We start from the raw sequence: 143634 nt of genomic DNA, 5'->3' as shown, positions 1-143634 counted from the left end.
ATCTGCCATCTGCTCATTTACATATGCTAATATACACCTAGTGGGTGTTTCTACTTAGCCCTGAGCGGCCAAGGAATTTGCATGGACCCAGTCTTCTGAAAATCCCACAGAGTAATGGGTATTCTGGCAACTTAGATGTGCCCAAATGCAACCTTTAAAAATCCCTTGGTCCCCCCAGATCAGGGGTGGGTAATCATTTTCGCAGGGGGGCTACTTCATGAATTTTGGTACATGGTTGCAGGCCGGCTCCAGGCCCTGGGAAGGGGTGGGACTGGGGGCTACAGAGAGAGAGAGAGAGATTGAGATTGAGACACAGATTGAATGTATGTGGAAATCTGGGAGAGTGAGTGTGTGTGTGTGTGTGTGTGTGTGTGTGTGTGTACAGAGTCCGGGAGTATGCGTGTGTATGTGCACGCACACATGGCACAGAAATAGTGTGACAAACTGGGTGTGTGTGACAGTGACACAGGAAGTGCATGTGTGTATGTGCGTGCGTGCTGGGTGAGTTTGAGAGAAGCCTTGCACTGTCTCTTTAAAACAGGGAAAGCTGTCCTGATCTGTTGTCTTCATCTCCCTCACTCTACAGATATCTGGTGGGGGGGTGGGAGAGCGAGTGCATATGAGAGTGTGCACGCATGTGTGCGCACGTACACAAGCACTGAAATCCTAGAAACAGGGCACTGCCTCTGAAGAGAGGAACTCCTGAGTTACTTACTCTCCGTGTTTCAGATTGGAGCAGCTCTACCCGACCCCTGGTCTGCAGAGATGTGGTACAGGGGCACAGCCTGCGTTCAGCGCTCCCCTCTTCGCTCCACACCCCCGCACAGCTCGCAAGAAAATCCTGTTCTGCAGCCAAGCTGCTCCCAGAGCAAGGTTGGGGGAAGGGCAGCTGAACACAGCCGGGTGGCCCGGAGAGAAATGCTGGGTGGGCCGGATCCAGCCCCCACTCCTGCTGTTGCCCCTCCCTGCCCCAGAACTTACCTGAGCTTCTTGGCTGGGGGCTCAAATCACTACTAGTGCCTGCCCTGGCTTTTGGGAAAAAAAAAAAAAAAAAACCATCGATCAAAGCATCTCAGTAAGACAGCTGGGACTGGAAGTTTGCAACTTTCAATATCTACCTTGCTGCCCATTCCAGTAGTCCCTCATGGAGCAGTGCCAGCTTGAGCCAGGCTTCACTAACCTGGCCTCCCTTTGCATTAAAATCCCTGGCAAGCAGATGACCCAAGATCAGCGATTTTGCTTCCCTGCACGGATTGGGACGTTTGCTGCCTTTTGGATCTAAAGATGAGCTGACTGCCATGTGATTTAACCACATCTGCACCAGGGGCATGATTTAGTTTGGAAAAGAGAAGGCTGAGAGGGCAAGGGGACATGAGAGCAGCTTTCAATTACCTAAAAGCATTGGTGGTCAGTGCAGTCCCTAGCACCACCTATAGCCCCGCCCCCTCTGCTGAGGCCCCGCCCCCTACCACAGGGAGAGGAGGAGGAGGAGGAGCAAAGTGCTGAGCATACCTGTCCCTGACCACTGCCACGGGGAGGGGAAGAGCGTGCATGCACTCCAGCCTCCCCAGAGCAGTGGCAAGGGAAGAGGCTTGAACTGTACAGCCTCCCTGGCCCCTGGAGCACCAGGAAGGGAGGGGGCAGCTTGGACCGAGCACGGGGAGGGTGAGCACTCTGGGGCAGCAACACTCTGCCCCCAGTACACCTACAACAGGACTCGGGGCAAAGTGTGTGCACAGCCAGGCTGGCGGTTTGGGAAGATAGAGCCTTCCCCTGTCTAAGCCACTGGATGCCCATTCCTAAAAGGGTGTTACAAGGAAGAAGGAGAAAAATTGTTCTCCTTGGCCTCTGACAATAGGACTAGAAGCAATGGGCTTAAACTGCAGCAAGGGAGGTTTAGGTTGGACATTAGGAAAACTTCCTGCCTGTCAGGGTGGTTAAGCGCTGGAATAAGTTGCCTAGGGTGGTTGTGGAATCTCCATCACTGGAGATATTTAAGAGCAGGGGACTGGACTTGGTGACCTCTCGAGATACAATCCTAGAACACTACAACTGGAAGGGATGATACTGACATGACTATATTGCTACAAAATCACTCCCTGTCCAACACAGTTCTACTGGTGTAACTACAGCAAAGCGCAGGCCTAATGCAGCTCTTGTCGATACAGCTGGTGCTGTGTGTGATTGTGACTTGGGCAGGGTGGGGGGTGGGAACACAAAGTATCCCCAAAATGTTCTGGCCTGTTTGAAACAAAATTGGAAGAACTGAAATTTCATTCACACCCACTCCAGGTACTTGGTGTAAACACCGGTCTGAGTCTGCAGGGCTGAGAAGGCAGCAGAGGGAAAACTCACAGGCCTAGTCCTTCACTTTCTAGGCTTTTACACATGCTCATAGCAGGGGTAAAAGTTCCATGAAGCTGGAGATGGGTCAATGTGCCCTCATAGCCAAGGTGGCTAACATGATATTAGGGTGCATTAGGAGGAGCGTTTCCAGCAGATCTAGAGAAGTGATTATTCCCCTTTATTCAGCACTGGGGAGGCCACATCTGGGCCCCCATTACAGAAAGGATGTCAACACACTGGAAAAGATCCAGCAGAGTGCAACAAAAATGATTGGGGACTGGAGCACATGACTTACGCAGAGAGGCTGAGGGATTTGGGCTTATTTGGTCTGTAAAGAAGAGTGAGGGAGGATGATAGCAGCCTTCAACTACCTGAAGAGGGTTCCAAAAAGGATGGAGAAAGGCTGTTCTCAATGGTGACAGATGGCAGAACAAGGAGCAATGGTCTCAAGTTACAGCGGGGAAGGTCTAGGTTGTATACTAGGAAAAACTATTTCACTGGGAGGGTGGTGAAGCACTGGAATGGGTTCCCTAGGGAGGTGGTAGAATCTCCATCCCTAGAGGTTTTTAAGTCCCGGCTTGACAAAGCCCTGGCTGGGATGATTTAGTTGGGATTGGTCCTGCTTTGAGCAGGGGGTTGGACTCGATGACCTCCTGAGGTCTCTTCCAGCTCTATGATTCATTTAATCAGACTGCGCTACTCACACAGTTTTGCCCATGTACAGCTGTTGGTGGCTAGGGATGAAGGTCAGAGGCCCAATGCAAACCCCATGCATAGCCAGACAATGCTGCTATTTGCACCCATGCTGCTTTCCCTGGACTAGGACTGGGCCCTGTGGCACAGGGAGACTGCTCTTGCATTATTGGGCAGCACCACACAGCCAAAGAGGTGACAGCAGATTTGAAGAATGCAAGTCAAGAGGGAAGTGAAAAGGCTGCTGGGTAGGTTAAAGTAACATTAAGCTGTTTTCTCTTACAATGGTTCTGTGCTCACATGCGGATTGCAACAGCATAGCTCCAGGGACATCATTTTGTGCTTAAGCTCTGGGTCAAGTGCTCTAGGTTCAATTCCTCACTGTCCCCAACTTCCTTTGTGATTTTAGGGAAGTAACTTTTTACTTGACTTGTGGAGCTTTAGTTCCCCTACAGGTGGGGAAACAGGCACAGGCCACATACAATGACTTGCCCACGGTCACACAGGTCTGCAAGGGGGAAACCTAGGCACAGAATTGACTTCGTAACCACCACTGGGCAGATTTGAAAGTAGGGTCTCTTGAGCTGAGTGTAGGAGCCTTTACAGCTTGAGCTATAAAGCCAGCTGGCTCTCAGTTTAGGCTGTAAAGCTCCCTTGTTCTTATCACTCACTTTAAGTGGTGTAAATGCCACTCCATGAGACAGTGAACCACACTAGGTATGTGGGTTACATTTGCACAAAGTCACACAGGATGTGTGCGGCAGAGGAAGGTTCAGACGCCACATCTTCTGATTATTAATTATAATTATTTGTATTACCATTGTGCCCAGGAACCGTGCTCTTGATCAGGACCTCACAATGCTAAGAGATGTACAAACACTGAAAGAAAAGATGGTTCCCAGAGGCAATGGTAGCCCACTTCCTGCTGGATCTCAGCAGCCTGGGACAGGGGCTAAGTAGGGTTGGGGAGAGCACCACAGTCCTGGAGTGGGTGCAGGGTGGGGAAACCACATCTCAGAGGAGACACATGGGGCAGTCACGTTTTCCCCTTTAATTGTGCCCTGCCCGTATAGAGAGACATGAGTCGTGTACCCAGAGGGTTCAGGAGAGCTTTGAGGAGCTAGTGGAAGGAGGATAAGGAGGTAGCTTTAAGGATGTTTGGGGGGTGCCTCCCAAATACATGCACCAGTGGGAGAAAACATGATGGTGTTTGAAAATTTACCAAGTGGGCAGTGCTGCTGGCAGCATGAGCCTTGTGCTCGAAAACAAAACATCCTGACCTTGAAATCCTGGAAATGTTTGCTAGAAATGACTCAACCCTAGTAAAGAGGTTGGTTGAGGGCAGTTATTTGTTAAAAATAACTCCAGAGTGCATGAGCCCAGATTTGGAAACTAAAGGAAACAGAGAACTTTGGCAAAGGCATTTCATGCAAAGGCTACATGGAGCCATTAATGAGCACAGAAAGTAAGGCTGTGTCTACCCTGCAAAGAAAAGCCAGAAAAAGATATACGCAAATTGCAGCTTGCAATTTGCGTATCTTTTTCCACAAGAGGCTTTTCTGAAATTTGGTACGACTACACGGTGCCAGAGTTCAGAAAAACCTCCTTTTTTGGCACATCCCTTCCTCGTACAACGAGGTTTACAGGGATGGTGAAAGAACGCATCCGATTTTCTGATTTTTTTTTCCGGAAAAGCGGATGCGTTCCTTGGACGTGGCATAGCTTTTCTGGGATGCAAGAGCTGCAGTGTAGATGTAGCCTCTGTGACTGGAGCCTTTCTGAGCAGCTGATCCCTGGAGGACGAGCTCATTTTTCGTTAAAGCCACCCCACCTATTTGAAAAAAAAAAAATTCGGTCTCAAAAGGTGTCCATCATAAAAGGTGCGAGATCACTAGGACTGGAAGAAGTTAGCCAATACACCAACCCACACTAATATTGGTTTAGAATGCAAGACACTGCACAAGAGAACTGGGCCTGTGGGCAAGGCGTGGAGGGGAGAGGGCTGGCTCTGTGCCCCTAGAAGGGGAAGGGCCTCAGGTGGACGGGGCGGGGGGCATTAAAGGGTTAAACATTACATTTAACCAGTTACTGGATTAAGCAGGATCCTACATGCAGGGGGCCACTCCAGCCCAGCTAGAGCAGCCCCCAGCTCGCAAGGCTGCTAGCACGGCAGGGCTGCTGGCTCCAGGCCCTGCTGGCCCCCTTGAGGCTCCCAGCTCCACTGGCTCCTCAGGGCTCCCCGGCCCACGGTATGGTGGGCGTGGAGCAGCCCTCCGCCCACAGCAGGTAACAGCAGGTGGGCTGCTTCTGGGTGCGGATTAACCGGTGAGCATCACCCAGGCATCGGTTACCCATCCACATCCCTAGGCGGAGGACAGTACTAGCACTTCTGGGACTAGGCTCTCATAAGTGGCACTGAGAGGCAGTGCCCCAGCAGTGTCTAGCAGGTAGGATTCAGGACCTGGGCTCAAGGGGAGAGTTTCCCCGTCTGCCTCATGGGGACAAGGAGCGAGGAAGGAGACACGTGACGTGGCTGGGTTGACTCTCGGGAGCAAGGCCCACGCAGACATGAAAGGCTTGGCAGGATCGCTCCTGTAGACCGAACACACTTGACATTACAGCACAATCGAGATTCCATCCGATTTGGAAAACTCCGGACATGTTTATGTTCTCAATTTGTTTCCCAAACAGAAAGCTCAAATACTGGACTGTCCCGTTCAAAACCAGACACCTGGCAACCTTAACCCACCTGCCCAGCACCAGAACAAGATCCCAAATCGAAACTGCAAGCAGCACCTGCCCCCGCTGGCCAAGACTACAACTCCCAGCAGGACTGAGCACAGCTGCAGTGAGCATGCCCCTGCAGAACAGGGGCTGTGCATAGACGGCTGCAGGGCCGAGGGGTAGCTAAGGCTGGCCAGAAAGTCAGGGGGGCTGGATCCCAGTGGTTTCCCAGCCTGCTAGCTTGCCCTACTCCCTAAGCCCCTCTCAGCCCTGAATCAGATTGTTTCTCTGACTTCCCTCCCCCGGTAGTTTTTCCATTCCTGACACAGACTTCCTGTGAGTCATCGCAGCAGACATTAGAGAAGTAACTGGAAGAAGAGATCAAGTGTGGTGATGGGGTATCCGGCAAGTGACAGCTGATGAATTAAACCCTTCTCCTTGGCTAATTCTGAGGGCAATGAGAGGAAGGTAAGTAAATGACTGACGTGGGATTTTAGGGACTGGGGTAACTTCTCTGTGCCCACAGCAGTCACCAGAGCGAAGTAGGAAATGTCAGGAAGTTTCGGTTGTTGCGAAACTAAAGTGTTTGGGAAAGGGTTGCTTCTGAGATCAGAAACAGGGCAGGCGTGTAAAGAAATCTTGGGACCCAGAGGGTCTCAGGTTGCAATGGACACGCTCGGGTTCTGTGTGAAGACTAGTGGCAAAGGCACCAGCTTCGAGAAAAGTACAACTAAAAATCACAGGAAGGGAAGTTGTTTTTTTTTTTTAAGGCTGCCTAAAGGGATGCTGCAGAGAAATCCCCCACTGCCTTTGCTGCAGCATCACAGAATGGCCCTCTTTGCACCCGTCCCAGGGGCCACGGCAGGCCCCCAGGAGGTGTTTGTGTGTTAGTGGATCAGAGCCCTTTTCCAAGGAAGAGGAGCTGAGCAGGGATTCAGCAGCTGAGAATGGAGCTGGGATCTTAGATCATCTACAGAAAGAACTCACACGCTAAACACATTCAGCATCCCTGAAATGCAGCCACCTCTGGGGTACAGTCAGCATGCTGCACACAAGCCCTGAGAGAAAGTTTGGCCAGAATCATCTGTGCTTCTGAAAAGTGCCAGGGATCTTTTAGGGCTACGCAGAGCGGTTGGACCCCAGGTTTTAAAGTCTTATCAGAAATGTCTGCAACAGAGCAACATGCAAGGTACCAGGTTAATCTACACAGGCAGCGGGACAGTTCAGTGCTTGAACAAGAGCAGGTGGGGCTCTAGGGCAAAGGAGATGGAAGAAGCATTGGCAGTGGGAAGGGAGGGCTGGATCAGAGTTTATTGCTCGACTGGAGGTGTCAGTCGGGAGAGGCTGCTTTGGGGCCTGGTGTCTCTCTAGGGCTGATGGGGCTCCTGCAAGGTCTCACCAGGAATTTGGCTCTGGAAGCCTCCCCCGGCTACAAGTGGCAGTGGGAATTCATTCCAAGGTGTGGTCCCAGTTTGCCCTTCTCGTACAGCATATGCAGATCCCTCTGTACTAACAGCTGGTCCACCTAGGAAGATAAAAGTCTACTACTGCCAGTGAATGGTGTTACTTGAGCTGAAGGAGTAAGAGGGGCCTGTGCTTTTAGCACCCATGAGGGCTCCAGCTTTTATATCAAGCCTTGACTCAGGGATGTCAGATCAGTCCGAGCCCTCCATACACCCTACCCAGCTGCCAGGAGGGAGTAGGACATCCCCGCATGATCCTTGAGGGAGCTGGTCCTCAGCTTCCCCCAGCCTCCTCCACTCCCTCGAGTCACTGGAGTGCCAGGCCACAGAGCAGCTGGGAGGTAGCTGTCAGTTTCACTTCTGCCACAGTAGGACCGGTGGGGGAGCTGGGCCCAACTGCGCTCTGTTACTGCCGCTTTTCAGACAGACATCAGCCTCTTCCTGATCCACTTAAAAACTAAGCCAGCACCCCGTGATGTTCATGGCGCTGTGAAACAGACAGGGTGGGAGCTGTGTGTTTAGTTAGGGATGTAATTAAACACGATCATTTAAAAAGCTAAGCAGCTAAACACTGTTCAATGAGTTAACCACGCACCAGTCCCCTACCTGCTGCATGCAAGAAACAGCAAGAGGCAGGCAGGGGGCTGCTTCTGCCCGGCCAGGCCCCGCCAGGACAGGATACAGGCTGGACTGAACCTGCCATGCTGTGGGTGAGGGCTGCTCAGGCCAGACCGGGTCTGCCCACCGTGCCACAGGTGGGAAGCCTGCTCTGGCCAGGCCAGGCTGCTGGTTAGCCAGTAAGCATCACCCAATTATCCCTAGTTTTAATTTCACACCTGGGCTAAGACCATGGCTAAGACCCTCTGGGGTTGAACCTGTGTCCTGCGCACTCTCTCTCTGCCCGTTTCCCCCACCCCTCTCACACACTAGGGCACTGGAGTCCTGCACTTGCCTACTCCTTCCCTCCCAGCACTTTCGGAGCACCATGAATCCGCAGTGGTCAAGCTCTGGGGGTATGTCTACACTGCCACCCTAGTTCAAACTAGGGCGGCTAATGTAGGCATTCGAACTTGCAAATGAAGCCCAGGATTTAAATATGCATGTTCCCAAGTGCTGCCCTTTTTAAATGCCCCGTAGTTCAAACTACCTGCGCGTGGCTACACACGGCACGGACTAGGTAGTTCCAATTCAAGCTCCTAATTACTACCGTTACTCCTCATTGCATACCCCTAATTCATTTATGTTGCCCTTTTCTGAGATACAAGCAGGGAGGGCCCAGCAGTACATCCAGTGACTACAGCAGTCCCCACCCTCCCATGCAGGGAGCCTTGATAGTGGGGCTGCAAGCAACATGAGCATGACCAACCCCAGTCACCCAAACAGCGGAATGTCACTAGAGCCACATGCTATTCCCATAGCAACACCGCACTCCAGCACAGGCCCAGGTTCAAAAGCTGGCCCCTCGGTGCACCAAGGCCAGCATGCTGAGCTCCTGCACAGGGACATTTCAGCCAAGTGCCCTGCCCCACACATGACAAACCCACACACAGACCCCTGAAAGTTCCTCATCTGCCATTTAGGCCCCTCACACTGCATGTATACCCCCAAAACCTTCAATCAGCCCTTCTCCCACTCATCCCAGCAGCTTGGACATACATCCCATTTACTGATGGCTTCAACACCTCAGCCACCACTCAGAACACCCCCCCAAAAACCCTACATCCCAGCCCCCCTTCCCAGCCTGCTCCCAACATCCCCCCTAAAAAGCCCCCTTCCAAGCCTGCTCCCAACACCCCCCCTAAAACCCTACATCCCAGCCCCCCCACCCAGCCTGCTCCCAACATCCCCCCTAAAACCCTACATCCTGCCCCCTCCACCCCACCTGTAGCATAGCCCTCAGGTTACAGGGCACCATGGCCCAATGGCCAGAGTCTCAGGGGTTTGGGGCAGCAGCCCTGGTTGGGGGACCAGAGCCCACCCTGCCCCAGGCCCTGTCAGTGGAGGAGGGATCTGCCACTCACTCAGCAGGGAATCCCATTGCCACACACTGAGCTCCCTTGGCTGGGAGACACGACTCATGTTCCCTCTCTGGGTCACTTCCTACCAGTACAGGTGTTGGGGTGATCCCCATGGCTTCCAGGTCCTCAGGCTCCACAGCACCAGTCTCTCCCTGAGGCTCCACCAGCTCAACGTCATCTCCCATGTCTCCAGCTCCTGTCATCAGGGTCTCTCACTGGGCTCCAGCTGGAGCTCCTGCAGCAGCTCCCTCCTCTTTAGCATCCAGCCTAAACTCACTGGAGCTGCTCCCTTTTATACTTGCCCAGCACTTGGAGCATGCCCAGTCTGGCTAGGGGGCGGGACTTCCTCTGCTCATGGGGTTTTAACCCATTCTGTGCCAGTGCAGGATATGCACACCCTGTCACACCTACATCCTGGTCCCCTACCCCCACCTACTTCCAACATTCCCCCTAAAACCTTAAATCCCAGCTCCCCAGCTCCACCTGCTCCCAACGTCCTCCCTAAAACCCTGCATTCCAAGTTCCCTAGCTCTACCTGCTCCTAATGTCCCCCATAAAAGCCTATATCCTGTCCCCAGACCCTCCCACTTCCTGCATTCCTCCTAAAACCCTACCTCTCAGCAGCCCAGCCCTTCTCCCATGTCCCTCCTTCCCCCGGCACATCTCCTTAGCTCACAGCCTGTAGCCCCAGCAGTGCCTGTTGACCCCAGACCTCTTCAGCAACTCACCCCCAGGCTGTCACCCACCGCCCCTGAAGCCTTCCTGGCCACTCACCAACCATCCCTAACTGCCACCTCAGCTCTATGCTCCGCTCCTGTCTTTGGTTGGAGTGGCTCTCTCCAATTCCACCCACCACTCCACTTGCTCCCACCTTCTGTCATATAGCCTCACAACCCCATGCTGCTCAGGTTTGCCCTGCCAGCCTGCCCCAGGATTGCAGCACAGCTGAGTTTTGGGGTTTGTTTTCCACCAATTGCCTGCTAAAGCCAGATATTAACTCTGGCAATGTCTAGACTATAGTCTTTTATTGGAAAAAGCTACACAAATTGCACTCCGCAATGTACGTAGGTTTTTCCGATTGCTTTCCCAGAAAAGGCTTTTTCCCCACTTGTCTCTTTCTAGACCGAGCCAAATGGCGGAAAAGCCTCCTCTTTTGGAGGAGCCCTTATTCCTTGTAGAACGAGATATACAAGGCTCCCCGAAAGAGCGCATTTGCTCTTCCGCGAAAAAAGCGGAAGAGCAAACGCATTACCTGGATGTGGCGGGGGTTTTCCAGAATACCTCCAGTATCCTGAAAAACCCCTGGAGTCTAGATATGCCCTCTGTCAGTGTTGGTTCTTCTCTGTATCCTTCCACTAGCCTTTAAATCTCACTGAAGTCAGTGGAGTGTGAGGGATGCTTGGTCCTCGACAATGATCGGCACAGTAGGAGGGGTCTTTTAGCTCCCTACAGACCATTGCTATTTTCTTGGAAATGCTCTGATAGCACCACAGTGCAAGTGACATCACAATGTGGTCCGTTTCTCCAGGCTGCATCGGCATTGGCGGAGGTCAGTCCAAGACAGCCCATAGAATCCTTTAGTATTTCTCCAAAAGCATCTTTTCAATGTTACTGTAATTATCCACAGTTGGTGGGGTTTATTGGCGCCCAGGAAATTTGCCATGCTAAATTTACCCTGTGTATTCATAGCTTCCAACTCCAGAAGGGACACTTGTGGTCAGCTAGTATTACTTTCTGTACTACACCGGCCACGGGACTTCTCTGAATTCCTGTGTGAACTAGACCATAGCTTTTAGAAAAACCATCCAATAAAATAATTTAACGATTGCCAGTGATGGAGAATCCACCATGACCCTTGGTAAGTTGTTTCAATAGTTCATTACACTCACTATTAAAAATGTGTGTTTTATTTCCGGTCTGAATTTGACTAGCTTCCTCTTCCAGTCATTGGATCTTGCTATGAGTTTTCCTTCCACACTGGCCTTTGAAATAAAATCTGACTGTTTTTTTATTTTTGAACCCAGCAGATGAAGGGAAATAAGAGTTACCACCCAAAGGGGAGTAATGAAAACTGGCATCAGCGCCTTTGGAGGCTCAGAACTTCCCTTGAGCCTCAATGGGCCAAGAAAGTTGGAGGACATGGCAAGAAAAGACCCTAGATGATCACTCTTCTTGTGCATGAGCTTCCTGCCAGCTCAGCCCCAAGAAACCGGATGATGGAGAAGCTGACGGTTATTAAGGTGGAAGCGGAAGACCTCATCAAGCACCCCCGGGAGAAGACGTACACTTGCACTATCTGTGGGGACAGCTTTAATCACAAGGGCACCCTGGCCGTGCACCAGAAGACCCACAAGGAGGAGATGCTGGTGGAGCCCCAAGAGCAGGAGGGAAGTGCCGTTGCAACAGGAGAGCTAATGAGCCAGCAAGCTAGCGGAAGGGAAGAGGATGCCAGCCAGGAGGGCACGAACCAGGAGGGAGATCTCTCAGCACAGAAAGAATCCCTGCAGAAAGCAAAGCCCTACTCTTGCACCGAATGTGAGAAAAGCTTCAAGATGAAGGTGGACCTCACCAAGCACCTCAGAACCCACACCGGGGAGAGGCCTTTCCCATGCACTGAGTGCGGGAAGAGATTCATCACCAAGTCGCAGCTGAAGGAACACCAGAGGATCCACACAGGGGAGCGGCCTTACCAATGCTCCGAGTGCGGGAAATGCTTCACACAGAAATCACAGCTCATCGTTCACCGGAGGATCCACACTGGCGAGAAGCCTTATAAGTGCGGCAGCTGCCAGAAGAGCTTTGTGGACAAGTCGCAGCTGGTCGCCCACCACCGTATCCACACAGGCGACCGCCCCTTTAAGTGCGGGGTATGCGCCAGGGGGTTCCGCCAGAAGATCACCCTCATAAAACACCAGAGGGTCCACACTGGGGAGGGGGCACGGCGGCATGGTGGGACCCATGCTGGCAACGCCTCACAGCTCATCGTGCCCGAGTCGACACCGGATGGGGAGAGGATATTCCGATGTGGCACCTGTGGGAAGCAGTTCAAGAAGAAGTCGATCCTAGTGACCCACCAGAGGATTCACACCGGAGAGGAACCCTACCAGTGCTCCGAGTGTGGGAAGCGCTTCCGGCAGAAGATCCACCTGATCCGCCATCAGAGGACCCATGCCAGGGGGGAGCCCCACGTGTGTGTCGAGTGTGGGGACGGCTTCAGCAGCAAGGGGCTGCTGCTGAGGCACCAGCGGTGCCAGCACCACAGCGAAGGACCCCACACGTGTCCCAAGTGTAGGAAAAGCTTTAGCCAGAAAGTAGGCCTCACCGCACACCAGAGAGTCCATGACAGGGAGAAGGGAGATGGGAACATGGCCGCCTCTGAGGGAAAACCTAAGGAGGCAGCAGACGGGAGACTGCCTGCCAAAAACGGCGAAGGCAGCAGCCACCCAGGGGACCTGACGGTGCCATGTAAGAGCCAGGTCTATATGTGTACGCTGTGTGGCAAGACGTTCACCAAGAAAGGGAACTTTGCCAACCATCAGCGGGCCCACACGGAGGAACGGGCCCACCGCTGTGGCATCTGCGGCAAGAAGTTCACCAAGAGGGGGGAACTGACCAAGCATGAGCGGATCCACACGGGCGAGAGGCCGTACGTCTGCGCCGACTGCGGCAAGCGCTTCACCCAACGCACTCAGCTGGTCACTCACCAACGCATCCACACCGGCGAGAAGCCCTACCCCTGTGCCGACTGCGGCAAGTGCTTCATCGACAAGTCCCGGCTGACCGTGCACCAGCGCATCCACACCGGTGACCGGCCCTTCCAGTGCGCGGCCTGCGGCAAGGGCTTCCGCCAGAAGATTGCCCTTATCAAGCACCACCGTGTCCATGAGAGGGGCCGGACGGATGGGGATACACAAGGGGCTAAGGAGCACAAGTGCTCCCAGTGCGGCAAGGGCTTCGGCACGAAGGAGAACCTGGCCAGCCACCAGCGGCTTCACACTGCCGAGAGGCCCTTCAAGTGCGGCGAATGTGGGAAGAGCTTCACGCAGAAGGCCCAGCTGGTGGTGCACCAGCGCATCCACACCGGGGAGCGCCCCTTCCGCTGCGCTGACTGCCACAAGGGCTTCATCGACAAGTCCCGGCTCATCGTCCACCGCCGGATCCACACCGGCGAGCGGCCCTTCAAGTGCACAGCCTGCGGGAGAGCCTTCACCCAGAAAATCGCCCTGACCACCCACCAGAGAGTCCACGTGAGGGAGCAGGAGGCCACCCTGGAGCCCTACAAATACTCCAAGCGCAGCGAGAATGACATGGGCAAGACCGAGCCGGGCGAGGAGTGGCCCTTCCCCTGCCACGTATGTGGCCGGGGATTCCGCAAGGAGATAGCCCTCATCACCCACCAGCGGGTCCACACCAAGTACGAACCCAACAAGTGCAGCAGGTGCGGCCAAGTCTTCCCTGACAAAGCCCAGCTGCTCCTGCATCAGCCCTCTCACGCGGAGGACCGGCCCTTTAAATGCAACACCTGCGGGAAGGACTTCAAGCGGAAAGAGATCCTGATCACCCACCAGAGAATCCACACCGGAGAGGTGCCTTTCAAATGCACGGAGTGCGGGAAGAGCTTCTCCCAGAAGGCCAACCTCATGAAACACCAACTTACCCATATCCGGAGGGGCCCCTTCATTTGCTCCGAATGCGGGCAGAGCTACACCACCCTGGGGCATTTTAAAAGGCACCAGAGGAACCATCTGAGAAAGAGAGCCCCTTCTGGGGAGGGGAGAGACTCGGGGGAGGAGCCAGATGCAGATGAGCTGCCGGAGACGGGCGTGCACAATGGGCCCATTATCGTGGTGAAGACGGAAGTCGATACAGATGACTTTGAGGTCCTGCAGATCCCGTGACCTCGCTCCCAGCCAGGAGTGGTGCACGTGTAAAGGGATCTTCCAGGGGCAACAAAGGAGTGAGGGCCCCCGTGGAGGGTCAGTGCTGCCAACCCCAAGCACTCAAAGAATCCCAAGTCACGCCACCCCCTCAAGTGAGGAAATTGACAAAAATGTCACGAAATTTGAGAAAAAAAATAACACACTTGGGATTCTTTTTTTTTTCAACCTTAGGGGAGGGGGGGTGTCACTTTTTCAGGCTTTTCTCTGCATGGGCCAGAAACGTACTTTTTCAAATGAAATCCGTGATTTCGCATGTCTTCCCATGACTCCTGGAGCTGGGTCTTTATTGAAAAAATACCAAATATCCTGCAAGTTGGCAACGCTGACTCTTCTGTGGGTCCACGAGGGAGCTGGGTTGGCCCGTAGATCAAAAGCCTAGCACTCAGCAACACCAAATATCCATATTAAGCCAACAGGCCTGGGTTGCAGATGGCCCTGAGGGGAGCATCAGAACTTACTGCCGCATAAAACCTCCATGGTCGTCATTCCATAGAGCAATAAGAGAGGCCAACATCATCACAGGGCACCAGAGGTGGTCCCATGCAGTGCCCTGTAGAAATTCACGGGCTCCCCATGAGACGCAGACGCCCCCTGTATGGAACAGTTTGCTGGGTTAGGGCTAAGGGACCTAGAAAGAGAGCACCTATTTGAAGCCCGGATCCTCCAAGGGATTTAGGTGTCTAATTCCCATTGACATTCAAAGAGAGTTAGGTGCCTAAGTAGCTTAGAGGATCTGGGCCATAGTGTTCACTTCAAAGCCTGATCTTTTGGGGATGAGCACACTTTAAAATACGCTCCCGTGTGCCAGTGGTGCCATTTTAATAAAGGACCTTCATTGCACAAGCGCCATGCTGGGGGAGATTTACACGCCCTGGTTCACTGTTCCGCTATTCCAGTTCCAATCGGCTGGCGGCGGTGCAGCGACACCGGTGTAAAACGGGGAGTTAGAAGGGGGAATCGGGTCCGAGCTAGATCCAATCCTGCTGTCAGCTCTTCCGCTGCTGCCCGTTGGCAGAGCTCGACTGACGCCACCGGAAGTGCCCCAGCTTGCTTGAGCAGAGAAGCTGGTCCATGGTTCCCACAGCAAGCGTGTCCTGTCTTGGTCAGTAGTCCCGCCGCCAGGAGCGCAGGGGAGGATGTTTGTGCAAGAGGGGGACGTTTGGGGTACTGGAAGGAACTGGAACTTTGATATCCTCTCTGATTTGCACTGAAATTCTTAAGCGTGGCATTGCCCGGCGCTAGGGTCCTTCCCCCTCTGTACAAAGCCCATCGGCAAGGGAAACACAGACATGATCCTGACAACCTGTAACTCCCCTGGCTTCCAACAGTATGATCCAAGGGGACTTGTGTCCCAAGTGTGCCAATCCCAGGCCATTTGGAAGGCAGCGTTCCCCCCTCTTCTCCCTCGCACCGCGCTCTCTGGCTGTACGTCTGGGTAAGGGCTTGTGCTGCCGTTGCTTCCTGGCACCCCTGAGTTAAAGATGCCAGGATGGCTGTGGAAAGCAATGGTGGCTTTAGGGACAGCCACGCTTGGCAGCTCCCTCCGTCCCACCTGCCCCGGGGCAGCAGGGGCGACTGCTGGGCTCAGCTTTGCTTTGGAAGGGACGTCGCAGCATTTCATCAATGCCTGCCACCGTCTGCGCTCTCCCCTCCTTTCTCAGGCGGGTCAGGATTCACATCACACGCAGGGTCTCAGGTCCTCCAAGCTGTGGAAGGGAACTCAGCCCAGGGAGTTAGCAGGGCTCATGCTAGCGCACTCCAGCATAGCTGTGTGGACATCCTGGCTCCAGCAGCGGCCAAGACTAGCCAGGCAAGCTCAGACTCACCCTGTATGCTGGGTGGGAGCTCAGGGAGCTGGCCTCGGCCTCCGCCAGAAGCCACGGCGTCCACGCTGTTATGTTCGTATGTTCTAGCCTGAGTCCCACGAGCAGGAGTCTGGCTCCTCTCCTGTGCCCGAAGAGTTCACAGACCCGTCCTGACTCCTCTCTTCCTGAAGTCAGCATGCTCCATTCGCGCCAGCAGAGACGCATGGGAGCGAGAGGTGGAAAAGCCTCATTCGGTCACATCCCGTCCAGTGCAGGGTCTCCCACATCGCCCCAAGTTTTGGCCAGTCCAGTTATTAAATGTCCATTGCTGGCATTTTCCCAGGGAGGCCGTTCCCCAGGCTGATAGCTGTTGAGAAAGTTCCCTGGATATTCATCCTCAATGTTCCTTTCTTAGGCTCCTTCCATTCCACTGGATAGTACCAATACCGTGAGAATGAGGCACAGCGTTTTAGCACAGAGGGTCTGCTGAAATTCTGGCCTGGATCATGCAGTATGGAAGGGCATCGCTGATTGCAGGGAGTGCCAAGAGGAGCAGCATTAACTAAACAGTGACCCAGGGTACAATAAGTAGATGACTATACGAATGCTGTGAACCCCAAAGAGGGAGAGGAATGATGTAGGCCCTGGTCCTGCAGGTGTTTTACACAAGGTTAGGTCCATCAGAGGCTATTAGCCAGGATGGGGATGGTGTCTCTAGCCTTTGTTTTTCAGACACGGTGAATGGGCCACGGGATGGATCACTTGATTCCCTGTGCTGTTCATTCCCTCTGGGGCATCTGCCATTGGCCACTGTCGGCAGACAGGATACTGGGCTGGATGGGCCTTTGGTCTGACCCAGGATGGCCGATCTTATGCTCTTGTGTATAACTTTAAGCACATGTATAGGCCCTGTTGACTTAAACAGAACTATTCACATCGTTCAAGTTCAGCATGTGTAAGGGCCCTAATTACTCCTCTCCTGCTTCAGCGTTCACATCATTCACATAGTCATCGACTTATTACACACTTCCCCATTGTTTAGCTCATGCTGCTTTTCCCTGAATGCCCCTCCTCCTCTCAGCAATCCACTCCCATATCGCATAATCCAGACCAGGGTTTAGGCAGACCCCATGGGGTAAAACTGCAGCATAAATACCGGTCGAGAGTTGACAAAAAATAAATACTGTAAAACTTTTAACTGTTTCATTTAGCTTTTTTCCACAAAAAAACTGACTATTTTTTTCGGTTTTGAAATCTTCCTCCAACTTTTTTAAATTGTCTTCTTTTATTCTGAAAAAAAAATTTTTTTGATGTTGAAGTAGAAAATTTTTGGTTTAGAAAAATTCAACCATGTGGCCCACCCAATCAATCAAAATGGGCCCCAGAATGTGAAACGAGTAAACAAAGTAGGTGAAAAAAGAGTAGATTGAAAAAGGGAAAATGAAAAATAAAAATGAAAAATCCAACTGTTTTCCAGTATTTGCTGAGGGAGGGTTCCTAAAAGATGATTTCTTGGGTCCAGTATATTTTTTATTCAAAGATTTTTGATCAGCTCAACTGTTTCTCAGTCTGTGAGTGACAGTACAACAGCGGCTTCAGTGGACGATTCCATGTTTACTATATCTGGGTGTATCTACACTACAGGAGAAAGTTGAATTAAGATACATGACTTCAGCTACATTAATTGTGTAGCTGAAATCAAAGTAGCTTAACTCAGCTTTTGGCGCTGTCTACACTGTGGGAAGTCAAAGTCCAACTCATCCTTCAACTCATTTTTCAACTTCCCTTACTCCTAGCGAAAGAAGGGTTACCAGCATCAATTGGAGTGCCCCTCTCATTTCAAATTAGCTAGACCACTAATTTGAACCCTTTAAGATTGACAGTAGCAGCTTTGATCTTCCTCTGTAGTGTAGCTCCTGAGTTACACAACAGCTTTGAGTAAGTTAGGGGGCTGGAGCATATGACCTATGAGGAGAGGCTGAGGGAGTTGGGTCTGTTTAGTCTGCAGAAGCGAAGAGTGAGGGGGGATTTGATAGCAGCCTTCAACTTCCTGAAGAGAGGTTCCAAAGAGGCTGGAGCAAGGCTGTTCTCAGTAGTGACAGATGGCAGAACAAGGAGCAATGGTCTCAAGTTTGTGGTGGGAGGGGTCCAGGTTGGATATTAGGAAAAGCTATTGCACTAGGGGTATGTCTACACTAGCTCGGTAGTTCGAGCTAGGTAGGCAAATGAGGGCAAATGGAGTTGCAAATGAAGCCCGGGATTTAAATATCCTGGCTTCATTTGCATCTTCCCGGGCGCCGCCATTTTTAAATCCCCCTTAGTCCGAACTCCGTGCCCGTGGCTATACACGGCACGGAGTAGGTAGTTTGAATTAGGATATCTAATTCGAACTACCGTTACTCCTTGTGGAACGAGGTGTACCGGTAGTTCGACTTAGAGATCCTAATTCAAACTACCTACTCTGTGCCGCATGTAGCCGCGGGCATGGAGTTCGGACTAAGGGGGATTTAAAAATGGCGGCGCCCAGGAAGATGCAAATGAAGCCAGGATATTTAAATCCCGGGCTTCATTTGCAACTCCATTTGCCCTCATTTGCCTACCTAGCTCGAACTACTGAGCTAGTGTAGACATACCCTAGGAGAGTGGTGAAGCACTGGAATGCGTTACCTAGGAAAGTAGTGGAGTCTCCATCCCTAGAGGTGTTTAAGTCTTGGCTTGACAAATCCCTGGCTGGGTTGATTTAGTTGGGATTGGTCCTGCCTTGAGCAGGGGGCTGAACTTGATGACCTCCTGAGGTCTCTTCCAGTTCTATGGTTCTATGATTCTATGATAAGTTATCCAGCAAATGCAGCCCTTTATTCTGTGTCTCATTTTCCAACTGATCCTGATTTCTGACCCTCAATTGGCAATTTGCAAGTATGCCCCAATTTATATAAACAAATTTGAGTCCTGGTGAATTTGGGAACTGTACATGTGGTGATGTGTGATTGGTCACCTAAATTGCATGGCATTGTTTACCATCCATCTGGATAACTACCATTTCCAACAGGAGCACAACAAATGAAATAGCGTATGTTGTTTGCAGGCAAATACAACTATACAATAAAGACTAGACATTCCTCAAACAGCCATGCCAACAAAATCCCCTTTCATGCAAAGCTTCAAGAATAACCAATAATATGATTATAAAACCCTTTGGAAACTGACTTGATCTGGATTGGCAATTGGCAGTTCTCCAGAAAAGTTTGACTTCAGAGGGGGATCTGGTAATGTGAGCAGATGTAGTCTTAAGATAACAAAGATCCTGTTTTCTTGCAAGTACTCAAAAAATAAAGTAGAAGAATAAAACTGATGCCTACTGTAGACAGATGCTCCAACTGGTCTATGAGATATCTGGGCTCTGTAAAGCCATGTTGGCCAGCACCTCCCGCAAGAGAAAGATCAACGGGAAAGCATTTTAAAGACAGTCAATAAATGATTGTCATGTGAGAAGAAGGGAAACATTAGATGGGTTGGGACTCTCTCTGCCGACAGTACCCAGAGAAGGCACTTTTGTCAACAGCACAGCAACAATAAAATGCCCTGTCAAATAACATCAGAACAGAGCAACCTTTCAACTTAGACTAGACTTCCCAGACACGGAGAAGAGATTAACTGGAATGGTTAAAAAGAAACCACCACTTGTATCTGTTGCTTTTCTTGCTCTATTGAGAAGGACAGCAGTACCTCACGGTGCCTTGACTCAACCGTGGCCCACTTGTATCTCACAGGTTTGCCTTTCCAATCACAGTTTGCAGGAAGGACCATCCAGCAGTTGGCACAAGAAGGAATGATTTTTATTTATACACAACTGCCTGCCTCAAGCGAAGCCGGAGATTCAGAAGAAGTGGAATGAGGAATTAGCACCACAAGAGGCAAGGATCTATTTGCTTTGCACTGTGCCCTGACCTGCTCCGTGTCTATGGTCCCATTTTGATTCCTAGATGGCACTAGAGGACGATAGAGAAGACAGGGAGATGTTTTGCAGAGAAGGAAGGGTGGGAAAAAGCCAGTACAGACCACGCAGATGGGGATTTCAATTCCCCAGCTCTATTTTTACACTTTATTTATTATAATACCAACGGTATCACTGCAGAATATTAATTGACTAGCAAGAACCCTGAACCTCACCTGTTAATCCATGTTCAGAACATGTGTGTTCTCTCAGCAATCTAACATACATTTCATTGATCTTATTTGCCACCTTTCTCCTCCAGGTTTCCTTTATTTTAAAATTAATATAATTTTTTCTGTTAGTGCTTTTTCATTCAATTGTTTCCTTTTCTGCGTTGTGCGCAATGTGATCCTTAAGATTATCCTCCTCCTTAGCTGAGATTTTTACTGTAATCCTCATTTTGAAGTGCTCTGTTTTTATTTTTCTGAATAAAAAGCTTTACTAAAACACAAATATGCAATGTCCCTCTTGCACCTACATCATCCCTCCCTGGAAGAGGGAGAGGTAAGAGCACAGACCTGGACTCTAGCGCCCTGCCTCCCTGACCTCTTTGTGGTATTCCTCACTGAAATCAGTGTGGGGTTCACCGCAAGACTGGGTCCTTGCTACAGCAACCCTGGTCAAAAGGCTCAGCCTCGCTGTGCCTCAATTTACACATCGGTAAAATAGATGTAACACATACCTCGGACACCATGGTCATAATGCTGTTGTAGAGAAGAAAAGCACCATGTAAGGCCAAGAATATTTTACTAGCATGCGGGAACATGGGGTGTTTTCATCAGAGACCACTTGTCACATACCTTTAGATACTTCTATTTAAGGCACTGGAGAAGTGCACTAGCCCAGACTCTGGTTTCCAACCAGGCAGCAAAGGATGGTGCAAGAAATGCTGCCAGGGACAAGAAGGAAATATCTGTTCATAGGACACGATTCCCCTTAGCTCCAGCCACTTAGTCACTGGCCTGCAATCTCCTCCATGCAAGCAGAACCCTCTGCCCTCTCAGCTTCCCTCCGCCCCTCTCCAAAAGGTGTTCAGGACGGAGCCGTGTCCTTGAACAGGAGGGACTGCTGGCCTGTCTCGCCAGCCCCGGAAGGAACAGCTCCACATCCCATGGTTACTCTTCATTCCCAACTACCAATGGTAAAGGAACAATTGTTGGAGTGGGGGAAGGGACTGAGCTGTTGCTCCCCTTACCTCTGTCCACACCCCTCACAGCCCCTTAGAACGGAGGCCAGCAGCCAGGACCCCGCATGTGGGGCCAGTGGCCAGGGCACCAGGACCTGGCGGCTGGGCGGGACCTGCATGTGGGGCTTGGCAGCAGGGACTGCAGCTGATTGGGACCCAGGGCCAGCAGCCAAGCTCCTATGTGCAAGCTCCTATGTCCTCCATGAACTATGATGGGAGAGATCAGCACGGCAGTCTCCCTTCTGCTTGACCTAAAGGTGGTGCGTCGTGTGATCCTCCTCCTGCCACTACTATTCACAGGACCACATGTACCTCCCATGCAGAACCTGAGGCCTGGCCTTGGGACATATATGTCGATATGAAGCATGTGAACTTCAGACCTCTTATCCAGCACGAACGGAACTTCTTCACCCTCTGACCTTTGCCCGCCAGCAGCCTCGGCATCTGGACCAGATTGCTGGCCAGTCAAGTAACCTGATTTCCCTTCCACCTCCTCACGAAATACTTGTCCCTGGGAACAAAAGACTATGCTCCCATTTTGTTTAAGCACATTAAAATTCATAGGCAGCAGCTGCAGGAAAGGCAAAATGTTTCTGAACAGCTTAGTCCTTGTCTGCACCGTACGATTAAAGTTATTAAAGACTTTTCCTTCATGCATGGCCTTTCATACGCAATGAGCCAACACAGGTCAAATGACGCTGCGCCTCAAGCCCTCTGGATTACAGGGGATTAGTACCCAATCCATCTGGCAGTATTAGGGCCCAGAGAGGTTTTGCCCAGCAGATATATATTTATTATTTCATATCTGATTTCCCAGAACAGGCAGAAGATTGAATAAAGGGGTTTTGCAGTGGTCATAGGCTCCTTACCCCTGCTCTATAGGCAGTTACAGAGCTGGTGAAAGCTGCCAAACAGCTGTGAGGGGCCGTGCATGCTCCCCGTTTTCCATCCCACTCCCCCAGAACAATGGAGTTCTGCCCACTGGTACCTAGGACATGCCATGGGGTTTGGGACTGATCGGCTGCAGCATTCCCTAGCGAGCTGGTTACCTACAGGCCACTTAGAGAAATGCCATCATATTGAGCGCACGTCACGGCAAGCTTCTGCTAGTGCTTCCCCGTGAACATCCCAGGGGCACCAACCTCTCGCACGCAGCCCTTTTAGGCCCTACGCACTACATGGGAAGAACAACAGCCCTGGCAATGTTGGAGTCCAACAGCTGAGCCTCCCCGTCACCTGCTCTCAGCCGGTCTCAGGAAACCATGGCGGCTTTGCTTTTATTCTGACAGCAAACCTGCGAAGCCCATTCACAAAAGCCAACGTCTGCTCAGAGTATTGTCCTGGAAGTCTCTTTGTTAGCCTGTAAGAGCAGCCCTTTGCATTTCAGCCGGGCACCCGTTGCAGATTGAGAGTCTCCCTTGGGTGTCAAGAAGACATTGAAAGGCTTTTAATACATTAGCTCCAACTAACGCGATTCTGCTCACGAGGTTTTCCATCTCTACCAAGCCACCTCGTTCCCAGTACCAATCCTCAATGCTCTTTGAACGTTGCCTTCTACCATTTGGCACCTGCCTCATGTGTAAATCCAGAAAGTCCTTGCATTGTGCTATTCCTCTCCCTCCTTCAAATCCATCTCTGCATTCACCTTTGTGCAGAGCCTTCTGATTATTACATTAATGGGGATTAATTCCCTGCAACCCTTCTCCAGCTCACCAGCTTTAGAGTTAGTTGGAAACTGGGCATAAAAGGTGATGGCTGGTTTTCCTCTCCTTTTCCAGTGACATTCAATGTTTTCTCCAACTTTTGTGCCGCTCTTCTTTGTTCGGAGCCCGGCCACATTACACCAAAGACACTTGCAACAGCGACAGAAGGAGTTCGTCTGATCTACCTCTCCAAGAAGCAGTAGCAGATTGACAGAAGACTTCTTCTGATGGCCTACCAACGACTATGCTGGAGCTTAGATCAGCTTCCTTACACCACACAGGGCATGACGTTTTTCACAGCCCCTGAATGATATAGGTACATCACCCTATCTTTGGCTACGTCTACATGACAGCCTATGTGGGCAAAACTTACATTGCTCAGAGTGTCAGAGGGGTAGCCGTGTTAGTCTGAATCTGCAAAAGCGGCGAGGAGTCCTGTGGCACCTTATAGACTAACTGAAGTGTAGGAGCATAAGCTTTCGTGGGCAAAGACCCACTTCGTCAGATGCCCACTTTGCTCAGAGTGTGAATATCCACCCACGAGTGACTAAGTTATAGCACTGTGCAGATGTCAATGTGTTGGCAGGAGAGCTTCCCTAGCTTCTGATGCTTGCGGAGGTAGGGTTTTAAGCACGCTCCTGGTGGCAATTAAACCAGCTGAACCCCCCCGTGTAGACAGCATTAAGCCGATGGGAGAATTCTTGCTTCTTGGGGAGATGGATGAACCCTAGCACTCGGAGAACCCCTCCCATCAGGTAATGTCTCCACTGAAGCGCTATAGCATTTTAAGTGTAGACAAGCCCTTAAGTTGCTGTGTAACGGGTTCGTCTCCCCACAGCACAGCTCTTCCTTCTGGGTGCTTTTGGGGAAGTAGCTGGCTGTTCCGAAGCGCCCCCTTGGGTGTGATGTTATCTTTAGGGCACTGCCCTCTGGCAGTGCTCACTCTGCTCTTTGTCTGCACCCCCTTCTGGGGAGTGGTGGTCCTTGTTCTTCCTCCACTTGTCCAGGGTCCTCCCTAGGGCCCCCAGTTCTTCTGTTTATGGCCTGGGGCTTCCCTGGTCTCCTGTCTCTTCCCTGTCTCTCGCAGCCCAGCCCTTCATGACTGCCTCTCACAGCCCCAACCCCCCGGCTGCCTCTCATAGCCCCTAGGGACTCTAGCCTGGGTTTGCTAGGCCAAAGTCACCTCAGCCCTGCCCTCTTCCAGGGATCCTCTTGCTTCCCTGGCAGTCATGTCTCTACTGCTCTCTGTCCAGAGCAGCAGGCAGGTCCCTCTCCTCCTCCCAGGAGTTGCTCTTTAGAGCCTCCAGCTGGGCTCTCATTAGCCTCCTCAGCTGGGCTTCCCTCAGACTCCTCTCTCAGCCCCTTAAAAGGCCAGTGCAGGGCAACGCACTGTCACATGCTGCCACACCTATTATAGCAGGTGGAAGTTGGTCTCTGTGAGCTGCGCGGGGGCAGGTAAATCTGGGTGCTGGACTCCTGACACACTGGCTGTAAGTGTCACAGTGGGAGGCGCTGAATGCTGAACAGAGGGTATGTTTACACTGCAATAAGGGACCCATAGCAGGCCTGGGTCAGCTGACTCAGGCCCTGTCTATGCTACAAAATGAAGTTGACCTAAATGACATTGGCATGCAGCCACCGCATCGCTTGTGTGTGTCTACACTTCGCTCCTTGTGCGTGTCCTCGCCAAGAGTACTTGTGTTGATTGGACAGCCACCCAGGAGAGATTCAAATGCCGCCCAGCTGATTAGCAGTGCACCCACAGCCGGCAGCATAGCTGTGTCTAGACTGGCCAGTTTTTCTGGAAAATCAGCTGCTTTTCTGGAAAAACTTGCCAGCTGTCTACACTGGCCACTTGAATTTCCGCAAAAGCACTGACTTCCTACTGTAAGAAATCAGTGCTTCTTGCGGAAATACTATGCTGCTCCCGTTCAGGCAAAAGTCCCTTTTGCGCAAAGCTTTTGCGCAAAAGGGCCAGTGTAGACAGCTCAGATTTGTTTTCCGCAAAAAGGCCCCGATCGCGAAAATGGTGATCAGGGATTTTTTGCGGAAAAGCGCGTCTAGATTGGCACGGACGCTTTTCCGCAAAAAGTGCTTTTGCGGAAAAGCGTCCATGCCAATCTAGACACTCTGTTCTGAAAATGCCTTTAACAGAAAACTTTTCCATTAAAAGCATTTCCAGAAAATCATGCCAATCTAGATGCAGCCCATATGTTTCTACTGGTGGTGCACATCCACACATGCCTTGGTGCACACAACAAAATTCATCCCACACATGGATGGAAACAATTAGAGGGAACACTGTAGACACTCCCATACTTAGGTCGGTGAAAGCTGCATTGCTCCAGCCTCACTCTGAAGACCAGGGCTCAGGCTTATGGGATTCAGGCTCCCATGCTATAAAGCGGCAGTGCAGACAGTCTGGCTCGGGCTGGAGCCCAGGAACAGATACCACGCGAGCAGGGAAGATCCCGGAGCCCAATCACCTACACTACAATTTTATAACCCCACAGCCGGCTCAAACCGCCTGGGCTGGTTGTGGGTTTTTACTGCAGTGGAGACAAACCCGTATGCAACTCTGGCCATGGTGAGATGCCTAAAGGGGAGCCGAGCTGAAAATCAACCATTTCGGTGGGACTTGGACACTTGCAAATCTGATCTGCCATCACAGAGCCGAGTCTACCGGCCGGGGCAGCCTCCTGTTTCAGAACATGCTCAGCCCATGTGGGAACAGACCAATAACTGTCCAGAGCAGTGAGGGGCAGGTGAGGCTAGTGACTGGGCTGCACACGTGCCCCCCCCCTTCATCTCAGTGGGCCGCAAGATTGTCAGAACCAAGACGGTCTCCCGGAATAGGGCAGTTTTGCTCACTGCATTTGCAGGGGATGCCGATTAAACCGTAGCTGCGCTGTGATTGGATGCAGAGAGTGCTCACGGCTCTCGCTGTCAGCATTGTGTGCAATCAGCACGCGCCTCCCTTCATGAGCCCTTGCTTGACAGGTGTATCACTTCCATAACTCCGGTAGGAAAAAACAACATTTATGGAGACCAGTGGAATCTGGCAACCCTGCACAAGGGGGGACACAGAACCCCGATGGGCTGCAGATTGCCTACCATGGGGCTGGCTCCTTTAGCAGCCCATCGCCAGCAGTGCCGGAGGCTTCAAGAGAAGCTATGCGCTCCCCAGCAGCAACTTGGCTTTGCCACGCTGGCCCACGGCCGCAGCCCTGAGATGGCTTTTACCGTCACAACCCTTTGGAGCCAGGCCATGGATTATGGCTCCTGAGCCTCTCAGATTCTCTCTACACATATCTGGGAGGGAAAAATGAGGATTCCATCCAGTTGCAAGTAACTCACTGCCTTAGCACCAGGGCCTACGGGGATCAGCCTGCCCTAGATCACTAGTTAGAAAGCATCCACTGGATTTGCCAGCTGACTTGATTTCCCATTTCGTAGCGTTAGCTAAATTAAAATGGAACGAATGAACAATATATGCCATGGCCTCGGAGAGTAGACAGCAGCAGATTAAAGCAGCCAACAGCGGGTTACAGGATCAGCTAGGACATGAACATGGAAATGAGCGTGGCAGAAGGATGAATTAGAGGCATGTTCTGTAGCCTTTGCCTATAAATATTTAAGCATCGTTATCTCTTTTGAAAGGCAAATTTCAGGTCACAGCAAAGATCTGAGTCCCAAGGGATTAAGCTGAATTTCCAAAGTACAAACCCTAACCTGTGTTAGCCCGGTTCCCAATGATCCTTATGCATCGCCGCCTGTTTTTTAGCATGGAGTGGTGCTCCTTTCTGCAGGAAAGCAATCTTTGCATGACACAGACCCCCCCTCCGGTGTTTGCTCACTGCTTTCCCGTCACTGTAGTACGCTCTGATGGCAGCGGGCATTTTACACCTCCCGGCCCCGTTCATTTCATGCCGCCCGTCTTGTTCCAGCGCCCACTGACGCTGTCACAAACACTCCTACTGATTTCCAAAGCCGATAGCTTGGACCACGAGCGCACATCATGTGGGGCCAGGTGTGGCAAGGCAGTGGGCACTTCTCAGGAGGCACTGAACAGCCTGGATTCCCACTCACGTCAATGGGAATGGAGGGAGCCTAGCTCAGTGCAGAATCTGGCCTTTTAAAAAAATCAGCAAGGGCACTTATTTTCTTACTCGCTCTCTCTCCCCTCCCTGCTAGATGTTGCCTGACACTCACCGCAGCAGTGGGTCTGAGCCCGATAGGGTCCACATGCTACCAGGGATCCCATTCTGATCTCTGCTTCCAAACACAGGGCTTGCACTGGGCTGCAGCCGGTTCTCAGAGACATCAATGCCCACCTGGAGCTCTTTCACTGAGGCCACGGAATTAGTCCAGGTTTACACCGGCACCACTAAGAGCAGACGCCACCCTGTCGTGTTTCCCCTTCCGCCCCACGCACGGTCAACCTCATCCTCCCCCAGAGCCCGGCCACAGACTCAGCTGTTGCTGAAACATTCCAAAAGAACTTCCTTCCTAAAACTGCCTGCTTGTAGTTCACTACTGGCTCTGGGCTGTGAGAGAACCCCCCAAGTTGGGCTCCATGGTGAGGGGCTGGGCAGAAAAATGCCTCAGGTAGGGCAGCTCTGTGGTTTTACATCACACCCAGGAGCCTGACTCTTTAGAAGTGGTAATATACTGACCAGTGCTATCCCAAGCCCTGCGCCGTGCCTAGTCGAAAAAGCCCGCATCAGATACCAGGAAACAGAGGTCAGAGCCGGTGTCAGGAATCAAACACCAGGAATCAAGCACCAGGAATAATGCATAGAAGCTGGGGGCTGGAAAAAGGCAGGAGGGCAGAAACCCCAAATATATAAATCCATACAACACCCACATCTTGAATACTGAGGGCAGGTGTGATCGCCTCATCTCAAAAAAAGATATCTTGGCACTGGAAAAAGTTCAGAAAAAGGCAACAAAAATGCTTAGGGTTTTGGAACAGCTGCCATATGAGGAGAGATTAATACGATTGGGACTTTTCAGCTTGGAAAAGAGACGACTAAGGGAGGATATGATAGAGGTCTATAAAATCCTGACTGGGTGGAGAAAGTGAGTAAGGAATATGTTACTTGTTCCCATAACACCAGAATTTGGGGGAGGGGGAGGGGAGTCACCAAATTAAATGAATAAAAAAAGCAGGTTTAAAACAAACAAAAGGAAATATTTCTTCACATAACCCACAGTCCACCTGTGGAACTCCTTGCCAGAGGATGTTGTGAAGACCAAGACTTTAACAGGATTCAAAAAAGAACTAGATAAATTCATGGAGGTTAGGTCAATCCATACTTATTAGCAAGGATGGGTAGGAATGGTGTCCCTAGTCTCTGTTTGTCAGAGGCTGGAAATGGATGACAAGAGAGAGATCATTTAATGATTCCCTGTTCTGTTCAGTCTCTCTGGGGCGCTGGCATTGACCACTGCCAGCAGACAGGACACTGGGCTAGATGGACCTTATGTCTGACCCAGTGTTCTTATGACCAGAGCAAGGCAGGACTCGGGAGTCAGAAAAGAAGGCAGGGTCCAATGCAGCTGCTAACCAGATTTCTCAGGTAACATCCTTTGACTTCTTGTGGCTTAAATAGTGAGACTGAGCCAATTGGGAGCTTCACAGGGGGTGCTTTTAGTGAGCCAGGCTGCACCAGCCCCAAAGGTGAAAGTGGGCCGGGCTGGTATGGAGTACCAGTAAGAAAATGGCCACCAGTACACAGCTGCTGTTAAAGTGCTAGTAGAGCTGCTGCAGCACTTTCGGGACAATACCAGCAGGGGAGCAGGCCAAAGGGGTAGCTGCCGCAGGGTTCGGTGATTTAGAAGGGCCTGGTTCTCCCAGCCACAGCTACTGTGGCAGCATCCTGATCCCCTGTCCCTTTCCATCACTGCCAGAGACCGCTGTGTACTATAGAGCAATGGCACGTATATACTGAGTGTTTTGAACTTTTTGTTATTGCAAATGACATTAAAGAAGAGAAGGCAAGAGCTTGTATTTCTTGCCAAGGTGTGAGGAATGCACCTCAGTTGGCACCTCTACACCCATGGGACTGGCCTGAAAAACCGTGGCAACATATTCATGTTGATTTTGCTGGCCCATTTGAAGGTAGCATGTTATTGGTGGTGGCAGACGCTCATTCCAAATGGCCGGAAGTCTGTATAATGACTTCCCCTACTGCTGAGAATACTATCCAAAAACTATGGGGAATCTTTTGTCGTTTTGGTCTTCCTGAGCAACTTGTGAGTGACAATGGTCCACAGTTTGTCTCCCAGGAGTTTGGAAATTTTATGAAAGCAAACGGGATCCATCACATCACTTCAGCGCCGTATCACCCAGCCACAAATGGATTGGCTGAAAGGTTTGTCCAGACAATGAAACAAGCTTTGAAATCGGCTAGAGGACATTCACTCGTACAAAAGAGTCTGGACACCTTCTTACTATCCTACAGAAACACTCGTCATGCTACAACCAAAGTGTCCCCAGCTTTTCTAATGATGGGACGTCAGCTGCGCACGTGCTATGATTTGCTGAAACCTTCAGAACCGCAACAAATTGTGCAACGTCAGCAGCAAGGTCAAGTCATCAGGCATGCATCCAGAGCAAAAGATCGAATCTTTAGTCCTGGACAGCCAGTTTTGGCTCGGAACTATGCTCCTGGAGCTAAATGGGTCCCTGCCACTATTACTGCTGAAACGGGACCTGTTTCCTATACGGTCCAGGATCTCATCTGGCAGCGGCACGTAGATCAGTGATTGACAGGTTATTCCTGCCCTCAAGACACATCTCCAGTTGAGCTACCCGTCCTTCCCACTGCTGGTGAGCTGCCGTGTCAAGAATCACCTGCTCCTGACTCTCCTCCTGCATCACCACCAGCCACGAACAATAACCCCCTCCCAGAGCAGGCTGATCCAACAGCCTCCCCTGTTCACACTTCAAGTTCCCAGCCCAGTGTCAGGCCTGCACCCATAACATCTTCGGGTGTGAGAACGCCAGATGTCTGCTGTAATCCACCTAGAGAAAGGAGGCCTCCTCAACGGCTGGACCTTCCGTTGAGATTAACTCATAGATGGGGCAAAATAATCCCCAGGGTTAGCTGGGAACTTGAGGCGGTCACCGTCATTTCCTAGTTAGTTTTTGTTTGCTTAAAGGGACGTTTTTATTAAGGGGGGAGGACTATGTTGTGTATTGGGTTGTAGATCTAGATCTTGTCGTCGCAGTAACTGAGTGAGGTCACTGGGGTCAGCCCAGCTAGTCTGGGCTTGTTCTAGTTTGTTCTGTGCTATGCAATAAAATGGACACTTGCAACTATGCAAGTTTCCTATGCTGTGAAACTCCCCACAACATAACAGAGACCTGAGTGGCATAGGCCAGGCAGCACTGAAGAGCTGCCCTGGGGAAGCTGGCCCTCAGCCCCGCCCCTTTTTCCTGAGGCCCCTCCCCTTCTGGACCCTATAAGATTTTTAAGTTACTTTCACTCCTGACCATCCCCTCATCCCCTCCCTGCTTGTGCTAGCCAGCTACTGGGTGGTGACTGACACATGCCTGTAGGCTTGGGGGCATAGCTCAGGGCCCCTCACAATACTCCGTGGAAGCTGAACCAGATGCCTGTGTTAAGGGCCTCAGCTTTGGGACGAGGCTGGAAATGTTACAAACGCTTAGTTGAAAGTACTGAATGCCTTAAACGCCAACACTGCCGTTCCTGAGCTAACGGGCGGAGGCACTAGGAGCAGGGCACCAGCCGCACAATGAAATGAGAGGCAGTCAAAATGGTTATTTCTTTATCATAGTGCTTTTACCCACTAGGGTTGCCAGGTGTCTGGTATTTGACAGGACAGTCCGGAATTTGCCCCCCTCCCCCTTTTTTTTTTTGCTCAACCAATTCCCCTCCCCATTGGTATTTGTGAAAGTGTTACCTATTACCTGCCAATAACCCACACTTCAGCTGGGCTTGCTGTTTGCTTAGTCACAGCGCCCCCTTGTGGCCAGATGGCAAAGTCTAGCATCAACTCCCCCTTGTTCCAAATTAAAGGATGGGGCCTGATTCGTTGGCACCTCATGGCTGCTCTGGGTTGCTCCAGTGACTCAGAACAGCTGTGACTCCAGCTTGGCTAGCAGTTTAAGCCTGGTTCATGGCTGCTTTGGGAAATCAGGGCCCTGAAATTGACACTCTCTAGGAGCAATGAGGCATGGGCAGTGCTCCACATCAGCCTGATTGACAAGCTACCGAGGGAGTCGTGGGGGAAGGGGGAGAGATATATCTCCATGTAAGCTGGAATCTCCTGGCTCACAGAGTGAGGCCGAGTTAAGGAGAGAGCTGGGGCCAGAGCTGAGCTGGGGAGCAGAGCCGGGCCAGCCAGAGAGAGCCACAGAAACAGCCCATGGAGCAGATCCATGCTGGGAGCAGAGCTGCAGCAATGAGAGCCAGCAAAGCAACATCCCTGCTGAGGAGAACGGAGCTGGAGCCGGAGCAATGAGCAACTGGCTCCAGCAAGGAGGGAAGGAATGGGCACAATGCAGGGAGACACCCCCAGTAAAGAGGCCTTGCAGGACAGATTTGGAGGGGGATCATAATCCCAGTGGAGGGGCTGATGCTGGGGAAAAGGGTCCTGTCACCTAAAGCCATGTGGCCATTGCCAGAGCAAGCATCTAACCCACAGCATCCCTGCAGCTCAGCCAGGGCCCGAGACGTGTGAGGAACAGCTTGTGACCCGCCCTTACATCCCAGAGCCCCTGTTTGCGAGGTCCCCAAGCCACAGTGAGGTGACATGGTTTCCTTTAGCCATTTGCATTTTTTTCTTTCTAAAAAGGATCGCTGTCGAATCGCTTGTCTTTGTTTTGAACGGTACGCGGTGATGAGTGACGTGAGCACCCCACCATGGGGACACTTTAGCCCCTGTCCTAAGGGAGCACTGTGCCCAAGTGGGGATGGCATTGACTCTGTTCACATCTAATGTTGCATGCAATGTCTACGGTCCTGTGCTGCCCTGTTGTAACTCTGTGTGCGCGCCTCAGTTTCCCTGGACACAGCACCGGTGCCCGGCTGAGGAGGGGAGTTTTGGGTGTGACTCTCACTGAGGGAGGTTGCCCAGCCTAACACCTATACAATGGCTTAGGCAGTCTTGTAACCTGAGCCTAGGTGGGAGATGCAACCAACTAACACCTTTTGCCTGGGAAGCTGGACAAAGGAAGAGATGGGGCTGCCTGCAGTGCTGGGACCAATTGCTGAGAGTGTCTCTCCCCACTGACTTAGGATAGAGGGAGGGGGCCCAGGGCCCTCCCTCCCCAAGATGAATTATACTGACTGCTTCTAGTTCTTGTGTTAACAAGTCTATTCTATGTTGTATCCCTGTGAACCAATAAACCTTCTGCTCTAACCTTCTGGCTGTGGATGGGGGTGCAAGGCCTGGTGGCTCCCCATGCTCCATGACAACCGCAACAAGGGTTGGGATCAAGCCCCATAGGAATCCTGGGCCCAGCCTTGTTGGGGTTATGAGGACTCTGACACACAAAGTATTGCAGTCTGTGTGGCTGGCAAACAAGAAAAACCAAGCGGGAACTTGAGCTGTGTGGAAGAATGTTTGTCTGTAATTCTAGCTGTTTTCAAGGAGAAATGCTTCTTGTCTAAGACTGGTTCCCTGCATTGTGGACTAAGGTTTGGATATTGACTTAACTGGGAGCAGGATTTGATCAAAGTGTCCCTCTGGAGAATGTAATTGACTCTGGACATGAATTTACTTCCCTTCAGAGTGAAAGATGCATGAGATACACCAGCCTACCTGGGGCAACCAGTAATGTCTTGGATACCACAGCTCCCCTGGTGCTGTGCGGCTATTCCTGCATTTAGAGACAAAAAGTGACTAGAAAAACCAGGCAGCCTAGGCTAGGAGCAGGTAGGTGGTGGGAGAAGGGGTCAGAGGAAGGAAGAACATAAACTTAGAATAGTGATAGAAATGTAGCCGTGTTAGTCTGGTGTAGCTGAAGCAAAATACAGGACTATGTAGCACTTTAAAGACTAACAAGATGGTTTATTAGATGATGAGCTTTTGTGGACCAGACCCACTTCCTTAGATCAAATAGTGGATCTGAGGAAGTGGGTCTGGCCCACGAAAGCTCATCATCTAATAAGCCATCTTGTTAGTCTTTAAAGTGCTACATAGTCCTGTATTTTGCATAAACTTAGAAGTTCTTTTAAATTAAAACAAAACCTACTTGCAAAGCTCCTGTTCTTGTAAACTGGCACGTCACATTAGCAAGGCTGCTGTTATTGCGTAGAAATGGGAGCCAAGACCTGGCAGAGACTGAGTGGAGCCTCTCCTCTTTCTGGCTTCAGAGAGCTTCACGGGAATAGAAGTGGCGTACGAGCAGGGAGCAATACAAATCTTGTCATTGCAGGGTTTACTGGGTGTCAGCCAAGCAACAGGGATGATAAGAAGCCACCCTCCTGATGGGAGCATAAGTGTCTGGAGAAGACAGATGGCCAGGGGAGCCAGAACAGAAAGAGCAGGAACTAAATTCTGGGCTTCTCCCATATGCCGGAAAGGAAATGTTTGAGGCCAACCACTGCCAAGACTGACTGGTGATGACGGTGTCCAAGTAAGGTTGTCAAATTTCTAATCCCACCAAAGCTAACACTCCTGCCCTCCCCCTTCCCTGAGTCCTCACCCCTTCCCCGCTGCCTCACTCCCCACTCGCTCCATTGTTTGCTGTCCCTCATTCCCACCAGGCTGGGGTAAGGGCTCTGGGTGGGTCTAGAGAAGAGGGGTTATGCCATATGTGCAGTCAATGGCATGCAATTGGGAATGGCACAACCTGCCTTCAAGCTGGTGCATCTCTGCACGGCCTTTTGCGGTAAAGGAGCATCTGGGCTCAGCCCATGTACAGTATGGAGGTGGGATTCATTTTAAATGATGCTCTGGCCCAATGACTTGTTTCGAAACGTAAGCTAGCTGGTTTGAAAAATCCCAGAAGATAAAAGGCTGACATCAAACTACTGTTTTGAGCGACCGGAACGAGCAAAAAGTTCTGTTAAGCAGTTAATCGTAAGATTTAACGGATTAATCTGGATTTAAAATCCCTAGCCAAGGTGGTGCTGTGCTTGTTCTCCATTAGCCAAGCAGGATCATTTCCCTCCTGTGCCTCTTCTCTCACGTGTAATATTCTGCAGGGCAAAGTAGGGTCTCTGTGACCTCATTACCATCAACGGGGCTAGCCAGGTGTAACAGTGACATTTAGCAAACCATGAGGTTAGCACCCACCCCAGGCTGCTGAAGGCAATGGGAAGGAATATTGCCGTTCTCATCTGTGAGGGCAAATCAAGCCTTCTCTCATTCAAGGAACAGACTCCAACTCTCTTGCTTGGCTGCGTTGGCTGTGCCAGGCTAGCAGGAATAACGACGCTTAACCCGAGACACGCAGCACAAAAAGCTCTCCAGCTGGAGAATGCAGAGCGAGGCTATTAGAGGGTTGGCTTCCTGGCATTCCACGGAGCTTCCCAAATAGCCAAGCCTGCCAACAACCTCACGGATGCTCGTATTTCTCTCTCCAGAAGAGATGAAGGAGCCCCTTCTGGGCACATGACCAAACTCAGCCCATGACTCTGTCCATCCAAGGTACTTACATGCCCCATTGTACCTGACTACGCCTCACACTCCAATGCATTTCACCTCACCACATGTCTAAGGGGTAAGGAAGTGTATTAACCCCACTTTACAGAGGGTGAAGGGAGGTACAGAGTAACTTGCCCAACATCACACAGGAATGCATGGTAGAGAAGGGACCAGAACCCATGTCTCCGAATGACTGGATCATCCTTCTTGTGTGCACCCAGAATACCCATTTGGGCCCACAAGAACTAACCAAAGGCCTCAAAGCAGAAGGCTGCACAAACATGGAGAAGCAGGCAAATGCAATGGTGTTTTTATTCATAACACCTTTAATTACCATTATTTCAGTTTAAAGTTAAAATCAGGCAGCAATTGAGGAAAAAAAAACAGAGTCCCTGGGTGCACAAACGATGCAACTTTGAATAATACACATGATAGTTTATTTCATATTAACATGAACAGTAAAAAGTGGACAGCATGGGGTTTATTTCAGGTAATTGTCTTCCTCTATTGTCTCCTTTTTGCTCGTCTCTTGTCCCTCAAAGAGTGGATACTTTGCCTCCACATCAGCCCAAGCTAGACAACCATTTGCCAGGTCCCGGACTATGGTAGGCAGTTCAGAGACCTAGGGGAAGAGTGCAAAGAGAGAGGCAAGGCATGAGGCCATGCAATCACCAACTTGACTGCTTTCCTCCTACATGTATGTGGATAATGGTTAGCACTGTATTACAAATACCGCCACACGATCAACTGTCACCGCAGATCCGTCAAACACTTCCATGTAGTATTTTTCCAGCCATAAACTCTTCCTGAAACTCTGGAACATCAAGTGATTGAGTCTCCAAGCAAAAGGGCATTTAACGATCACTTTTCATTGTAGTGAATTAGGGATGTAAGTGACTAGTTGCTCCCCCACACCTTGCTGCCTCTATCAGAAAGAGGCAGCAAAGGGGCAGGGTGGGGCGGGAAGGAAGGGATGCTGGGGGGAGCTGGCTTAAAAGCTGGTTCCCCCCCCACTCCAGCTCCATGGGAAGGGGCAGGGATGCAGTGATGGCGTTCCACTGGGGCTCTTGTACATTTCAAAGCAGAAGCACCTGCATGGAGCCTGGGGCCAGAGGGGGACTTGCTACATTTCAAAGTGGAAGCATCCTTATTAACTAATTGAATAGTCAATGGAAATTCCATCAACTATTCGATTAGCTGATTCATCTCATTTTAACAATATATAGTGAATAGTGATCAACTATTCAGAGCACTAGTGAGCTGCAGCCATCACTTGGGTGGAGCACAGCGGCACATGGCAATGTCACCCAACGCTTTGGGAAAGGCAGAGAAGAACGTACTAGCCCAAATGAACCTGCACGCAGGGGATTTTGACAGGCCCTAGGCAACATAACACAAGTATAAACAAGAGCTGCCTCAGGAGCTGGTGAGCTCTCAGCTATTGTGAGTGTGCGATCACGGAGGCCGAGTTAAGAGCTACAAAGACCAAGTATAAACTGACTGAAGGTCAAATGGAGAAAATCAGACCCACTAGATACACTGGCATTCCCTAAAAATCAATGGGAGTCTTTCCAGTGTCTTCAATGGACTTTGGACCAGGCCCAGGCCAGCTACTGTGCTGCTTGTACAAGGGGCCGAGCAAGAGATTGCTATTCACAATGGATGCAGTGCCATCCCCGGCAGGCATGTGACCAGCAGGAGACTGTCGCTGCAGGAGCATGTGTCCTCTGCATCATGTGGCTACCATCTTGGCTCCCTTCCTGCTGGAGAATCCCTAAGCTGTCACAGACCTCTACAGGGACGCTCGAACGATTAGTGTTAGTGACAGCGTTTGGCGCATCTGACACATACTGTGGGGCAACTAGTTCATCACAGGGGCTATCTGGGGAGCTGAGCCTATCCACCTAAGGAAAGGGGGAGGAGACCCTTCCTAACAGTCACTTCAAAGTTTGCACTAAGGTTCCTTAAGAGCTATTAATCTTAATGGCTCTAGCCCACTCTCTGGGCAACATCCAAACCAGTTTGAACAGGGCAGTACATCAGACAGAACCCCTCCCCTAGGCCTGGTCTTTCCTAAACACTAGATCAACCTAGAAAGATGAGTTAAGCCAAGCCAAGCCCCAGTTCAGACAAGGCTATGTCAACAAAACCTTCTATCCATTAGCTACTGTCTCCCATTGGGCCAGAATCATCCCTTCTGTTGCTGTGGCAAGTGTTTACATCATGGTGCTACAGTAGCACAACCAGGCCAGTGTAGCCTCTGTGGTGTAGACAAAGCCTGAGACGCCCAGACTCCATAGACACACAGGAACATCTGGGCTTGCTGGGAGAATGTATGTTGGTTCTGTTCTGCTCCTAAACTTAGAGAACCACTAAGGTTTATCTGCAGAAGGAAATTTACCAGCAGAGCTACACTGGTGTAGTTTCACTGCTACAGTTATGCCGGTAACATAGCAGTGTAACTACCCCAGTACAGGTCCGTTAGTAAGTCTACCCATGCAGCTCCACCTTTCGTTTGTTGTGATGTTTAAGATTAGACTAGCCCTGTCCCAAGTGCTGAATAAAAACATTGCTGTTGCTCACTATCACTAAATGCAGGTGCTGAAACCCGGTCAGACCTGCAGGGAGATCAATGGCTGCTGGGTGCAGGGTGGCAGCCCAAATCCTGGTCTAAGTAGAACGACTGTGAGATTCCTCCCCAGGCGAGGTAAAGGCAAGAAGCCAAAGAACTCCAAGGACTGCACTCAGAGACAGGCCCGAGGTGTGGCTAGCTCAGGAGCCATGACAGTCACTTGAACAAGTCGATCTGAGCAAGTGAAAACATCTCAAGAGGCCACAGGGGTTAGCTCACCAGAAGCAAGGGCTCCAAGATGGCCATTTATAGGGGACACGTGGCTGAACAAGCTGCAAACAGCCTGTGGAAACACCAGGCTGGTCGAGGGAGGGCATTGCAAATTCGCACTTATGTGAAAGGCGCCAAGGAGGGCCTGTCTCCTCCCCTCCCCGCCAAACAACTGAGACAGGCCATCGTGGGATTGTCTGAGAACAGCTCAGTGCTATGTACACAAGCTGGTAGCTACCCCCACAATGGCCCATGTTCACAGAGAGTGGTGCCAAAATAGCTCAAGGCTCCTTCAGGGGTAACCTCTCCTGCTGGCTCCAATTCAAAGCAAGCCCTGTGTTCATGTCACTGGCAGGCTGGTGGGCAATACTCTCTCACTCTCACAGCACAGGGACTGTACAGGAAGAGTCCTGCATAGCTCACCGCCCAGCCAGCACACCCACAGGTTCAGAGGCAACAGGCCAAGCCCCGCACTAGCTCCTTCCTGCACAAGCATGCAGGTGTGTTACCTCAGCTCGTATCTGACGCATTGAGTCCCGGTCCCTTAGAGTGGCTGTGTGAGGTATCTTGTTCACCGTGTCAAAGTCTATTGTGATGCCGAAAGCCACGCCGATCTCATCGGTCCTGGCGTAGCGCCGGCCAATGGACCCGGAGGAATCGTCCACTTTGTGGGAGATGCCGTTCCTGGTGAGTGCGTCAGCTGGAAGAAGGGGAGATTCCCAGGGTTAACAACAGGACACAGAACCACAGGGCAACCAACAGAAAAGGGGGAGGGGAACGCCAATGGACAGGTCTTACTGTCCAGGCAAGGCAGACCCGCAAGTACCCTGTGTGCCTCCCCAAGCTGGTTACTCGCTCTTAAGTGGAAGTTGTTCACACAGGGTGCGTTGGCACCAACTCTTCACTATCACTCAAGCCAGCGTGGGAGATTCAGGCTCTTATGTTTTAAGCTCTGCAGGGTACAGACTGGTCCTTACTCCATGCTTATAAAGCTCCTAGAGCAATCTGAGTCTAACATTAGTAATAACTTGGGGGAGGCCATATGTGCTTGGGAACCAGAAAGAAAGAAATGAAAAAATATATATTTTTTTTGACAGAAGGTTTTGGGTTCGAGGCCCACACAAAGGTATAGGTTCATATCCATGCACCACGCAAACCCTCCATGCTTTGTGAAAACTCTTCTGAAAGAGGACACTGAAACAAGGATCTCTCCAGCCAGACAAGAAAGGTCTTACAGGGAAACACTAACTGAAGAAGGGGTTAAACTCAGAATCTGGGCCCTGCCACATTATCTTAGGGCTCGTCTCCACAACACTGGGGATCAACACTGCAGCGATGGATCCACCGGCCATTGATTTATCATGTCTGCTTAGAGCGCTCTCCCGTGGACGCCAGTACTCCACCAGAATGGGAAGGATAGCCGGCATCAACAGGAGAGCAGCCTCCTTCCCCCGAACCTTACTGCACCCAAGACACTGCAGTAAGAACATCGACTTCAGCTACGCTATTTGCCCAGGTGAAGTTGCGTAGATTAGAGCGATGGTGGGAGTTAGCATAGACCTGCCCTCAAAGAGTGACAGCAGGAGAATCAAGCAAGCCCTGATCTGACATTGTCGCCATCCCACCAACTCACACAGCGATTGCTACTGCTCTCCCCTGTATGCTTTGCAAAATAGGAGGCACTACTCTGAAGCTACAGCCCAGGACTGGGCACCAAGAGGTCTGGGTTTTATTGAGAGGCTTTATGGCAACTGAGTGTCTGAGCTGGGAATGGGATGGAGCAGTCTGCGCGCCTGCCCTGCGCCAGCCACTAAACACCCTACCCACCACAGCCATTACATCAACAGGGTGGGTCACTTCTTTATTGGCACACAAGTAAATCGTTTTTTCATTAGGACCCATGGTGAATTGCAAAGCAGCAGAGTTTGTGCCTAGGCTGAAAAATGTATGACACATTTGTAAGGCTGGCTCGTATCAGTCAATGCAGAGGTCTGAAATGACAGAAGCCGCTGAAAGCTTTGGAGTTCCTTGTACCCCAGGGGCGTGGCTTACACATGCGTTACGAACAGCTTCTGGAAAGAGTTATCTTTTCAATCCACAGTCACATGGCTACCCGCAGCGCTGCATTTACTCACAGAGCTCCTTGACGAAAGGCATGAATTCCTGATTCTGGCTCAGAGGCAGGACCGAGCATTTGAAGGGCGCTACCACAGCAGGAAAGCTGAAGAACTGCACAAACACACACACGTGTTAAATTATTAAGCAGGTACAATTTGGGCCAAGTTTTTGGCTGGGGTAGAGTCGGCACTGCTCCAGTGATATCAGTAGAGCTAAGCCAATTCCTTCCACCTGAGGGTACGGCTTCACTCTGCAGAAGATTGTTGCTGCCATGCTCTATCTTCCAGAGTTTGATTTAGCAAGTCTTAACTAGACTCGCTAAATTGAACTCTGAGGGTGCCCCTGCAGGCATCAGGTACACCTGCTCCTTCCAGGAGTAACAGAAGCCAATGGGAGCATTTGCTCCTGTCAGCCTCCCACTGCGGGAGACGCCACCAAGCTTGGTTTAAAGTAACCAACTCCATCTACGTATTTTACATAGTTAGAGTTGTGTACCTTAAGCTGAGCTAGCGGGTTTGGTGTAGACCTGGCCTGAAGAGCTGCAAATCATTAAAGCTTCAGAGGGAAAGGCAAACTTGCCCTGAATTGCCTGAAAAAACATGGAGTGACTCAAATGTTTAGTCCCAATACATCTCCCTCAATGGTGGTACTTAGAATCTAGTACATCCCCTTCTCCAATTCATACAAAGACTTGATTAAGACACAGAGCAAAGCTGTAAATAGTTCTACTGAGATCTAGTTCATTATTAAATAGTTAACCAATGTTCCAAAGGGAAGGGAACTGAGACTAAAGTTCTTGCTTCCGCCTTTGTGCTCCCATCTAACCCCCTCCCATCCCTACCTACTGAAAACAGTATATAGGCAGATCACAACTCAGAGAGATGAGATCACAGATCATCTTTCTTCCTCTCCCCCTGCACCTCCTCCACTTTTAATCAGTAGCTGGAAAAGGAAAGTTCTTTTAGCAGCTTCTTTAAATGCAGTTTAGCAGAAGGAAACAAAGGAGCCAGCATCAGGTGCTCTGGTGGCTCTCCATGGGCCACTTGCAAGGGCTCCTTGGACTGTAATTTGGGGAACAATGATAACACTATGGTCTGTCACATAACATGCACCCTTTCCCTCCAACCTCAGCAGCAGGGAGGTCTCACTAGCCAGGGTTGTGAGGATGCCTGCACAGAATGGAGATTGTAAAAGAGCACAGACAATTCACATTAAAGGACTTCGCTCCTTTAGAGGGAGACCTGCCAAGCTGCAGTCCACAGGAAAGAGTTGTCTGCTCCAAAGGTGTAGGGAGAGCTTACAGTGCAAATGGCCCCAGATAATTATAAGTGTCTGGGAACAACCTGCACCTGCTCTGTTTAAAATATACAACTCCACTGTATATTTTAAACCCCACAGCCATATGTGGTGGCGGGATTTTAATGAAATCAAACGTCCACAGCTGCTAAAGGTACGAGAAAGCTCACCGTTCGCTGTTCATCTCCCTCCCGGACATGGAATGTGTGTTCAAACACTGTGTACATGATCCTTCCAATACCGAATGAGGGCTCAATCACATTCGGGACTATTTCTTCCACTAGAGCACAAAACACATTGCATTCAGGAAAGTAGTCTATACAGCACAGGTATTTGACTGAAGCTGCATCCCTTCACACGAGTCAAGGTATTTTGCTGACAGAAGGAAGCCTGTCCACTGTAAATTATTGAAAGATTCTTTTAGGTGATTGAATTTTATAAATGACTGTCTGACCAGCCTTGAACTTGTACTGGAATTACCCTATAAGGAAATAGTTCATATGAAAATAGAGGGAACATTTCTTAAAAAACAGTGAGCCCCAAAGCTTGGTACATAAACGTAGGCAATGCAATAAAAACAGATTTATTTACTGAGGTGTTTCCATTGAAGCCAATGAAAGAACTCAGTTTTCAGCTTCGGGCACTGACCTACTTATTTAGGAGCCTATATGCTGATTTAGGTCATTAATTTTAGGCACCTAAAGTCTCCACATTTTGGCCAAAACTTTCAGGTTTGCTTAACTCTCCCGTGCTTCAAACATATGGTGACCAGCTTCCCATCTCCAAAATTAAAAAATAAAGTTACCATGCAGTGTTTTCTGGAATCTCTTCACACTGACCATGTCCTTTGTTAATTGAAAAGTTTTCCCTTCAGTTTCAACAGTGAATTCCCTGTAAAGAAAATATCAGTGCTTAAGTATTAGTCAACAAAACTAGTGATGCCACTTTCCCATAGGTAGCTTTGCTGGTTTAATATTTTTTTAAATAAAGAAAAAACGATTTAGGGACTATATGGGGGGGAGGGGGGAGAGAATATCAGCTCACACTCTAGGGATCAAAGGAAGAAGTAATTAGCATGTTTCATTTTGGAAAATACTCAAAGGCTATCTAGCACTTTTATTATTGTTATAAAATAAAAATGTTCACAATCATTGGAGAACATAAAAGCAATGCGGTTAATAGCCAAGAGCAAATTCAATTAAAATATGGAAGGGTTCCAGGATGAAATATATAAAAAGAAAAATTAACCATAGGACAACCAGACAGTCACTCACGACAGGCGTTTCATGTCAGTTTTGCTCTGATGGAGAGTACCTGACGTCTGCATGGGAATTGGAAAAGTCAAATATATTATTGATCTGCTAAAGTTTCCCAAACAAGCAGAGGAGTCTTGGTGATTCCTACAGCTTGTGGTGCTGCTTTCTCTCAAGATGGACCCAGAAAGCTAGCCCACAGCCGCTTCACTGACAAACTAGTAACAGAGAATAAAAGCATAAGGCCAAAAAGAACCAGATCAACTGATCGGACCTGAATTGCACAGGCTACCAGCACCACCCAACACCTGCACATTAAACTAACAACCTAAATTAAGCCAAATTACTCCAGCGCAGACAAGAGACTAGACTTGTATCACAGGCAGAGAATGGGAAGGGCTGAGGCCCGCCACCATCTGAGGCCCACAGGACGGCAGGGAAATAAGTGAGATACTTGGCAGGATTATCTGGCTGTCATTTTTGCGCACACGCTGCAGAGGAAAGCAAAAAAGCCCTCAGGTCACCATGCATCAGACCTATGCTGGGAAAATTCCTTCCCAGTGCCACATACAGATGAGTTAGGCCCTTAGCATAAGAACAGGTTCTTGGCTGGCTGGTTCTTGAGAGACAGAGAATGGTTGGTTTGACTTCAGAGCCCTGGCCCTCCCCACCTGGTCTCCCATCTCCAGCTGTGGCTATCCATGGTGTTTCAAAGGAAACAGATTTAACACACACACACCCCTCTGCCCCCAATTCCAATATACACAGAGGGTGGGGAACAAATCCCTTCCTGAACCCCCAACTGTCCTGAGTCATAAGAATGGCCAAAAGTCCATCTAGCCCAGTATTCTGTCTGCTGACAGCGGCCAATACCAGATGCCCCAGAGGAAGGGATCACAATAGGTATTCATCATGTGATCCCTCTCCTGTCATCCATTTCCAGGCAAATAGAGGCTAGGGACACCATTCCTACCCATCCTGGCTAATAGCCAATGATGGACCTGATGTCCATAAATCTATCTAGCTCTTTTTTTTAAAAACCCTGTTAAAGTTCTAGCCTTCACCACATCCTCTGTCAAGGAGTTCCACAGGTTGACTGTGTGCTGAGTGAAGAAAAACTTCCTTTTGTTTGTTTTAAAACTGCTGCCTCAATTTCATTTGGTGACCCCTAGTTCTTATATTGTGGGAATAAATAAATAACTTTTCCCTTATTCGCTTTTTCCACACCAGTCATGATTTTATAGTCCTCTATCATATCCCCCCCCCCCCCTTAGTCTCCTCTTTTCTAAGATGAAAAGTCCAAGTCTTTTTAATCTCTCTTCATATCGGACCTGTTCCAAACCCCTAATCATTTTTTTTGTTCTTTCCTAAAACTTTTCCAATACCAATATATCTTTTTTGAGATGAGGTGACCATGTCTGTACACAGTATTCAAGATGTGGGCATACCATGGTTTTATACAGAGGCAATAAGATGTTCTTGGTCTTATTTTCTATCCCTTTTTTAACGATTCCTAGCATTGTTTGCTTTTTTGACTGCCGCTGCACACTGAGTGGATGTTTTCAGAGAACTATCCACAATGACACCAAGATCTCTCTCGAGTAGTTGTAACTAAATTAGTCCCCATCATTTTGTATGTATAGGTGGGATTATTTTTTGCAATATACATTGTTTTACATTTTCAACGTTAAACTTCATTTGCCATTTTGTTGCCCAATCACTTAGTTTGGTGAGATCCTTTTGAAGCTCTTCACAGTCTGCTTTGGTCTTAACTATCTTGAGCAGTGTAGTGTAATCTGCAAATTTTGCCACCTCACTGTTTAACCCTTTCCCTAGATCATTTATAAATAAGTTGAATAGGATTGGTCCCAGGACAGACGGTTGGGAGATCCTACTAGTTAACTCTCTCCACTCTGAAAACTTACCATTTATTCCTACCCTTTGTTCCTTGTCTTTTAACCTGTAACCAATGCATGAGAGGACCTTCCTTCTTATCCCATGACAACTTACTTTACTTAAGAGCCTTTGGCGAGGGTTTTCTTAGATTTATCAAAGGCTTTCTATAAATCTAAGTCACACAATACCCATTGATGTCTACCTGGCCCCAAATAGACAGTTCACAAGAAGCAAAGATTTATTTTATTCAACTTCCAGCTGGCCAACTCCTGCTGTAGCACAAACTCTGCCTCGTTTTGTACAGTAGCCTCTGAGGCTATGTCTACACAGCGTATGCAATATAAATGTAAATGTATGTAAATGATTAGCATTGTTGCGCTTTATTTGCATAATCTGTTCAAGCCATTTTTGCGCAAGGGGTTTTTACAAAATCCAGGAGAGGCATAGGATCTTGCGCAAAAAGGGGGTTTTGTGCCAAAAGGAAATGTCCACACTGCTTTTTTTGGTGCGAAAACAGCTCAAATGAATTATGCAAATGAAGTACAACAATGTGTTAATCTGCGCTTCATTTGCATACTCTGCTGGCAAAAGCCAGCAGTGTAGACATAGCTTAACAGAAGAGAGTCATCTACATTTCACCATGCATGAAACAGGTCTAGCACAGGCCCATCAGTGCACAGCTGGCTCAGTGCACTCATGCTGGCAGTGGGGTTTCAGGTATACTGAATGGATGGCTTCCAGCAGTGTGCATCGTACAGGAGTGGGGGCATTTACAAAAGGCTACGTGCCAAGCATCTGCATGGAGACCCATTTCCCAGGGGATATTATTTACAGAGGCACATTCTGAACGTGGATACATCAGGGAGTTGAGTTTGAACTAGAGCCACCATTGGTGGTTAAAGCTACATACACGGAAAAGCACTGCCATTGCTTCTCTCAAATGGGAGGGCAAGGAATGGAATTAATTTTCTTATGGTTTGGACTTCTGTAGGACCAATGCACGCAGTGATAATTTCTCAGTCTTGCAGCCTGGCTTGGATGTATTACAAGGACTGTTTTCCTTGCACTTTGGTTTCTTTGACACACGTAAAATTCTTGCCTGTGTCAGTGCTGGCCAGCTACGAACACCAACCCCCAAGCTGTTGGGCAGCCCCCACTCCCAATGACGTCAGCGGGGGCCGAGGGCTCTCACCATCTCATAGGTGACTTACGGTACTTTGCAGGACTGGCTCCAGAGCCAGCAGGCTGCCCCGTGTTGGCATGTAAACACACATACCTTTTAAAAGCAAAGCATAAATGCACATAGCTAGAATATTTACAGGTAACTGGGTTCCATCCATCATTAAAGAATTGTCTCTTGCAAGAAAGACGGCCGATAATCCATTTATCGTAGCCTTCAGTTATAGGAAGGTTAGCGCAGGATGCACTGAGATTACTCATGCGGCTTTCTGGGTATCCATGGGATAAGTAATTGCTAAGGAAAATCTTATGCAGCCCCACACCTACTGCCGCCTTACCCTTTCTCATTCAGCAGCTTCTCCATCTCGCTGATGTAACATTCGTCGCAGATGGAAAGATATTCCAGCACCAGTTTGGCATCCTTCTTGTAGGCTTTGCCAATGGCTCCCTTATTTGCCTCAAACTGAACAACATTGGCTGTTTTGTACAGAGCAATTAAGGAAACAGAGCTCAGAGGACACTTTTGTTCACTCATATTGGGTAACATGTAATTACTATAGCACCTACCGAACCTGGGTCCCTGTTTTGCCATTCTATCCTATTCACCGCAGACACCAGTTTAAATAACTTACCCAAGAACAGGAAGTAAGCAGCCCCTATCGGTACTGTAGATCAGTATAAGCATGCAGCTCATCTAGTCCCTATTAGAGCAAGAATAAGATTTTTATACTGGGCTGGTTTCTTATCTTAGCTTACATCCGAGTCAACTGGAGTGATACCAATTGCTTCAGTGTACTTACAACAGATATATCCTGGTGCACCCAGAAAACAGAATCGAATCCAATATACTCAAGAAAAGGCCCACCAAGCCTTCCCCAAAGCCACCACCCCAATGGCAATGTGCTAGACTAGAGACTAAGGCTATCTGGAGAGCTGCCCCTCCTGACTCTCTGGAGGGGACAAAAAGGGGGTGGAAAAATCAGTAGTCCTGAGCCAGCCAAAAATCAGGCAGGTTGAATCCCCTGAGCAAACAACACCCATTTACTTTTTTATGGGTTCATGCCCTTCTTTAATGTTCCAACGTTCTTTTGCAAGTAGTTGGTATAACCTTTAAATTGTGCTTGAAAATAAAACAAATAAAAAAACAAGGATTCAGGAAACAAACTTTGGCCTATATTTCCTTTACTCACTTAAGTAAATTTACTCATATGCGGAAGTCTTTGTAGGGTCAGCCCCAAAGATATTATTTACATTGCTGTGGACATCAAGATCTACTGATTTAACCCAGACACTCAGTCTAACTTTGACTAGACTTATACTGGCTTTAGGACAGTTCAGTTTCAGAAGCGACCTAGCTTTAGGGAGAACTGCTTTATTCACAAAGGATATGGGTTCTTTCAGAGGCTTCTCAGCTATAAGAGGAACTTTGGTGGCTCTGGCATGGCAGGAGAGGTCATAACAGGAGCGATCAGCACAACCAACAATCTCAATCCAACCCTAGAAAAGAAAAAGTGGCAGCGTTTAATGTCTGTCTTTTTGTTCACTTAACCATCAAACATGTTTGTTTGCCCCGAAGCCCATCATGCTCCCAGCGCTGGTTTTTCTACCTAATTAGCTCTGTTATGATAAGCGGCACTAGTTCTACCAGCTTCTCTCTCTCATTTGAATGGCCCTCTTCAAGAAGTAACCAATTATGTAAATATACAAAGTGCATACATATGCAGAGCCAGGCTCTCTATTGAGGCTGGTGGAACTATGCAGACTTATGCCAGCAGAGGATCTGGGTAATAGCATTTGTTTTTTACAGTCACATAAACACGCACAAGATGGGCTGAGTAATCAGGCATCATCGGGTTTTTGTCACATCACGAGCTTGGGGCAGATAAGTCAGTCTGCCTCTTCTGAACTGTCAAAGATGCATGTGTAAGAGCTGCTAAGTAACACATGATCAACAGCTGACAAGCATTTCCTTGAATATGTTCATAGGCATGGAAAGGAAGAGTCTGTAAACTAATAAATGGCACAAAGCACCACCTGTGAATTCTAAATCGGTTTAGCCAAACCAATGAGCTGTTCAATTTACAATGTGGCTATAAATGCGACAAGGCGCTTTGATCTTCCCCATTCATTGTGGTGTGTGCGTCTGTGCATGCACATGCAATCAAAACCCGCTTGCAGGAAATTCCAGTTTGCAAGAGGAGGACTCCAAAGGTACATCTACACCACAATCACAAGAGTGTGAACACAGCCTGTGTGGACATACAGGCTGGCCATTCAAGTACATACCAAGCTTAGAGAGCTTCACTGCACTTATTTGAGGTGCCTAGCTCAAAGCTTGCTTGGGCATGTCTAGATGTGCTGTAAACAGTGCTGGTGTATCTAGGTTGGTCCCAGAATATTATAGACAAGATGGGTAAGGCAATGTATTTTTTTGGACCAACTTCTAATGGAGAGAGAGAGAAGCTTTTGAGCTTACATAAAGCTCCGCTTCAGCACAGACACACGCAACAAGGACATGTGTACAGGAAACATCCCTGTGTTCCAACACACTCCATGCAGGAAAATCCAACAGAATTTCACAGGGAGGAAACCAATAGGAAAACTGTTAGACATAACAGAGTAACCTTTCTACAGATTTCCTGTAGAAGTTATGTAGATTCTCTTAAATAATAATACCCCTGCTACATAAGTTGGTTTAAATGTTCTGTAGGAGCAGATACATTCTTTTCTGTTCAATGCTATACGATTTTTCTATGGAGGGAAAGGCAAGTGCCAGTGATTCTTGAGCTGAAAAGTTTGGTACAACTTTACACACAGTCACTCCACCCACTGGTGGGCTGAGAGAGCGCATTACTGATGGCCATTCCCCTAACTACTTGGCTGTGTCTACACTGGGCCACTTATTCCAGAAAATCAGCCGCTTTTCCGGAATAAGCTGCGGGCTGTCTACACTGGCCCTTGAATTTCCAGAAAAGCAACGATGCTCTACTGTACAAAATCAGCCACTATTCCAGAAAAACTATTCTGCTCCCGCTCGGGCATACGTCCTTATTCCGGAACACTGTTCCGGAAAAGGGCCAGTGTAGACAGCCCAGTAGTCTTTTCCGGAAAAAAGCCCCGATCGCGAAAATGGTGATCGGGGCTCTTTTCCGGAAAAGTGCATCTACATTGGCCACAGATGCTTTTCCGGAAAAAGGGCTTTTCCGGAAAAGCAGCCTGCCAATGTAGACGCTCCTTTTCCGGAAAAACTGAAAACGGAATAGTATTCCGTTTTAAGCAGTTCCAGAAATTCATGCCAGTGTTGACACAGCCCTTCAGTAAGGAGTTGCGATGATTTGTGTTCCACCAGAACACTTGTATTTTTACCCACAGAGCCAAACCTGGGGATTCTTACTCACACCAGTATATATCGCAAACTCCTATTAATGGAACCATCTATCCAATCCTAGAGAAGCAGAGAATTGGATTCTATGACTATGTTCCTGAATTACCCATGCTGTAATGAGCTTTTCATGGGCCTCCCCTTGGGCCTGCGGAAATCACACCGTTTGGCCCTCTTTACTTCAATGGCGCCTCTCCTAGGGGTATAAGCTCACTGCAATGATAGGACCTATGTTCGTAGTGGCTGGCCAAATCCCATCCACTTTTTGACCCCATCTTGTGATTCAATCCCATGGAGTTCACAAGGTATTTTCAGCACTCGGAGAATTAGTGGACCCTATTCCACTTGAAAAGACTTGTCACGTGCAAAGCGAGGCTTTACTCTAACAGAGGGAAAAAAATGCTCATTCACCCTGCCCAATTCCAGCCAAGGGATTGGATCCAATTCTCTTAAATATTAGGCTTCTTCTCTTTCCAGGAGCCATAACTGATCAATAGGAGAGCCCAGTAGGAAGCTTCCAATCAGAAATCTCATTGCTAATACAAAGACTGCGACGGAAGTTTTAAGCAGCAGCAGTAAGATCTCTACAAACATAATGTAAGGAGTGTTTAAAAATCTGCTATAGTCCTAACAAGCCTTCCTGTTCACCAGAAACACACACACGATCTTAAAAGTCCAACACACAATCAGAAGAAAAATCACAGTGTACTCTAAGTCGGGACAAGACAAAATTCTTCCATCAGCAAGGGACAGGGCAGGCGTCTAATGGGAACAGAGGTCCTGAGAAAACAGCTCCTGTACCAAGCTGTCCCAGCAGTCCCTTTTCAGATCGCATAATCAAAAGGGGGCTAGGGATGGAGCAGAAAAAGCTGCCCTGTGCAAACAGCTCCAGCAGGGCTCTCTCCTCTGCCATGGGTTTGATTGGCAGCAATGAGCTTGAAGCCAGAGGGCCCAATCTGGCGCTCATTAGGGTGCAATTCATCCACACAACACTTTTGTCCTCGGACAAGGGTTCACATTGCGTGTTCCTTCTGCACGGTGATGAACGTCCCCCTTACAGCATTTGTAAAGCAGGAGCGACTCTGCTGTACTTAATGCACTTGAGCAAGAACCAAGTGGAACAGAGAGGAGAACCAGCCTTAAACCTACCCGTTGAATTTCTTCACTTGAACAAGCAGAATTGTGAGACCATCTTACTAGCGGCATGCCAGGCTAGGAACATATCAGTTCACGGGGAAAGCGTAAATCCAGTCTCTGCTGGTAAATTTAATCCTGCGACTTACATAGGACGTTTTGGACTCTGCATCCCAGCAGTCACAGGCGTAATGAGCCATCTCATTCTCCATGTGCTGTCGGAAGCGTAGCTTATCCGGGGAAACACCGACCTTTGTAAGGTAGAGGTAGATTCTGCCAATGAAGTAACCTAGTACAGAGTTATTGATCACACCCTAGAGAGAGAGAGAAAGAAAACCACACCCCTCATTAACTTCCACATCATTGTGTAGCCTCAGATAGACAGGAGAAAGCAGATACTACTACACTTTAGAGGGACAACTTCACGTTGCCACATGTGCTCAATTGAGATATGTTTCCTGACACCAACTGCATCACAAGTGCAGTACAGCAAAACCTTGGTGTTGTGCAGTAAAGTCTCCCTTTGGAAATTCTGAGAGCACCATGTGTGGCTGAAACTAGTAGATGTGCCGGTAGAAGAACACTCCACCATGGCTTTGCACTGTTAATTGTTTTTCTTTGAACACTCCCCTCGTAGGCCTGTTCATTGAGCCTGATAGGCAGGGATTCCCAAGGGTCTTACAGGCATTCCAAAATGTCCCGAGGTAGCTGTGCAGAAATATGATTTTAGAGTTGGAAAATCAATGTGGAGAGGCCAAATGACCTTACCTGAGGTCCCACAGCAAAGCAAAGGCAGTACTGGGAGCAGAACCGAGGAGTCCTGACTCCCAGTCTCCTTGTCTTACTCACTAAATCTTCCCTCCACAAGCTACAGAGCTGCACTTCTGAACTCTGGTATTGGAAGTTGGTCTTTTCATAGATCCCAAGCTCAGAAAGGATTTAGTTCTGACTTCCTGAGTGACACCCCATAGGATTTCCTGAAATTCCTAGAATGCTAAAATATCTAACCTCGATTTAAAAATGGTTTGTAATGGAGACTCCGTCACATGCTGGGGTAAACGGTTCATAGAATCCTAGAACTGTAGAGCTGGAAGAGACCTCAGAAGGTCATCAAATCCAGTCCCCTGCCCTAGGCAGGACCAATCCCAACTAAATCAACCCAGCCAGGGCTTTGTGAAGCCGAGACTTAAAAATCTCTAGGGATGGAGACTCCACTACTTCCCTAGGGAACCCATTCCAGGGCTTCACCATTCTCCTAGTGAAATAGTTTTTCCTAATATCCAACCCTAGTAAGTTCCCAAGCTTATTACCCTCACTGTTAAAAATTAACACCCGATTTCCAGTCTGAGTTTGTCTAGCTTTGACTTCCAGCCACTGGCTTGTGATATGTGTGTGTCTCTCTCTCTGCTAGACTGAAGAGCCAGATTTTGATTTCAGTTACCCAGGTGCATAGAAGGCGAGTTGCATGAGCCCATGGTGCTCAGGCTCCATGATTGTGAGGGTCCAGGGAGCCCAGCTCCACCAATGTCAGGGCTGGGTCTCTCTCCTGGCTCCACCTACAAGCCTCCACACAACTCCCTCAAGCTCCTCTACTGGCTGCTTCACCTAAGAGATCTGACCTGCAGCTCTGCTCAGTGTTCTCCCTTGTTTGCCGCTGCAGCCTGGCTATAGAGAGCAGCCCCAGCAGCAGGATGACTGCTGCATCTACCAAGGGAGGAGGCACATGGCATATCCTTCCCCACACCCAGGCAACTCCAAGGGGAGTCCTTCCTGCCTGGGGCTTGGGTGAATGTGTGGTGCTGGGAGTAGGGGAGGAGAAGAGGGGAGAGGAGGCGGCCTTGGCCATGCCCATACCCCAAATCACACACCCACCCTAAAGCCTACACATCAACCTTCTGCCCCAAACCTTAGTCCCTCCCCCATTCCACAGCCAGAGTCCTTACTCCCAACTCCTTACAAGGCAGGTGGGAGGCAGGGGGGAGGACTTGGAGCTGCTCTGGGCACCAAAAATTACACCAAGCTGTCGCCTCTGCATAGTTTGCCCATGTGAAGTAACTCCACAAAGGTGCTCCTGAATTGCAAGTCTGGCATTAGTTTACCCCTGTGAGTGTTCGATAGGATTAAGTTGCGGGTGGTTGTGCGAGTAACATTACCTGCTCAACAGCATCTCCCAGACGCATCACGTGGGCGGACTGCCCACTGACCTGGGCTTTGGAGGAGTACAGGAGGATGTGGAGATCCACCACACTCTGGAACTTGGGATGATGCTTTTCACTGGGATCCACAAAGTGCTCAATTTCTGCCATAGTGAATTCTCTAAGCAGAACACACAGAACCACAGGCCAGCATTAATGCACGCTCCGCATACAAAGCGCCACCACACTTTCCAGGAAGAACCTTTCCCATCTGCCTTTTAAATGTGCTCTAGCCACTGAAAAACTCACATCAGGAATTTAACCAACACCACGTGCAGTGCCCAGGGAACAGAGTGAGGTTAGAAAGCAAGCCACTTCGACATTGAAGAGGATGCCCCCCACCCTTTAACTTCTATTAAAAAGGTACCTATACATTCCCTTGGAAGCCTTTAAGCCTTGGTTATCACATCACTGATCCAGAGGGAAGAATGCCACCTACTGAAACACCAAAATGCTTTCCTGAATCCTCTGTGTTCTCTGGAGGTCTCCCACCCAAGTTCTGACCTGGCCTCACCCTGATAATGTTGAGAGATCTCATTTAGAAAGCTTTATGGGGGGGAAACCATTAGTAGTATGTCTTTAAATGCAGCACCCTTCTATTTAAGGGCAAGGGAGAGATTTATTACTGGAGAGTTTTCCAGTATTCAACCAGGCAGTCTAACACACAGTTTGCTTATTTTGTTTACTTACTATGTTATACTGCAAACAAGCAAAGATCTAGCAAAGTATTCTGCATGGCATCATAAACACAGAAATTAAAAAAAGATCCGTGATCCCCAATTCAACAAGTCCACTTTTAACTGCATGCTACTGGATGTGCCAGGAGACTGACTTAAAGACACAGGACAACATTTTCCGAAGCAAGCATTGGACACCTAAGTCATATTTATATGTCTATCTAATCCAGTGGTCCCCAACCCTTTGGGGCTGCCCACGTGATCGTTCAGCGGGCGCACATAAATGCCCCAGCAGGCGCCATGGCGCCCACAGGCACTGCGCTGGGGACCAGTGATCTAGCCTGACTTCTAATGTTAATGGGAGATGGGGGTGTTCACTAATTTCAGTAGACATTGCAGGTAGCTTGCCCCTCTGTAAACCAGACCTTCCTTTGAAATGTTTACAATGAAGGCTCTTGTCCTGCCAGTTACTTTTGCCATCTGTTTGTCTGCAGTAAAACAGAGTAAATACATTCAACATCAGTTGCTCAGGGTGGAAAATGCTGCCCGTATTTCCCCAGAGGCTTGTTTTTCTTCCTCAGAGATCATGTTAAACTCCAAGAGCCTGAGACAACAGAAGCCCTAAGATAGCAAATCCACATGTTCAACAATGGTGTATGTTCTTTTTCCATTATTGTTTTAACATGTGTATATTAAGTCTCTCTTAACCCTCAATACCTCAAATTGCTTTGCAATGAATTATCTTGTTATCCAGAACTTGGGGGGGGGGGGGGGAAGAAAGGGGGGAGAGTTTTGTATAATCACTAAAGATTTTAAGTTTATTTTGCAAGCACCGGGTATTGCCAATACGACAGCACAATTTCCTATAAAAGCGTCACAAGCCTATAATTTATACTGTGTTGGAAAATGGTTTCAGTGAACAGGACTGCCAGTTTATAGATGTAATAAAGAGAGAGTAGGAGGACTGAAAAAACGTAAGTACAGTAATGCCACTGCACCCTGCTAGTGCCATAAATGTCATTATATTAATCAATTATCAATTTTACAACCTGCACTGTGGACATCTGCAGAGAAACTCCACTAACACCAGAAGCTAAAAAAGCTTCAATCAGAGATCAGAATCTGGGTCTGTGAAGGGACGCTGCAAACCCAAACATAGCACAGGATAAGGTATGTTCACAGAAAGATACAGTGTCAACACTAAGATGAGCATTTTTGGTTTTCCTTCCAAGCTATGATGAACTCTGCCAGGTGAGCTATTTTTTTTTTTTAATTTCACCCCAAAGCGATGAGCTGAAGGATAGATTCTTCAAAGCTTTTGCTGCACAATCTCTTACTCGCTAAAGCGTGTGGAAACTCCATGGACAGTTTAGGAGGTACTCCTAGTGCATTCTAGGTCAGGGAAGGAATATAGTACCCACTTCAGAAGTTAGATATTGTAATCAGAAGGCTTTAAAGATCTTATGGTCACCCTAAAACAATCACTTGACTATGTCCCTCCTCCAGTGCCTTATCTAAGAGATAAAATCCCTGTTTGTTCTTTGTCATATGATCTACGGTTGAGACAAAAAAAAAAAAAAAAAAAAAAAAAAAAAAAAACACACACCCCACACCACCTACTCCAAGGTCTAATCATGTTTCAAAGTGCCAAGTTTTCATTCCTAATACAAATTCTTATCAATGGTCTCTGAAGCAAGAGTCTCCTAACCAAGATACTCCTTGCCAGTGAACTCGGATTACTTTTAAGATGTTTATTATGCAGCTCCTAGGAGCCCTTTGGGACATTCTCCCAAAGAGCAGGGTGGATCTGAAATCAGTGAGACACAGTCCAGCCAAGGGAGCTTTAATTCTGCCCGTGGCAGCTGATCACCTGCCAGAGGTTCCGCCACAGGAGGAGGTTTGCAATACCTGACTCTGATGAGACCAGAGCGGGGCGAGATCTCGTTTCTGAAGGAATTGCCAATCTGAGCAGCAGCAAAAGGCAGTTTGCCTTGGTTAAATTCCAAAAGACGTTTGAAGTTGAGGAAAATTCCCTGTGCCGTTTCTGGCCTCAGATAGCTGAAAGAAAAAAAAAAAACCAAGAAATCAGTGGGTGAATGTGGTGGGAAGTAAGACAAACGTCGTTTTAACAACAAAAGTGAGGAATCCTGGTTTTATTTCAGATCTCTAATTCCAGGCACAAAAACAACAAGACAACATGGGTCAGCAACATTGTGGAGTCCAACAGGAAACCATAGATTACAAACAAGCATCAAGACTTGTTTGATGGGAGCAGCAAAGGCTGACTCAGGGCTGCGTCTAGGGTTCAAGGAGAGCAAGGGATGGTCCATTCACTATTCTGACTGCAGTGCTCCTCTTTAGCAGCCCTGCCTTTCCTCTCTGTACCCCTCCAATATTGGATGTGAAGCCAGTCCAGCCATGATGTCCTTCTGAACACCAGCAATTACAGAACCCTCCAGGATAATTACACACACAGATTAGCCACGGCCTCGTCTTTTCCTAAGCTCACTTAAGGCTTCTGATGCTAATGCTTACCCAGTCCACCAGTGAGTGGGCGTTACGTGTCTTCCTCTCTGCCAATCTACAGAGGAGAGGTCTGTTAGGCTACGTCTACACTGCAGCCGGAGGTATCCCAAAATAACTATTCTGCTTTTTTTTGAGCACACCCGTTATTTCAAAATGCAACGGGCTCACTATTCTGATGTCCCTGTCAATCTCATTCCATGAGGAGTAAGGGACATTTCAGAGTAGCAATTTATTTTGAAATAAGTGCTGTGTAAAACAGCATCCAATTTTGAAATAAGCTATTTTTAAATTGACTTAAAATAAGCTATGCAATTTGTGTAGCTCAAATTGCGTAGTTTATTTCAAGCTTCTGGTGCAGTGCAGACGCACCCTTACAGCCCCAGCGAGAGAGCCTGGATCTGTAGCTTGAACTGTACCAGCCCATCCCTCTTAGCTCTTAAGTCCGCAGTTGAATCCTAGTGGTGTCCACCAAGACGACGGCCACAGACTACCCAGGACGGCTACCGTTGCTGTGTAACAGACTAGCTTCATGTTCCTCCTGAGTATCAATGACACCTGGGGAACTCATGATGTTCCGCTGCATGGGGGACACGAGTCCAGATCTTGCACAGGGGGCAGCATTACCTGCTGCGAGTCACAGGGCCTTGCTGCCACATGCCACACAGGGTTTGGCCTGCAATTACATACCGCCATTACTCCCCACAAACAAAGTAGGAGAGTAAGAACTGCAGGGGGTTACCACAGCCATGTGAGTTGTGATGGTTCCTTCAGACCTCTGAGTCTATTTTGCAATAGCAGCTGCACAGCAGGCTGGGGAAAAGACTGGAACTGCAGAGGAAAGGCTGCTTAAGATGATGTTTGGATTGTTTTCAGTTTTGTATCTCTCTCACTGCTAATCCTGGGCAATGGAAAATTAAGAGTCACACGCCAAAAGATTATGGGCAGTATGAGGCTGCTACCTACCCCGGCATGTTTCCTCCAGGTCCAATGGAGGTCTTGAACATCAGATTGAAAGACACGGGAGGGGACAGGTCATTTCCTGTGACAGGCGACTTCACGTTGTAATTCACAAAGAGATCAGCGAGCTCTTGCTGACCGTAGTTGTCCAACTAGTGACAAACACAAGGATGGCTCTTTTAAAAATCACAAGACAAGGTCCCTGTTCACGCCCTTCCCACGTGGTACAAAACATGAAGTCAGCAACACACTGGAAGAAATTGTTACAGGTTTCTTTGGGAAACCTCAGCTAAGGTATGCCAAGGGGTTGGAAGAAAATCTTTTGTGAAACTATGGGCCCACTTTAACACTGTGGGTCAGCCGCAGCACAGAGCCATGCAAGGCCTGCAATCTTTGTAGCAGTACAAACTCTACTTGGGAGGCTGGGTGTGAAGCAGCAGCAGAGTCACTAGATGGCAACACCACTCAGAGAACCTCCTTCACAACGGTCCCAAATCAAACCAGCCAGGGCAGGAGGGAAGCAGAAAAAATGGAATCGCTGGGAGGGAGAAAAAGAAAGTCAACTTCCATTTCTGCAAGGTTTTGCTTCCTTTCATGCCCTCTTCCTTCTACAACCCTGTAATTACCTGGCACACAAGGCATAACACGTGCCAAGCATCACACCTTGCATGCTAGCCCTGCAGAGATGATCCGCAGTAGTAAAGCAGGTCCACAAGGGGACTACCTACTAGCTCTAGCAGCAATTTGTTAACCAGAAGTTTGCACGAGTGAGATGTTGCTACAAAGACCCAGACAGCTGCATGGGAGAGAACTGCAGTGTTCAATATTAGCTATGTCCTCTATCAAGGCAGTTATACCCCACAGTGACAGACAAACTTGAGAATTGGACTTGGTGATCAAACAGGCCTTGTCCCTCTCTTACGTCTATGATCCCTGGCATATCAGAGAAAGCTCCCAACCTAGGAGCAGACAGACTATTACGATAGGAACCCCACTAACACTGTAAGAGCAGTGCCAGGTTTTCATCAAGTGTGCAGCCACAACAGGGGACAGCCCAAAGGGACAAACATAACAGGATCAAAGTTCAGTACAGTAACATGGAAGAGAGTTATTGACCAGATGCTGATGCAATAGACTGAGGTACACAGCACTGTATCTGGAGAGCGCCATCTGTACTGTATGCGGATGGCTGTGAAAGCATTTATCCTACAAGCCGTGGGAACGCACATTACAGACAAACAACTAAATGAAGACAAACCTTTACACATTGCAGCCCAGGAACGTGAGCTTGCAGCACTATGGCAAACAAGGGCAACAGCACACGGAGAATTTTAAACAGAGAAAGAACTCCCAAGTGTTTAGAAGCAGAGACGTCACTAAAGGTTTGGATCCAATGTTTAAAAAAATAAAAAAATAAAAATAAATAAAAAAAACCACCACACACCACTAAAAAAAAGCTACCACTGTATGTTTCAGATAGAATTCCTGTCCCTTGCATCGGCCCACATGGATGAGCTGTGCACGCAAGTTGGGGTGGGTGCCTCAACAAGGGCACAATCCTCTTCCCCAGATTGGCCACAGAGATGCTCTCTAGATCTGCCACCATACAGCAGCAGTAGCATGCCTAAGCCCAGTCTCCCGCTGAAGAGTGACAGATGGTGCATCTGCCTAACCATAAAGCCTCCTGTACACAGAGGCACGGTGAGCCCGAAGGGATTTTAATAAAGGCACATGAGCAGAGGCCACAAACTCTGCCACTAGGCACAGAGTGACACTATAGCAGCTTCAAGGTACACAAGCCTCTGAGCTGTCTTCCAATACAACATTTCCTTTAAAAAAAGCCGCACCTCAAGTATACTTAGGAGACTATTGTGCACATAGGGGAACGTGCTTAGTGTGGACATTTACATCTAATGCTATAGCATCAAGTGTCTGCTTGGGAAAAAAACCCATTTCCCAGGGGAATGTTAACAACAGATGTGGGAAGCACAATGTGCTTCATCTCTTAGGGAGATGGGACAGGATGCCACTCTGGGACGTTTGTACCACACCTCATCTATCAAGTTTTCATCCCCCTCTGCTCAAGCACTGACCTGAGTTAAAACGTTTTCCATTTCTGCCTTTTTCTCAGCGGTACACTTCTTGTCAGACATCAGCTTCTGCAAGTGAGCTGCAAGCATTGGAAGGAGGGAATTAGATCACGTTGGAGCAGTATCACTGAACTGCTCTAGCCCCCAAACTAAACGACTCAAGGTTAAAAAGCATCTGAATACATGGACGGATTCTCAGCTCAGGTGACTCACAGTAGCACCACAGCAGAGGATTTGGCCCAACAGTTTCAGTTTGTCATTTCTGACATTCTTTAGTGTCCTGCTGAGGGGGGGGGAGGGACACGATTGGGTATGCTGTGCTTATTTAGCAAACAGACCCCGTGCCACCCTTTCCTTCCCCACCCCTTATTTTAAATCCACTCTGGGCAAAGCACTGGAAGCTTGGGTGTGAAATCTGTTCCTATTTCAGAAAGGCTTTTCCTTCTATAGGTATTTGTACACATATATACAAATTCACTGTCATTGGCTCGTACAGCTTGTTTGGTCCTTTTATTAACGGTAATGGCCCTCCATCGGCCAAGTTATCAGTGGGGAATAAACCCAGGATCTCTGGATCCAAAGCATAGATCTCCACCACTTGAGCAAAAGGAGTTGGTCCACTGGCAGGTGGCTTTCCCCTGTGAATCAGCCACAGAGAGGGGAGACACACTTAGGTGAACATGTTCCATAAAAGCAAAGGGATATTCTGAGACCATTTCTTAATGCTGATACCTATGAGACTGCAGAACAGTATCACTAAAGGAATGATGGAAGGCCCCTTGGCACCAGCCATTTAAAGGTAGACTGCACCCATCCTTCACTTGACCAGGTGAGGAACAAGAGGCAGATCTGACCCATCTCCAATGTCTAGGATTCCACGGTTTGTTTAATACAAACCAACGTAAAGACTCACGCTGACTCTGCAAACCGAGAAAATGCCCAAGTTTATAACCCCCAATGTTGGCTAGATTCTGAGCTTATCAAGCTCAAGAGTACCCTTGAAATGCCCCTTCCACGAAACAAGAGCAGTCCAGCAGCTCTGTCCTGCAACCATCTATCCACCTGATTTAACCGAAGGGTCGATCAAAAAGCAAATTTCAGCCAACACCAGAATAGGAAAAATAAGACCAAGGCATGGCCTTCCTATGCTTTATTTAGATGGAAGGTTAGACTTGTTATGGAGGAAGTCAGGCTAGATGATCGAATAGTCCCTTCTGACTTCCTCTATGAATTATTAGAAAACAGAAATCAGTTCCTGGGTGCCTGGTATTTCTGAAGGGTGAAAGTCACTCCACTGCAGAGGTCCCATGCACCACTTCAGATCTTAACACGACATTTAAATGGGGTGGAGGGCTTGCAAAGGTCACCGACACGGAGAAGAATGTCTTCCTTAGTAAGTCTCTTGCATGGTAACATTTACAGTTCACTAGGTCACACCATCCATCCCCATGAACAGAGGATTCCCCCGGGGGCATACAGCACTCAAGAAATCCTACAACCAGTCCTGGACTTACAACGTACCTTTTAACAAATGATCAGCACGAAAACACTCCCCATTTTTCACATCTTTCACCATGAAGTCAGCAAATTTGTCTACATGGCCTGAGGTCCTGGAACAGAAGAGGCTACTTTAGAACCATATTTTGTCACTCAACGGCCTCAGAGCAGCATGTGAGCCCACCATGAAGACAGCCATGAATCAGATCTCCTCTAAACCAAGCTGCAGGCTCATTCTTGCTTCAGTTTACAGACCAACGTTTAGTAGTTCTCATTTAGAAATTGTCTATGGCCAGAAGTATCCTTGAGAAAGGACGGATACTCCCAAATTGATTTCAGGCTCACATGCTGGGCCAGTGATATAGCATGCTCCATGTTCTCTCTTTTGTTTGCTGCATTGTTACCGGAGCAAGGGAAGGATGCATTTGTGAGGGGAACTGGATAAGTCAGGTGACTGGCAAGGGCAAATGGACATTCATTGATGTCGTCAATTTAAGCATGACCCAAGCTGTTACCAGGTGAAAGTCTTTACTACCCGGTGATGGCTCAATGACCCATCTGAAGTGACTTGGTGGTCCCAGGCCAATTCCCAAACCACACTGTAAAAGCCAGGAGGACACTGAGCACCCTGGCTGGTTGTTTTAGCAGAGGTGCTTGGGACAGGAGAGGTACAGAGACTGAACTGCACTCTCACCCTTTGAGGTGTTGCCTCCCAGGGCAGGTTTAAGGCACACTTCAGGAGCTGTGTGAGGCCTATTGCTTTGCTGCTTTCTGTGTTCTACCTGCGCTGTGGATAAACAAAGGACTTCAGTCTCCATGACTGGCACCATTCACTAGCACTACCATCATTCTGTTAATGGATACAGTGGTGGTTTCTGCCATGTTGCCACTTGGAGAGGACACAGCATCCATCTTGGTTCAAGTCCCTGCTCTGCCAGACTTCCTGAGACATGTAAAATGGGGATAAGAATGCTACCTTCGTTCACAGAGGGTTATGAAGAGAAATCTTTTGAAGATTGTAGGGCTATTACTGTAATACAAGCCTTAAATAGTTATCTACTTGAACGGCAGCTTGCGTGAACTACCCAGCCAAGTGCAGCCACTTAGGTAGTCTGGATTGCTACAGGAAAGCAAACTGGACAACTGAGTCTCATATTCCTGTGGTTATTTTTACACAGGTGCTACCAGAAATGAACACACACTGCAGAGAAAAGGGCCCATATTTACTTCAGAACCGGCTCTGGGGTGAGCATGGTGCAGTCTATCTCTAGAATCTGATCCTCCTGTATAAAGTGCTGCCTCCATGCTTGGATAATGTTGTTCTTCAAAGCACATCCGACAGGCCCAAAGTCATACAGGCCACTTACACCTACGAGAGAAGAAAAATAGGGTTTACACAGCTGCTCTGTTTCAACAACCAAAAAAAAAACCCAACAACAATACCACCACCACCCCCTGAAACGTATCAATTATGTTTCAATTTGTTCATGTCAGTCCAAGTTTATTGATTGAACACCTTCGGAGCAGGAGCAGCTTTGTACGAATGAGAGTCAAAACAGGCTCTGAAAGCTTACAATGGGAGGGACTGATCCTGCCAAGCACTGGAAGTGCTCAGCATCTCTAAGAACTGGGCCCTCTGTGAGAAAGTTAATACATTTCAGAACCACAATGCACTGAATGATCCACTTGTGACCTAAACTCAACCAGATTCAGGTATAAGTTCTATAAATATACAAACCACACTTCCTCCTCCAGTGGATTATTCCTGAGGAGTCTGTGGAAGAAATGTATATGAACGCAGGAGCTGAACAGAGAGAAAAGGTGGGCACACGTCTATACTCTGCAGGGAAGCCACACGGTAACAGAATGCATCCGTCATACACCCACCCGTTTATACTTAAAGATGAAGGAGAGTAGCAAATGTGTCACAATGACAGAAAAGGGCAGAAAAGCCTAGACTGTCAGCCACATTGAAAATTTACTTCATGATCAGAGGTGAAATAGGAAAGACCGGCAGCCTAACAGACAATTTCATTCTAATGCAGGACTCTCTACTTTTTCAGACTACTGTACCCTTACCAGAAGTCTGATTTGTCCTGAGCACCCCAAGTTTCACCTCACTTTAAAATGACTTGCTTATAAAAATCAGACAAAAATACAAAAAAGTGTCACAGCACACTGCTACTGGTAAATTGCTGACTCATTTTCACCACATAAACAAGTCATCGTTTCTATGAAATTTTACTTAGCAATTTTACATAGTGCTTTTTTATGTAGCCTGTTGTAGATTAATGTCAAGATACCAAGATGAGTTAATGTACCACTCATCCCATACTCCTTGCCCAGAACCACTGCTCAAATAGGGTATGTCTACACTACAAAGTTAATTAGAACTAACAGACATTAGTTCAAATTAACTTTCATAGGCGCTACACTAGTGCTCCGCTAGTTCGAACTTAATTTGAACTAGTGGAGCGCTTAGTTCGAACTACGTAAACCTCATTTTAAGAGGACTAAGCCTAGTTCGAACTTACTAGCTCGAATTAAGGGCTCAAATTAAGGGCCACTCTGGCCAACACCAGGGAAACTCTATTGCCCCCCTCCCGGCCCCGGACCCCTTAAAGGGGCACGGGCTGGCTACGGTGCCCGTGCCAGGTGCAAGCCTGCCAGCACCCAGCCAGCAGACCCTGCACTGGCACGGATCGAGCCAGCCACCCGATGCCCCCCAGCCCTCCCCCTCTTCCCGGGACCAGGCTGGTGGCTCCCGGGAGCTTGCCCAGGACCGCAAGAGGCGGGCACCCGCCTGGTCCAGTGCAGACATCGTGGACCTCGTCCACAACCTCCGCACTAGGCACAGGAAAGCGGCCGTCTAGGGCAGGAGAGCTGCCAGCCTGGCCACCCAGGAGCAGGTTGGCATGAAAATCAAGGTGGTCCACTGAGACCCCCGACCCTGAGCCCTGAGCTTAGAATGGCCATACTGGGTCAGACCAAAGGTCCATCTAGCCCAGTAGCCTGTCTGCCAACAGCGGCCAACCCTAGGGACCCTGGAGGGGATGGACCAAAGACAGTGACCAAGCCATTTGTCTCGTGCCATCCCTCTCCAGCCTTCCACAAACTTTGGGCAGGGACACCACTCCTACCCCCTGGCTAATACCACTCCATGGACCCAACCTCCATGACTTTATCTCACTTCTCTTTAAACTCTGTTCTAGTTCTAGCCTTCACAGCCTCCTGCAGCAAGGAGTTCCACAGGTTGACTCTTTGCTTTGTGAAGAAGAACTTTCTGTTATTAGTTTGAAGCCTGCTATCCATTCCTTTCCTTTGGTGTCCTCTAGTCTTTCTATTATGGGAACTAATGAAGAACTTTTCTTTATGCACCCTCTCCACACCACTCGTGCTTTTATAGACCTCTATCATATCCCCCCTCCATCTCTTCTTTTCAAAGCTGAAAAGTCCCAGTCTCTTTAGCCTCTCTTCATATGGGACCTGTTCCAAACCCCTCATCATTGTAGTTACCCTCCCCTCTCCCACCCTCTCTCTTCCCCTTTCCCACTTCCTTTTCCCAGTCTCCCCCAGTTTTGTTCAATAAAGAGAGATTCTATTTTTGAACACAATTGTCCTTTATTTTGTACATCAGGAAGGGGAAGGAGGTGAGGGAGGAATGGGGTACGAGCCCCCGATGGGGAGGACTGGGCTGGCTCTGCGGGCTTCTGGGGGTGGAACCTCTCTTGCAGCCCCCCCAATTGTCCCCTCTCCCCAGATGGCAGCCTGCGGCAAGTGCAGCCGGTCTGATGGCCGAGTGCTGTGATGTGCCCAGTGTGGGTACTCTGGGCAATCCAAGCCAGAACTGCTTTGCAAGCGGGGCACCCCTGAGAACTGTCTGCCCGGGGTGGGGGTCGGGTCCCTTTAAGCACAGCCCTCGGCTAGCCTGAGACAGCAGCTCCACGCTCTAAGTCCTCCTCTGATGCCCTGCTGGCACTGCTTCCGGCCATCCTTAAGCCCGGTTCAGGGTCCACTCTGTGTGGACATGCTAGTTCGAATTAGCAAAATGCTAATTCGAACTAGTTTTTTAGTCAGGATGCGTTAGTTCAAATTAGCTTAGTTCGAATGAACTAATTCGAACTAAGTTAGTTCAAATTAGCGCTGTAGTGTAGACATAACCAGATGTGAGTCTGTATGGGTATCTGAAAAGACTAGACTCTCACATTTAGCCATTTGCTCAATGCAACTCCCTAACGAGTGTGTCACCGCCGTAATGGGATCAAAAGCACTAGCAGAATCTGGTATTTCAGGGACATTAAAATTAACTTGGCCAGGAAAGTTCTGAGAAAAATGTACAGATATTAGGAAAAAAGGTAATCACCTGGCTTTTTAAAAAAAAATCCCCAGCCATCCTATTTCCATTAGTTCTCTGGACAGCTTACTCTCTTGCTGATCTTTTTACATTACAAAAGCATAAGATGGAACTTGAGCATACACATACTTGAAAGAAGGAAAGAAAGGTGACTTTTGAGAAATTTAGATTTGAGGAGACTTCTCCTAAAGCCAACTTTCCAAAAACTCAGTGATGTTTCATAGTATTGTAATCAACAATCACATAGCATGTCAGGTGAACATGGCACTGCACAATCGTGTAGAGAGAGATGCTTTTTAAAGCGACTAGAATTTAAATTGGCTTAAAGCTTGTACCTCCATAAATAGCAAAAGCTTGGTCATAGAAAAACCTCCGCTTCAGAGTGTCCTCCATTTTAGTTCTGTCCACAATATCATCCTTGGGCTGTAAAGCCAGCTCCTGTAAAAAAGGCCGGGAGAACATCAATAATGGTTCCAGTTATTGACAGTCAAATGAACCCTTCCCTCATTCACCATGACCATTCACAATATGATCTTTGTTCAAAAGTAGCTGTCACAGGCACCCAACTCTGATGTCCACCCCCCAGATCGCACATTGGAAGCTATGAGTTCACCTGCTGAGGTAAATGCCCAAATGCAGGATTTAGCCACCAAGTTTGAAAAGTGAGCTCACACATTTGCACAAGCATGTGAGGTTCTGGATGCTATGGGGATTTTGATAAAAATTATAATGTGCAACTATATTGTGATCTGTTGAGGTGATGTTTCCTAGTCACCTGCGCAAGAGAGGACTACTTCTAAAGCATGCTTCCTTGGAGACACTTTGTATTCTGGATTAAAGATGTTAACTAGCAGTTAATTGACTAGACGAGTAGTCGATGGAATTTCCATCGACTTCTTGACTAATCGATAGGCACTTCTGCATTCCTCCTTTGAAATGCACAAGAGTGGAGTCTCTTAAACCTTTCAAAGGAGGAATGAGGAACTCCGCGTGCAGCCCGGGATCAGCGGGAAGCCCCGCTGACTCCAAGCTGCGCATGGGTGCCATTTAGGCAGGCAGGAGCCAGTATGCATGAGGAGCTGGCTTTTAAACCAGCTCCTATGGAGCCGCTTTCCCCACCCACCCCCAGTGTACACATGTACTTGCTGAAAATTTCAGAGGGTAGACGTTTACCAAAATAAACACAAAACTGTTGGTCAGAGTCCCCCACTGACCCCCGGCTCCATGCTGCGCTGCCGCTTTGAAATGCCACACTGGAGTTGGGGTCAACTGGGGACTCTCCAGCTAATCCGGGGCTCCAGTGTGGCATTTCTGCAGAGCCTGGGATCAGCTGGGGAGTCCCCAGCTGACCCTGGGCTCAATGCGCACAGCTGATACTGGAATTAGGTGTGCAGTGCTGCCCCTTTGAAACGCTGAGGCGACGTTCAAAGGGGCAGCCCTGCACAGCTAATTCCAGGATCAGCTGTGCAGCACGTGGAGCCCGGGGTCATCTGGGGATTCCCCAGCTGATCCCGGGCTCCAGTGCGGCATTTCTGCGGAACACAGGATCAGCTGGGGAGTCCCCAGGTTCTGGGGAAATGCCATACTGGAGCCTGGGATCAGCTGGGAGTCCCCAGATGACTCATACCTGTGGTGCCACACAGCTGAGCCCGGGCTCAGCTGTGTGGCACTTCCCCTTTCCATACCCCCCTTCCCTCTATCTGATAAAGGCAGCAAGAGCGGGGGGAGGGAGGGAAATAAACTAGTCAGATAGTCAACTAGTCTATAACATCCCTATTCTGTGTAACAGAATACAAGCTATAGGTACCAGATGTCTAACTGTACCATTTGACTGCAGCATAGGAATATGTTTTATACCATCCTCATGTTATCGGAATTCAAATATCAGAACAGATACATTTGCACATATTACACATATGATTATTGTAGAACAAGAATGATAATTAAAACCAACAGATGAGACTCAGATTGTATGCTGGAGATGTTACTTTTTCCATTAAGTTTTAATATCTATTATCCACACACATTATGACAAAAGATACGCAGAGAGAACACCTAATTTTGGTTAAACAAGCATAGGATAATGTCTGTTTACTAGGGATGTAAGCAACTAGTGAAGTCACTACTCGACTAGTCACTTCTCCTTCCCTTTGCTTGAGGCAGCAAGAGAGGGAGGGAGAGAGGGAGGGAGGGAGCAGGAGCCAGTGCTGGGGGGAGCTGTCTCCATGGGGGGGGCCAAGGGAGGAAGAGGCACAGTGTGTGTGGGAGGGTGGGGGGGTGGAGGGGATTCGTCCCCCGCTGCAGCTCTGTCTTTTAAATGAAGTAAGAGCCTCCTGGGCAGCTCTTACTACATTTAAAAGGCAAAGCTGCAGCCGGAAGCTAACCCTACTGCGGCTCTGCAGTTTCCCCTCTTATCAACTAATTGAGTAGTCAATGGAAATTCCACTGACTACTCAATTAGCTGATTAAAGTCAATTTATCATCCTTACCATCCACACACCTATTATAGAGTCTAATACCAAGCCCATCACTGCAAGCACCCACTAGGAATGTTAAAATGTGTTTATTTTGGTAAACGTCTAACCTCTGAAATTTTCAGCAAGTACACGTGTACATACTGGAGGTGGCAGGGGAAGCGGCGCCATAGGAGCAGGTTTAAAAGCTAGCTCCTCATGCATACTGGCTCCCGCCTGCCTATTTGCCCTCCATGCTGCTGCCTCTGTATCAGAGGAAGCAGTGTGTGTGGAGGGGGGGGAGGGGAGGGTGCTGCTCCATGGGAGGCAATATGCACAGGGAGCTAGCTTAAAAGTACCAGCTCCTCTATCTCCCCCTCCCCAACCATGCCGGGGGGAGGAGGCAGGAGAAGCAGGCAGAAGCAAGTGCTCACAGTGAGCTAGCTTAAAAGCCGGCTTTCACAGAGCTGCCTCCCCCCCCCCACACAAGTTGCTGCCTGATACAGACTGAGAAGAACAGGGATGGAAGGCTGCATGTAACTGTTGAAGGTTAATCAATGAGCAACCATTTACACTATCACATCCCTAACACCCACCCTACTGACAGTGGGTTTTCCCCCCCTATAAACACATTTTACCAATTAAATCTATGTTTACAAATTATTTATTTTTTGTTTGTTTCCAAAACAACTATATAAAATGAAATAGGGTACTGTGGAAAGGTTAAACTAAAGTCTTTACTGTAAATGTTCTTTGGCTTATGTCATTAACCTAAAAAATTATGTCCCATATTTTCACACTTGGGTGCTTGGAGATCAGTGCCTAAATCCACATTTAAGCACAAACAAAAGGACTGATTTTCAGAGATGTGAAAGCATCTGCAACTCTCATTAGCTTAAAGTAAATCTGCCTGATATGTTTAGTAACAGCTTTTTTAAAACTCATTGACAGTGCCAAAACAATAGCTTTAATGCACAGTTTGAGAAACTGAGGAAGACGATAAATACACTCTGTAATGAACACAGACATTGCAAAACTGTCAGGACCTCTTAGTAGGAGAAACAAATTTCTGGTGGGGGGAAAGAGGCAAATGAGAGAGGCCAGATACCAAAAGGAGAAAATAATCAATACTTCAAGAGGGACCCAAATAACAGCAGATTCTAGTAGGGACATAAAATCCTGTTGAATTGGTTAACGGGTTAAATGTTATGTTTAACTCTTTAACCAATTAAACGAGTGCGCAAGGGGGGCTCCTCCAGGCCCCACTGGTTAACTGTAACTGGGAAGCCTCACCCATTAAGGTTGAGGCTTGCTGGTTACCATTCTCATCCCTAGATTCCAGGCCCCAACCACCAATGCATATTGAGCCATTTAAACAGCAGGGTTAGCTCCCGGGCAGGGAGTTAGCCCTGCTGGGGCTCCCCAGCTTATCGACTAATCAACTAGTCGATGGAAAACACATCGACTGGTCAATTAGTTTATTAAACTAAATTTAACATCCCTACTGCATTCCACTCAAATTGTCACTGATGAACATGCACCTGCTAGAAGCTTTGCCAAACAGGAATGACAATAATCAACCCTCGTTCCGACCAGGACGTGTGCTGGTACTGCAAGGTCATCCTGGAACATAGATGAATACAGCCCACACAAATTGTGTAACTGACAAAGAAGCTTCTGCATCGCATCCTACACATGCCTTTCCCGGGGAAAAGGAGTGGCTGAAAGGGGTGCCAAGACGCCTAAACTGACTCACTGCCTCTCTCCTTTGCCAGAATTACAAGACATAACCAAAAAAGAGATTTAAAAAATTAGTCACTGTAACTGAGACTAGAAGCCACGATCTGCTCATGGGTAAAGCCTGGTTTCACTCTTAAAAGTGACTCATTCTTACACGGTCTGCTTCCTTGCAGATCTCCAGTCATAGCTGCTGACTTGAGACAAATAACTTCTAAATAACTCAATTAATTCTTCAAAGCAAGCCAGAGTGAGGTTTTATTCTGGTGCTCTAATTATTAGCTGAGTTACAAGTACAGGAGTGGCTTCTGCCCTAGATTTACACACACTCCTGAAGACAATAAGGTTGTATCTAATAACATAATTTCCCTATTTTTTTAAACCTGTAGTGAAACACAAGCTTGACAATACCCAGAATCTGCTCTTAAAGCTCAAGGTGAGTTTGCAGAACTGGCTATTGGAGGGAGGGGAATTTATTTTTGCTCATATATTGAGCAAATTTGATCCATAAATGAAGACAAAAAAATCTGGAGCCCCACATGTCATTTGTAGAGCTCTTTTCCGGGACAGAACTGTATCTTAAAAATGGACAACTGAAATTTGGCCTTCAATTTGAAAAAAATTAAGGAAATTGGGAATACTTTTTTAAAAAATGTGTTAAGCTACCATGAACAGAATTGTTTTCAAATCAAAATGTCCCCTACCAAGTTTGTAACTCAAACATTGTGTAAAATATATGGAAGTGAAACAGATCTAAAGTGACTATACAGGGTTTTCATTTTCCTAGCTGACAGAAATGCAAAGAGGAAATAAAAAATAGAGACATGCATATTGGGTTTTTAAAATTCCTTCACTTTTGATAATCTAAGCTGTTTTCAGCAATGTAGGAAAGAAATATTTTTTTTTTATACAGTAATGTGATTAGTAAATTGACTGCAAGTTATAAAACAACTCTATTGGCTGGAAAGGAGTCATGAGCATGCAGCAGAAGACATCCAAACAGACAATGGTGAAGGGCTCTTGAATATCTGAGGTGCAAACAGCAAGGAAGGAAAGAGAAAGCGAGGAAAGCCAAAGAAGAATTGGCAGAAGACAGCGACAGAAGATATTGAATGCACTGGTATCACATGGAAAGTAGTAGCACGACTAGGAAGCAACCATAATCAGTGGAAGAACTGGACTGCATGTGTCAGCTACACAATAGGAACTAAGGTAAGAAAAGTTATCAAGTGGCCTTTATAATTAGTTTTGCTATCCAGGCCACTGAACTCATCATTTTATAATTAAAAGGTGAGAGATGACATTGTCCCATGCGGATACAACAACAAGATGAAGCTGTGTTAAAAAAAGTAGATTGCAACGTAGCATGTACTGGTCAAGATAATCTATCATAAACACAGAGAGGGAAAGTGGGTGAGGTAATCTCTCACTCTTCTGTTGGTGGGTAAGCTCCTCCTCTTTGCATTTAAAACAAGTAGTCCGGTGGCACTTTAAAGACTAGCAATTTTATGATGGCATAAGCTTTCATGACTTGCAACTCCCTTCATCAGTTGCATGGAGTAAGGATATAAAGAGTCATTTAAAAACGTAACTGTGTAACCACTAAAAATCCTGAAGGCTCTACTCCTGGAGAGCCAGTATGGAACCTGCAGCAGAGGGACTGGGCCAGGCCTGCCACAGCGGACAGGGACTTGTTCTGGCCATCCAGCTGGAGCAGCCCCTGCCTGCGGCAGGAAGGCTGAGTGCACCACAGACTGGAGCTGCTCCAGTGGGACCCATGGGCCTGGAGCAGCGCCTTTCCCAGGACAGGTGGAGAACTGCTCCAGACTCTACCAGCTTACTGCTTACCCCATTCACCATTTACATCCCTGGCATGAAGAAGTGAAAGAAAAAGAAACAAGACAGTAGGGATGCACAGATCAGAGTGCTACATCAGAGCTAATTCAGTCAGGGTGGATATGGATAAAAAGATGAGAATACCTAAAGAGGAAAATTAATTGTTGCAATGAGAGCCACTCCCAGTCTCTAGTCAGACCCATTCTGATAGTGTCAAATTTGCATTTGAATTCCAGATTCAGCAGTTTCCAGTTGCATCCTGTTTTTGAAGATTTTTGGCTTGAGGATGGCAACTTTTAAGTCTATTACTGCGTGTCAAGGGAAGTTAAAATGCTCTCCCACTGGTTTTCATAGGATACCATTCTTGATGTCCCATTTGTTTTCATTTATTCTGTTCTTTGACTCTAGACCACAGATTCAAGTCTGAGACTCACCTTGGCTTCTAGGATCCTCTTCCGAGTCTTGAGCTCTGCTACGGCTTTGTCTAGATCCACCTGGGGAGCCTTCTCTTCTTTCAGCTTTCTTACCAGTTCCCCCTGAAGAACAACACAGAAGAATTGGAGATGTGGATTCCATTCTGAAAGGCACTTGAGAAGGACATTCTGCTTTCAAGGCTGCCTGAGAGTTTCTACAACCACATGCAAACTAGCCATGGTACTGGAGGTGGGGGAACACTCTGAGATTGGAAAGTGAGCATCAGCAAAGTTTGATAGCATTACAGAATCTCAGAAGTAACTGTTTCCCACTCCCCAATTATTTGTATCTCAGTATGTGAAAACACCTCCCTTAAAAAAAAAAGTCCAGGTGAATAGGCACAAGCACTCTTATGGTTGTTCAATATTCTCTGACATTCATGGAAAAGAGATCCGTGCTTTTTTAGGACAGTAGGCTATCAAAGCAGTGGAGGAAACAAACAACTTTATGAGAGAGCAAAATATGACAGGGCCTTGGAACCTGGCTGACTACCAGCAGCTTGCAAGAATTCTAGAAAGGTTTCCCTATCCCACATAGGGATGCGAATGGTTAACCAGTTAACCGGTAAAGCATCACCCTTACTGGGTGATGCTTACCAGTTATGGTTAACTGGTAGTAACTGGAGCAGCTCCCCACTCGCTGTGGACAGAGGATGGCTCCAGCCCGCTGGGGCCCATTGCAGGTGGGAGTGCTCCTGCCTGGCTGGAGCAGCCCCTCCCCCCACCACTCCTGTTTAAGTAGTTAGCGGTTAAACATAACATTTAACCAGTTAACTGACTAAACAGGATTTTACATCCCTAACCCCACAGGTCAGGGTTCCTCACCCCCATGATCCACAAAATGTGACAGGCAAACAACCATGTGGAATTTTTAATCGCTACATACACATAATTAGAGATGTAAAAAAAGCTTTAAAAACAGTAACCGTGTGACAGTTTAAAATCCTAGTGGTTACACAGTTGACCATTTTGGGGGATGTACGGCCATGTGGGACTAGGGAGGGAAAGAAGGTGGAGGGGTGGACCTGCGATCTTGGGGAGCTGGATGCCCGATGCTCTGGGTTCTGCAGTAAAGCCAACAGGCTCCCGGGCAGAAACTGCTGCACCACACTGTGGGCTCTGTAGTATAAGGCTTATACTGCAGAGTGCAGGGTGGCAGCTGGCTCACCAAGACGGGGGCTGGCAGCCAGAGCACTCCAGAAGCCAACTTGCTCATAGTATCGTGTAAGGTCCTGGCGTATTCTGACACCCAGCTGCCAGCCCCGCTCCCGAGGAGCAGGCTGCCACCAGTTTATACAGCAGAGCATGTAGTAAGAGGTGGCACATACCTTCAGGGCAGAGTTTAACTGCTAACAGAAACCGTTTAACTGATAAGCATCAGTTTACCAGTTAAATTCTTACCAGTTAAGTCCTTAGCTATCATATGATTTTATAAATACTTTCTGGGACTAGATCAACATTTCGGAGCCTATTTAGCATAGCCCCGCCACGTGGACACTGCCAACATCAACAGAAGTTTTTCTACCAGTGTAGAAACACCATCTCCAGGAACAACTTTAGCTACACTGGCAGAAGCACTCTTCTGCTGGAATGGCTACACTTACACAAAGTTTTGTTGGCATAATTGTATTGATCAAGTTGTGTGTTTTTTCATGCCCCAAACCAACGTAGCTGCATCAGCATAAACCATAAGCAGTGGCTATAGATAACTTAGTTCTGCTTCTTGCCTGCACTGGCTTTAAGTGAATGGACAGTTTTTCCCTCTTTTCCCTCAAAGGGAGCTATCTACATTTCTTGAATTATTGAGGGAGGACTATGGAGAGGCAAAGGACAGCTCTAGATGGGAAGCATGTGCAAAAACAGTAAATTCCCATTTAATGCAACTAGTTTAGCATCTTTCCTGTATCTAACTTCTGCTCTTTCATTTATGAAAATGTGAAATTGATTTTCTTCTACGCTGTCAGCTTTGTTTACATTAATCTGCAAGATTTTGTTTTTCCCACATGATGCTCAGCCCTAGTGAAATCACTGTACACAGGCAATGAGACAGGAAACACAGGCTGGAACTGGGTTCTCATCCCTCCAATTGGGGAAAGAGGGGGTTGACGTTATAACAGGAGAGAACTGACAGTAAGTGAATTAAATAAAAAGGAAACAAAAAATGTGTAAGGCCGATCTAATAAATTTAACATGTCAGCTACTATAATCCAGTGGATAAAGAAAGTTGGCAACCTCACTAGACTGTTTCCTTTGTGGTAACCAGAGTAATCAAAATGTGAAAATTTCACTCCAAGGCTGATGGGTTGAACTGCAATTCCAGGCTAACGTGGCAGAGGGAGGGATCTGAATGAGGGGGAAAAAAGTAGTAATCCAAACCCTTCTTTTCTGAGTTAGGGGGTCTGCAATGAAACAAAGACAAAGAGTGTCCAAGGAATTACTGCAGACTCAAAAGAGTTCATCACACGCCTTTCAATTCCTCAACAAAAAATAGTGGTATGCAGCAGCTCTTTGTCCAGAATGAAAAGGAAAAAAAGTCTAAGACTTGGAGACAGAGGGAAGGGGGGAAAAAATGAAACAAACAATTATGCTTGCTGACTGGACACAATTTAATTAAAGACATGAGCCCAGCCCAGAGGAGGAGGAGCACACAGCACCATTTGATGTGGCAGATTTTGCTGCAGCTTTGTCCCACACAACAGTGAAAGGGATCCACCCCTGGATCACAACAGCTTATTGCATCAGGCACTGCTGCAGGAAGAAACACCGGCTTGGTCGCGTGGGTACAATCTCTCTCTCCTCTCTAGGTCAAGGCTTCCGCAGGGTTAATAAAACCACATCTAACCTCTTTTTGGATTGGACGAGAGCATCTACCTTCCTTATTCGGTTTTCTATTGCAAAGACACCTTGAACGTCCTCCTTTTACTATTACCACAGCACATCACACTGTGGAAGACTCCCCTGCATCATTTGCTCTCCCAAACCTCTTTCTTACACCCCATACTCCTGTCCCAACCCCAAAAGCATGGGGAAAGAAGCATTCACTATTCCTGTTCTAAAAGGCAGATGGCAACTCCCAAATTACTGGAATGAAAAAAGGTGAGTCATCCGGGTTTAGCTATTATAATTGCACTTACTCGGAGATTCCCCACCAAGGACACTCAGTTTGCTATGCAATGACTCATAACAAAAATTCACTGAAGTAGTGGTGTAAGTAAAACACAAAACCAGATCCATGAAAATAACGGAAATATGTGAGGGGCAACACACATACATAGCCCAAGCAATATAGAGGGAACATACACACATAGGTGAAACTAAACAAGCAACTAACTACGCAAAATTAGCTAGAAGACATTCAGGGCAACCCATGCACATATAGATCTAGATCAAGCTAGGAAAAGGTGAGAGGGATATGCAGAGGTAGACATGAGAATAGGCTGTAAAATCTTATGTAATATATTAACTGGTTAAACTACAGGTTTAACTTGTTAATCGCCTGCATCACCGTGGGCACGGTCAGGCTGGAGCACTGTGGCATGGGGCTCCTCCAGCCCAGCTGGGCTGGAGTGCCCCTTGCCCCACAGCATGATGCAGTGGGCACAGCCAGACTGGAGCATCTCCTCGCCCACAATGTGCTGCAGGCTTCTCTGGCCAGGCCCACATACTGGTTAACCTGGTAAGCATGTCGGTAAGACAATGCATACCACGTAACCGGTTAAATTTTGCATCCCTACATGAGATGGGTGCAGAGATATAACAAATCCAGCTATGTAAGAAGAAGGGGAATATACAGACTTCTCTAGGAGAGAGAGAAAACTCAGGCATAGATAGCTCTAACAGGCAAAGACAAGCACAGTGGTACAGTTCCAGTTTTGTAACAGGAAATACATGCACCTATCCCGATAGATGCAATAAAAGGCAGGAGAGATAAGAGTGATTCTTGGTGAAAATGGAACAACTGCTCTAGGGCAGGGGAGACCACACAGAAAGCCACCCCTGACGACAGGGAAGGGAGCCTCTATGGGGAGAGACATCTCACAGCACTGTGGGGGAGAACACCTCCTATAGATCTAGCTCAGAGAGAACAGGTTCCATTGGGCAACGAACAGAGGCAGAACGAGTCTGCAGGGGAAATGCCACCTGCAGAACAACAGAGGCCAATGGGGGAGGCACTCCCCATGCGGAGCTACCCCCTAGGGCAGAGAGGAGGCCGCACACCCCGCTCCAGAGGAGAGGACCCCCCCCCATAGGACCCAGCCCCACAGAGCCCCGCTCCAGAGGGGAGACCCCCCCACACACAGAGCCCCGCTCCAGAGGGGAGACCCCTCCCCATAGGACCCAGCCCCACAGAGCCCCGCTCCAGAGGGGAGACCCCCCCCATAGGACCCAGCCCCACAGAGCCCCGCTCCAGAGGGGAGACCCCCCCATAGGACCCAGCCCCACAGAGCCCCGCTCCAGAGGGGAGACCCCCCCATAGGTCCCAGCCCCACAGAGCCCCGCTCCAGAGGGGAGACCCCCCCATAGGACCCAGCCCCACAGAGCCCCGCTCCAGAGGGGAGACCCCCCCCATAGGACCCAGCCCCACAGAGCCCCGCTCCAGAGGGGAGACCCCTCCCCATAGGACCCAGCCCCACAGAGCCCCGCTCCAGAGGGGAGACCCCTCCCCATAGGACCCAGCCCCACAGAGCCCCGCTCCGCCGGGCAGACCCGCGTCCCCCCCGTAGGACCCAGCCCCCGCTGGGTACCTGCTGGCGGACCGCCTGGCGGAGCGGCTGGAGCAGCGCCTCGGCGGCGGGTCGGTCCATGCCGGCGGCGCGGCGCGGGGCGGCGGGCGGGCGCGGCGGCAGCAGCGCGGGGAGGAGGCGGCGGCGCAGCGGCGGCGGCAGCAGCAGGGCGCTAAGGGGCGGCATGGAGCGGCGCGCGGCGCGGCCCGCCCCGGCGCATGATGAAATCCCGGCCGCCAGGCGCACGCAGCCCCCGCCGCCGCGCGGCACTTTCCGCACGGCCGCCGCCCGCGCGCCGCAGATTCGGCACCGCCCGCCCCGCGCCGCGCCCCGGCCGCCCGCCAGGGGGCGCCAAAGGACAGCCCAGGGGCTGGCGTGTCCGAGCCCGGGGGTGTCCGCGCCCCACATTGGGGTCCGAGCCCGGGGGTGCCCGCGCCCCGCAACAGGGTCCGAGCCCGGGGGTGTCCGCGCCCCGCAACAGGGTCCGAGCCCGGGGGTGTCCGCGCCCCACATTGGGGTCCGAGCCCGGGGGTGCCCGCGCCCCGCAATAGGGTCCGAGCCCGGGGGTGCCCGCGCCCCGCAACAGGGTCCGAGCCTGGGGGTACCCATGCCCCGCAACAGGGTCCGAGCCCGGGGGTGCCCGCGCCCCGCAACAGGGTCCGAGCCCGGGGGTGTCCGCGCCCCACATTGGGGTCTGAGCCCGGGGGTGCCCGCGCCCCGCAACAGGGTCCGAGCCCGGGGGTGTCCGCGCCCCACAATGGGGTCCGAGCCCGGGGGTGCCCGTGCCCCGTGTCGGGGTCCGAGCCCAGGGGTGTCTGTGCCCCGCATCGGGGGCTGAGGCCGGGGGTGTCTCTGCCCCACATCGAGGTACGAGCCCGGGGGTGTCTGTGCCCCACATCGAGGTCCAAGCCCGGGGGTGTCTGTGACCCCCAACCGGGTGTGAGACTGAGGGTGCCTCTGCCCTGCAACAGGGCTGCAGTCTAGGGGTGCTTGTGCCCTGCAATGGAGTCCGAGCCTGGGATTCCTGTGTTGCCCCAGGATCTGACATGTCTGTGCCCCCTGAAACACGCTGCCTTTGAGAAAGAAGCATGGATTTGTGAGCAAGGCAGTGGCCTGGGATTCAGAACGTGTGTGTCCTTTTCCAAGTCCCTTGCTACCTCTGTGACCTTGGGCAAGGCACTTACTCTCTCGAGCTCTGACCGTTTTAAAGCACTCATCCCAAAGTCCCTTCCTAGTCAGGACAGCACTTACAGCACATACTTAAAGTTAAACCTCAATTTGATGCCACTAAGTCTCAGTTTCCCTACTTGTACAATGGGGGATAATGTCACTTTTTTGTCTTGTCTCTTTTGACTATGCGCCTTTTGGAGCATAGACTCCCTCCTGGTATTTGCATATACAATGCCCTGATCTCATTGGGGCCCTCTACTTGTTAGTGTAGTAATATTATAATAAGAACCTGCATTGCAGCTAAAGAGCGTACAAACGTGTAACATAAATAGAGGCCTTGGTTGCATTGAATGTTTTAACACTGTACAAATGTTTTAATACACTAAAGTGACTGGTCTTAACATTTAACACAGAACCAGCTTGCTAGGCAGCTCTAAGAGTGTTGATTCATAGCGTCAATCCTGCCCAGTTTGACATCACCCTTTCTGTGCCTGATGGCTATTGGAGAAAATCACGGAAGTGTTAAAGACTAAAGGGAACCTGCTATGTTTTTCAATCTGTTAGAGTATTTGAGCTCAAGTAGCTTTGTCACTTTTAAAATTTATTATGTTTTGCTTTTCATTGATTCCTGGCCCTTCCTGAAATATCAACCAGCTGTTTAACCCCATCTTGGAAAGCATTCCCCTGGGAAATTGCTGCATTATGGCTCATACAAAAGCATCTTTTAGAAATCATCTTAACACCCCATCACATATAAATGGAGACTCTGATCCCACAACCCTTGCAAATGTGAAGAGCCCTTAATTGAATGGGTCTATTTGTGTGAGTAATGACCACTCAGATGTATGCTTATTTCATAGAGTTGAAAGGGACCTTGAGAGGTCAAGTCAAGTCCCTTGCCCTCATAGCAGGACCACATACTGTCCCTGACAGATTTGATTTGCCCCAGATCTCTAAATGGCTCCTTCAAGGATTGAGTTCACAACCCTGGGTATAGCAGGCCAATGCTCAAACCACTGAGCTATCCTTCCCCCTGAAGCGGAAAAAGGCCTGAATAGGACCAAGCCTTAAATGGGCACAATGTTCAAAATGGGACTGCAATGCTATTGTGCAGGCTGCTTTGAGTTATTTTAAGCGGTTGCTAGGGTGTTTAAAAGAATGACTGCTTCATTACAAATATGGCAGTGCGTTTTGTGCAGATGTGAGGTGCTACGTTAGCCGTCCTTAGAAACAAGTCCTTTGTTAAGGGAAACCCCTCACCCCCAAGAATCTGTTAAACAAAATCTGAGGCTGAATCAGGTTTACAGGGACAGAGTTAAGGTGGATTTTGGAATATGCTTCAGAGGGGTAGCTGTGTTAGTCTGTAACTGAAAAAACTTTAAAAACAGCAAGGAGTCCTGCAGCACCAAGAGACTAACAAAAATGTAGATGGTATCATGAGCTTTTGTGGGCACAGCCCACTTCAGACTACTTGGGGATTTTTGTTTGTTTGTTTGGGTTTTTTTTTTAATATGCTGTTTGTTACCATACACCTGTCCATTTATTTAAGAGTGAACATGAACTTTGCTATAAGTGTACTGGAATATTCATCTGCTTTCCCTGAACTGTTGTATGTAGCTGTGTTGTAGCCACGTCCTTTCCAAGATATTAGAGAGACAAGGTGGGTGAGGGAATATTATTTGCTGAACCAACTTTTGGTGAGAGAGACAAACTTTTGAGTTATACAATGCTCTTCTTCAGGTCTCAGAAAGGACCTGAGTGTCCCAGCTAAATACAAGATCAAACAGATAGCTGTGCAGAAGTACAGGCAGTCCCCGGGTTACGTACAAGATAGGGACTGTAGGTTTGTTCTTAAGTTGAATTTGTATGTAAGTCGGAACTGGCTTCCAGATTCAGCCGCTGCTGAAACTGACCAGCGGCTGACTACAGGAAGCCCGAGGCAGAGTTGTTCTGCCCTGGGCTGCCTGGAATCAGCCACTGATCAGTTTCAACAGCAGCTGAATCTGGACGCCTAGGACAGAGCAGCTGGGGCGCTGCCGGGTAGGTAGGTCCCCGCAGGGGCGGCGCTGCGGGGACCAACCGGGCAGCACCCCAGCTGCTCTGCCCCAGGTGTCCCCAAGTCAGCCACTGCTGAAACTGATCAGCGGCTGATTCCAGGAAGCCCAGGGCAGAGCAACTCTGCCTCGGGCTTCCTGTAGTCAGCCGCTGATCAGATTAAGCAGCGGCTGACTTGGGGACACCTGGGGAAGAGCAGCTGGGGTGCTGCCTGGTTGGTCCAGTAGCGCCGAGGAGCGGCGCTGCAGGACCAACCCAGCAGCCCCAGCTGCTCTACCCCAGGCGAGAAAAGCCTGGTCTGCGGGGGGCGCACTAGCTGCGCCCCCCAGCAGACCAGGGAAACCCGGACGGCGGGACCGCCCGCATCCTCCCCAGCTTTGCTCCGTATCTCCCTGGTCTGCTGGGGGGTCTCCAGGAAGACGAGGAGCAAAGCCGCGGAGAGGCTCGGGCAGCGGGGCAGCCCAGGTGCACTTGGGCTGTCCCACTGCCGGCTTCCCCCGAGGCTTTGCAAAGCCGCAGAGGGGCTGGGGCAGCGGGGCAGCTTTGCAAAGCCTCAGGGGAAGCCGGCAGCGGCTTTGCTCCGCGTCTTCCTGGTCTGCAGACCAGGGAGACGCGGAGCAGCTTTTCTCGCCCCGGAGTACACGGGTGGCGGGACCGCGAGGTCCCACAGTCCGTGTCCTCCGGGGCGAGAAAAGCCCCGTTCGTAAATGCGGATCCGACATAAGTCGGGGACTGCCTGTAGTTTACACATTTTAGGGATCATTCAAGGTGAAGTGCCCTGTTATCTCCTTACCCAGTGGTCACCAATCTTTTTGAGCACAAGATCACTTTTTGAATTTCAGTGCAATCCAAGATCTACCTCAAATATAAATACCCTTGCCCCACCTCCTTCTTACCCCTTCTCCACGGCCCCGCCCCTGTTCACTCCATTCTCCCTCTCTTGCCCATCCTCACTCACTTTCATCAGGATAGGGCAGAGAGATGAGTGCAGAGTCTGGTCTTGGATTAAGGGATCTGGAGTGTGAGAGGGGCTCTGAGCTGCTCTGAGGGCAGGCAGTTGGAGTGCTAGAGGGGGTTCTAAGTGCAGGCACTGGGACAGCGTTTGGATGCAGGGGTGCTCGGGGCTAGGGCAGAGGTTTGGGGTGCAGGATTAATGACTAGGGTAGGAGTTTGGGATGTGGGCTCCAGCTGGGCACTGCTTACCTCAGGTGTCTCCTGGGTGGTGGTGCAGTGGGGCTAAAGCAGACTCACTCCTGCCCTGGCCCTGCACCACTCCTAAAAGCAGCCAGACACTCCATCCCAAGTCCTGTTGTGCCCCCTCTTTGCTCTGTGGAGACAGGATACTGACTGAGAGGGGGCACCTTGACATCAACACCCTCCTCTCCCTCCGCTGCCCCGCACAGAAAGCAGCAGGCTCCCCAGGGAAATGCACAGCAGTGGGGGGAGGAGCAGCTGACGTGCCAGCATTTGATAGCTCTTGGCGAAACCAGTCAGGATCACCTGTTAGCGGCCCCAAGATCTACCAGCAGATCCCAGTCTACAGGTTGGTGACCAGTGTCCTTACCCATAGTCATAGGACAAAAAAAGGGAGCCGATGCTTACTGACCTGTGCATTTCTATACTCTGAAATGCTTAGTTGTCGAGTGTTGTTACTGTTTTTCACTAATGTTCCTTGGTGCATGCACATAGAAGTAGCCTGAACTTAATGTTAACAAACCTTTTGTCGGTTTCCACATTTGTTTGTTGTAAGAAGGACCGGTGAGGAGCTCAGTATCTCCACAGTTCCCATCTGTCCTTCAACATAGAACTAAAGAGATCTGCTGGCTCCCTCTTCCTCTCCTGCTCTGTAGACCTGTGAGCTTCCCAGCTCACCTCTACCACCCATGAAGTCCATGCACTCCTCAGCCGTGTATCGGCTCTTGCTGGCAACACAAACACTACCTTCCAGGCCCAGTCCTCAAAACGTCAGCTGCTACCTAGACCCTTACTTGTACCAGCAAGGAGCATGGGCTGCTGGACTCTAGTTTGCCAGAGGCACTGCCTGCGAAGCCCCCAATTGGAGGAGTCATGCAATCTCTCTCTCATTGGCTCAGACTCCTTATTAAGTCAGACAGGGCCAGCTTTAGGAAGTGCGGGGCCCAATTTGAAGTTTTGACGGGGCCCAGGCAGCCAGGATTTTTTGTTGAGAAAAAAAAAAACACCACACACAAAAAAAGAGTCATGGCCCCTTTAAATCCAGGGAAGCTGCTGTGCTCCTCCTACGGGGCCGACACCCCCTCCTGCAGTGCGCTCGGCATGCCACAGAGCTATGGGAGGGGAGGAGCCAGCGCGGGGCCCGATTCGGGGGAATCAGTCGAATCGGCCTAAAGCTGGCCCTGAAGTCAGATGATGTCATCATAGAAAGTTGTCTGAGCAGTTGAGTGGGTCCCTAGTTGGCTGCTGCATGGGCCCTGCCTGATTCCTGCCTTCCTAGGGTTGCCAGATGATTTAAAAAAAATACTGGACACACTTGATTGCAGATGCGGAGGGGGCCGGCTGGGAGGGAAGTGGGGCTGGACAAGAGGAGGTTGTGGGGAGCAGGGCTGGCTGGGGGAGATCGGGGGATGGAGGGAATCGGCCAGCAGGAAGCAGGGCTGACCGGGAGGAGGTTGTGGGGAGCAGGGCTGGCTGGGAGAGATCGGGGGATGGAGGGAATCGGCCAGCAGGAAGCAGGGCTGGCCGGGAGGGAGTTGGGAGGAGCGGGGCTGGCTGGGAGGGGGAGTGGGGACAGGGAACCGGCCGGCGGGGAGCGGAGCTGGCCCGGGCACACGTTGATCCCAGGGTGCTGCCCGTCCCTCACATGGTCCCGGCAGGGAGCATGGGCGAGTCTGGCCCCGGGAATTCCATCCCACCCCAGCCCCGCCCCCACCCTTCTCCTCTCTACTGTGTAGTTGTATACTGCAACTTAATCTACCAGCCAGGCTGTACACAACTACGTACTGATACCCATGATAATAATACAACTTACTTAATTAGAAAATACTGAACATTTATATGTCCGGTATTTTCTCAATTTGTTTCCCAGACAGTTCAAAACCAGACACCTGGCAACTCTATGCCCTCCTAACTTGTTCTAGTTCCCTATTTCTAAGCCCACTCCTGGTTTTGACCTTTGGCTTGATTTCTGGCTCCGGTTCCTGGTCCCCAGCTCCAGCTCTGAGCACTAGGTTTAACAACCTACAGCCAGTCCATGGCACTCACTCTCTGTGTACAAGTCAGTGTTAGGCGCAAAACAACTCACTAGTCCTTCAACTGTAGTGCTCACCCCTGTTCCACTGGATGCTCACAAAGGAATAATACACCCCAGCTTCTAAGATTCAGCTTAAGACCCCCATGCTACTTAACACACAGCAACTGTAGAGGGAGAGAGTGAAAGCAAGAATAACGTCATTATCAAAGAACAGAGATTCTAGTAATAAAAAGAATACTGGAAACAAAAGATTAGTTATAGAAATGTAGCCGTGTTAGTCTGGTGTAGCTGAAACAAAAAACAGGACTATGTAGCACTTTAAAGACTAACAAGATGGTTTATTAGGTGATGAGCTTTCGTGGGCCAGACCCGAGGAAGTGGGTCTGGCCCACGAAAGCTCATCACCTAAGTCTTTAAAGAGCTACATTGTCCTGTTTTTGTTTCGGAAACAAAAGAGTAACTATAACATGCCTTAGCATTTAGCTCAGGCTGTACGTGGATGCCCATTGTCAAGTACATCATATGTAAATTACACATAACCAACCAGAGAAACATTTCTTGCCTGAAAGAAACCCTGCTTTTCACCTTCCCGGTGACCAGTCCCTAGTCACAGGCCTTAAAAATCTAATTTCCAATATATGCATAACACCTGACAAAACATCTGTACATTTCAAGAAAGATGTAGAGAAATTGGAGAAGATCCAGGGAAGAGCAACAAGAATAATTAAAGGTCTAGAAAACATGAGCTATGAGGGAAGACTGAAAGAATTGGGCTTGGTTAGTTTGGAAAGGAGAAGACTGAGAGGGAACATTATAGCGGTTTTGAAGTATCTGAGGGTATGTCTACACTACCACCCTAGTTCGAACTAGGGTGGTAATGTAGGCAACCGGAGTTGCAAATGAAGCCCGGGAACTAGTGCGGACTCCGTGTGGACTAGGTAGTTTGGACTAGGCTTCACAAAGAGCCTAGGCTTCACGAGGAGTAACGGTAGTTCGGACTAGGAAGCCTAGTCCGAACTACCTAGTCCGTTCCGCATGTAGCCGCACGGCACTGAGTCCACACTAGTGGACATTTAAAAATGGCGGCGCCCGGCTTTATTCAAATGAAGCCCGGGAAATTCAAATCCTGGGCGTCATTTGCAACTCCGGTTGCCTACATTACCACCCTAGTTCGAACTAGGGTGGTAGTGTAGACATACCCTGAAAGGGTGTCATAAGGAGTAGGGAGACAAATTGTTCTCCTTGGCCTCTGATGACAGGAGAAGAAGCAATGGGCTTAAACTGCAGCAAGGGAGGTTAAGGTTGGACATTAGGAAAAGCTTCCTAACTCTCAGGGTGGTTAAATTGCCTAGGGAGGTTGTGGAATCTCCATCTTTGGAGATATTTAAGAGCAGGTTGGATAGAGGGAGGGGAGGGTCTTGGTGCTTGGTCCTGCTGTGAGGTCAGGGGATTGGACTCGCTGATCTCTCAAGGTCCCTTCCAGTTCTATTCTATTCTATTTGTTTTTCAGTGGTTCTAATGACCAGTGTGACCCAGGCTTTCATTGGAGATATTATATGTTCCCTTTTCGTGAACCCCGGGAAACCCTGTATCCTAGGTACCCAAGCACCTTCTGCTAGTTGACATACAGAGGTTCTTGGGTCACAACCTTCCTCCTGGCGAAAGTCTCTCCACCCTAAGTGATGGTCATAGTTTGACCACCCCTTTTATTCTAAAACTCTTTCCAATTCTACCCCACTGAAAAACCTACCTCAAGCAGAGTTTGACCCTGAAAAAGGAGAGATGTCTATCCAGGAGAGACTTTGCTATTGCTGTTAATTTTACATGGAAGGTGCACAGATATTACAGTGGTGGACAGCAGTATAAAATCCCGTATAAATCTTGTATAAAATCCTGAGGGTGCATCTATACTGCACCTGTAGCTTATTTAGAGTCAATTTTGAGATCGCTTATTTTGAAATTTGGCGCTGTCTACACAGCATTTATTTAGAAATAAATTGCTTTTCCAAAATATCCCTTACTTTTTGTGGAATGTTTACAGGGTCGTCTGAAGAGTTATATTTCGAAATAATGGGATCACTCAAAAGATGCTGAATAGCTATTTCAGGATACCTCCAGTATTCTGAAATAGCACTGCAGTGCAGATGGAGCGTCTGATAGCTAGATGGATAGATATTAGTGAAAGGGGAACAAAATGGAGAATGCAGATTGGAAATCTAGATTCACTATAGATAGCCTGGAGGAAGTGGGCCTTTAAGAGGAAATTACAGAGATCAGGCCCTGAGGACTTTAGCGCCTTCTGCTACATCAAGCAATCAGGCCATTTTTTGTTGTTAAATCCTTCCTACCATTTTGACACTGAAATGTTGAGGGAGATTAGAGAGGCTACCAAAATAAAGAACTCTATAATAATGGGGGATTTTAATTATCCCCATATTGACTGGATACATGTCACCTCAGGAAGAGAAGCAGAGATAACATTTCTCTATGGCTTAAATGACTGTTTCTTGGAGCAGCTGGTACAGAAACCCACAAGGGGTGAGGCAATTCTTGATTTAGTCCTGAGTGGAGCGCAGGATCAGGTCCAGGAGATAACCATTACAGGACTGCTTGGGAAAAGTCACCATAATATAATAACATTTAACATTCCTGTGGTGCGAAAAACACCTCAGCAGTCCAGCACTCTGGCATTTAATTTCAAAAAGGGGAATTACACAAAAATGAGGAGGTTACTTAAACGGAAATTAAAAGGCACAATGACTAGAGCCAAATCCCTGCAAGCTGCGTGGAAACTTTTTAAAGACACCATAATAGAGGCCCAACTTAAATGTATACCCCAAATTAAAAAACATAGCAAGAGACCTAAAAAAGAGTCACCGTGGCATAACCACCATGTAAAAGAAGCAGTGAGGGACAAAAAGGCATCTTTTAAGAAGTGGAAGTCCAATCCTAGTGAGATAAATAGAAAGGAACATAAACACTGTCAAATCAAGTATAAAAATATAGTAAGAAAAGCAAAAAAAGATTTTGAGGAACAGCTAGCCAAAAACTCAAAAAGAAATAACAAAATGTTTTTTAAGTACATTAGAAGTAGGAAGCCTGCTAAAAAACCTGTGGGTCCCCTAGACAATCGAGATATAAAAGGAACAATCAAGGACGATAAAGCCATTGCAGATAAACTAAATGATTTCTTTGCTTCAGTCTTCACAGCTGAGGACGTTAGGGAAATTCCCAAATCTGCACCGTCCTTTGTGGGTGATGAATCTGAGGAACTGTCCCGGATTGAAGTGTCATTAGAGGAGGTTTTGGAACAAATAGCAAAACATAATGTTAACAAATCTCTGGGACTGGATGGCATTCATCCAAGGGTTCTAAAAGAACTCAAATGGGAAATTGCTGAACTATTATCTGTGGTTTGTAACCTATCCTTTAAATCGGCTTCCGTACCGAATGACTGGAAGGTAACCAACATGACACCAATATTTAAAAAGGGCTCTAGAGGCAATCCTGGCAATTACAGACAGGTAAGTCTAACTTCAGTACCGGGCAAATTAGTCGAAACAATAGTAAAGAATAAAATTGTCAGGCATGTAGAATAACGTAATTTGTTGGACAAAAGTCAACATGGTTTCTGTAAAGGGAAATCATGTCTTACTAATCTATTAGAATTCTTTGAAGGGGTTAACAAACATGCAGACAAGGGGGATCCAGTTGATATACTACACTTAGATTTTCAGAAAGCCTTTGACAAGGTCCCTCACCACAGGCTCTTGTGTAAATTACATTGCCTTGGGATAAGAGGGAAGGTCCTTTCATGAATTGAGAACTGGTTAAAAGACAGGAAACAAAGGGTAGGAATAAATGGTAAATTTTCAGAATGGAAAGGGGTAACTAGTGGTGTCCCCCAACGGTCAGTCCTGGGACCAATCCTTTTCAACTTATTCATAAATGATCTGGAGAAAGGGGTAAGCAGTGAGGTGGTAAAGTTTGCGGATGATACCAAACTGTTTAGGATAGTCAAGACAGAAGCAGACTGTGAGGGACTCCAAGAAGATCTCACCAATCTGAGCAATTGGGCAACAAAATGGCAAATGAAATTTAATGTGGATAAGTGTAAAGTAATGCACATCGGGAAAAATAACCCCAACTATATGTACAGTATGATGGGGTCTAATTTGGCTATGACAAATCAGGAAAGAGATCTTGGAGTTATTGTGGATAGTTCTCTGAAAACTTCCACACAGTTTGCAGCAGCGGTCAAAAAGGCAAATAGGATGCTAGGAATTATTAAGAAAGGGATAGAAAATAAGACTCAGAATATCTTACTGCCCCTGTATAAAACTATGGTACACCCACATCTTGAATACTGTGTACAGATGTGGTCTCCTCACCTCAAAAAAGATATTTTGGCCTTGGAAAGGGTTCAGAAAAGGGCAACTAAAATGATTAGGGGTTTGGAACGGGTCCCATATGAAGAGAGGTTAAAGCGACTGGGACTTTTCAGTTTAGAAAAGAGGAGACTGAGGGGGGATATGATAGAGGTATACAAAATCATGAGTGGTGTGGAGAGGGCCGATAAAGAAAAGTTATTTATTAGTTCCCATAATAGAAGAACTAGAGGACACCAAATGAAATTAATGGGTAGCAGGTTTAAAACTAATAAAAGAAAGTTCTTCTTCACACAATGTGTAGTCAACCTGTAGAACTCCTTGCCAGAGGAGGCTGTGAAGGCTAGGACTATAACAGAGTTTAAAGAGAAGCTAGATAATTTCATGGAGGTTAGGTTGATAAAAGGCTATTAGCCAGGGGATAGAAATGGTGTCCCTGGCCTCTGTTTGTCAGAGGCTGGAGAAGAATGGCAGGAGATAAATCGCTTAATCTTTGTCTTCGGTTCACCCTCTCTGGGACACCTGGTACTGGCCACTTTTGGCAGACAGGCTACTGGGCCGGATGGACCTTTGGTCTGACCCAGTACGGCCGTTCTTATGTGAACTAGACCTAGATTTCCATGCAGTTTAACTGCATGTTGAGTCTGAAGTTTTACAGTCAAGTTATTTTAAATTAATGAATTCAGAAAAAGCTGGACAGTTCTCCTGCGTGAAGTTAGGGTGAGTGATTTATAGTGAAATCCTGGTTAGAGTCTGGGCTGTGGAGTTGCTCTGGAGTCATGATAAATGTTAATACTCTCTAGCCCCCAAATAAATTAACTAATTGTCTTAGGGTTTACCGGAAAAAAAAAAAAGATGGGCACCATTCTGTGACTGATCAATTACCATAAATGAATCATACCATTAAAAGATAAACCGCACAGCTGGGATTAGAAACCTAGTCCGTAGTTTTCAGATAGACCAGGCATCTAATATTTGAGCTAATTGAAAATCTTCGTGTCAGTGCAGAACTGTATGGAAGGATCCTTACTGTTTTCTCACCTCTGAAACCAGCCATCAGGGGGCAAAGTGGTTATAGGGTGAAGAGCAGTTCAGTGCCACAAATTGTCTGATTCCATCATGTTTCTGGGAGGTTGCTCGATTTCCAAATCAATCCGGACACAGATAACCTAGACGTAGCCATATCAGTGGTGTTGGCAGGGGCTTGCAATAAGTCGGACATTGTGGCTTGTGTCAGCAGGCTTAGAAGGATGCAGTGTGTCACTAGAACTGCTTTCATTTCCGGCTGCTCATGCTGACTTCAAACATAAAGCTACAGCTTCAGGGAGAGGTTCAGGAGGGAAGTGGCATTAAATCAACTTGTAAGCTTCTTGCACATTCGCCTGGCAGCATCTTCCCTCACTCAGTGCAGCCTCAGCTCTCCTGTCTGTCACAGCCAGAGGTTAGCAGATGTTAGCTCGCTGTTAATTGCCGCAAATCATTCCCCTCTGAGTGGCATACAAATCTGTGGTGAATGACGGGAACCCAGAAGCATGTTAGCTCCATTAGTTCTATCTAGGGATATGCACTTTCCATAGCTGTTTCTTTTACTGCCTGACCTTTTCTTGACCTTCTTGTTCCGCACACTGCTGCTGTGCAAGACAGAGGGTTGCATTTGCTGCTTGCTTACTGCTGAGCTGGCTCCTCCATCCAGCTACGCCTGGTCAGTTGCAGGCACCAGGCACAAAGGCAGGGGAGAGAGGCGTTCCAGCCCCAAAACACTCCCTCTGCAGCATCATCCTATCTGGAAGCAGGGAGAGGAAGCACCAAGGGCAGTCACTCCAGCCTGAAAGCTGAATCTGAGTTTCCCCTGGAAACCCTGTTTTGGCAAACCCTCCCAATCCACAAAGAAAGTCACAAACGCTCCAGAATGGGAAGACGGGGGCCTTGAGCTGAGAGAGAGTGTGAGTTTGGTGGCTCTCAAAAGGGGAGAGGGCAGAAAAAGACAGGGTGGACCAGGTCTCTGTGGGTTCTCTAGTCCCCGTGAGACTTCTTGGGGTGGTCTTGTGAGATTTCGAGCTACAAAAGGAGTCTTGTCATCCGGGCCACCTCTTGTTTGTCCAGCAGTCAGGACCAAACTGACTCTGACATTCCGCACTGGTGAGGCCACATCTGGAGTATTGTGTCCAGTTCTGGGCCCCCCACTATAGAAAGGATGTGGATGCATTGGAAAGGGTCTAGCGGAGGGCAACCAAAATGATTAGGGGGCTGGAGCACATGACTTATGAGGAGAGACTGAGGGATTTGGGTTTGTTTAGTCTGCAGAATAGAAGAGTGAGGGGGGATTTGATAGCAGCCTTCAACTTCCTGAAGGGAGGTTCCAAAGAGGATGGAGGAAGGCTCTGTCTCAGTAGTGGCAGATGGCAGAGGAGCAATGGTCTCAAGTTATAGTGGGGGAGGTCTAGGTTGGGTATTAGGAAAAACTATTTCACTAGGAGGGTGGTGAAGCACTGGAATGGGTTACCTAGGGAAGTAGTGGAATCTCCATCCCTAGAGGTTTTTAAGTCTCGGCTTGACAAAGCCCTGGCTGGGTTGATTTAGTTGGGATTGGGCCTGCCTTGGGCAGGGGCTGGTCTTGATGACCTCTTGAGCTCTCTTCCAGCTCTATGATTCTGTGATTCTATGACCAGAGCATGCAAGGCAGCCCAGCTGAGCATGTATCATAGGCAGCGGTCTGGCAGCGTCCAACTCCTGGTCATTTCTGCTGGCATGCAGTTGACTGGCTTCAGGCCTGGGGGCAGGCCCATGCAAGTAGGGCCGGCTGTGTGGGTACGTCTGGACTACAGGCTTCTGTCGACAAACAGCATCTAGACTACATCCAATTCTGTCGACAAAGCAAGCCACTTTGTTGACATGACAGTGTAGACACAAAGGACAGTGTAGATGCAATAACGCCTTCTGTCAACAGAACTCTGTCGAAAAAAGGTGTTATTCCTCATAGAATGAGGTTTACAGCCGTCGACAAAACTGCTGAGTTCTGTCGATGTTATGTCGACAGAACTCGGTGGCAGTGTAGATGCAGGTATAGTTTTGTTGACAAAACCCTGTAGTCTAGACACACCCTGTGAGCTTGAATGGCAGCCTACCTCGTGACATCTCAAGACCTGGTGAGGCAGCAGGGCTGGCAAACTAACCCCTTCCAGCTGCTTGATGCAGGGGGCGGTGTGTCGGCTCTCAGACCAAGAAGCAGGCAAAGGATCAGGAAGGAGAGACAAGAGTGTGAGGAAAGAGGGGAGCCACGAGCAAAGTGGCCAGGATAGAGCCACTCATGAAGGTAATGCAGGTTGGCTTGGAACCCTGGAAAACAATGGTCAAGTACAATAGGAGAAACCCCAATCCCTGCAGTAGGGTGGGTTCGCAAATGTTTGGGGCCCAAAGGGAGAGCAGGGGGCAGGCCCTGCAGGTCTAGTCCAGTGTTCCCTGGAAGCTGAGCTCTTGGGCTGCCATCCAGGAGAGAGTCAAATGCTGCCCCACTGATTAGCAGAGAGCCCACAGCTGGCAGCAGTTGGCAGCATGTGTTTCTATTAGTGGTGCACATCCACACATGCCTCGGTGCACGTAACAAAATTTATTTTGCACATGGATGGAAAAAATAGAGGGAACATCAGCCTGGTCTGTTCAGATGGGGTTCAGCACATTCCCCCAGTGTGTCTGCCAGGTCTCAGACAGGCAGTTCTGATGGGAACAATGATGGTGCTGCGGGGGTGCTCAGGCTCAGGCCCATGAGGGAACACAGGGAGGGCATGAATGGTGGGGAATCACAGACCAAGCTGTGGAGTGGCAGAGCCCTGGACCCCCAGGTTCTGGCCCTCCAGCCTCTGGCTCGTCATCTGAAGGCCTTACAGCATGACAGCTGTTGGCCCCACAGCTCCTCAGACTCTGACTCCCCCCATACCTGGCCCCACAGCCTTTACTGAAACAATCCAATTTCACCCAGGGTATGTTCTCATAGTCAACCCCTTCTGATGAACTGGGCGCCCAGTTTCTCCAGTCAATGCATGAAAAGATAAGGCAGGTGGAATATGGGACATATTTTTCCTGTTGCTCAGGGAACCTATAGTGAAGGAGAGCCATAAGGCCAAGAGAAGTGAAAAAGATGGGATGCCCTGAGAGACAAGAATTGGGATGACTGAGTTGAAGCCTACATCAACTACATAGGGTGGTGGCATAGTTATACCTGGCAGCATATGGGCCCATGGTGAGGTATTTGGATATTATAGGTAGGGCATATAATTCATTTTCAGGTTCTTCTCTGATGAGCACTGAAGAACTTGGCTCACAGATGGGGCCAGCAGATGAAACAGGCAGCTGTATGCAAAGTTTTAAGGTGGCCAAAATGGCCTGCCAATGGAGCGCAGTGACAGCGACGGAGCTCTTCTAGCTGGGGGTATCCCGGGGAAATGTACATGGGCCCACCAAGGCAGGTGATCCCATCCTGTGAGCAACATTGCATTTTGGTTCTGGGCCTTGCTTCCTCAGGTTGTACAGCCACTTCCTGGGCTCCTGGACCACTCTGCAGAGTAAGTCAAGTCAGAGCCGTCTGGTTTTGGTGTATTTTGGCATTAAGGAAACGGCGAGGTTTTCAGAGACACTAGTCCCCCCCGACCCTGGTCAGCGGGGTATGCTCCAGAGCAGCGCAGGAAAAGGAACGCATTGAGGTTTTGGTGAGTCCCATTAAAACACTCAGGCAGTGGGACTGTGGGACTCTGTTCTTCCATTCTAAAAAGACCTGGACTTTCCTTCATGGGATACTGCTAGCTGCTCTTGGAATGGCTGATTTTCTCTTAGGGGCTATGCTGCTTGGGACCATAGCAGATGGTTCTCGGTTTGGAGTGGTGACACCCACTCTTACAGATTCAGTACCCCCTGGGGTCCAATGGGGGGTGATGAATCCACCCCTTCCATATCCCTGTTAAGGGCCTCCCATAAAGGGGGTCAAAAGTGAGTCTCAGCAAGCTGTATGGGACTGGGGCATAGGCCTAGCAGTCACAGCTGGACTGGGGGCCACATGTCAAGAACAGATGTAAAACAGATGTCTGTGTGCAGAGGTGCAACAGGGCAGTTTACCCCTCACTGGAATGAAAAGGGTTAAAATAGCCCTGGGAGAGGGCTGAGGCTTGGAACCAATTGGGAGAAGGCTTGGGGGCAGCCAATCAGAGCCCAGCAGGCCTGTATAAAAGGATGGCTGGCCAAGCATCATCCATTCTTACTCCAGCTCTGGAAGGAGAGGGTTCTGGTCCTAGCTGCCTGTTAGTAGGGTACCTTGGACAGAGCAGTGCTGGGGGAAGGCCAGATGAGCCAGGGGTGTTCAGACCTGAATAAACCCCAGGCTAAAGCCTAGCAAAAGGAACTCAGGGAGGCACTAGGGCTGCAAAGGAGCAGCCAGGGCAGGAGTAGGTCCACACCCCCTTGCCAATGATGAGTAGTCGTTTCAGGCTGCAGCTAGCCCCTGAGATAGGGGCTGGATGACAGCTGGCAGTGAGTCACTGAGGCAAGGTGGATATAGAGGGTTGGAGTTCCCTGGGAGGGGAGGACCCTTGAGTGACAGGTCAGTGTCATGGAGCAAGACACCACCAGGAAAGCATGCTGAGGCTGGACTTTGCTAATTCCCAGCGTGACCAGCAGGAGATGCTGTGACAGTGAGACACAACCCATTACAAAGAGTTGGTGAAATCTCCAGAGCACAGTCGGCTAAGAGAGTTGGAGGCAGGCTGCAGTCAGACACAAGAGCTAGTGCCGAGCTGCAATCAGAAGGCAAGAGTCAGGATCCGTGTCAGGCCAGGGTCGGAGATTGGAAGACAAGATAAGGTTGGGAGTTGCAGCGAGTCAGAAGTTTGGATGGTTGCCCAGACAACTTCCTGGGCCACCAGCCAGGGTTAAATAGTGCACTTGACCAATCAGAAGGCCACAGGGTACAGTCGCTCTGGATCTTTTGGGCGGTACTTCCTGTGTCTCTGCCCATCCTACCAGTGGCATGTGGGAATGTCAGTTATCCCAAACCCTGCAGGGTCTTCTCCATGGATCCTTACAATGCTGAGCATAAAAATAGAGCCTATATAAACTGTCTGATATAGGGGGAATCCCTTTTTATATAAAAAAAGAAGCAGTGTGCAACAGGGGGAGAGGGAGGGGGACAAATGAAGAGAGGATCCAGGTTGCTCTCCTCACCAATAATTTTCAGTTTTTCCCAGGAACATCTGATGCTGTCCCCCAGATGGATTATGCCCCTTTTTCCTTCCCAAATGTGTTCCTCCTTCCCTCTCTAAGGCTAGGGCTGGGGAAGAGAGGCAGGTTCAACAACATCCAGCTTGTATATGGTAGTTTTTTTTATCAGTACACTGCATAGCACTTTGCATTATCCCCATTTTACAGGCAGGGAGACTGAGGCACAGCTTGGTGATGTGACTTGCCCAAGGTAACCCAGCAAGACAGTGTCCACCAGGGGAAGGGGAATGCCCAGGGAGGAGGGACATTCAAGGGGGTGCAAGAACAAGGGGGACAGAGAGATGATGCTGCAGTTAGCAGAGAGAAGGGGGGGGCAGGAGGCAAACAAACTGAGGTAGAAGTGGGAGGTAACACAATGTGGGGCAAATGAGAGACAGGGCAGAAATGGCAAGGAAGCAGAAGCTGTTTTTCAAAGAAAGGAAAGGAGAGGGAGCTGTTTAATAAAAGAATAAAATCCAATAATATATGAATAGTTTAGAAAATGTCAGGATGTTGTTATGGAAAAATTAGCACAGCAATTATGTGCCCAGCAAAATAGACCGAGGGCAAAGAGACACTTAGATATTTAATTACCTTTTATTCAAAGTACACTTACCTGCAAACACCAAAACCACACCTGTCCAATGTTTATGGCTGTTACCATTTAATATACATGCCTGGTCTGTTCAGTGTGTGTGAGCCAAGATTTCACTGTATTCAATTACATCACTAGAAATGACATATCATAGGTGTTGTAGAGATGCTCGCACTATTATTTTAACACCCTGTTAAAGAGAGAGCTCTGGTAGTTATAGTCCCCAATAATGTCTCTTTCAGCAAAAATCTTCCTGTTGTAGCGATTGTTTTGTTTCTGATGTTTGCATGGCAAAGATTTGTAACCTGGTGAATGATTCCTCAATAAATGAATAGGGGGGAAATGGAATAAAGAACAGGAAAAAGCCGGTTAGTCTGTAAAGGGATAGAATGAATCAGAGGTAGCAGGAGAGAGAAAGACAGGCTTGAAGGAAAACGGCAAGAGAAGCCATTGGATTCAACTCTTTTAGATCAGTGGATTTTATTTAATGCATTTATGCTTCCACGTCTCATCGAATTTCTTTGGCAGAGGTACCTGATAGCCCAGCACGGCTGGAGAAAGGCAGAGCAGCCACTAATATCACTGGGTTGTGCCACTCAACTGGTAGAGAAAAGAACACAGGGAAATAACGTGAGATTCCCCAGAATGTAGGCACGTTCCTTTGTGTTTCCACGCTCCGACTTGATGTGCATTAAAAACAGTTTGGGGTGTTATTTATCCCCCCCTCCCCTTAGGCAGGTTATATAACTGCTGGCCTGAAGCAGCCTGCAAATTCCACTAGATGGCAGGCTATCTCCTTCCTTTCTCACATATTTTTCTTTGCAGACATTACTGTTCATTCCTTCCCTCAACCCTCCCCCATATTCCCCCCTCCCCCCGCCTTGGAACGGGGCCTCTTCACTTCAATATTCCTGTTTTTCTGGACTACGCAGCCTACGCCAATGTCTTCAGGGTGCCTCACAGGAGGGGCACTTGCAAACCCAAAAAGGCCTTTCACAGTTGAACCAGATTAGACATTCCTTTGAGCTCTTACTGCCCCTCGCGCTACCTTCCCTGAAGAGAGAATCATCTCTTTTTACAGAACCTGCCTTTGCTCGGCTTCACGTTGGATGCATTTAAAACACAAAACCACACGCCCACTCTCAGGACACAAACCAGCCTAAAACGACAGCCACCCGCGCTAGGTTCACGGCCCGCGTCGGCTAGAAGACTGCACAGACGGTGACAGCCGCTGCCCCTTGGTTGCTTTCCTCACAGTAATGGAGCAGTTACATCTGTCTCTCCATGCCTCTTGCCCTGTGTTAAACTGGGGTCAGTCAGGGTCAGCCGCCGTGGCTGGCCTGAGGATCTAGGGGGCTCTGAGCCGAGCCAGGCGTGTGGGAGCCTGAGGCAGACGTTAGCAAACTGTGGAGGAGGACGGTTTGGCAGCAGGGCGATGGCCCCGCCGTGACAGGGAACATCAAGAGTATATTGGTGTGGATCCGTCTGGATGTTAACAGCGGGGAAGTGAATCAGGGAGCTAAGGAGCCGGGACGGTCTGTATCTTTATTTTGCAGGGCCAGGAGGGGCTCCCAAAAGTGCTGTTGCAAACCGTGGGGCCGACAGCCTCATCGAGCCCCTGGGCCAGATGGGATGGGGCCCTGCGCCAGACCCTCCGAAGGGGCGAGACCTCAGGTGGAAGGTGCGGGGGCTGGGGCACCGTGCCTCCCCTTCTGTGCTGCTCAGAGCGCACCACGCAGTGCTCTGGCAGCCATTTAAAAGGCTGCCGCTGCCGTAGCAGTGGTGGCCAGGAGCTCTGGGCCCTCTTGTATCACTGGGCCCAGGGGCAGTTGCCCGCTTTGACACCCTCCCTCCCCATCGGCAGGCCTGGAATGTGGCCACCATGAAGGATGGAGAATAAACATGGGTGTCTGGTAGCCTAGGCGGGGAAAGGGCACAGCCGTCCCAAACCGCCAGGCATGGCCCCGCCCCTACAACGCCTGCTGTAGGCATTCGGGGGGCGGAGTGTTGCTTCCCCCAGCACCCGCCCTCCCTGTGCTGCGGGGCTGAGGAGGCTCGGGCCGCACGGCCTCCTCCCTCCCCAGTGCTCCGGGGGGAGAGAGGGGTCTGGGGCGCATGTGTGCATGTGTTCGCCCCCGCCTTCCCCATGGTGGCGCCTCAGCAGAGGGGGCGGGGCTGTAAGTGGAGCTGGCGGCCTGGCTCCCCCAGCCCTCGCTGCACCGACCACCCATGAGAATGAACCAGTTGAACTGACTCACCCGAGTAGAAAAGAATTTGATGTGCTTCCGACTTCCCTCCTTTCGGGCAGAACTCGGAAGCAGAAATACCAGAACACCCATTCCCGGCCCCCTGGTTGAACAACGGAGTTGCTGGGAAAGGGACGAGACACCCTATTTTCCTGTTATTTCTGCCAGGCCAGTTTCTAAAGGGCAGGCGTTCATTTGAATTGTTGAGAAGGGTCCAGCCTTTCAGTTGCTTTCCCACACAGAACCACCATCAGATTTGCTCATCACTCCTTACATGAGCATAAACCACCAATGTGTGCAGGATTTTAGCTCCAACTCCTGGTTTTAAATGACTTTTCGAGTCTTTAAGGTTGCCACGTTCAATTTCTGAGTGTGAAATCAGTTTAGACAGCGCAGTTTCTCCTTCCCGTGGCGGTAAATGAACAGCACCGATGCCTTTGCTGCTGCTCAGAGATTTACCAAGCAGTGGCAGAGTGAAAAGAACATGACATAGATCTGGCATTCAGAGCTCCAGTACCTCTGCTGATGCCTATGAATAGTAGTAGAGGCACGTCTGTCAGTCTGCAGACTCAGGAAGATCACACTGCACTGAGTTTGTATTTATATAATATTGTCTCATTGTTTCTTTGCATTGCCCCACTGGTCTGTCTATGATTCACGTGTTGTTTCTTGTCTTATGGTTAGATTATAAACTGCTTAGGGCAGGGCCTATCTTTTTGTTCAGTTTGTACAGCACCTAGCATAGTGGTGTCTAGTCCATGACTGGGGCTACTAGACACTATCGCCATATAATAAAACATTAATAACAATACAAAGACCACTCCTGGAGCCATTCAGAGAGAGAAAGCCCCCAAAAAGCTAGGTTGGGAGTGGGAGGCAGAGTAGCAGAGAGCCCATCAGATTTGGGATCAGAAGTGCAGATGTGGAGGGGCCAGATAAAAATGCTTATCCAACCCAGCATCTAGTGGCGAGGTTTCCAGTGGATCGGACATTATTAATTATTATTATAAGGGCCTTAGCCAGGGACCAGGACCCTCCCCACCCCCTTGCTAGGTGCTGGACAAACACAGAACAAAGAGAAGCTCCCTGCCCAGGAGGGATTACAATCTAAGGACAGCTGCTGTCCCAAGGCTGTCTAGGAAGACAAAAGCCCCAAGCAGGATTTGGGGACAGCATCCCCGTGTAAGGGCCAGGATTACAAAACTCCACAAAAGTGTGATGCTTCCATGGCATGTCTGAGAGTGACAATGTGCAGCTCCTTAAATTGCATTGTAGTGTGTCACTCCTCACCCTGCTGCTGCTCGCTTGGTATATACTCATGCCTGATATTATCCTAATTCCCCTCTCTCCAGGAGACTGGCCTTCATGTGTACTTAAATAACAAGCATAAACCTCTCCCTGCACTTCCTCTCAAACCTGGCTCTTCCTGGGGCTTCTCCCTGCAGGACCTCTCTTTTCTGAGCCTCTGGGCCCCGATCCAGCAAAATGCTTGAGCACGTGTTTAACTTCAATGAGACTAGTCATGCGCTTCAGTGCTTAATTGTATCAGGACACCGGTTCCCTCTTGTCCCAGAGATACTCTCAGCCTTGTGTGCTCTGACATTGGAACCAATGTGTCTCACCTGATCTGGCTGCCAGCAGGCGACTCAGTCACATTGGCCTATAGTTCCATGCCACATCCTAGAAGCTGACCCCCATCACCAGCACATAAGCAGGGACGGACCCTATTAACGAATATGCAGGATGTGCAAAGTGGGTACATTAACAGGGCCTCTGAGGGCCTGGAGTTCACCTACCTCTGCCTTGCTATTGTGCTTGAGGCAATACCTGAGAGGAAGGCATCACCTCTAGGGTTGAGAGGGCAGCTTGGTCTCCATGGCCCGTTCCCTCCTGGGCCTCTCTGATGTGTCTGCCAGCAAGAGGGTCCATTAATACATATGTAGCCCAGGGAGCCAGTTAATATGAATATAGGCCACACTGCCAATAAAGGTGCCTATTGCACTTACAAATGAGGATCTCTGACTCCTGACAGACACTTGTTCCTGAGGCGCTGGGCAGATATTAAAAATTCATTGCCACATAAGCCTGGATTGACCCGGCCTGGATTGAAACCACTGACTTACAGGTGATAGCCTCTGTGTCCTCTTACCAATGCCCCATTCAGTCTCCCTGCCCCTTTTTATTTTTGACCACACAAGAGTTCCATCTAATTGAAATGCTGATGGGTTTCCAATCCCTCATAGCGCAATGAATTTAAATTCTGCAAACCCTAATGCAAGGAATTCAAATGCATATTGGCTAGGGGTCTTTTATGGATGCCTTGCAGAGCATATTAAAAATAATTTAAAGCGCACATTCCTGTATTAATGGCTCTGGGCTCAGGCACTTTTCAATTATTCAGGCTTGACTTTTAATTGTAATACTTAGTTCAGACAAACTTTTTAAGTGAGACAATGTAACGTGTCCCTCCTCGTGTGCTCCGCCTCAGAACGCAGCCCAAGGGCAGTAGAGGGAGAGGACTGACACACATTGCAGCAAGCTTTACATTGATGATGCGCTGCTACAGAGGCGACTTGCAGGCTGGCCTACATCCTTCCCAGCAAACAAGCGTGGGTTCAAGGACTGGCAATGGGAAACAGCATCTGCAGGCTGCTAAGCTGAAACTGGCCCAGGTTGGTAGTGACTGAAAGCTGCAGGTATCTGCTGGCTCTTTGGTGGCCTACATGAAATGAGCCGGTGACCTCCTAGTGGGCAGGTTGCTACGGAAGACTGCTTCAGTAGAAATGTATTGAGTCCGACTGACACAGAGACTAACCTGCCCTTTCACTCCTATGGGGGGAATCCTTCAGCCTGGGCTGGCTACCAGGCCTGGAAGGGAGTGAGATGTGAGCTGTGGGCTTATGTAAGGCCCCACCTGGTTGCCCTGGTTGCTCTCAGAGAGAGAGGTAGCAAGTGGGGGGAGCAGGAGTAGGTTCTGGGGGTTGCTAGCTTAAAAGCCGGTTTCCCCCCAGCACTGTTGCGGCAGAGGAGATAGAGGCACAGTGGGAAATTGCTTGCGTGGGGACTGAAGCATTCTCCACTCATGTCGGTTCTGCTGTGATTCTGCTTTTGAAATGTACAAGAGCCTCGGTGAGGCTCTTGCTACAGTTGAAAGGCAGAGGCGCCCTTATCGACTAATCGAATACTTGATGGAAATTCCATCAACTATTCCATTAGTTAATTAATCTAAATTTAACATCCCTAATTCCAGGAGGTAGCTGGTGAAGGAGACAGCCTGAGCCATTTCAGGGAATTCTTCTCAGACCGCACACAGAGGGATGCTACGGACTGTTCTTCCATTTCCTGCAACCTGCACAGGCCTACAGAGCTGCATTCCATCTCCCGAATTATTCAACCTCTGCATGGCACCAGTAGGGAACGCAGGCTGTAGAGCCAACAGTATGCAGCTGATATCCACTGACAACTCCTGTCTGGCAAACCGCACCATCTCCCAGCTCTCTCAACTCGAGCTGGAACCAGCGCTGGAGAACAGCAGCTGGCTAAAGCTGCATCCAGGTCACATTGGTTAGATAGTCACTATCCTGAGGAAGTAACAAGCTTGTGCTCTGTGTGTGTACAGTGCCTAGCGCAGCCGGGTTCTGATCCTGAATGGTGTCTCTAGGCACAAATGCAATACAAATCAGAAATAATCATTACAACCGGGGAAGGGGTGAAAAGGAAAACAGAATTGCTCACTGCTTGATTTTTTTTTCAAATCAGTATTTGTTGTGCTTATTCTTTGTTTTTAGCTTGTCACTGAGTTTGAGGCTTCCACCCTGTTCCTAAGTCTTCATGGGCAGAAGACTGATAGTTCTGCTGACAACCAGGCACTCAACTCCCCTCCCCGTCCCTAGCCTGTTCCAGGCCACTCCTGACCTCAGGACTTTTCTCCACTACAGCTGGGATTGGCGCTGCAGCAATTGATCCTCTCGGGGGTAGATTTTGTAGGTCTAGTGAAGACCCACTAAATGGACTGTCAATCACTTGGACGTTGACTTTGGTACTCCACCAGAACAAGCGGAGTAAGGAAAGTCAATGGGAAAGTTTCTCCCGCCAGCCCATCATAGTATGGACCCTCTGGTAAGTAGATCTAAGCCATGTTGACTTGAGTTACGCTACTAAAGTAACTCGAATTGTGTAGCTTGGATTGACTTCCCCCCACATAACAGGGGTAGCCGAGTTAGTCTGTAATTGGAAAAACTTAAAAAACAACTAATAGTCTAGCAGCACCTTAAAGACTAACAAAACATGTAGTCATCTGAAGAAGTGGATTGTGTCCATGAAAGCTCATGATACCATCTACGGCTGTGTCTACATTGGCGTGATCTTGCGCAAAAACGGCCACTTTTGTGCCAAAACTTGCTGCCTGTCTACATTGGCCGCGAGTTCTTGCGCAAGAACACTAATGTTCTAATGCATGAAATCAGTGCTTCTTGCGCAAGAACTATGATGCTCCCGCTCAGGAATAAGCCCTCTTGCGCAACTGTTCTTGCGCAAGAGGCCAATGTAGACAGGCAACATGAATTTCTTGCGCAAGAAAGCCCTATGGCTAAAATGGCCATTGGAGCTTTCTTGCACAAAAGAGCATCTACACTGGCATGGATGCTCTTGCGCAAAAGCACATCTCTTGCGCAAAGACACATGCCAGTGTAGACGCTCTCTTCTGGAAGAGTTTTTGCACAAGAACTCTTCCGCAGAAGAGTTCTTGCGCAAAATCATGCCAGTGTAGATGTAGTCGTATACATGTTTTGTTAGTCTTTAAGGTGCTACTAGACTATTCGTTGTTTTTAAGTTTTTCCCCCCAAATGTAGCCCACACAAGACTTCAGTCTCATTCCACTGCAGCCCCTCTTCTGAGAAGAGACAGAGTCTGTTACATCTGTTACTTCTCTAGTGGACAAAGCACTAGATCAGGACTAGGAACTCCTAAAAAGAGTTGAGCAAAAAATTTCAGTTAATACTTTTTTTGGCAAAATAATGCAGAGTTGGCAACTGTGAAACATTCCATACATTTGTGTCAATTTTGTTGAATTGTTCATTTTAAAAAAAAATCTGAAATCATTTTACTTCAACCGTTTCAAACTGTAACACTTCAATGTTTTGCCTTCAAATGAGATTTTATTCATATATTTCCTTTAATTTTATTTTAAAATCTCAAAGCATTTAAAAATGATCAACATTAAAAAAACATTTCAACAGGAACAGGATTTTTCTTCAACTTTTCAAAATAATCAATGAGCTGAAAAATCCATTATTTGCCCCGTTCTGGTATTGAATTCTATTCCCCACTCTATGGTTTTGAGTAATCGACCTAATCTCTCAATTTCCTCCGTGGATATAAATGAGCAGAATGCCAATGAACTAATTAATTACAATGACCAAGGATTCTGCTCTCTGTGCCTATGTTTTCCCCATCAGTGACATGGAGAGTATCCTGACCTACCCATCCATCTCAGTGAGAAGTTGAAAAGATTAATCAGCCCGTGTTTCCAGCATTGCTAACCCTTGCTGTTTCATCATGAGCAGTATTTTTTAAACTTTTTAAGACCAAGGAACACCAAAGATTTTTTGTTGAGCCAAAAAAAAAAAAAAAAAAAGTGGCCATTTTGCACTCTGTTGTTCTCTTGTTCTCCATGGCACACGGGTGTGCCGTGGAACACAGTTTAAGAACTCTGATCATGAGTTTCACAGCATTCAGTGTTTCTCTAAAAGTTCCAGCTTCCGGAATGAAATGATTAGGTGAAAATCAGCTTTCATTAAAGAGCAAAGGAAGACAATAGCCCTGCTGCTTACAGAGAACCATTGATGCTCCCCCAGAAAATATTGTTTTAAACAAACAAACCCATGATTTTCAAACCAATATGTCTCGTGACCTGTTGAGGTTGACTACAGCACATTTGCACTCATTACTCAATATGTTAGCAAAAGCACCAACAGGTTGGACCTCTCTGGTCCAGCTCCCTCAGGACCAGACCGGTCCCAGACCAGAGAGTTTGCTGGACCAAGGGAGGTCTGGGAGAGGGGACACCAGCCTCCCCGCTGGGCTCCATTCCCTAGCCACTAGGGCTCCTCTCCCCAGCCTTCCGGTCCCACAAGCTGTGGCAGCCTCGCTGGAGCTCCTGGCTCTGTGAGCTGCAGTAGCCCCACCAGAGTTCCTGGCAACCCTGCCAGCCTTACGGCAGCCCCACTAAAGCTCCCTGTGACCCAGCCAACCTTACAGCAGCCCCACTGCAGCTCCATGCAGCCCTGTCACCCCGCCAGAACTCCTCTCCTGCCCTCCCCCTGCTGACTCCCCTGCCCCACTGGCTGCGGGTTCTGGTGCACTGCTGGCACCTGCTGTCTGGTTGTGCTCTGAGTCGCCAGCAACTTCTGCTGCTGGGGCACTCTAGTCCTGCAACATCTGTGGTCCTTCCAGACCATGGATGTTGCCAGACCAGAGACCCGGACCATAGAGGTTCAACCTGAATTAGTGTACTGCTCAGGAGTTTGGATATGGGGAAACAGGACCACTGGAGAGTGCATGAGATTTCCACATTGTTTGCACTTCATCTTATCATAAAGATACATAGTACCTCGCCCTAATTTGAAAAAAAGGAATTCTACCGAAATGGTCCAGAGTCCTACAGCTGACGATGGCTTTACGAAGAGCTCTGTGTAGCTCCAAAGCTTGTCTTTTCCACCAACAGGAACTGGTCCAATAAAAGATATGACCTCACCCACTTTGTCACTCTCACAGTGTCCTTTGTTTTACCAGCGTGATAGCAATCATCTTTTCAACTTTTCTGAAATTCAGTAGCTTTGGGGTTTTTTTTGTTTTGGTTTGGTTTTGCTTGTGGCAATTTTGAAAATCGTTTCACGTCCCAGGCTAAGATGACATTCAGGCCATTTTAAGAGGACGCTTTGAGTCACTTTTATACATGGGAACTGGAAGCAAGATATTGTTAACCTTTGCATAGACTGTATATGGATGTACCTGTCATGCTTCTGCTCTTGCATCCAGCCAGATCCTTGGATAGATGTGCATGACAGTCACTCCATGCATCTGACGAAGTGGGTCTTTGCCCACGAAAGCTTATGCTCCTACACTTCAGTTAGTCTATAAGGTGCCACAGGACTCCTCGTCGCTTTTCCATTATTAGAGCATCCAATTTAAATCAGATCCTCCTGGGAGTCAGAGCTGGAATTTGTTACTCTCTACAGTTGCTGGGTTTGGTGCAATTCACAACATTCTAGCAAGCAAAGTCTTCCTCAAGGGCAGCTATTGCAACATTGATTTCTCTCATGATTCTTCCTTCCTCACTTCATAGCACCATACACTGGGATACTGGTAACTCTTGCCTTCCTTCTTGTTGTAAAGGTGTGCAGTGGTGGTATGGGTCAGGTGAAATCTCTTTAGAGCTAGGGTTAAGATGGGGGCGGGGGGAGGGAGAGGGGTTGACTACTTCCCTTCATTTAAGATAGTTGTAATAAGCCAGGTAGGCCTAGATCCTTAATTTCAAATGGAAGTTAGGAGCGTATATGCTTTCGGTCATCTAGACCTAAGCTGCTTTAAGTAACCAGGTAATTGAAATAATAGCAGCCTTCACTCCAAACATAGGCATACATGTTGCCCAAAAGTCAGGCACGTGTGGATGACTGAGTTTCACTGGCTATTGTGTTGTGAAGGTCTGTGTGTCTGTAAGAGAAACAATAGAAAGACTGGGGGGAAAGGACCATAAGGACATGTCTACACTGCAGCATTATTTCGAAATAAGATTAGTTACGTTATTTCAAAATAACAAGGTGAGCGTCTTCACAGCAAGACGCTCTTCTTATTCCGAAATCTGTGACCCTCATTTCACGAGGAATAACGCCTGTTTTGAAATAAGCTCTTTCGGAGTTTTTATTCTGAAATAGTTTCTTTTGAAATAAGTGCGTAGGGTAGATGTGCCCTAAGGGAGCACCAGATACAGCAACAGAAGCACTGGTAGAGGGAGCCCTGAGAACAAGCTAAGCCAGAGCGCTTTCGGGCAAAGTGCTGGCTAACTGAGGCTTGAAGCTGTGAGCAAAGAAACTGGCTCCTGCTGTTTGGTGTCACCTGTGTTCAAAGAAAGGGGATTTTGTACCTGGCCTCTGTCTGTAAATGAGTGACAGGGGAGGGATCACATGAGATTTACCTCCCTCTGGGGCATCTGGCATTGGACACTGTCGGCAGACAGGCTACTGGGCTAGATGGACCTTTGGTCTGACCCAGTATGGCCATTTTTATGTACATTCCTGGTAAATAGACAGGACTGCACCATGGATACCTTTCTCCAGCCTCAGTTTCTCCTCTTAACAGAAACAGCCCCAGGCGCCTCAAACTTTGGCTAACTGCCAAAAGTTAGAAAAGGAGTAGCAGTACCAAAGCCAGTTCAGAGAAAGGTAGAGCTCCCTGCAAAGTCACTCACTTCCCCCTGCCATGCCCCTCCCCCCTGCTCTAAAATGCTCTGCACTGGACTACCAGCATCTGCTGGGTGGATTCTGTCTTGCATCGGAGAGGGAGGGAGGTGGAACTAGGAGTATGTGCTGTAAGTGCAATACTCTATTGGTTAGCTGTCCAACACGACCGGACACATCTCAGCTGTGTCTAGACTGCACCCCTTTTCCACAAAAGGGGTGCAGTCTAGACACAGCCCTCCTTTTCTGCTGGGCCAATAAGGGGTCCTGAGAGTGGAATTCCTTAGTGCTCTCATGAGTTGCATAGATTGGCGTGGTCCCAAAGACAATGTTGTTCATTAAGGACTGTGTTCATCCTGATCAGTGAGGGGCTGTATCTATCCTGCCCTGAAATCCTGGATGCCTTTACAATGCTTTGCTGGGAGTAACTTCCCCTCACCCCAGGCCACTCACAAATACCCAAACAGCAGGCAAGTCACATCCCGGGGTGGAGGGGAAGAGAGAGAGAGAAAGTGCTTACAGTCTACCAGCCACACTTAGGCTATAATCTGGCTCTTGCTAGCCTTGGCTATACTGCCAGGTCGGCTCAACACATTCCCAGTCCAGGATTTTCTCCAGAAGTGTATGTCTTGTACTGCCCAGCACACTCCTAGACAGTCCACATATATTAAGTGAGTTCAAGCAATGAGACATTAAAGTCAGAAATGGTTACAAGAAAAATAAAAACACTTTCTACTGTGTGACTTAAACTCTGTTACATTCAGAGCAAGTTTCTCACTGCCTGCTTCCAGCACCATTACTAACTAAACTTTCAAGTCCGGACCCTCCCTCCTTCCCCTCCCAGCACAGGACTGCAACAAAACAGAGCAGGACCAAGGACTGTCCTGCTAGCAGCTGAGGATTCACCTAGTTGCACAGACAACTTCCTGGTGTCCCCCCTCCCCAGGATTAAGTAGTATGCCTGGACCAATCAGGGACCCTGGGAGCACAGCCAATCAGGCCCGCTGTGGGCAGTATATCCTGGACTTACAAGACTCATAGTCCATTGCTCAGTGCCCTCCTAGAGCTGCGGATTGGCAGTGTGGCTGTGGTAGTCAATCAAGGACCAGGAGGCCTAGGTTTTAATACTATGGGTCCTTGCAGCTATAGTTGGGGATGGGGGGAATGGTAATAAAAGTCCAGTGATATTCAGCATGTTGATGCCACATTTTTCTAAATAATTTGTTTAGCTAATGCTTCTCATCCATGTAACTTTGGAGTTGATCAGCATTTAAATCTTGGTCAAGATCCCAGTTTTGCTAAAGGATCCCATCTGTCTAACAGGATGAACCAAATGCTTGGATTCAGGTACCCCCTGGAGTTTGGGCTATTTGAAATCTGGAATGGAGCTCTGTAGCTCGAGCCCATGTCTAATTATGCGGAGTTTGTTTACACTACAAATCAAACAGTGAGCATGAAGTGTTCCACAGGCAGACTCCATCAATCACCATCCTGTTCATTTTTCTCCTAGACAACAGAGACAACACTAAAGAATAAAATTAGGGTTTGGAGTCTGTGGAAGAAATCTAGGAGGAATTGTATGAAATATTGTGCATTGGCTCTCAGAGGGATATGTCTGTAGCCGCCTGTCTCCAGCCTGCAAGGAAACAGGAAAATCGGAGCCGGCGTGGGGACGTCTCGTCCAGCTGGGAATCACATCCCCAGCTCAAAGTGTAACCATTCCTCAAGTCTCAGTGCTCTGTCATTAAATGGGAATAGCAGTGCTTCCCTGCCTCACATGGGAATTGTGAAGTTAAATTAGAAAATGGTTCTGATACTAAGATAAGGGGGCCAGCTAAGCTTGTAGACCATACTTACAAGATGGGAAGTCTATCGTGGGATGCAGTGACTCTGTAAAAGTTTAGGGGGCCATCGTAGATAATCAGCTGAACACAAGAGCCCAGTGTGACACAGACCAGAAGAGCTGTGGGAAACACCATTCTGGGATTCCTCAACAGAAGCTATTCCACTTCTATATGAGACACTAATGTGACCACTGCTGGAATCCTGTGTCCAGTTCTGGTGCCCACAGTTCGACAAGGATGTTGATCCATTGGAGAGGGTTCAGAAAAGAGCCATGGAAATGATTAGAGGGTTAGCAAACCTCCCATTGATTGACAGACACAAGGAGCTCAAAGATTGCAGGATGGCTTGATCACAGGGTCTAAGTACCACCACAGGGAACAAATATTTAATAACGTGATCTTCAGTCTAAGCGTGAAGGTACAATATGTTCCAAGACCTGGAAGTTGCAGCTAGACAAATTCAGACTGGCAAGATAGCATACATTTCCCAGAATTGGGAACCTGCGATGGTGCTCCAAACTCCCCCCCCCCCCCCCACTTCCCATCTCCCTACTGCCCCATTGAAGGACTAGAGCACACAAAATCTAATAGCATGGGACCCCCTAGGCTCTGGTGTATGAGGGGAATATGAGGCATGTCTTTTCCCTTCTCAGACAGGGGCCACATCAGTGAAAGTTTGTTTGTTTGTTTTTGCTTCTCACTTGTGGCCAGCCCCTGACTGAATTTATTGCAAGGGCCAGTGGCGTCCAACCCCAAAAACATTCCCCATCCCAGTCAATTGAACAATCTGTCCCACCTTGCATTTTGCTGTGATGCCAGGAGTTCCTTCTCCAGACCTGAAGCAGAGCTCTGTCTAGCTTGAAAGCTTGTCTCTCACACCAACAGAAGTTGTCCAATAAAAAATATTACCTCGCCCACCTTGTGGCAGTGACAGTTTGATTCCTGCCAGCTTTTTCCAGGCCATGTGTATTTGTTGAAAGCCATCACAGAAAAAGTGGCAATTAGAATCATAGAATCATAGGACTGGAAGGGACCTCGAGAGGTCATCGAGTCCAGCCCCCCACCCTCAAGGCAGGACCAAGCTCCGTCTACACCATCCCTGACAGATGTCTATCTAACCTGTTCTTAAATATCTCCAGAGAGGGAGATTCCACCACCTCCCTTGGCAATTTATTCCAATATTTGACCACCCTGACAGTTAGGAATTTTTTCCTAATGTCCAATCTAAACCTCCCTTGCTGCACTTTAAGCCCATTACTCCTTGTCCTGTCCTCAGAAACCAAGAGGAACAAATTTTCTCCTTCCTCCTTGTGACACCCTTTTAGATATTTGAAAACCGCTATCATGTCCCCCCTAGGCAATGAAGAACGTACAGGGTGTGCATTGGTAGGAATAGAGGCATCTAACAGCTGAGAACAGCCTCGTGAAACTGGCATTCCACGAGGGTTGCCTGGGTCAGATGCAGAAAGTGGAGAGATATTGCAGAACAGCATTCTTGGGTCAATGTGAAATATTATGACTAAAGCAAATATTGTTACTGTTTGGGACAGTAATCGCAGATGGATAAAGTGAAACACAATTAATGGGCATTCCATCCTGTTAATTTATTATTTGGAGAATAATGCTGATCAGTAATGAATGGCCAAAGATGGTTATTTTTGCCTTGGCAATCAAGATGTCACCCGAGAAAGTGTAAGATGCATGCTTTAGTCTTTTTGGACATTTCTGACAAACATCATTCTGGAATGTATTAATAGAAGTGTTGTGAGCAAGCCACCAGAAGTGTTTCTTCCACTCTACTCTGCACTGATTAGGCCCCAACTGGGGTATTTCAGGAAAGATGTGGAACAAATGGGAAAAAGTCCAGAGACACAATGAACAAGAGTAACAAACAGAGAGACTGGGGCCAGGATGTCATTCAGATCATGTTAGCCCACCTAAGATCATCCTTCAGTATTCCTGGTTCTTGTTCTCCTATCCCAGGAAGAGGAGGAGCCTTAACAGGCCCCTCCCACTGGGGGAGTGTCCTGCCCCACATAGTAGCTGTGTGGAGAGGTCATTAAGGACATAAGAACATAAGAATGGCTACACTGCGTCAGACCAAAGATCCATCCAGCCCCGTATCCTGTTTTCCAACAGTTGCCAATACCAGATGCCCCAGAGGAAGTGAACAGAACAGGGAATTATCAAGTGATCCCTTTCCTGTCATCCATTTCCAGCCTCTGACAAATAGAGGCTAGGGACACCATTCCTAGCCATCCTGGGTAATAGCCATTGATGGACCTAAGCTCCATGAATTTATCTAGTTCTTTTTTTAACCCCGTTAAAAGTTCTGGTCTTCACAACATCATCTAGCAAGGAGTTCCATGGGTTAACTGTGCACTGCATGAAGAAAAACTCCCTTCTGTTTGTTTTAAACCTGCTACCTACTTTATCTGATAACCCCTAGTTCTTATGTTATTGGAACAAGAAAATAACTTTTCCTTATTCACTTTTTCCACATCAGTTATGATTTTATAGACCTCTGTCATATCCCCCCTTAGTCTCCTTGATGAAGAGTCCCAGTCTCTTTAATCTCTCTTCATGTGGCACCTGTTCCAAACCCCTAACCATTTTTGTTGCCCTTATCTGAACTTTTTCCAATGCCAAGGGTTTTTTTTTTTTTTTTTTTTTTGAGATGTGGGGATCACATCTGTAGGCAGTATTCAAGGTGTGGGCATACCATGGATTTATGCAAAAGAAATAAGATATTCTCTGTCTTATTCTCTATCCCTTTTTAAATGATTCCTAACATTCTGTTTGCTTTTTTGACTGCCACTGCACACTGAGTGGATGTTTTCAGAGAACTAGCCACAATGACTCCAAGATCTCTCTCTTCAGTAGTTGTAGCTAAATTAGTCCCCATCATTTTCTATGTATAGTTGGGATTATTTTTTCCCAATGTGCATTACTTCACATTTATCAACATTACATTTCATTTGGCATTTTGTTGCCCAATCATTTAGGCTACATCTAGACTGCAAGCCTCTTTCGAAAAAGAGCGTCTAGATTACAACCAGTACTTTTGAAAAAGTAAGCCGCTTTTTCAAAAGAGAGCACCTAGGCAGTCTGGATGCTCTCTTTAGAAAAAGCACAGTTTGCATTACATAGCGCCTTTTTTCCAAAGAGCACTTTCGAAAAAAGGCGTTCTTCCTCATAAAATGAGGTTTTCCGCGGTCGAAAAAACTGCTGCGTTCTTTCAATTTATTTTCGAAAGAATGCGGCAGCAATTTAGATGCAGGGGAAGTTTTTTCGAAAAAAGGCCACTTTTTTCCAAAAAACCCCTGTTGTCTAGACACACCCTTCATTTGGTGAGATCTTTTTGAAGCTCTTCACAGTCTAATTTGGTCTTAACTATCTTGAGCAGTTTAATATCATCTGCAAATTTTGCCACCTCACTATTTACTCCTTTCTCCAAATCATTTATAAATAAGTTAAATAGGATTGTCCCAGGACAGACCCACTAGTTACCTCTCTCCACTCACAAAACTTACCATTTATTCCTACCCTTTGTTTCTTATCTTTTAACCAGTTATCAGTCCATGAAAGGACCTTTCCTCTTATCTCATGACAACTTTCTCCCACAGAGAAAGAGCTGATCCCAGTGGCCAGGAGGAAAAGGAGAAGGAGGCCCTGATCAGTGGGGCTGCCAGTGGGCGGGATGTGTTGAGAGTGGTGGTGGGGAGAAGACCAGGCAGGTGACACAGAACTGTTGCTCTTTGGCAATGTACATCGGTCAATTCTGGCTCCTTCTCAGGATTAGGTTGGCCACCTCTGCTCTAGTAGATAAGTAAGGCATGATTTCCATTTACAGAAACCATATTGACTTTTCACCAACAAATTATGTTCATCTATGTGTCTGACAATTTTATTCTTTACTATAGGTTCAACTAATTTGCCCGGTATTGACATTAGACGCTGTTCAATTGCCAGGATCTCCTTGAGAGCCCTTTTTAAATATTGGCATCATATTAGCTGTCTTCCAATCATTAAGTACAGAAGCTGATTTAAAGGATAGTTTACAAACCACACTTAATAGTTCCCCAATTTTCCATTTGAGTTCTTTCAGAACTCTTGGGTGAATGCCATCTAAGGACTAGATATGAGAAGAAATCCATTGCAGAAGAGATTATGACACCTGTTTAGATTCTGATTCAGAACAAAACATGAACATTGTGACATTTTCTGGCTCAATCTAAATTTACCATATCAATTTTGACTTTAAAAAATTGCATTTTGTAATATATACTATCAGATACCACACAAAAGTTCAGAATGAAAGATCAAAACATTTCACTTTTCTCCCATTTTTTTCCTGCAAAACAAAATTTTGATGAAACTGACCCGGTTTTGCAAAGCAGTTCCATGTCAAGGGAACTTCACTTTCCAATGGGAAAATGGTTCTGTCAAAGCTTTTCCAGCCAGCTAAAGTAAGAACCACCATCCCCAGGGGCTGTCTACAATGCAAAGAAAAACCCACAATGCCAAATATCAGATCCCGGCTCATCTGACTGGGGGCTTGAGTTGCAAGGCTAAAAACAACAGTGTAGACATTTCTGCCCAGGCCTGGGTAGGAATATCTGTGGGTATGTCTACACTGCATCCCTAGTTCGAACTAGGGATGCAAATGGAGACAATCAAAGTAGTTAATGAAGCGGGGATTTAAATATCCCGCGCTCCATTAACATGATCTCGCCGGCGCGCTAGTTCGAATCACAGCTGATTCAAACCAGGAAGTGCGCGCCAGGACGCGTTAGTTCGGACTAAAAATGAGGAGTAACATTAGTTCGGACTAAGGGCTTTAGTCCGAACTAACGCGTCCTGGCGCGCACTTCCTGGTTCGAATCAGCTGTGATTCGAACTAGCGCGCCGGCGAGATCATGTTAATGGAGCGCGGGATATTTAAATCCCCGCTTCATTAACTACTTCGATTGTCTCCATTTGCATCCCTAGTTCGAACTAGGGATGCAGTGTAGACGTACCCTGTATTACTATTTTAGCTCTACAGCCTAAGCCCAAGTCGGTTGATCTGACTCTGAGACTCAGCACTGCAGGTTCTTTCCTGCAGTGTAGACGTACCCTCATTGTCCAGCATAGAGTAATGGCACATAAGATAGATGAGCATGAACTGTACATTCACTATTCTGAATATACATTTGCATCTTCTTAGCCTTGAGGAGGTACAATTTAGGAGAACTGAGATGGGGAGGGTGTGCAGCCATACACAGCCATGAGAAGCCAAGCTTGGTTAAAATTATCTTGCAGCATCTCTAATTGATGTGAGGGGGGGGGGGGGGGAGAGTAAATTAAGAAGGCATCCTCCAGCTAACCCAAGAATACAGGGAGTGGGAAGGTCGAAACCACCTTTCCCACCTCCCCCTCTGCTCTGCTCCAACCACAGACATGGAGTAGTGGAGAATCAGGCCCCGTGTTTTAAGTGAATAAAATGGGGACTAAGCTCTGTAGAAAATCTGTAACATATCAGATTGCCGCAAACTAGATTTCCAAAGCTTTCTGTGTGAGGTCCAATAGACTTCAGTTGTTTCTCTTTCATTTTTATCTGTTCATTGGCATTTCCTTCCTCATTGGCAGGGCCCTGCCAAATTCACAGTCCGTTTTGGTCAATTTCACAGTCATGGGATTTTTAAAATAATAAATGTCATGATTTCAGCTATTTAAATCTGAAATGTTGTAATTGTAGGGATCCTGACCCAAAACGGAGTTGGGAGGGGGTCACAAGATTATGGTAGGGGGGTTGAGGTATTGCTACCCTCTCTTCTGTGCTGCTGCTGCTGCAAGCATAGCATTCAGAGCTGGGCAGCTGGAAAGCAATGGCTGGTGGCTGGGAGCCCAGCTCTGAAGGCAGAGCCACCGCCAGCAGTCGTGAAGGTGTAAGGATGGCTTGGTATGGTATTGCCACCCTTACTTATGTGCTGCTGCCTGCAGACCAGTCCCTCAGTCACTGCCACTCCCTCAGGCTACGTCTACACTACGAGTTTTCTTGGCACAAAATATACTAATGAGGGACTCATTTGCATGAGTCATGATCTCATTTGCATATTTTCTGCCCATCCATTTTTGCACGAGGGGTTTTTGCACAAAAACAAGCAGTGTGGACATTTTCTTTTTACACAAAAACCCCTTTTTCTGCAAGATCGGCATACCTCCTTTTGTGGGGCATAAGGATCTTACGGAAAAAGGGGGGTTTTGCACAAAAAGAAAACATCCACACTGCTTGTTTTTGCGCAAAACCCCCTAGCACAAAAATAGGCAGAAAATAGGCAAATGAGATCGCAACTCATGCAAATGAGTCCCTCATTAGCATATTTTGTGCCAAGAAAACTCGCCGTGTAGACATAGTCTCAGAGCCCAGCTTTGAAGGCAGCAGCAGAGAAGTAAGAGTGGCATGGTATGATATTGCCAGCCTTAAAGCCCAGGTCTGAAGTCAATGACCTGCCAGCAGCAGCACAGCATCTGCCCAACTGTCACTGCTCTCCAGCTGACCAGCTCTGAAGGCAGCACAGAAGTAAGGCCAGCAATACCATGAGCTCCTCAAATAGCCTTAAGCGACGAGGAGTCCTGTGGCACCTTATAGACTAACTGAAGTGTAGGAGCATAAGCGTTCGTGGGCAAAGACATGCATCTGATGAAGTGGGTCTTTGCCCACGAAAGCTTATGCTCCTACACTTCAGTTAGTCAATAAGGTGCCACAGGACTCCTCGTCGCTTTTGCAGATTCAGACTAACACGGCTACCCCTCTGATACTCAAATAGCCTTGCAACCCTCCCTTTTGCATCTGGACCCCAATTTGAGAAACACTGGTCTCCCCGTGAAATCCATATAGCGTAGGCTAAGAGCACTGTGACGGGCCACCGCGGGCCCGCACTCCCGGGGATCCAGCTGACCGGGAGGCTTGTGCGGCAGTGGGCGAGACGCCTCCGCGCCGCAGACGTGGCCGCGGCAGCCGTAGCGGCTGGAAACTGCCTCCGCGTCTGTGCCGATGCAAGGCAGACAGCCCCCGCCCTGGGGAGTTAGGGGGAGGGGCCACGGCCGCGAGCGCCGATCACGGCGCCGCTGGCCCGACGGCCACATCATCCGGGGGGCGGGACTGAGGGCTGACGTTGGGGCCGGCGGGACACTTTAAAACAGCCCGCCAGCACAGGGAGGGGAGGAGGCCTCCCGCTGGGGAGCAGGAGGCAGCCAGCATCCCAGGACGGATCGGGGACGCACCCGAGCACGGCCGGTGGCCCAACCCTGCGCTCGGGGGTCCCAAGCCAGCCCCTGCCGCAGACAGACCACAAGCCCGGGCTCCAGTAGTGACCCGGATAGTGCGCGGCGGCTGCGGACAGAGCGGCCTGCCTGAACTGGGAGGTGTGACCGACGGCTGGCCCCCGGGTTCGCTACGGACCAATCACCAACCCCTCCCAGCAAGGCACGGTAAGCCGGGCGATTGGACAGATCCTCCGCGAGGGTGGGGGGAAGGGAGGAAGCAGCCCGGGGCGGAAGCCTTCTGGGGCCCGTGGGTAGACGGGTTACGGGCGGAGTGACCCCCGTTCACCGCGTCGGGGAGCAAGCAAGCCCCGACACTCAGGGCCCTGGGCTGGGACCCGGAGAGAGGGCGGGACTGGGTTCCCCTCCCTCCCCCTGAAGGAGCATTCAACTCCGAGCAGCATTGGATTGGGGCGGGCAGCCGAACCAAGACACACACCTCCAGTAGGTGGAGGGCGGATCGAGGGGCTCAGGCCCCATCCTGCAGGGACGGGTAATAACTGCTGGGTCTGCTGACCGCCCCCCCCTTCCTTCTGATTGCTCGGGCTTCCGACCAAGGGCCCGGCCACGAGACAATCAGAAAGAGGCAAAGGGGTCCACTGAGCCCCCCTCTCGGTCAGAAAGGGGGTGATCGCACCCCAAGCCCCTCACACGCACACAAAAGATCAGATTTCATGGTGGGAGACTAGATTTCACAGTCTGTGATAGATTTTTCATGGCTGTGAATCTGGTAGGGCCCTTCTCATGGAGTATGCGTGCAAAAGGGGAGTGTGGTCCAATGGCCAATCACACTCAGCTTCCCCCATCCACTGGAGATGCAGCGGGGAGGAATGGGGGGGTCATTTGTTTCCTTTCAGATCACAAATCCCATGGCCAAAGTGCGTGCTCTCTTCCAGAAAATATGGTACATGTTCAGCCTAAAAATGTAAGGCTGATCTCATGACAGAGGGTGGCCTGCATTCCTCACCTCTGACATAACCCGCTGGGAGTGTACTTGCAGAAAAAACACAAACAAGATGTACTCGCTGAGTGACTGGCGAGCCAGCGTCTGGCCGATGTGCTTACAGTAAAACAGCCCTAGCGCAGCCCCAGACATTTGGCTCATTTAAGGCACCACCCAGCCCACCCTAGCTAGAACGAAACCATAGGACTGACAGCGGTAACAGAGGCCTGCTTATTCCCCCCTTGCCGAGCAATGGCAAAGCTTGTATGCACCCCCCCCTCTAAATGTAATCTACTTCCCCCTTCCACTTGCCACCCTCCCCAGCGTACTTCTGACAGACACTGAGAACAGTGACAGGAGGGGGCAGGGAGTCATATGCCTTTCTATACAGTCACCCAGGCACGCAGATGTGTGTGTGTGTGGGGGGGGGGGCTGCTCCGGGCCTGGTGTTTGAAAAGGGCCGAGTCTCTTGGCCAATGCAGCCTCTTTGGCAGTGGCTACAGCCCCCTTTAAATCCCCACCAGAGTGCCACGCAGCACACTGAGGGCTGCCTGGTGGGGGCGGGCCATGGTGTGCTCCAGGTGGTGTTTAGGACTGGCTGCCCCCAACCCCACCCGCTCTGCCTGATGCCCCGCACCTTCTGGGATCCCAGAGCTGCCCCCCCTCCAACTTACCCAGTGTCCCAGCAAGTCTGTCGTGCCCCCCCTTGCAGTCACCTCAGGAGAAATCTGAGCTCCCTTTGGTTGTTCCTCCTGCAGACGTACGGAGGACAGTTCCAAGTCCAGGCTGGCGCAAGCCGGGGTGCAGGGAGCCTGAAGAGTAGGCTGTAGATGCTACTCAGCAGGGATCTTCAGGTGGCAGAGGCAGCTGACTGGGGATATGGTGAATCAACACACCTCTGCTGGTGAGGCTCCAGGGAAAACTCAGGGTCCATCATCCATTAAGGTCAATGACCAAATTCCCACTGACTTCAGTGGTGCAGCTGTTTACTGTGGGTGTGTCTAACACTGCTCCTTCTTGATGTAACCCTCCATCAAAGAGCTTGCTTGTCCTCACGGGCAGTCCCCTGTGGCAATGTACGGCTACGTCTACACTGGCATGATTTTCCGAAAATGCTTTTAATGGAAAAGTTTTCCGTTAAAAGCATTTTCGGAAAAGCGCGTCTAGATTGGCAGGATGCTTTTCCGGAAAAGCACTTTTTGCGGAAAAGCGTCCGTGGCCAATCTAGACGCGCTTTTCTGCAAAAAAGCCCTGATCGCCATTTTCGCCATCGGAGCTTTTTTGCGGAAAACAGCACTGTGCTGTCTACACTGGCCTTTTTGCGCAAAAGTCTTTCGGAAAAAGACTTTTGCCCGAACGGGAGCAGCATAGTATTTCCGGAAAAGCACTGACGATCTTACATGAGATCGTCAGTGCTTTTCCAGAAATTCAAGCGACCAGTGTAGACAGCTGGCACGTTTTTCCGGAAAAGCGGCTGATTTTCCGGAAAAACTTGCCAGTCTAGACACAGCCTAGCTGTATATCACAGGCATCCAGTAGCCTACAGGGGGGCAGGCTTTGCCTTCCCAAACTGCAGGACTTGGCCCCGCCCACACTCTGCCCCCAGAACATCTGCTGTAGGCATTCTAGGAGCGGGGTGTTGCTGCTCCCAGCACCCTCCCTCCCAGTGCTCCAGGGCTAGGCCGCCAGACACACCTGCCTCTCTACCCTCGGTGCTCTGGTGCAGGAGATGCTGGAGCAAGCGCACACCCGCCCACTCCCTCTCCACCAATGGTTGGGGTGGGGGGATGTGCGGCGTACTGCCCCATCTCCCAGTGGGGGCGGGGAAGGGGTGGGACCTCAGCAGGAGGGATGGCGCTGGAGATGGGCTTCCCCAGCCCCTGCCTTCACCAACTGCCCATGCTGTATAGTCATTAGTTGCACCACAGGAATGCCTGGACATAGCAACTGAGATCCAGGCCTCGGGGTGCTAGGAGGCCCTATACAGATACATAGCAAGGGGCTGCCCCTGCCCTAACAGACAAGACAGACACAGGGGTGAAGGGAAGGCAACATTCCCCTCTGTGCCACAGATGGAGCACAGACGTTAAGTGATTTGCTCAGGAGTTTGTATCAGAGCCAGGAACTGAACCTTGGGCAGTTGAGTCCCAGTCTGGTGCATTAACCTAAGACGACCCTTTCTATGTTAGAGTGAGGGATCGGCCTCTGAAGTCTATTGGCCTCTGAAGTCTATTGGCCACCCTTGCCAACTGCCAAGCACTCACTGCTCATAGTCTCATAGAGGCTGAACGGGGCCATTGTGGCCATCTACTCTGACCTCCCGCACACTGTAGGCCACAGAACCTCACCCACTCACTCCAGGGCCTGTGGCTGAGTTACTGACGTCCTCAACACTTGACTTAAAGACTTCAAGCTACTGAGAATCCACCATTTTCTCTAGTTCAAAGCAGCAAGTGATGCATACGGACAGGAAAGGCCTCCCCTCCCCCGAGGCCTCTGCCAGTCTCGCCCAAGGGAAAATTCCTTTTTGACCCCAAATGGGGCAATCCGTTAGACTTTGAGCATGTGGGCAAACCCCAAGAGCATCATTGACTTCAAACAGCCGGTGTGGTCACTCAGCACCTTTTATGATCTGGCCTTTCGTTATGTTGGTAGCTGAGGCAAAACAGAAGATGTAGCTGTTTTTGGCAAACAATCCACTTCCCTAAACCACAACAATGACCTGGTTTTGCTTCTGCTTTACAAAGCCTCTTTCCTGGAAAGAAACATTAGAACATTAAGTCACTGAGCTGAATACCCTTTGGTGCTAAGTATCATATAAATCAGTGGGTGAGACTCAGATGCTAGGCAGGTTTGGTTTGGGAAAGAAACCCTGGAGGCTGCAAAGCTTAGCTGGCAACCTGCTGTGGGAGTTTCAAATAAAATCTAGTTTCAAACCCATTCTCAACCCTATTTTTTCACTCCCCAAAAAAGAAAAGACACTAGAAAAAAATCTTTGATTAAATTTTCAAGAATCTGTCCTCTTCTGACCCCTGCCACTATTTTTGTCACTAGTTAGTCAGTTGTCAAAATGTTTGGATTTCTTTTTAAACTGCTGAATTTTCATGATTAAAACAAAACATATTTTCATTTTTTTTTAATTCCCTTCCTGACCGACTCTGACCTCTGCTTCACCACCAAGTCTTTTCTTGTTAACCCTTTGGGCCCAAATCATCCGCCACAATTATGGGAGCGTGCTGGTTGTTTCAGTGAGGAGGGGAGATTAAAGTATTTGTTGGATGAGGTCCTGTTTGTTTACAGTGACTGTCCACAAAGTTCTTGTTTCCTGGAACACAGCGGGAAACAAACATTAGGAGATGGTTCTTTTGCTCACAGCTCCAAGCCCATTTCCAGACAGCACTTTACACAAAAGCTCTTTTTTTGGCTTTCCTCAGGGCCATGTTCTCAGGCTTGTTCCTTTGTTTTCTGCTGCTTCTTTCTCAGCTTTGCTCATGTTCCTTCTGTCTCCAGGCCCACTGACCAGGGGAAATAAAGAGGGCTGTTGCCCAGGGGCTTGGCAATTCAAAAGGGCCTGGAGCTTCTAGCCACTACCACGGCTATTGCAGGGCCAGGGCCCTATTAATCGCTGTTGAAGCACAGTGCTGAACACTCTGTGTGGCTCTGAGCACTGGGAGGGAAGCAGGCCACAGTCTGAGTGGTGCTGAGGGCTGGCTGCCCCGGCCACGCCCCTTCTGCCTGAGGCCCCGCCCCTTCTGGGAGCACACCTTGCCCCTCACACACACATGTTCCTCAGTGGCCCAGGGAGGCTGTCGGTGCCCCTGTCAGCTCCCTACATACAGACAAGTTATTCAATAATTCCCCAGCCCCCGTGGCTTTTATTGTTTCACTGACGATTCCATAAAGGAATTAATTGTTTTTCAAATAAAGGGCCCTGGTTTTACCCACCAGCTTCAGCAAAGTTTAATGTGACTCCCCAGCATAACAATATTACTCATTTATTTGTACTGTGGTAGCACCTAGGAGCCCCGGGCATGAACCCCTCTGTGGTAGGTGCTGCACAGCCCCACAATGAAAGCAACAACCGTGCCCCAAATCTCGTACACTCTAAGTATATGACAAGAGACAACTGGTGGATATGGGCAGAGCACACAGAAACAATGAGGCAGCAATGGTATTAGTCCTGTGAGTTATCAAATAAGAAAGATCCCTCTTTGTCTAATAAACACGTTTGTTTCTATGTAGAACATTTTTCAAAAAAATCCCACCCAAATATTATGCTTAAGTCCAGGAGACATCCCACATGTGAATCACAGGCAGAAATAGTGGCCTATGGTGTACACATATCCCTGGGAGTACACAGTGGTCTTCCAGGGGATACAGTAATTAATCTAGATATTTGCCTAATGTTACAACAGGCTACATAAAAAGGACTAGCGAAGTCGGTCCAAACTAAAATTTCATACAGTGACTTGTTCATACTGTTGTATATACCATACACCGGAGTGGGCAATAATTTTCAAAATTTCTGAAGTGGCCCCGGGCCACCCCAGAAGGGGCGGGGCCTTGGATGGAAGGGGCAGGACCAGAACACTTCTTCCCCCCCACCCTGATTGGCGCAAGAAGTCTTCCCCCTTTCTCCCTGCCCTGCCCCCTAGAGAGAAACACCAGTGGTTTTAAAACAGCTGGCGGTTACCTCTAGGCACCTAGCAGGAGGAGACCTCGCACAGTCTCCCTGCCCCCAGGCCAATCAGGGTCTGAGGCGGGGGAGCACGCAAAGTCTCCTTGAGCACATAGCGGCTAGAGAGACATGCCGGCTGTTTTAAAACAGCTGGCGTGTCTCTAGCCCAGGGTGAGAAAAGGGCCCTCCATGGGCTGGATCAGGCCTACCAAGCTGGTGGATCCAGCCTGTAACCGCCCTGCCACTCCTCCACCCCCGACCCAATCAGAGTCTAGGGGCGAGGAGGTGCATAGCGGTTAGAGAGACACACCAGTTGTTTTAAAACAGCTGGTGTGTCTCTCTAGCCACTGTGCATCCCTGGCAGGGCGGGGACAGGATGCACTCCCCCTGACAAAGGCATGCAGCAGCTAGAGATAAATGCCGGCTATTTTAAAACAGCCTGTGTGTCTCTCTAGCTACCATGTGCTCTTGTGGGAGCAAGGAGACTTCACGCTCCCCAACCCTGATTGGCCTGGGGGTGGGCCGGATTCGGAGGGTCCTTTGCTCACCTCTGCCATACACTGATATGTAAGCCCACTCTTTATATCACAGTTGATTTATTTTAGGATTATATGGATAAAAATTAGAAAGTAAAGAGTTTTTTTAGTAATCATGTGCTGTGATGCGTATTTTCATGTCTGATTTTGTGAACAAGTTGCTGTTACATGAGGAGAAATGTGGGGTTTCAAGGCTGTTCCCCACTCTGGCATGACAAATGCAGAAGTGGGGGCCCGCAAGAGCCAAAGAGCTTGTCTGTACAGGCTCTGGTACAAAAACTTTCCCCCAGAATCCTAATACCCAGATTTTGGAAAATCCGCTGCCACCACCCAAGTAATTCCAAGAAAATCCAGGAAAGAGATCACGTGGGAAACCTCTTCCCTAAGGTAAAATTATCCCCTACTCCAACCTCCGTTTTGCTTGGAATTGGGAAAAACAGAGAGGACTCACAGGCAGACCTTCCAGGACACAAAAATCAACCTGTACCGGTTAATTAGAAAAAGAAAACAAACTTATTATCAAAACAAAACTACAGTTGCAAGCATAGTAAACTTGGGAAGACCCACCAATTGATATATTCAGGGGAAATCCTTGGGCTAAAACTTTAGTTACAAAAGAGAAAAAAAACACTTAACAAGCTCAGACATTAGCTCCAAATTCCCAAACAAGGAAAACAACACAAACTGATTGACTAGCTAAACTTTTCTCTACTTACACATTGTAAGAAGTCCGTTCTTGGAGAGAGAGGTGTCTTCCATCTCCCTTAATATCTGGAAGAAACTGCTCTGCCTTTTCAAACAAAAGAGGGAAAGATAAAAATTCCTCTGTCCCAGTTTGAAATTCCTACCTGCATTGTTATTGGCTGACCAGATACCTGGCTAGGGACAGAGTTAACCCCTTAGTCACCAGGTGCTGGTCAGCACTCCTGATTATGACATGGGGGTACACAGGAAAAATGAGAACCTGAAAGGGGTACCGTAGCCTGAAGAGGTTGAGAGCCACTGGCCTGTGGCACCCAAAGGAATGCGGCGCACAATGAGATAATGACAAGGATACAATCACATGATGTTGCCACCTTTCTTGAGCTTGAAGATCAAAGTGCCAGCTACTGCTGGAGAAAGAAGCATGACACCCGAAAGCTATGAGCTCTGAAAGACAAGTATCAAAGCCAAGCACAGGACAAAGCAGCAAGCTGCAGATTTACTTCTGCCTGATGATGGGACTAAATGCCTGTTTCTGGCAGGGAAGCTCAAGCAGAGCTTTGCTGGAGCAGCTGCATTCCTCGGGGAGCCATTATAGGCCAGTGGCTCTCAACTGCTCCAGGCTAATGTACCCCGGTGCTTGTCTGACAATGACCCAAGGGGAGCGGGTGAAATGAACACAGAGAGGGGTATGCTGATACTACAGTGCTGCTTTATTGGGGTGGAAGGAAGAGAGGTGTTTCCTTTTCAAGCCACCCGAGGTAATGCTTTCACTGGCGTCATTAGGTCGGATGACTAGCTGCAGTTACAACATTCCAGTAATTGACACAATTATCAGGAGCCTTGCGATCCAATCACTGATAGTGTCAGTCAAGGTGTGAATAGGCACTGCGACTTGCTGGCTCACTGCAAAAGCAATTTTCCCTCTCTTGGAATTCACAATTCCCCATCAGCTGCTGGGAGAGGGCCAGATCCTCCTTGCCTGAACGGGCCTGGCTAGTACTGGTCTTCCACATGATATGGTAACTCCCTTCTTTCCATGTGCTAGTGCATTCATGCCTGCCTATAATTTCCACTCCAGTGCATCTGACAAAGGGGGTCTTTGCCTACATCAGAACGGCCATATTGGGTCAGACCTAAGGTCCATCTAGCCCAGTGTCCTGTCTGCCGACAGTGGCCAATGCCAGATGCCCCAGAGGGAGTGAATAGAACAGGGAACCATCAAGTGATCCCTCTCCTGTCATCCGTTTTCCATGAAATCCTATGCCCAACTACATCTGTCAGTCTTTAAGGTGCCACAGGCAGGAGGCTGCTCCAGTCTGGCTGGGCTGCCGATTAACCATTCATGTCCCTATCTCATACATCTGCGAGGTGACGGTGGATGAAGGCTAACACTGTGTCTTGGTATTTTCAGATTAGGAGGTGCACTCTAACCCCTCCCCTAAATGGATCTGTTGTGGCATTAGAACCACAAGAGCCTGGAAGAGGATTCCACAGGTGTAGGAACACTATAGAGCTGACGTAAGCCCTAGTGTACAAGATGGGAGGGGAGCGGCATGCCCACAAAGATGAGCACCACAGGGGATTCTGGGCTGCTGCACAGCCCATAGGCAGGCTACGTCAGAAAGCTCTAACTCATACCAGTCTCCATCAACCAGTGTCCAAGGGCGTGTCTTAGTCTCCCCTCTTGTTTTATCCCTGTGGTTTTAGTCTGCAACATTTACAGCTGCATGACACACCTAGGATTACAACAGAGGTGCAGCCAGCAGCATTCAACTTGACAAGGTTCCCTGCTGACAGTTCATTGACACTTCAAGACTGCCCTTGGCTGCACTTCTGAAAATCCGGCCCTTTATGTAGATTCCTTTGGCGCCAGATACAACCTGCACAACAATCAAGGGAAAGACGCCGGTTTGTTTCAATGGGATTCAGATGGCGTCCTCAGCTTGCCTGCCTTTTGGCCCTGAGAGAGAGGTGTGTGTGTTCAAATGTGGATAGGATGAAAATGAAAAGAATGCATTCCCCGAATATTGTACAGGCAGGACCCAGATATGAAACTGCTCCTTACAATGCCTTCTTTTCTTCAGCTCCTCTGTGCACAATCCCATTCTTTCTATTGTTGATTATAAAAATCCTTTCTGGATCAGTTCTGACACTGCACTCATCACCATAGTGCAGGAGCGTCTTCCAGCAGTGCGTACAGCTGTCAAAATGCTGCGGATCTGAGCTCTTCCTGGTAGCTGGGAGCTGTGCCTTACAGCTCAGCAAGTATTTTGCCTTGGCCATCTGACCAAGGTGCCATGAGGTATGAATGGTCTTCAAGCAAGAGTGATTCAGGCAAACAGATAAGAACATAAGAACGGCAGTACTGGGTCAGACCAAAGGTCCATCCAGCCCAGTATCCTGTCTGCCGACAGTGGCCAGCACCAGGTGTCCCAGACGGAGTGAACCGAACAGGTAATGATCAAGCAATTTCTCTCCTACCATTCATCTCAACCCTCTGACAAACAGAGGCTGGGGACACCATCCCTTACGCATCCTGGCTAATAGCCATTAATGGACTTAACCTCCATGAATTTATCTAGTTCTCTTTTAAACCCTGTTATAGTCCTAGCCTTCACAACCTCCTCAGGCAAGGAGTTCCACAGGTTGGCAGTGCACTGTGTGAAGAAGAACTTCCTTTTATTTATTTTAAACCTGCTGCCTATTAATTTCATTTGGTGGCCCCTAGTTCTTATATTATAGGAACAAGTAAATAACTTTTCCTTATTCACTTTCTCCACATCACTCATGATTTTATAGACCTCTATCATATCTCTTCTTAGTCTCCTAAGCTAAAAAGTCCTAGTCTCTTTAATCTTTCCTCATAGGGGACTCGTTCCAAACCCCTAATCATTTTAGTTGCCCTACTCTGAACCTTTTCTAATACCAGTATATCTTTCTTACGATAAGGAGACCACATCTGTAGGCAGTATTCAAGATGTGGGTGTACCATGGATACGGGCAATAAGATATTCTCCATCTTATTCTCTATCCCTTTTTTAATGATTCCTAATATCCTGTTTGCTTTTTTGACTGCCACTGCACACTGTGTGGATATCTTCAGAGAACAATCCACGATGACTCCAAGATCTCTTTCCTCATTAGTTGTAGCTAAATTAGCCCCCATTGTATTGTATGTATAGTTGGGGTTATTTTTTCCAATATGCATTACTTTATGTTTACCCACATTACATTTCATTTGCCATTTTGTTGCCCAAATATGGCATTTTGGGTGTGTTTCTAAATCAAAGAAAGAAAACAAAAAAGTGCTTGGTCACTGGAGGCTCTGCTGGCCCCATGGGCTGGACATTGGGCATATGGTGTGTTCCAGTGTGTATGTGTATCAGTGCAGATACATCTAAGGATCCAGACCCACTCCTGCCTGATGGTGGGTGCCATTCCCAGGTTTTCAGCCCTACACACAACCAAGCCCCCGTGATGGGGATTACAGTTCCATAAATATCACTGTAGACACCTAACTGGCTCCCATCATGACGCTAAGACAAGGAATTGTCCAACTCCCAACCACTCCCTGAAGATATAATTAGTGATCTGTAGGTTCTCTTTAGTTTACGGACCCTTCAGTGCATAGATGGGTGAAGTGCCTCCGTTTTCTGACAAATGGATCTGTTGTGGCGACAGAAGCTACACAGGAACTAAAAGAGCCTGGAAGAGGATTCCATTGGTGTAGGATCACTACAGAGCTGACGTAAGCCCTAGCGTACAGGTTTGGGAGGGGAGGGGGCCTGGCTACAATGATGAGCACTGCAGGGGATTCTGGGATTCATACCACAGAGACTTATTTTTAGTCAGCCAGCTTGCATGCTATTGGGTCTGGAACATCCCTACCACTAGGTGGCAGTGTAGCAGCACACCCGCACACACATAAGGTGTGAGCAAATAGGGGAGAGAGACTATCCCGACTGGGTCAAATGAAATACGTTCTCATACATTTCTTTTTTTAAAAACTCATGGAAAATGTAATTGGATACATAATTTTGGAGCCAAATAGCCAATACTTTAATTAATATTATGAGCCATTTTGTGTTGTAGTATTGGCTATAGGCCTCAGTCAGGGATCATGCACTCATATATATAGGTGCTATATATAGATAGTCCCCAAAATCTTGCAATTTGAGAAACAATAAGTGGATACAACAGAATAAGGGGCATAGTGGAATTTGAGGACACAAGGTAACAGTGCAATGCTCTCATGGGCCTTTCCCTCACTGGTGACCTGTGGCCTACCCACTAGGACTGCTGGCCCCAAGTGAATCCTGCCACAACTCCAGACACACATGTCTTTTTTCCCCACTTCTCCAGCCATCTTGCTCTGAGCCCGACTCCACAATAGTGTATTTCATTTCACTCACAATCAGAAAACCAAACCAGCAGCATACCCCTTCTTGTTCAAGGCATCTGCTGCCTGGACATCTTGCAGTCATAGCTGATGGTGTGAGCTGCAAAAGCCACACTATTTTACTCTGCACTGCAAAGCCAATACAGAGGAGTAAAGCCAACTGGAATGTGTTCCCCCACCCCTCTCATCCACAGAGCTATCAGCTGAATTCTGATCCTGTAACCTGTGAACGGGATTGAAGGGTTAATTCATTGCTTGTTTTTAAATCCCTTGACTTGGGCACTCAGTAACGCTTAGGCTACGTCTACACTGGCATGATTTTGCGCAAGAACTCTTTTGCGGAAGAGTTCTTGTGCAAAAACTCTTCCAGAAGAGAGCGTCTACACTGGCATGTGCCTTTGTGTAAGAGATGTGCTCTTGCGCAAGAGCATCCGTGCCAGTGTAGACGCTCTCTTGTGCAAGAAGCTCTGATAGCCATTTTAACCATAGGGCTTTCTTGCGCAAGAAATTCATGTCGCCTGTCTACACTGGCCTCTTGTGCAAGAACAGTTGTGCAAGAGGGCTTATTCCTGAGCGGGAGCATCAGAGTTCTTGCGCAAGAAGCCCTGATTTCATACATTAGAACATCAGTGTTCCGGACCTATGGATCGATGACAAGGCAGCATCCCTCCAAGCTAGACTTCCACCTCCCTGGGTCCCACTTCTCCTGGCAGAGCAATGCGTTGAAGGTGTTATCATGCTGCAGGCCAAGGATTACTCACTGCTCAGGTATGCGCTATTGAAGGAATTCTTGTCTCCACTGCATGCTTGAAATTCATTTTCACACTCACCACTAGCTCCCGAAGCTCAAGAGGAAGGAGCCCAGCTACATAAGTGACCGCCCTTGGACAGAGGCGTAGCGAGGGTGTTATGCGCCCGGGGGCAAAGGAAAAATTTGCACACAGCCCCCGCCGCCTTGTGGCACAGCCCTGAACTTGGTGCACAGCTGAGGGAAATTTGTACCGCATCTTCCCCCACCCCCTACAGTTTGGGGCCGGGCTCCCACATGCACTAATCCACCAGTGGAGATGGAGGAGGGTCAGGCTTGGAGCAGAGACGCAGGGAGAAGGCTCCAGCTGCTGGTGGCAGGCGGAGTAGGAGTACGTGAGCTGAGGGATGATGTGGGGAGCAGAATGAGATTAAATTGGCGCCTCCCTAGCATGGTGCTGACCCCTCCGGCCCCCTCACTATGCCACTGCCCCCTCCCCCTGCAGATCTATCGTCTTATGCATGTGCAAGATCTATGAGAGCCGTCCCATGAATCTGCAGTGAGTGTCTGTGGCGCCTGCTTCTGGGTGGTGTCTCAACACTGCCACATTCACCTCCAAAGAGGGGGCTTCCCAAAGCAGGCCCTTGCTGCTGATCCCCAAAGCATCCACAGGTCCAGTCTCCTTTCAATGGGCCCATTTCCCAGGGCTCATTGATCTTGGATCTGGCTTCCTTCCCCTCTCCAATCTTTGCAACTGCCCAGAGGTGCTCACCTTCCGCTTTATCCATTCCCACCTCATTCGCCCCTCAGGGACAGTTTCTGCCCCACTTATCCTAGGGACTATTCTGCCAAGATGTAATACAAAGTTTCCATGTAAAAGGACTCACTACAAAGCTAAAAACTTCAATGAGAGAATGATTGATACAGAGACGTGTCTACATCTTCTGCAGGGAGACACCTCTGCCTGCCTCCAGCCCTCTCCCCCAGAGTCTACAGCCCCATTGCAAAGCGGGGGAGTGGAAGGAAAGAGTCTGAGGCCCATCAACGGGACTGAAGCAGTCATGAGCAAGCCATGCCTGGGAGCCATTCTCCTGTCCATTGCTGGTGCAGTGTTGCTTCAGGCACGCTGAAATGCAGTCACCTCTCCGGTGGGCTTGACAGCTGTTTAACACCTGCACAAGGTTTCAGGCAGGGGGCAGTGCGGGCTGCCTTCCTGCAGAGCCCCCATCAGAACTATTGTGCCCTCCTGGCTTAGGAAAAGAATAAACAGGAAGATTGGAAATTAACCCACTCAGTCTCACGTCCCCTAGGCAGGCAATGAGCCATCTACATTAGGCCCCAGCTGGAGTATCATGTTCAGTTCTGGGTGCAACATTTCAGGAAACGTGGAGAAACTGGAGAAAGTCTAGAGAAGATCAACACAAATGATGAAAGGTCTAGAGAACATGAGATATGAGGCAAGGCTGAAGAAATTGGCCTTGTTTACCTTGCAAAAAAAAAAGACCGAAAAGGGACATGAGAGCAGCTTTCAAGTATCTGAAAGAGTATCATAAGGAGGAAGAAAAATTGTTCTGCTTGGCCTCTGAGGTTAGGATGAGAAGCAATGGGCTTAAATTGCAACAAGGGAGGTTTGGTTGGACATTAGGAAAAACATCCTGCCTGTCAGGGTGGTTAAACACTGGAATAAATTGCTTAGTGAGATTGTGGAATCTCTATCACTGGAGATATTTAAGACCAGGTGAGACAGACACCTGTCAGGGATGAGCTAGGGCAACTCAACTTGGAAGCCCCAGGGGCCACACTGATACTTACAGAACATGCTGAGGGCCTCAACTTAAGTGTGGTTGTATATGCAAGCAAATATACACAAATAGCTTCTCTCACACTGACAGGCATTAATACAAAAATCAAGGCAAGACAACACAACACACAGGACCCATTTAAGTCAGTTCTGCTGATATTAATAAAATGCAATATTTACCCGATTTTTACCCATGTGACAGCACTTTTCACGAGCAATGACAGTCCAAGAATTTAACTACTAAAACGCATATCAACAGAAGATCATTACACTGACTACTTTTTTGTTTTAGCTCCCACTCGCGGGCCACGTGTTGATCCCTACATAAACCCAAACTGCACCGCGGGGCACAAACAAACTGGCCGTGGGCAGCATACCAAGTTATTAATAAATATTTTATAAACCTTTACCTTCTCTCTCTGCTGCCATGTCTCCTCTCCTTGCTCCATCATCTTCCCTGGTGCTTGCTGCCCTCCAGCTCCTCACCCTCCCCTGCTGTCCTGACTCCTGCCCTTCTCACTGCCCTCAGCCCTCCTGCGACCTGCCCCCCTCCACCAGCCCTTCTCTCCCCCCGTGCCCACTCCTCCAGTAGCCCCACTCTGATCATGTGAGCTACCCCTCCTCATCCCGTCTCCTAACACCTTCCTCTATACACCTGCCCTGCCTCTCTCCTCTGGTGCTGGTCCCTCCTCTGCAGGTGTCTGCCCTTCTGCTTCACCCCCAGAATCCCCTGGCACCTGCACCTTTCCTTAGCCCTGCACCCTCCTGGTGCCTCCCCCTTCCCTCACTGCCCCTGCCCCCTTTGCCCTCTTTTTCCCTGATGCCCATCCCCTCACCACTCTCTGCCCCCGTTCTGCTCATGCCCCTGTGCCCTCACACATACCTTGCTCCTTCTCCACCTTTCTCATGCCCACCCCTTCTTTCAAGCCTTCTCCCAGCACCTCCCCCTCTCCCCTCTGGTCCCCAATGCTCTTACCCTCTCCTCTCCTCTTGCAGCATCACCCTGTCCCCCTTCCCACTGACACCTCCCCCCTGCCCTTTTCCTCATTGTCTGTACTTGGCCCCCTGGCATTTGTCTCTCCTCCACCCTGTCTCTTGGTACCTTCCCCTTTCTTCCCCCTCCCCTTCCCCTTCCACTCAAGCCCCTTCCTCTCCCCCTCCCCTCCCTCCGCACAAGCCCCTTCCTCTAGTTTTCCGCCCCCTTACCTTCTGCCTTCTGCCTTCTACTTTGCGGGGTGGCAGTCTGCGCTTGGGCCCCAGAAGTCCCCGAACTCTGAACCCAGAGCTAGGCGGTAAAACTGCAACACAGCACCTAGCAGTTTTAAAGTCCCGGGCTGTGACGACACGTCACACCAGGGCATCCTCCCTGCTCACCTGCAAACACCGTGCATGGCAGCAGCCAGCAGCGTGCGCGGGCAAGGGGGAGCTGACTGAACGCTGTGCAGGCAGGGATGGTCCAGGGCCGGGGGGGGGGGGGACACACCCATATAACTCGCCATGCCAGCTGAACCTGCGCAGTGTGCGCTTGCTCTCACCCCAGCCCGGTGCCCCCATAGCATGGCGCCCAGGGGCAATTGCCCTCCCCTACCCCCCCCTTCGCTACGCCTCTGCCCTTGCACAGACACACACAGCCAGCACTCCATCCTCTAGCATGCAAGAAAGGCCTTCAAACGAGGTTGCAAGGTCACACCATTGTTTTACTGTCTTGTTCTCCACGGCGCTGCAACGAGCCCTGTGCCAGAGATTCAACAAGCCCCTTTAAGCTCACACGAAAGATGTCACCAACTCACTTTCCTCACTGGTTGGTGAGGAAAAACCAGCCTAGGCTCTGCCTATATTTACAGTTAGTGCATTTAAAGATTCATTCAGTTTTATCTGAGAGCGGGAGACCGGAAAGGCATCATGATGCCAGGGCAAAAATAGTCGCACTGCAAAGTTTTGTTATTTTTATTTTCCATTCAGATTTCTCTCTCTAAGCACAGAAGCTCTGGGAAAGTCCAGACATCTGGAAGCTTTCTCTGAATTGCTCACTGTTGTAGTTTTTCCGTGTGTAGTTTTTAATCATTTCCCTGCCATGGCGGGGTTCTTAGACAGTGGTGCACCTCAGTCACCCCTTTTCTCTGTGTGTGGCACATAACCGAGAGGTAAGGTGTGTGAGGCAACTCCTTTTCTGGGACCAACTTATCTTGGTGAAAGGGACAAGCTTCTAACCTAGACAAGCTTTCTCTGAAGAAAGCTCCGTGTTTCTCACCTACAGAAGTTGATCCAATAAAAGATGTGACCTTATCTACCTTGTCTCTCTAATGCTTCCGGGTCCAGCATGACTACAGCAATCTGGGCATTTTGGTCTAATTTTGATGGTTGGGTTTAGCGTGCGGGGATGAGTACATAAACCACAAGGGGTATTTTTCAAAGGTGCTGCAGGCACTGGAGGATCACAAGGGCTGTTCCACTGACATCAACGTGTGGTACTCGGGAACGGTGCATGCCATGTGCATCTTTAGGAACTGCCTCTTCAGAAAGCTGCAAGCTGGAACTTCCTTTCCAGATGGGAAAATTACCATCTGGGGCGTTGAAATGTCAATAGCGATCTTTGGAGACCCAACCTATCCCTTGCTCCTGGGGCTCATGAAGCCAAACACAGGTAGCTTGGACCATAACAATTCAACTCCAGCCTGAGCAGGTGCAGAATAGAGAATGTGCTTTTGGGCATCGAAAGGGAAGTTTCCGCAGTCTACTGACTAGGTTAGGCCTCAGCAAAAGCAACATTCCCATTGTGACGGCCTGCTGTGTGCTCTATAATATTTGTGAGAGTAAGGGGGAAATTTATAAGGCAGTGTGTGTGGCAGAAGGGCAGGGGGGGTGTTGAGGCACAGCACCTAGCCACTAATTATGAGCAGCCAGACACCAAGCTTTGAAATACAGCTTCATGAATGGCCACAGCAATGTAAGAGTCATGCATGTTGCTCTTAAGGAGGTGTCCCTGAATTCAGTGTACTTGCCTGTATCCTCTCCCCCACCCCTGCCACGAAACATAAACAATAAAGGAAGATCTGTCTGAGGACAATAGGGATGTGTTACATAAACAAGACCATAGTTATGCTTTTAAGTGTCCCCTACGTTGCAGATAAACCTCAGAGCTCTTTAGGGAACATCTGGATTCAGTCTGGTGGCAGGCCGGATAAAAGACAGGCCAGGACTCATGCCTGAGGGGTGAGGGGATTTGGACATGGCTGAAATACAGGACAGGGCAGGGACTCACAAGGTGCCTGTATGTTCAGCACACCCACCCCACGTGCCAGGGAAGTACAACTTTTCTTTCCTGCAGGATCACGTGGGTGGGAGGGGACAGGGGATCCAGGCAGGGATGTTAAATTGCATGTAATCAACTAATTGACTAGTTGATGGAATTTCTCGATAAGGAGGGGAATTGCAGAGCCGAAGCTAGGGATGTAAAATTCTGATAAATTGACTATTCGATTAGTTGATAAAGGGCACCTCTGCCTTTGAAGTGTAGCAACAGCGGGCTGTTGCTACACTTCAAAGGCCAAAGCACTACGGGGAGCACGGGGCCAGCAGGGGACTCAAACAGTCCCCCACTGGCCCTGTGCTCCCTGCGGCATTTCAAAGTGGCAGTGCTGCAGGAAGCCCAGGGTCAGCTGGGGACTCAAAGTCCCCAGCTGACCCTGGGCTCCATGTAGCACTGCCACTTTGAAATGCCATGTGCAGCCTGGGGTCAGGCAGGGACTCCCAGCTGGCCTCAGGCTGCTCACGGCATTTCAAAGCGGCACCAACGTGTGGAGCTTGGGGTCTGGGCTCGGATTCCATGCGGCGCTGCCACTCTGAAGCACTCGCTCTTCTTTCCCCCCACTCTTTTCTGCCTCTTTCTGATAGACGTGGGGAGGGTGGGCGAGAAAGCAACTAGTCGACTAGTGTGCTGACTATCCGATAAGTATTTGCTTATCAGATAGTTGACTAGTCGTTCACATCCCTAGCTGCGGTGGGGTGAGCTCTCAGCCTTGGGAGCAAACCCTGCTGCAGCTTTGCCTTTTCAATGTCTTAAGAGTCACCAGGCTCACGCCTGGAAGGCTGAAGCCCCCTGGCAGCTCTTAATACACTTAAAAAGCAGAGGTGCAGAATCTGGGACCGGGTGTGAGCTGGGAATCAGCTGATTCCCTGCTTGCACGTGGCCCCTGCTATGCCTCTGCCTCCCTTGCTCCCTGTGGAGATGGTGCTGGGGGGATCCTGCTTTTAAGACGGTTCCCTCCAGCACCAGATCCTGTTTCCCCCCTTGTTGCCTCTGATAGAGTCAGCAAGGGGGGGAAGCAACTAGTCAAGTCACTACTCGACTATTCAATAAGCTTATGCATCCCTAGACCCAGGCGTGGCAGCAGCGCAGAGCAGGGGCTTGCACCCTAGTTTAGCTGCTCAACTATGACAGCTGAAGGACTCTGTTCACCTGGTTCTGTCCATCAGGCTTCCTTGAGTCAGCTTTAAGGAACTCCCATAACTCCTCTGCCAGTCATTTGTCCTCTGCCTGTATCAATCATAACGGCACTGCCCATTCCAGCACCACCTCAGCTGCAGGCAGACTGTGGCCTGTCCATGCCACCTTGTCTCAACTTCTTCCCTGGTCCCCTCACCGGCATCGATGCGGATCGCTTATTCCTGGCCAGTCTTTACTGACTTTTAGAAAAGAGAGATTCTGACATTGGGGAGAGTGAAAAATGCCTCCTGACCAGGGCTGCCGATGGGGGGCTGGGGCAAAAAGGACAGTTTTCCAGGGGCCCGGTGATTTAAAAGGGCTCAGGGTTCCTAGATGCTACCTCTGCCACTGCAGCAGTAGCAACGGCCCAAGTCCCGGGCCTTTAAATCATCAACAGGGCCCCCCATGGCACAATCTGAGTGGTTCTGAGGTCTGGCTGAGGGAGGCTGGCCCCAGCATAAGAACGGCCATACTGGGTCAGACCAAAGGTCCATCTAGCCCAGTAGCCTGTCTGCCGACAGTGGCCAGCACCAGGTGCCCCAGAGGGGGAGGACCGAAGACAATGATCAAGCGATTTGTCTCCTGCCATCCCTCTCCAGCCTCTGACAAACAGAGGCCAAGGACACCATTTCTATCCCCTGGCTAATAGCCTTTTATGGACCTAACCTCCATGAAATTATCCAGCTTCTCTTTAAACTCTGCAAAACCCCTTCTGCCCGAAATCCCATCCCTTCCAGAGGGCCCAGAGCCAAGCCCCTCCCACCTGTCGCCAGCTCTGCTCCAAAAGACAAGAAGCTGAATGGCAGCAGGGCCAGTGGGTATACAAGTGTTTACGTCCATGCCTTCCCCTAGAAGCACAGCAGTGTTCCCTGGAAGCTGAGTGCTTGGGCGGCCACCCAGGAGAGATTCAGGTATTACCCAGCTCATTGGCAAAGTGCCCACAGCCGGCTGCATTTGTTTCTACTGGTGGTGCACATCCACACATGCCTCGGGGCACATAAAATGTATTCTGCACACGGCTGGAAAAAATTAGAGGGAACATTGGAGCACAACCTCTAATAGTATGAGAGTGATTCAGTCTCCATGCCCCATTGACTCCTGGGCATTTCAGTGGGCAGCAGCAGCTCACAAGGAATTGTCTGAGACCACCAATTTATTTCACCGAGCCTATTCGTTAACTTGGGATAGATGGGAGCCTGCCTCCTGCGTATGAAAGTCATTGTATCTCATTACCAGAGCTCCGAGCCATCCAGTTCCCCTGCTGATCGCTTTTGATCACAGCCTTTCCAAGCTGATCTATTTTCAGCCCTACCCACTCAGTACCTTGATTGCTACATGGCTCTTTTAGCTGCTCTTAGGTAAACAGGCTGTCGTTCCCTGGCACTTTGCCTCACTGAGCCCAGATAAAAGTTACACAAAATAAGTGAAATTGTTTTCCTCTGCCAGGAAAAGCAGTGCTAACTCTGCGGTAACCTGCCTTTGTCCACCTCATTGGCCTTCTATCTACTGGAGAATTAGGCTCAACGTGCCCGAGACACCGGACAATACACGTCCAAACGGGTCGTCTCTGGTGATGGTGTCTTGGTGTTCACGTCTCCCTTGGGGCAGTGCTCATCTTTGTGCTTATTTATGTAGTGCTTGCATTGTAACAGCGCCTCGGGACCCCAGCTGTGAACCTGGGCTACTGTGAGAGGTGCTGTATGAAGACTGAACAGAAATACAGTCCTTGCGCCCAGAGAGCTTGCAGGACAATTCAGGAGGCAACCAGGGATATAAATACCCAGTAAAAAAATTAACCGGTTAAACAATATAATTTTAATCGGTTAACCAGTTAAGCACAGAGTGCTGGTGGAGCCCCAATGGCAGGGGTCCTGCCAGCCAGCCTGCCATGGACAGGGGGGCTGTTCTGGCCCAGCTGGCCCCACAGCACTGCAGGCTGGGGGCTGCTCTGGCCCTACTGTCCTGCTGTGGCTGGGGTCCTTCTGGCCAGGCTTCCATTGGCAAGTGGGCTGCTCCTGCTGGCTGGGACCGCTGGTTAACTAGTTACCACGTAAATATGCCAGTAAGGCTAATGCTTACCAGGGTAACTGGTTAACCGTTTAATCTTTTGCATCCCTAGAGGCAACACATGGATTCCGACAGAGCAGTACCAAGAAACAATGAGACTATATTGGTCAGCATGGTAGGTGATGCTTTCAGGACACCAGCAGTTTTGAGGATGGATCTTAAGATGGACGAGGAGAAGGCTTTGCTTGCATGAGGCAGGAACTGTCATACCCTAGGAGTGCAGCTTTGTCAACACTGAAGGTTGGACTCTGTGTTAGAGTCACCTCTCTACACTGCATTTGCTGTTGCTCTTCTCAATGGTGGTGAGTAAAGATACACCCAGTAAGGACAAAAAACAGGACTATGTTGCACTTTAAAAACTAACAAGATGGTTTATTAGGCGATGAGCTTTTGTGGGCCAGACCCACTTCCTCAGATCAAATAGTGGAAGAAAATTGTCACAACCATATACAGGCAGTCCCCGAGTTACGCAGATCCGACTTAAGTCGGATCCATACTTACGAACGGGGCTTTTCTCGCCCCGGAGGACGTGGGTGGCGAGACCGCCCAAACGCGCTGCAGTCCCGCTGCCCGCGTCCTCCGGGGCGAGAAAAGCTGCTCCGCGTCTCCCTGGTCTTCTGGGGGAGGGGGCCCCCAGCAGACCAGGGAGACACGGAGGACGCGGAGTACAGGTAGTTCGGAATAGGAAGCCTAATCCGAACTACCTAGTCCATGCCGCGTGTAGCCGCGGGCACGGAGTCCACACTAATGGGGATTTAAAAATGGCGGCGCCCGGCAAGATGCAAATGAAGCCTGGGAAATTCAAATCCCGGGCTTCATTTGCAAGTTCGGATGCCTACATTAACCACCCTAGTTCAAACTAGGGTGGTAGTGTAGACATACCCATATAGACTAGAGTGCTAACTAACAACCCCCAGACAGGAGGTGGCAACTGGGGAGGTCTGTTACAGACCACTGACTCAAACCAGGATGAGTTATTGTTTAAGCATCTATCTGTGATGTGTGGAAGGAAAACCTGGGCTGTTATAGGGGGCTTCAAATTGGGAGACATATGCTGGAAGGCATATGGAGCCAGTAGTAAAATATCATTGGAATGTTTAAAAATTATAGATTATTTTTCTAAGGCAAAAGGTATTGTACCAAGCATACAGCTGGCTATTTTGAACTTCATTATGATGAATAAAGATGAATGAGTCACTGGACTGCATTATTATTGGTAATTCTACTATTCCCATCTAGCAATATATCAGTTCCATTGTTAGGATTCTTTTTGTTCCTAATATAAAAACTCCTTCTTATTGTCCTTAACTCTATTGGCCATAGATTTCTCCTTGTGTCTTTTTGCTTTCCGTATCAAATTTTCTACAAGTCTTAGCTTCTGATTTATATTCATGATGATCAACTTCTTCATTTTTCAATAGATTATATATATTGTTTATTCTTCAGATCTGCCTTCTCTTCCTCTCTAAAGTCAGGCGGGATTTTTTAAGCAGTATTGCTTTTTCTTGATGATGGTGTCGTGGCTTTTTGGGCATTGTGATAGGATGGACCAGGCCCTGAGACCTCTCTTCGAGTCCCTGTGGTCCTGCCACACCCTGCCCCAGAGAAACAATAGAGAAGCCCTCCAAGAAAGCTAGAGTGGCAGCAGAGGAAGCAGCTAATCAGGGTCCAGGAAGACCCTATAAAAGGAGCAGAGGAACAGAGCAGCAGTCAGTGCCTCTTGAGGCCTCAAGCTGTGTAGAGCAGGTGACTGGCTGGTGGAAAGAGCGGCAGCATCACAAACAACTCCATGTGGTGCACTTAGGGAAGACTGGACTATGCTGGGACTCTGAGGCTATGGCTACACTGCTGTTTTTTTACGGAAGAAGATATGCAAATCACACTCTCATTTGCATATATTCTTCCAATTCTTTTTGCGGAAGAAAATACAGGACTATGTAGCACTTTAGTGTTAGTCCTGTATTTTGTTTCAGCTACACCAGACTAACACAGCTACATTTCTATTACTTTTTTGTGGAAGAGGGACCCTGGAAGTTATATACCCCAGAAGGGGTTTTGGTTGATTGTGCACAGGTTGTATGGCAGCTGGAGGGTTTTGTCACTCAAAAGCCCCACGTAGACGGGGCCATTTGTCGGAAAAAAAAACCCTTTTTCGCAAAATCCTATAAACCTCAATTTTTGAGGAATTCGGGAGCTTGCGAAAAGGGTTTTTTTTTTCCAACAAATGGGGCTTTTTAGTGACAAAACCTCTTCCGGCAAAAAGAATCGGAAGAAGATATACAAATGAGAATACGATTTGCATATCCTCTTCCACAAAAAACCGACGGTGTGGCCATAGCCCAAGATAAAGCCCTGAGATAAGAACAAAGACTCTGCCTTCAGGAAGGGAAGCCCTGGGGGTACCACTCTCTGCCAGAGTGGAGAACAGACCAAGGGAACATACTCAGAGGAACACTGCAGAGGACGCCAAGATGGGACCCTGGAAGATATATACCCCAGAAGGGGTTTTGGTTGATTGTGCACAGGTTGTATGGCAGCTGGAGGGTGGAGTCACCGAAGAGGCTTTTAAATACAAGAGTGTGCAGGCACACACACTCAGCCAGAGGGGACGCTCACAGGAGGTGAGTGTTGCCCCATTACAGGCAGCTAATAAATTATTCTTGAAATACTTAGCACATTTATCCTGCATATTTTTCTTGTCCTTAAACATTTCAGGTCTATTAATCTAAGCAAGATAATGTTGGAAACCTGGTGGCCCCTGGCCTTTTATCTACACTTGAGCTCCTGGTCTTGTGCAAACATTTGTGTTTTGATCTAGTTGTCTTTAATATGCCCGTCTCTGTGGCTTCTGGGTACTAAATGAAGAATCACGTTGTAGCTGTCTGTTAATGGACCACTTCCGCTTGACTGGTCCCTTGAAATGTGTGTTAACTACTTACGATAATTAGGGTTGCCAGATGGTTTCAACAAAAATACCGGACACACTTGACATTACATCACAATCTACATTACATCTTATTTAGAAAATACTGGACATTTCTATTTTCTCATTTATATTTTCGCAATTTGTTTCCCCAAACAGAAAGCTGAAATACTGGACTGTCCAGTTCAAAACCGGACACCTGGCAACCCTAATGATAAACAGTCTGCTCCATCACCTATTTAGCTGTGATACTCTGAATAAGTTTCCCAGACCCGAAGAAGAGCTCTGTGTCAGCATGGAAGCTCTCTCTTCTGTCTCTCTCGCATACAATATATGACCTCACCCACTCTCCAATATCCTGGGACCGGCACACAGAGCCATCCCAGCCATAGGGCTGTTTGGAGTAGCAGACCTGGGCCCCGTGCTTTGGGATTCTACAGATGGGATGGTCTCCCATACTGAGGTTAACCATGGCAGGGGCGGTTTTGGGGCCCCCAGAAAAATCTCCCCCTGCCACACCATGCAACTTTTTGAATTCCCTGGCAAACACAGGGTTCTCCTGGTGCAAGATGAAACATAGAAGAACTGAGGTCCCTGAATCTGAGAAGGTGCCTGGGCTCATCTGCGGCAAGGACGCCGCCTGTCAGCTCTGGCTGGATAGCAATCCGTGTTTGTGTGACAGAGAGGGGGGAGGGGGAGAATTCTGAGAAAAGACACCAGCAGGGGCCTAATGAAGGAAAACAAAATGGCAAAGAGTTTAATACAGCAAGAGGGAAGGTTCTTATGTAACTATCTATCTGGTGGCTGGGGGCAGAGTTCTCTTGTCTCAAGCTGAGTGAGCTGTGTTACCCTTTTGGAGAAAGTCCCAGGGAAAAAAATAAGGGATGAACCAGACACAACTTTACAGAAGGAAAAGTGGATTCTGTGGGAACGACTCCCAAATCGCAGAGACTTTTAAAACTCTAGAGGAAGATGATCACTCACTATTCAATTCTATATATTCAATTCACAATCCAGCACTGCCTGGATCTTTCCCTATGGCATTATGCTCCTGACCCAGCACACCCATAAATAAAATGAACCCAATTAAAATCAGAGCCCTTTGTGTTTGATGGTGGATAAAATTTCTGTGCAACATCTTTTGACTCAGCTGATCTTTATTGGTCATGTTACCTTACCTACACATGCCATGCCCTTGCCTTATGTTTTCTATGCATGTGCCATTATAGACCTTCCATTTGAAATGACATATTTAAAGCTGGTTGTGGGAAAAAAGGAGGAAATTTCCACAAAAGAATGGAAAGTTTTGGGGTTTTTTTTAAACGGTGAGGGTTTTTTGTTTGAAACTTCATGAAAAATTTGAGCAGCGAAAAGTTCTCATGGTGGTTATTTTATTTCCCCTCCCCCCACATTTTGCTACTGAAAAGTTGAGGCTAAGAAATGGACCCCCAGACACCAGCTAAACTTGTTTTCTGGTTTTGTGGAGAAAAATAAATAAATCGGAAGTTTTTTACAAAGGTCATCTCTTTAAAAAAAGGCACTTTTCAACACCATTAATCTTTGTCTGAAAGGTGTTGAGACGCTCTACTTTCATTTTAGATTAAAAACAAACAAGAGCAAAGTCTCTCTGAGTGCACAGCACAGGTAAGAATGCCAGCTCTGTACCAGACTGCAACAGCTTGGGGAGCAGGATGGTGACACATAGGCTGAGTTCTAAGCATCGGTGTCCGGTATGTTAGGCAGGGGAAGGCTTTGCCTTTCCAAACCACACGACATGGCCACACCTACACTCTGCCCCCCAGAACGCCTACAGTGCTGCCCCTGAGCACCCACCCTCCCTGTGCTCCTGACCGGGGAGCCTGGAACCGTGCGACCTCCTCCCTTTGAGCCACACTGCGTGCATACGCCCCCTCGTTTCTCTTCTCCTCCCCAGTGTTCTGGGGAGCACTCAGCACACAGCCCCGTCTCCTCCCCTCCCAGGGGGACCACGCTCGGCATGCTGCCCCATCTCCTCTTTGAGGACCGGGCCTCAGCAGATGGGGCGGGGCTGTAGGTGGGGCTGGGGGCCTGCCTTTGGCTGCACCAACTGCCCATGGTTCTAAGCTATTGAAAGGTGCAATCCTCTGCAAACAACGGCACCACCATTAGAACTGCACTACGTCTTCCTTTCCTTATGTGGTAGAACAGACAGTAGGCTGTTCGGGACAGGTCGCACATATTTACGTCGGTGACGAGCCATGAAAGGATATGGTGCTACGTAAATAACCATCTCTTCCAGGAAGGACTGCTTGGCGGAGATGGAGTTCACCTTTCTAGGAGCGGGAAGGCCTTGTTTGGACACAGACTGGCTAACCTTGTGAGGAGGGCTTTAAACTAGGTTTGTTGGGGGCAGGTGAGCAAAGCCCACAGGTAAGTGCTGCATGTGCGGGACTGGGAGATGGGTTGGAAATGGGGGGGACTACGGCCTATAATGGCAAGGAGAAAGGAGGGTCAGGGCACAACAGGGAGGCAAGATCAAATCAGTATCTTAGATGCCTATATACAAATGTGAGAAGTATGGGTAATAAGCAGGAAGAACTGGAATTGCTAACCAATAAATACAACTATGATATCATTGGTATTACAGAAACCTGGTGGGATGGGACGCATGATTGGAATGTTGGTATGGAAGGGTACGGCTTGCTCAGGAAGGACAGACAGGGAAAAAAGGGAGGAGGGGTTGCCTTGTATATTAAAAATGTACACACTTGGACTGAAGTGGAGATGAACGTAGGAGATAGCTGTGTAGAGAGTCTCTGGGTTAAGCTAAAAGGGGTAAAAAAACGAGGGTGATATCATGCTAGGAGTCTACTACAGGCCACCTAGCCAGGTGGAAGAGGTGGATGAGGCCTTTTTTAAACAATTAACAAAACTATCCAAAGCCCAAGATTTGGTGGTGATGGGGGACTTCAACTATCCAGACATTTGTTGGGAAACTAACACAGCGAGGCACAGGCTATCCAATAAGTTTCTGGACTGCATTGGAGACAACTTTCTGTTTCAGAAGGTTGAAAAAGCTACCAGAGGAGAAGCTGTTCTGGATTTGGTTTTAAGAAATAGGGAGGAACTAGTTGAGAACTTGAAAGTGGAAGACAGTATAGGGGACAGTGATCACGAAATAATAGAGTTCATGATCTTAAGGAAAGGTAGAAGGGAGACCAGCACAATTGAGGTAATGGATTTCAGGAAGGCAGATTTTGATAAGCTCAGAGAACTTGTAGGTAAGGTCCCATGGGAAGCAAGACTGAAGGGAAAAACAACTGAGGAGAGTTGGAAGTATTTCAAAGGGACGTTGTTAAGGGCCCAAAAGCAAACAATTCCGCTGTGTAGGAAAGATAGAAAATATGGCAAAAGACCAGCTTGGCTTAACAAGGAGATCTTGCACGATCTCAAAATAAAAAAGGAGTCATATAAAAAATGGAAACTAGGACAACTAACAAAGGATGAATATAGGCAAGCAACACGGGAATGCAGGGGCAAGATTAGAAAGGCAAAGGCACAAAATGAGATCAAACTAGCTACAGGCATAAAGGGAAACAAGAAGACTTTTTATAAATACATTAAAAGCAAGAGGAAGACCAAGGACAGGGTAGGCCCACTGCTTAGTGAGGAGGGAGAAGCAGTAACAGGAAACTTGGAAATGGCGGAGATGCTCAATGACTTCTTTGTTTCGGTCTTCACCAAGAAGTCTGGAGGTGTGCCTAACGTAGTGAATACAAGCAGAGAGAGGGTAGGTTTAGAAGATAGGATTCACAAAGAACAAGTTAAAAGTCACTTAGGAAAGTTAGATGTCAGCAAGTCACCAGGTCCTGATGAAATGCATCCCAGGATACTCAAGGAGCTGATAGAGGAGGTAGCTGAGCCTTTAGCTATGATCTTTGAAAAATCATGGCAGACAGGGGAGATTCCAGAAGACTGGAAAAGGGCAAATATTGTGCCCATCTATAAAAAGGGGAATAAGAACAACCCAGGAAACTACAGACCGGTCAGTTTAACGTCTGTCCCAGGGAAGATAATGGAGCAGGTAATTAAGGAAATCCTATGCAAACACTTGGAAGGTAATAAAGTGATAGGGAATAGCCAGCATGGGTTTGTGAAGAACAAGTCATGCCAAACTAATCTGATAGCTTTCTTTGATAAGATAACGAGCCTTGTGGATAAGGGAGAAGCGGTGGATGTCATATACCTAGACTTTAGTAAGGCATTTGATACGGTCTCGCATGATATTCTTATTGATAAACTAGGCAAATATAACTTAGATAGGGCCACGATAAGGTGGGTGCATAATTGGCTGGATAACCGTAGTCAGAGAGTTGTTGTTAACGGTTCTAAATCCTGCTGGAAAGGGATAACAAGTGGAGTTCCTCAAGGGTCTGTTTTGGGACCCGTACTGTTCAATATCTTCATCAATGATGTAGATATTGGGATAGAGAGTACGCTTATTAAGTTTGCGGATGATACCAAACTGGGTGGGGTTGCGACTTCTTTGGAGGATAGGGACATAATTCAAAATGACCTTAGCAAGTTAGAGAAATGGTCAGAGGTAAACAGGATGAGGTTTAATAAAGAGAAATGCAAAGTGCTCCACTTAGGAAGGAACAATCAGTTCCATACATACAAGATGGGAAGCGACTGTCTAGGAAGGAGCATGGCAGAAAGGGATCTAGGGGTCATAGTGGACCACAAGTTGAATATGAGTCAACAGTGTGATGCTGTTGCCAAAAAAGCAAATATGATTCTAGGTTGTATCAACAGGTGTGTTGTAAGCAAAACTCGTGAAGTCATTCTGCCGCTCTACTCTGCACTAGTTAGGCCTCAGCTGGAGTACTGTGTCCAGTTCTGGGCGCCACATTTCAAGAAAGATGTGGAGAAATTGGAAAGGGTACAGAGAAGAGCGACAAGAATGATTAAAGGTCTAGAGAACATGACCTATGAAGCCAGGCTTCATGAACTGGGCTTGTTTAGTTTGGAAAAAAGAAGATTAAGGGGGGACATGATAGCGGTTTTCAAATATCTAAAAGGGTGTCACAAGGAGGAAGGAGAAAATTTGTTCCTCTTGGTTTCTGAGGACAGGACAAGGAGTAATGGGCTTAAAGTGCAGCAGGGGAGGTTTAGATTGGACATTAGGAAAAAATTCCTAACTGTCAGGGTGGTCAAATATTGGAATAAATTGCCAAGGGAGGTGGTGGAATCTCCCTCTCTGGAGATATTTAAGAACAGGTTAGATAGACCTCTGTCAGGGATGGTGTAGACGGAGCTTGGTCCTGCCTTGAGGGCGGGGGGCTGGACTCGATGACCTCTCGAGGTCCCTTCCAGTCCTATGATTCTATGATTCTATGATCACTAAAGAGCATTTTCGGCAAGGACATTCCATGCCATTACTCTCCTCTAGGATGGTCTTAAATCATTCTTCTCGGGGACAGAAAGCTTGTGTCTAAAAGCAACACAAGAATTTATTGGCAGAGATGGAAACTAAACCCAGGATTCCTGACGTCTGCTTCTGAGGCCTAGGCTCAGTGGCAGCTTAATGCACTGAGCATTAAGGGGCCTGTGCCCAGGGGCCCGAGCCAATTCGGAGGTCTCAGAGTGCCAGAAACTGGGGGGTGCCCCTTCTCTTCTTCTTCGTGGGGCCCTGGCCCTCTTCCATCTGCTTTGGACAGGAAGCCAGAGGGCCCAAGAGGAGGCCCTGGGTAGTGTCCCCATCCTTGGGCCCAGTGGCTTTGGCTCCCAGGGCAACTCTTAGCACAGCACAGCTCTGACTGCCGGCCTAGCCAGGAGGTAGTGCCTCAGGGCAAGAGGAGGAGTCAGGGCAGGGCCCTGGAGTGAGTGGGGGATCAAGTCCACCTCAGCCCCGTACTGGGAAGAGGCTGGAACTGCTGGCAGGGGCTGTGATTCATGGTGAGGGAGCTGATCTCTCTCCAGAAAGCACAGCCCCGGCGGCTCTGTGCCTGCCCCCAGGCTACTACACCCATGTTAAAAAGTGGATGAGGGCGTGGCCTCCCCCAGCGCTGTGGGGGGCCCATGTGTTTCTTGGTGCCCAGGGCCCCAATAAATCTTAATTGGCCTCTAGGTCTAGTATCCCTTCCCCCTATTGCTGGGATCAGACAGGTGGAAGTGGGGGAATGGCCCCGTTATTGTGGGGAACTTTCCTGGCTTCTATACCACCCCGGTGAAATGGACCAGCGAAAGGATCTGAGTCCCCGCTCCCATTTCCTTTACCCCATGGCCTCCCTGACCCTGAGAGCTCCCCCTCCACTCTCCTGAGTAGCAGAATCCTCGAAACCCCAACAAGGCTGGGCTCAGGTTTCCCGGGGCTTAATCCCCGACCGTGTAGTCACTAGGGGCAGGAGTTAGGGTGCCCCCACTCCGAGGTGCTCTCTTCACACTGCAGGCTTTCTTGGCCCAGTGATCACTTCATAAGGTTCAAAGCAAATACAATTTATTAAACGGCAACTGATTAAAGAGAAAAGAATAAGAAAAAATGAGAGAGGTTAAATGAGAACACACAGTCCTGCTCTGTAGCACAGGGACATCACAAACAGCAGTCTGCAGAGTGTAAGGACAGTTCACAGTCTACCTGGGTGGTCGACAAATACCTTTGATGTCGACACCCGCGCGTCCAGACTATCGCGCTGAGCCGACAAACAGCTGATCGGCTGTTTGTCGGCTCAGCGCGGCAGCCATGTAAATTTAAATGAAGCGGCGATTATTTAAATCGACGCTTCATTTTACTATGTCGGGTAGCCTAATCTACATGCCTCTGTCGCCAGAGGCATGTAGTCTAGACGTACCCTTAGAGGCCGTGGCTGTGCTGTAGGGGGGCTGCAGGCTGGACACGCTTGCTCTGGCAGTGACCACATGGCCTCAAGCTCTAAGTGGCAGGACCCCTCTCCCAGTCTGGCCTGCTGGGCCTCTTGGCTGGTGATATCTCCCTGCCCAGAGCCTCTCCCTGCACTTTGCTGGTCCCAGCTGCTCACCACACCCAGCTGCAGCCTGAGCTGCTTTGCCAGTCTCCAGCTCCTTGCATTGCTTCTCTGTCCCCTTTGGCTCTCTGAGCACTGCCAGTCTGCTGCTCAACACAGGGTCTGCACTCCTTGGGCCGTGTGTGCCTGGCTCTGTTGCTGCAGGACTTCTTCTCCACACAGCTTGCTCCTCTTAGTTGTCTCTCAGCTCTCTCCTTGCTCAGAGAGACCCAGAAAAATCCCAGCTCACAGGGAGGACCGGGCCTGGCCTCTCACTTTCCTCACTGGCCTGTCCAACCTGTCAATCAGGCCGAGCTGGAGTGTTGGCTGCTTTCCATTATCTCTGGGGTCTGTCAGTCTCAGGGCCCTGATTTCTCATGGACCCTTCCCCTTTTGATACTGGGAGCTGGCGAACCAAAACCTCCCACAGAGTTTTAGTAAAGGGCTAACAGTCCCCTTACACAGGGATTCTCCTCTTCAGATCTGACCCAGCTCCTGCTGCTGTCCGCGGAAAGCCTCACATTGACTTCAGTTGGCACTGGCCTAGCCCCAGTGCGGAGGTTAGAAAGGTAGAAAAAGACTAGGGAAGATGTGCCCGGCGCTGGGCCCTGTAGGGGCGCCGCCAGGTAAAGATGGCTGAGAGCAGGGGCTGACAGGCAGGCAGGGCCTGATCCCAAACTCGTAGAAGACTTCCCTT

At 48.7% G+C, this 143634-nt stretch overlaps 2 protein-coding genes and 1 long non-coding RNA gene across 4 annotated transcripts; 2 read left to right on the top strand and 1 right to left on the bottom strand.

Moving 5' to 3' along the window:
• Nucleotides 1–5887: 5887 nt before the first annotated feature.
• On the top strand, nt 5888–17455 carry LOC102457691 (uncharacterized). 2 transcript variants are annotated; one of them, XM_006120579.4, is made up of 2 exons: nt 5888–6231; nt 11272–17455. In XM_006120579.4, the coding sequence occupies exon 2, from the start codon at nt 11404–11406 to the stop codon at nt 14140–14142; it is 2739 nt and encodes a 912-aa protein (XP_006120641.2). In that variant the 5' UTR covers nt 5888–6231; nt 11272–11403; the 3' UTR covers nt 14143–17455. The 2 variants fall into 2 exon arrangements, with proteins under 2 accessions (XP_006120641.2, XP_006120640.2); XM_006120578.4 differs by having other exon boundaries at nt 11269–17455.
• A 17336-nt stretch (nt 17456–34791) lies between these two features.
• GARS1 (glycyl-tRNA synthetase 1) lies at nt 34792–75340 on the bottom strand. Its single transcript, XM_075922871.1, has 17 exons — nt 75138–75340; nt 70354–70455; nt 64229–64331; nt 60767–60908; nt 59564–59652; nt 58046–58122; nt 55959–56104; nt 54378–54527; nt 51751–51913; nt 49747–49911; nt 46466–46578; nt 45420–45560; nt 41559–41644; nt 40924–41033; nt 39475–39568; nt 37849–38039; nt 34792–35119 (listed from the first exon to the last, which is right to left on the bottom strand). The coding sequence occupies exons 1-17, from the start codon at nt 75300–75302 to the stop codon at nt 34979–34981; spliced, it is 2178 nt and encodes a 725-aa protein (XP_075778986.1). The 5' UTR covers nt 75303–75340; the 3' UTR covers nt 34792–34978.
• An 18429-nt stretch (nt 75341–93769) lies between these two features.
• LOC142827401 (uncharacterized) lies at nt 93770–102327 on the top strand. Its single transcript, XR_012902134.1, has 3 exons — nt 93770–94331; nt 97531–97714; nt 98293–102327. It is a non-coding gene; the product is annotated as an uncharacterized LOC142827401 (long non-coding RNA).
• Nucleotides 102328–143634: the final 41307 nt, after the last annotated feature.

Source organism: Pelodiscus sinensis, chromosome 2 (assembly GCF_049634645.1).
Source record: "Pelodiscus sinensis isolate JC-2024 chromosome 2, ASM4963464v1, whole genome shotgun sequence".
NCBI classification, from domain to species: Eukaryota; Metazoa; Chordata; order Testudines; family Trionychidae; genus Pelodiscus; species Pelodiscus sinensis.
Note: the sequence above shows the minus strand (reverse complement) of the source record. Positions and strands in the feature narration are given on the sequence as shown.

What these genes read in the sequence shown, in the direction of transcription:
- GARS1 (XM_075922871.1), bottom strand. Translation starts at nt 75,302, where the DNA reads ATGCCGCCCCTTAGCGCCCTGCTGCTGCCGCCGCCGCTGCGCCGCCGC. An exon ending in TGGAAAACGTTTTAACTCAG is followed by an intron (nt 56,105 to 58,045) that starts GTCAGTGCTTGA and finishes GTTTGTCACTAG; the next exon opens with TTGGACAACTACGGTCAGCA. An exon ending in CAGAGTCCAAAACGTCCTAT is followed by an intron (nt 46,579 to 49,746) that starts GTAAGTCGCAGG and finishes TTTCTTTTCTAG; the next exon opens with GGTTGGATTGAGATTGTTGG.
- LOC102457691 (XM_006120579.4), top strand. Translation starts at nt 11,404, where the DNA reads ATGATCACTCTTCTTGTGCATGAGCTTCCTGCCAGCTCAGCCCCAAGA.